Source organism: Ornithodoros turicata, chromosome 9 (genome assembly GCF_037126465.1).
Source record: "Ornithodoros turicata isolate Travis chromosome 9, ASM3712646v1, whole genome shotgun sequence".
In the NCBI taxonomy this organism is placed as follows: Eukaryota; Metazoa; Arthropoda; class Arachnida; order Ixodida; family Argasidae; genus Ornithodoros; species Ornithodoros turicata.
In genome coordinates, this window is record NC_088209.1 from 42136876 (window position 1) to 42281054 (window position 144179).

A 144179-nucleotide genomic window follows, 5' to 3' on the forward strand; every position below is an offset into this window, starting at 1 on the left:
GCACCAGTTTTGCTTTTGTTCGCCTATTTATAAAGTGCTAGTGAAAGTTTAATTTTGAACACCCTCTATACATATATACTGCCAGAGCCATGATACTTAGACATGATAACAGCGCACATAAGACACGGACGAAGTAAAGAGGACAGGACAGTTCGCTGCACGATGTCTCCTCAGTGTATGAACAGATTTCCCTTATACCGCACTGCATGTATACACATATATTTATAATGATTGCGAAACGATGCGCTTCGTTTATTCGAAAAGGGCCAGGTTGTGGTGACAGATTTCTCGGGTACAGCTGTCGTCTACAAAGCTCTACTTGTGTTGCAAGACGTAACATCAGCGGGTTAGTCGCATTGTTCCATGCCGTGTTTTCGTGGCTTTGGAAATGCGTGTACGTTTTCTTAGAATCCGGGCTTCGCGCAATTTCCCGGATAATTCGAAGAATCGTAATTCGTAAGAATTCCCGCGAAGATAGATGGTATCATCAGGGTGTGACTGCAGTTTTGCTCGTTCTCATTGTCAAAATGAGAAGAACTGCAATGCAAGGGCGATGACGCGATCCCCGATGATACGATCTCTCGGCTCAAACGACGGTTCTTCTTATTCATGCACCGTCAGAAGAGCCGTTTTTGTAGTACGTTTCCGCTTAATACGATACCCCGGTTTCCGCGTTCCCAAATAGATCCTGTCATCGTCGTGTTACTCTGGTTTTGTTCGTCCTAACTGTCAGAAAGTACATGTAGTTTCTGGGTTCTCCCGGATAATACGATCTCCCGCCTCGTGCTTCTTTTGTTCACGACTCGGCGAAGTATCGCGTTAGTACATCCCTGGTTAATGCGATCCCCTGGTTAATGCGGTCCCCCGGTTAATGCGATCCCCCGGTTAATGCGATCCCCCGGATACTACCATTCCTTCCGCGTTATAACAAAGATTGCGACATCGCCGTGCTACCTGGTTAGGCGCCACTTGATTGGCGCTATAGTTAGAGATGAGCGCGGATAAGAGCGACAGTATCCGCACGGCATCCGGCCATGTGAGATCCGCGACCGCGCTATAGTTGAAATAGGTGTATCCACATACGTGTGCGGATATTGTGTACATCCACACATACGCGCATGGGCGTTCCCATGATTTTTTCCAGGGGGGGGGGGGGCTTCCGGGGAGGGGGACTCTCAATTATGGCTCCCTTTACAGGACGTTGTTAGAGGCACTGATGCTTATTTGCGGATAAAATGCAGATATCCGCACGCACCGCAGAGATACGCGGTTCTATCCGCGTTGCAACCACGCGGATTTCAAAACGTTTTTGTCTTTTATTTCCTGTCAGGTAGGTGCGATACAGTTTTTATTTTTGGCAATCAACAAGAAGCTCTGTGTTACCAAAAAACATTCTGACTCTTCTTTAGAAATGCGAGTTTAATTTATCAAACATTGAAGTGCGAGACTCAAGCATGAGCAAAGTTTGGCAACATGGCCCTGGAGGAACATTCCACGAGTGTAATAGCAATACTTCTGTACAGATCTGCGTCTGAAAGTATCACAGGCAAGAGTAGAACACTCTAAAGGAGTACTTTGTTGCAAGCAGAAAGGCCTCTGGGAAGTAATGGTTCGGGAGTCACTGCACAACAGTGCAAACTGCAAAATAAAGCATTTCCAACGATAAAGTACCACATTTCCTCTGCTCCTTAAAAAAAAATAGTGCTGGTAGAGCAGACGTTAACGCTTTCGTCAATAGGGTGCTCAAGTGTCGTGTCTAGATTTTTAATAATAACAATAATAACTCGGGGGTTTACGTCGTGAGACAAAGTGGCCACAGTGGTCGGGTCTGCGGATTAATTTTGTCCACCCGAGGGTTCTTCAACCTACGCCGAAATCTGGACACACACGGCACACCACATTTAACGTCCCTCGCGGAAGACTGCGTGTCTGTGCAACTTGTACCCTTCCACCAAGTTGCCACCGTCCTCGGCCGGGTTTGAACCCGCGATCTTGGGATCAGCAGCCGGACGCGCTATACTGACTAAGCCACCGAGGGCAGCTGTAGATTTTTAAGCTTCCAGATTTGTTTAAAGGGACAGTCGGCATCCACAAACCCATCTATGAAACCCATGTTCGGCATCGGCCGACCATATACTTGGCAATTTTTTTTTTGTCCGAAAAGTGCTTAGATATTAAATAAACAAATTTTAAAGGCGACAACGAGATCACGTCTTTACGTCACACCCTAACACGAGGAGCGAGAGGGACTCTGTCAGAGGGGAAAGCCGCACGCACCGCCGCAGCATCCCCTTTCTCAAGGCCGTGGTCCGATTGGTGGTGTAGGGAATGACGTTTCCGCCTTTTTCCAGAGAGGGAATTCCTGCACACTCTCAACATCCGGCGTCTGCTCTTTTCGTGTATTCCACCGAATAGCAGTCAAACTATGTCACTATTTCCCGTAGGATTTTCGATACCGTGGTCAGCGGTCCACTAGGAAAGAAAAAATGACACCATAGTTCCGAAATCGGCTGGAATGGATGCGACCGCCCCTTTAACAAATTACGACACATTTAGAAGGTAACTCTAAAGGCATAATTACTAAAGGTAAAACTACAACAACGTATACTATGCCTTTCCATCCATTCTCTCCTCCTTACAAATGTAGTACTCCATGTTTTGGAAGCCCGGTGCATGCGGCAGGAAAACAGGAATGGAAATATATTGGTGGAAAGAGATACCTGAGGATACAGCGGGTCGGTAGCTCCGACACGTGTGCAAAGGCGAATGCCAATAGTGTATTTGCTCTCGGAATTGCATATATATTGCGAATTACATATCGACAGCTTGGAAATAATACTTCCCCATATAAGTTGCCTCAGAAAGGAAACAGAAAGTAAGTTACTACCTTAACGGCAAAAAAGTGGCTGGCTTCTTAACGCATGCTGTGCGTCTACGAGTCTCTTGCTCGTTTCATTCTCATGGAACTCCTTGCTCTTTCTACAGGTTTTCCCGGCGATTTTAATCCAAGTGCCAGCTAAATTAATCCACGTGCCATGCAAACTTTATGGGGCATGGATTAACTTAGCTGGCACTTGGATTAAAATCACCGGGAAAACCTGTAGAGTAAATTCATCGTGAAAGGAGTAAGATTTTCTCGGACCTGAAGACGAATGTTACTGTCTTCACAGTTACACCAGCAGTTTGGATTTTGGTGAGAGAGAAAGACAGTAATTGCTAACAAAGCGAAGAAAAGTTTGTTGTGGGTGTAAACAATTCAATGACATAAATGCGGCCTGTGTGGCTTTTTCAACATGTTGCTGCATGTACTCCTCTATAAAAACAATATTTCATTCGAAATGATTTTTTAGCAGTCTTGGAAAAGTTGAGGGTCATCTGAAAAAAAAAAAAAAAAAAGAAGCTGCTTTGCCTTTTCTTCTATGTGAGAAAGTGGAAAGTCCGGCAACCTGGCGGTGGTAAATTGAGACGTAAGCCTCATATTGGGCAAGCCGCTAATATTTTGAACAGACTGTTTTTTTTTTTTTTTTTCCCCTTTGAGCTTTTCAACTGGTGCAGTATGAAAGATAACCATGGACAGAATAGATGAGAGCAAACAAACAAACAAGCAATGAAACAAATCGAAAGGAAGGAAAAGAGGTCGTCTCGATGGGTTTCATGGCAGAACTAGGAGTGAGCAGCCCTCTCTAGTTGTTACAGAAGCTGTAGGGCTTCTGGCGACTGCACATTTGAACGGGCACTTCGTGCTGGGGTTCGTATTGCAGTGTAGGGAGAGATGACAGAAGTTCCGTTTCGTATCACTTGGGTGTCAGAATTCAACTTCGTCGCCAGCACAGGCTAGATACACAGTATAGCGGTACAGTTCGTTGGTTAATCTTTCGTGCTTCGTAACCATTGTCCTTTCTTCGTGCTTCTTCAAAAACAACGCGTGTAAAACGACGTGACCACGTCCAGCTATTAAAAAAAAACGGCATCCAAAAACGACTGTCCTCGCCCCGTCTTGTCTTGCGTGAAGGCCTTTCGTACGCCACTACTTGCCGCACCACACGGTGTGATCGCCAGGCTACGTGGGCTAACCAAGAAGTTTGGATCTTGTAATCCTTCTCCAGAAACAATTGTTTGATCTTCAAAATACACGTTGAAGAAGACGTCCTTACACTTCTCTTCGTACGGAAACCACCAGACAAAACAGTTGGCTCATTCACTATCATGCGCACTACCGCAGTTCCCATGGCACATGGCTTCCCTGCACAAGCTCCTGTAAAGAGCTAGTACCTCTACTGATACCCAAAGTCAATGTAGTAGTCTCTGGAGTGACGTCTCTCCTTGCGCTTGCTTTTGAGCTCATCCCAGGACACAAGCGTAATGGAGGACGTCATGAGGGTGTACAGGAAGGCGCCCCCAGCGCCCTTTCCAAAGCCGCGCACGCCCTCTGTCTTCTTGATCTTGCGTATGCAGTCCCAGAGGCTCTTGTAGTACAGGCCCTCACCACTAGGTTTGGAGGGCTGGGCGTACATGCGGCACCTGAGCACGTCCACGGCGGCGATCACGGGCGCGGAGAGCAGACCGGAGAAAAAGGCAGCCAGGACCGTGTTGATGAAGAAGTACCGTTCCTTCCACTCGCAGGCTGTGTTGAGCAGGGATTTCATGCCGGTGAAGGTGGCCAACTGCGGGAACGTTGAAACACGTTGAGAGTTATTCGCCGTCGTCCAACTGTGCACCTAGACCTCCGGCAGGTCCCCCAAGGTCGCCATTTTCCCACGTATTTGTTCCTATCTCGATGCGTGCAATGCCGGATGCTGCCCTTAGATACCCCATTGTTACCAGACATTGGCTTGCGTTGGATTGTAGCGCGCTAAAGATCCAGTTGAAGCACAATCCAAGCCAGGCCAAGTCACCGAAGGAGAAATGGACGACTGCGGCGCCTGGTACGACAGGTACGCTATGTGATGCACGCAGCCGTTAACTAGATCCTTCCGATCGCTCAACACGTTTAAAAACGGGACCAAAAAATAAAACACGACACAGAAAGTTGTTATACGCGTTTTATTCGGACATATAAAGACTAGATTCGTTTGCAGAAACAACAAAAACATTTTGCCGCTAAACTTAGCGCGCGGAAGTGATCCCGAACGGCAACAGTGGGGTATCTAGTGGCGGCCTTCTTCATTGCACGCTTTTCCGAGGTGAGTTTGGGGGACCTGACTTCCGGTATACAACAACAAGCATGAGGTACTCGTACTTGCACGTGTCGTGTATGTGTTCGTGAGTAGAAGGAAAATAAATGCAATATTTCGACGGTAAATGCAGGTATAAACTAGAAGTTTGCGACATACCATGCTAAACTATTTCCAGAGAACGTAATCTGATGATTCGTTATCGTTGACACGGCAACTCTTTCATCAACGGTCCGTGTTTTGCCACGAATGCTTAGTCATGGATCGTTGAAGAAAACACTAGGACTAGTATTTGGCGCACATCTCAGGCCAGTGCGCTCTGAAACGGATGTAGGTACCTTACGTAGTAGTGCCCAGGGGCGGATCCACGGTTTTTCTGAGAGGAGCGTCCAGCATGGTAGATGCACCCCTGGTGCATCCCTAGATGCACCCCTGATGCACCCCTAGATCCATCCCTGGTAGTGCCTTAGGTCCGTACATGCTTTGGCTCTTACATAGTGACGGCAAATAGATAGGTTGGCTCCATGCATGACTAGTGCTCTACAAGCCATTCAAGTACGACACAAATATAAATGATAACGCTGTTGTCAAGCACCTGGATGGCAGATGCTGTGGAGATCCGTAGCATGTTAGACGTGGTGGCACGCCACAGACCGTGCTTGATTCCCTGCCTACGATAGATCTCGAGGAATGCCGCCCTCGCAGACGTGTAGCCGTGTTGGTACCCAACTGCTATCTTTTCTGTTGCAGATTGCACCTGCACAGGTCATACGGTGTCACTTTTGCAAGGTCACTTTTGACGTACTAAACATTTTCAACTTTCTGGAAAGCCTGGTAGAAGACCCCAGGGAAAGCACCGCAGAGGGCAGTGTGGTCTGATCCGGCTGTCTCTCCGTTGCTAGCGTTATCTTGCTACCCGCCTAGCCTTAGCCACTGATTGTGAAGTAGTGATTGCAGCACCTGCAAGGTACTGTGTCACGTTAGAGTAGTGATAAGGTCTTGTCAGCACTTAAATTGTTAATTGAAATTAAAGCTACTCACTGAACATTGTAAGCTTCATATTTGTCAGGCCTGTTGCAACTTTAACCTTTTATTCTCGAAATATTGCCCTTTTATCGTAGGCAAGCCAGAAGTAGTTTGCAAGAATAGCTTAAAGCAACAGCACCGACCTAAAACCAAAATTTTAAAAATGCTGCGACACGCTTTCTTACGATGCACAGAGTCACAGCGTGACATATTTCAATTAAATTTGCAAGTAATGACTTATAATTGAATTTTATAGCATGTGCTCGCACTGCCGTGACATGACCGTGAGTAGCTATTCCGGTTTTTCCTCTGCCACGGTAAATCAAGCCACTGGTTCGAGACAATGAGGCTAAGTGAGGCAGCATCACCTGCATATGAGTCTTGAGCAAGAACAGTGGTGACCCAGCAAAGGCACCAATAGCGCCGGACACAGCTCCAGAATAGGCACTGAGCTTGATGCTGGGCTCTAGGTTTCCGTCAAGTGTGAAGCCAAAGTCTTCGATGATCTGGAAGATACCCAGACGAAGTCCGTTGGCGACCAGCTGGTAGCCTATTCCTGGAATGAGGCCACGGTAGATGGCGAGGAGGCCATCATGACGCGCGATAGTGTAGATGGCCTGAGAACAGAGGTGTTTCGACGTTGGATATTCTCAGGTTCACGTGGGACTATTCGCTGCACTTTTGTGCGCAGTATAGTGCCAAAGATATTAATGGTTCTGAAAATAATGCTCATCAAATGGAAACATAAACTTTAATATTAGATGCAATGTCACACCTAAAGCAGACAATGAGTCGGAAAAAGCACAATTTATCTAAGCTTTAGTTGGTGTAAGCGTTAGTGCACTGCACGGGTTCGGGCGTACCAGAAAGCCTGGGCCTTCTTTGCAGTGGTCTAGTAAGCGTGCTTACGATGATGCTGATAACAATGGAGATGCCGGCAAGTGTGCTCATGCAATACATGTATGCAGCAATGCAGTCATGGGTAAGCTACTAAAAAAAGTAACGCAGTTACAATTGCCCTGCAAAAGTAGTAACTGAGGTTACAGTTACTTTTTTACAGTTCCTACATGTCTTGGAAATGTAACTAGTTACAGCTACAGTCGCCACATTGAAGTAACCTAGTTATACTTCGCAGTTACATTTTAAAAAAGTTGAATAAGTGTAACTAAAAAAATTGTCGTAGCAATCCTACTGTCCAAGCATAATTATACCGTATTATAAACGGGGGTTTTCCTATGGGCCAGTGTAAGGCCATGGGAGTTAGTCTCAGGCCATCCTGACTGCGTATGAGATGACAAAATTCGTGGAATTCCTGGCTGGGAAAAACGGCCTGGAACAGACACGTGGAAAATATTGCGATACCTGAGTAACTGGGTTTCACTTAGATTTTACCGTTACTTTAACAAAAAGTGGTAACTACTTAGTTATAAGTTACCCTTATAAAAAAAGTAACAGTATGCGAGCATTCTTTACATTAGCACCCTGGATGCCTTTTGAAGATATCACTTCAAATCTAATTTTCTGCAACAATATGATCAACAGTTTTTCTTGAACCTGTGGGACGTTGCGGTAGATCCGCTTGGGAATCTTCCGCTGGAGCTCGCCCTGCAGCTGGATGCGAAGCTTGGCCACCTCAATGGGATGCGTAATGAGGCTGGGTGAACAGGACGCAACAGCGGCCACAAGGATCTCGGCCATGATGACGATAGCATTGGTGCTGTATCAGTCTTTCTGTAGAGTCACCTGTTATAGGCAAAAAGACAAAATGCGAGAAAAAGGAAAATGAAGGTGGTCCGGAAAGTTACGGCCAACTGCAAGACACATTAGATGTCTGATGTCATCTGCGCAAAAAGCTTGGAAGTCTGTCTGTCTGTCCGTCCAGTGATGCCGCAGAAGGGCTGTATACAATTTAAGGAACACTACTGCACTGAACAAGTACAGCAAAAGGACAAAAGATCCCAAGCAACACCACCCAGAGTAAACAAGGCCTGAGAGTGGGCCAAGGCTTGAGAGTGAGAGCGGTACGACACAGTATTCTTTCTGTACACCTACTATCTACATACTGATATCTTATAATATATCAGATACAGTTCATTTCAGGAATGATTGAACGAAAAATATTGTATTATTCCTCGGAAACAAAATAGGTCGTGAAGTATCTAAACGTTTTTATATTTATATTTTACCGTAATTTTTATCCCATATTTTCCAATACTCTTTAAAAGTCAAAGCATTTTCGAAAGTTCATATGCCGTGTTTACGGTAAAGTTCAAGTCATTATTAATCAAATGACGAAAACATACGCAAAACTCAGATGCATTGGACTTGTTACTTCAATCTATTTTTGTCTCTTCTTATCCTCCACAGTGGCAAGGCGCGTTATCATTTTTCTGTTGTACTCGATATTTATGAGTCACCCATGCGGCTGTGTAACGTCGTGTGCGCCCATACTTTCCATGCCCATGCCTTCGTGTGCGATCAGCAAATACTAGTGTGAAATATAGCAGTGGTCGAAAAGCCAGACAGCGACGCTAGTGCTAGTGCTAGTATGCCGCAGGAAAGCGCGTCTACATATCAAGGTGAGCCCAACAGCCTTGCACGCGAAACGCAGCAGTCGTATCGCGCGCGCGCGACGGCTGTGGCGTGATTCTAGTCCTCAAAACGCTCCACAGATGGCGGGACCGGCGCACGTATCATCTGTTAGCTCGTGCTTGCGTCGCAAACTTGATTTCCAAAAACAGCACCTCGTCAAGCGTGCACGCATTTCATGCACGTGTTCCGCATCCGCAACCCTCAACTGTGCAGCAACAGGGGAGTCTCAACGGTGACCCAAAACTGAGAAGGTCACATTGATACGCGGTACCGGATATCTGGTATCAAGGCCGCCGGTATCATATATTTAACTTGAAAGTAGGCATACCTTCGCAATCTTGCAGGAAATCATACTTTCTTCACAAAGCAGATCGACGGCGTAGTTAACGCTGCACATTGTAGCAGTGGAGATCGGTTGAGCTGCGTAGGTCGATATGCATGTCTTCTGGAATCGTCGCAAGAACATGCAGACGCTCACGGCTGATGCGTTATTGAAACCACGATTGAAACATGCTGAGATAGATACCTCGTCTGCGTTGCAGGTTGCATGCGGAGTCCCTGATAGGTCACAACACAATATCACATTTGGGGAATTTAAACCCCTTTTGTTACATGCGCATTGTTAGCGCTAAAGTTAGCAGCAGCGAGAAATCAAAATTGGAGGAATGCTGCTGTGGCGCCTTCTGTGTACGAATGTCGCAAGTACTCTGGGTGACGAACACTGCGTTGAAAGTTCGTAATCAAGAAAGTGCGCGAACGCAAGGCACAGAAATTCCTCGTAATTGTGATATTAAGAAGTTTGAAAAATTGCAGGAAACTGCTGTGCTACCACGTAAAGCCTCAGGCACACCTGACTGAATGCACTCGGTAGTCGGTACAGTAGACTTGTTGCTAAAACCATTAATGACATATTCAAGACATGACATTTCTGAAAAGAAAAGAAAAAAAAAACAATTTGGGCATGTTTATAGAGTCATGCAGGAGCAAACAAGAAACTGCACTCAGAAAAAAATGCGTAAACAAAGGCAAATTCGTGGTGTATGAAACCTGAGCAGAGCAAAACACATAAACAACACAACACAGGTAGCTCTGTGTTGTGTTGTCTATGCGTTTTTGCCCCAATCAGGTTTGCCGCTATGGACTGCACTCAGGAGTTTTTTTTAATAATTTTTTAGTTAATCACTTTGGCACACGAATAGGGATGTCCTAGGTGTTGGATGCAATTTGAGGGACGAAAACCAATAGAGAAAGACATATTTTAAAAAATGTGTTTTATTTCTCACTCTGCAGCATGAGTCAACAAAAAAAGAAAACACACTGAAACACAAATAAAATATCAACATGTAGTTTACACAAAGTTCAGGGCTGGTGATCTTCACTGGTAGTACAACTCCAGATTCATGCCATCATGGATTTCATCTAAGCTTTTGTTAAGGCCTCTGACCAGAAAGAAGCGAAGCCAAGAGAAGCATATAAATACTCAAACCACTTCTTGTGTGCATCTTAAGTCCTAACACGATTCGTGTCATGGTTTGATTGAAACATACTGGGCGAACACAAAGAAAAACAGACGATGTCTGTCTGTGTGTGTCTGTCAGCGTTTTTGCTTTGCATTTGCCCAGTGTGTTTCGGTATAACAAACATGCTCTTTTCGTTATAGCTTTAATAGTTTGATTGTATATCCTGTGCATCAGATAGTATGCTTGCCAAAGCTACACTGCAGTGTACATAATGCTGGTATGATGCATGGCATTGAATGTGTTTGTTTGTTTGTTTGTTTATTTGTGTGTGTGTGTGTGTGAGAGAGAGAGAGAGAGAAAGAGACCATGCAACGTCACTCTGAAACCTTGTCACTTGCCAGTCATTTTACATTACACTATCCTCATACGGACTGGACATTGAAATTTTGCGAGACGTGGATAATGGATTAGTCATTTGATTGACCAAGATTTGAGTATTACCGCCAGGCCTTCCTTGCTCCTTCCGCGCTGTTCTTAACCAGGGTTCTTACTTATGCACGAAACAACTTTGATCATGAGAAAAAGTGACATGCGGTGCGCTAAATCGTATCATATCGAACTCTGCATATATTCCGACGTCGCTAATAAAAGGATACAGTCTTCGAGCTTGATGTTGTCCTTGAAAACGGTATACCTGACAGAACCAAACAGAGCCGTTTTAAAGCGTCTGTGTTCGCACATCAAGCAGACGACACTTACCATTTTTTCAAGACAATTTTGTCCCATCTCGTTCCAGTTTGTGCGGCGATAAGCTTCTTTAAATCACCAATAGTGTCGTCTTCGCTGAATACGCGTAAGATAAGGATTTTAAACCGCAGCAGAATGACGCTTTGAACATGTGGAGCGCACGTAACACAAGAAAAGACAAACACCGGCAAAGAAAAGGATACTTGCACTTCACGCGGACTTTTTTGCCCAACCTGTCGTTGCAGGTGATCTCAATCATTTTGTAATATACAGAACTTGTTGGATATTACGATGAAGTGCGGTTTTCTAGAAACTTCAGCGGGCTGTAGCACGAAGAAGCCAAACGACAACAAGTGCACAATGTTGCTCGACCGGGCTAGCATTCAGGCTGTTCAGGCCAGTTTCGGTCGCTTTTGGTGGCGTAGTATCCGTTGTGCGGGACCGAAAGATTTAAGCGGAATGCTCTATATCTTTTAGAAACATTGGTTTAAGAAAACCTGGTGACGGGCATATTGTGGGTGCAACAACAAAGGTAAAAGAATTCGTTGAATGAAATAAATTTTCCGCAATTCAGGCGTTCAGTTTGAAAGTTAGGAGCCGCACCCTAATTATATACTAAATTACGTAAAATTACACTAAACTACTCAAAAAGTAGCTAAACTACTCACAAAGCAGTTTAGCTACTTTTTGGGTAGCTAAACACAACTTAGTTTCGGTTTCGCGATGTGACATTCGTACTATTGATGTAACCGAAATTGAGTGAGCTTGTAGCGAGGGTAAAAAAAGAAAACGAAAAGAAAAACAAAGAAAAAAAAACAGAGGGACGATAAGGAACGCGCTCACGAACAAGATTTCATTGATACCTTGGTCGTGTTCGCGGGGACATTGATAAACATTCGCAAATTCAAGTTAATCGGGACTTTTTACGGACGTTTAGTTTATAAATGAACGTAAATTATTTCGTAGTCATGAAATCAGAACAATACCGGTCTCACACTCTCAACATATGTCGAGCTACAGGAAAAACACCTGGTGGCCTTGGAAGAGCTGCAAAGTCCGTTTTGCATAGCTGACCTCGGCACAATGTATCATTAAACGCGGGGTAGATTGTAGTTCGGCTAAGAAAGAGGAGGAATACGATGATTATGTACGCCCACTCCTCGACCCCTTCTTTGTCAGTGGCGATAACCCCTGCTTTGCAGTCCTCCTTCTGTCGAAGTTATACGGGGGCCATTCGTGGAGAAATGTGCCGATAAGCAGCAGATAATATCAACATTCGTATCGATATCTTCGGGCGAGGGGGTTGTGTCCAGCATCCCCACGGATCTATAGTCGTCTATTGTTTTCCCAATTTAGCCGTTGGGAGAGGGCACAGCCTATACTTACAAACATCCTTTGCTTTCCTCCGTTCCCCTTTCCACAAGTTTTTCCTGCAACGTTTCTGCACTCTTAACAATGAACTTTACCGCATAGCACGCTCCTAGCCAACCATAACCTCGAATGATATCGTTATCTGCCCTGATTTGTTGAAAACGGGAGGCGTACGCCTTTTTGTGACAATTATGCTGTTCATAATTGTCACAAAAAAGGCGTACGCCTACCGTTTTCAACAAATCAGGGCAGATAACGATATCATTCGAGGTTATGGTTGGCTAGGTGGCAATTATGAACAGCATAATTGTCACAAAAAGGCGTACGCCTCCCGTTTTCAACAAATCAGGGCAGATAACGATATCATTCGAGATTATGGTTGGCTAGGAGCGTGCTATGCGGTGAAGTTCATTTTTAAGAGTGTGTAGAGAGCAGTTGAGCAGAGCCGTTGAGATGCAAGTGCCAGACACCAACGTGTAACTCTGCTCCAAATTTTGTTATCATTACACCAACTACTGGCTTTTTATGCATTGCCATCTGGTATGGTATACAAGCTGTTTAGGTGCGTCGACCTCTGCAAGTAACTGCAAGGGGTGCCGTGTACTGAGATTCCGGTACACGTTAGAGAACCCTCTTGTGGGTACTGGTGCGTCGCTGATCATTATAACTGCCTCGTACCACGATGAACTCCGAATTATTATCAAATCATTATTGTTTATCTTTTCTCGCGTAATGGCAGCATTGGTAAGAAGAGATGACGTAACAAGTGTATACTGCCGGCCTGTGAGTGCAACAGGTAGGGTTGCCACCTTCGTAGTGAAAAATACCGGCTGAGGGAGAGGAGGTGAAATAGAGGCAAAGGAGGAAATGTTCGCAGGAAACAAAGTGGGTGAGGGGTGGAGAGTATACAGAGAGAGAGAAAGAACGAGCGTACTCGCTCAAGACAACAATGATAATAATAATAATAATAATAATAATAATAATAATAATGAATAACTAAGAAAACGACTTGTGACTACGGAGTTGGGTATGTGCTCCAGATTTATTCAAGCTGTAGTGGAATGTTGAAAGGAAAACCCCGTAAAAGCCCCATGAAAGGTGTTGAGCCACAAATACCGGCAAAAGGTTGCCGGTATCACCTTCCTACCGACAACCGGCAGAGCGAGCAAATAACCGGCCGTGCCGGTATAATACCGGCCTGGTGGCAACCCTAGCAACAGGCCGTCATTACTTGTGATTCGAGCTAGTTCCTGGTACACCCGACACCGCGAGGGAAAGAGTTTGTTAGGGTCTACTGTATAATGAGTTGGGAAAACAGGAGAACTCATTACCTGACGCACGGAATTCATGTCTATAGGCGTCGTCTAATGGGAGGTCGTCGATCCCGGTTGCGAAAATTCCCGATTTCACGGTCTCGAAAAAACAAAGGAAATGCTCCATTGCTTCGTCAGGTGACACGCTGTGCTTAAGGGGGGGATCACTTTTGCGCAAGATAATAGAGAACGTTCGTTCGCACAGCGCTCAGTAACGGCGTAAAATATCGTCAAAACGGAAGTACTGGCGTGTTCTCCTTGCTTTGCCCTTGTCAATGGCACATTTCGTACTAGCAGAGGCTAGGGTTGCCACCTTTCGTAGTGAAAAATACCGGCTGAGGGAGAGGAGGTGAAATAGAGCGAAAGGAGGAAATGTTCGCGGGAAAGGGAAAGTGGGTGAGGGGTGGATAGTATACAGAGAGAGAGAAAGAAAGAACGAGCGTACTCGCTCAAGACAACAATGATAATAATAATGAATAACCAAGAAAACGACTGGTGACAACGGAGTTGGGTCTGTGCTCCAGATTTATTCAAGCTGTAGTGGAATGTTGAAAGGAAAACCCCGTAAAAGCCCATATGAAAGGTGTTGAGCCACAAATACCGGCAAAAGGCTGCCGGTATCATCTTCCTACCGGCAACCGGCAGAGCGAGCAAATAACCGGCCGTGACGGTATAATACCGGCCTGGTGGCAACCCTAGCAGAGGCGGAGAGTTTTCATTTTCCCGGAGGGGGCAAGGGCGCACCGCGAAGTAAGTACTCTGGCGGGGGGGGGGGGGGGGGATATGTTTATTTAAAAAAAAAGGAAAGGTAAGCCAGGTGGCTTGTTATTCCAAAAAAAAAGTGAAAGGGAGAAGTCAAAAAAGGCGAAGAAAATAAGAAAACAGAAAAAGGAAAGAAAAGGAAAAGAAAAATGAAGAACACAAAACTAAAGCTGAAGAATCACACACTCTGGCGGGATCCTAAGATGTATGCAGAACTGGTATAGAAATAAGAGGAAGGAAGAACAGAAAAAAACAACACAAAAGAAAAAAACAGAGAGAACGTAAACAGTGAAGATGTGCACAACTGAAGGCATTACGCCTTTGAAAACTGAGTGCAAAAGGAACAAAATGCATTGAATCCTCGGTGTTTGACCCGAAATGCGCGCAATATAATGAATATGGTCAATGAAATGGAGCAGCGGGAGTTGTCAGTCTCTTAGCGGGACTTCCCGGGGGAGGCGGCGCCCCCCCTAGTTCATGTTCCGGGGGGGGCAAGGGCCCCCGCGCCCCCCCGCAGTCGGCGTCTATGTTTCGTACACTCTTAAAAAAAGGGTGTGCCTTAACTCCTTTTTTTGCCACATATATAACACCCTTTTGGAGAGTACAATTACGCTCAAAAGGGTGTCTCCTCACTCCCTCAAGGGAGTAACATAACACCTTTCTCCCTACTGGACAGTAATATTACTCCCCGGCAGGGAGAAGGTGTTATGCTACTCCCTTGAGGGAGTGAGGAGACACTCTTTTAAGCGTAATGGTACTCTCCAAAAGGGTGTTATATATGTGGCAAGGAAAGGAGTTAAAGTACACCCTTTTTTTTTAAGAGTGTAGAGTCCCAGGGCTATCCGTTGATTCGTATTGAGCCCGAATTCGCAACTATTTTAGTGTGCGACACTCTATCTAGATGGCAGCACATGTTCGAGACGCACCAAACTCTCTTTAATTTATTAAAATATCAACGGCTCAACCCCGTCCTCTAAAAAATACGTCATTGACTGGAGAAGGGCTAAGAGAACACGCCAGTACCAATCCTATGATTATTATGATATAGTTTAGAGCGTTCACATCTCTTGTGCGAACGAAAATCACCCACAGATTTCTGAAGAAGTGATTTCCCCTTAAAAATCGGACGTCACTATTTAACCACTCAAATTCGCGGGTTTTCGGTGTATGTCCAAGCCGCTTTAGCGAACGAAAGCCACATTTTAGCAGTTATCAGGCTTAGCAGGCTGAGCACGATGGACTTTTGAACTGCATGTTGAACTCCATTATCATCTCTGTTCTTCTCTGGGCATCATCTCCTTGATTTTTCATAATCTGTTTGTACTTTCTGTGTGTAAGTGTACTGCATGGGCTAGCCGGTTTGACTTCGTCGAAACTCATATCCCCATTTTTTTATTTTTTTTATCACATCACATCAGGATGGAACGGCCTGTTGGTAGCTTATTGTTAGGTTAGGCCAAGTTCGATGTCTCCATATTTTTGTCCAGGTTAGTTCGCTGTTGGCATTGTCCCGCGCGCGACTGTACATTTTACAGTCAGATAACAGTTATTTCCAGTAGTTTAATTATTTTGCAACGAGGATTTCGATCACTTTATTTCGAGTTACACCCCGTCTAATTGCATGCACACATAGACTTTCAAACACATAGGTCCACACGAGACGAGATCTGCTCAGGAATCTTGCATATGGGGGCGCGATTTGAGCCGGGCTGATAAGCTGTATCTGCGACGTAACGCCAGTACTCGGATGCCTGTCTGTTCCTTTTACTCAGCTCTGGTGCCCTCTCCGTGACACGAAAGAAGAGTTGTGCGCAACAAATTCCCTGCCGTGCGCTGTATGAGCGGTATGACCTATATGAGGCTCCACTTTTGAAATGGGCATTGACAGCAGCGTACAATACAGAAGCATACTTAATGAAAGGGGCTGTTAATGATCTAATGCGCTCTTAAAATTTCCATGGGATGGAATGCACTCTAAAAACAGAACCAAGAGAGAAGGGGGCGTACGCCTTTTTGTGGCAATATCCAAATTGCCACAAAAAGGCGTACGCCCCCTTCTCTCTTCAAATCAGAAGCGATAACCCTATCATTCGCGGCAATGGTTGGCGCACAGCGTGCTATGCGGTGAAATTCTGTTTCTGTTCTTCTTTCTGTTCTTTTCTTCTGTTCTGCTGTTCTTTAGAGTGTTCTTTATTCTGTTCTTTAGAGTGTTCTATTCTTTCGAGTGTTGAAGCAGACAACATTTGTTTATTTATTTACATATACTACTGCCCTTTTGGCGGCTTGAGTTGGGATGTGAAAAAATAGAAAAAAAGAAAAAAAAAAAGAAAATGTCCACACAGAAAGGCATCACACGTGTTACACCACTGGTTTTATCAAAAGCTGCTCATATTTCTTGTTCTTCAACTCAGTGCTATCTATTTTAATGATAATGTGGGTATTAAAGACAACGGTAACCAAATTAATAAGCTCAGTTCTTGTCGTGCAAACTGGCATGTGTTCCTACAAGTGTTCCTGAGCTTGGCGTGGAACATGCCAACGGAACAAGAAAACAAGATGAACAGAAATCGAGCTGTCCGCGCCCATTGTGTTTTTGGTACTCGCACTTTCCCACAGATGGCAAGCGGTTTGCTCTCTAGTTCGGGTACGCGCTTTGCATGCATCTCGGTACATTTTCCTCCAACCCTTCACAGATGGCGCCAGGGCTCCAGCCATCCTCCATCCACCAGCCACATTTCTAAAGGTCTGAATGTTTTTCAACCGTTGTGTACGTCCGGCTGTGTGTGAATTCCACCCTCTCCCTTTTCATACACAACACGTTGTTTTCCCTCCTGGTTCTCTTCATCACATTTTCGTCCCTGCTGCTAAAGCTTCACGTAAGAAACCTGCGGACGAGGCTATCCGACACGAAGAGGAGAGGAGGAACCGAGGCGAGAGCGTTAAAGAGGGATGGAAAGGGAGAAACGCATTCTCGCAAAACGCATTCGATTAGACCCCCCCCCTCTTCCCCTTGCCATTCTCTAGTGCTCTTATTGATCCCGTTGCTACGAAGAACAGGATTTGGATAATTAACTGGATGATTGCTTCCTTCTCGCCCTCATTTGCCCTCCTCCCCTCCCCTCTCCGCTCCGCTTTTAAAAGTTTTTACTCCCTCTCCCCCACATCACGCATTTCGTTCTTCAATCGGTCTTTGATCGCCTCAGCGCAGTTCTTTTGTGAGAAACAGGTTTGCGTTTTGTGTACCTTTTTCTTGCTCGCCCGCCCGCATTGATATTGCGATACGTGTATGTGATTGGGGGGGGGGGGGGGGCTATTACGGTACCCTAGCGGTCGATTTGTTAGCTGTTATATATACAGTTGAGGTAATGACTGCTATCGCTGTTCCCCAGGTAGTGCAGATGGCGCTGGTGAACAAAGGGTTCTCAGCTGGCAACCCTGCACGCTACTTTGTACTACATACATAGGGTATAGTGTTTTACTTTAGTCTTGAGCCAAAACGGCAGTCAGTCGGACTCTTCCGAGAACGTCAGGCATATATCTTATTCGGAGCAATTGTGACGTAGTTTATAGTTTGCTAAGAGCGAAGAAACGCACAGCACTTTAGTGACGTCACACCAGTGAAGTACCTGGCAAAATAACAAATAAAGAAATAAATAAATAAAATAAAAAGAAGAGTGTGAAATAATTGTGAATTTTACTGAGGTTGCTCGCGTGGTGACGAACAGCATCGTGACAGTAGTTCACGGAACAACAGTTTTTGGCTTTCGTTGATATACACTCTTAGAAATGAACTTCACCTCATAGCACGCTCCTAACCAACCATAATCTCGAATGATATCGTTATCTGCCCTGATTTGTTGAAAACGGGAGGCGTACGCCTTTTTGTGACAATTATGAACAGCATAAGTGTCACAAAAGAGGCGTACGCCTCCCGTTTTTAACAAATCAGGGCAGATAACGATATCATTCGAGATGGTGGTTGGTTAGGAGCCTGCTATGCGGTGAAGTTCATTTTTAAGAGTGTAGGGTAGGAATACTGAACAATAGAAAACATCCTAAATTCAATCAATTATGAACAGCATAAGTGTCATAAAAAAGGCGTACGCCTCCCGTTTTCGACAAACCAGGGCAGATAACGATATCATTCGAGATGGTAGTTTGCTAGGAGCGTGCTATGCGGTGAAGTTCATTTTTAAGAGTGTAGATAGGCGCCTCCTCCCATTTTCAACCAATCAATGCACGGGATGATATCATTCGGAATGATGGTTGGCTAGGAGCGTGCTATGTGGTGAAGTTCTGTTTTAACAGTATAGTTTTAGATGGCTTCGTCAGTTCTGTCCGCAGCGTTATGGTAGCACGTGATCAAATATTTACCGCCAAATATGCAGCAAATTTTCTTTACAAGGTCGACTTTTTTTTTTTCAGTGAAAGTGAGGTTCCGTCAGTAAATGAGAGGGTGTGGCCTTTCCTTTCCTTATCGTTGGAATGAACCTGACATGACATTCGCAAAAGAGATCATCTCTCCGTTCTGGTATATTCGATGTCGTCTCCCAATATCTTTTTCCCGCAGCAGTTGTATAAACGGAATTGGCTCGCCGATATATTTTCCAAAATTGCAGCCACTTTCAGATATTGACCTTCGTCGGAGTTCGCAAAAAAGTCCGGGGTCCTATTTATTTTAACGGGACTCCCGTATGTGAAGGCTCAAATAAGACAGAGATAACGTATCGTTTGGTTGTGAGATCCACGATTCAAGCAACGATGCGTTTCGCGATCGTGTTCAAAATTTCGAGGACATTGATGCAGGCACCAAAATGTGCACCTTCGACTGCGGGCCGCTTGCTGGATAGAAAGAAAATAATAACCCCATAACCCGAATGTATCTCGTACCTCCCGATTTTTTGCCACACGAATCCGGGTCCGAAAGGCATTTAGCCCGAAAATGTCGACCCTATTTATATTTCATGAAACAACTGATGTTCTGAGGCTGGAACAACATACACTGTTAAAACAGAACTTCACCACATAGCACGCTCATAGCCAACCACCATTCCGGATGATACCATTCTGTGTCATGATTTGTTCAAAACAGGTGGGAGGCGCCTATCTGGGACAAGATAATCTGTCCCAGGTAGGCGCCTCCCCCCTGTTTTGAACAAATCATGACACAGAATGATATCATTCGGAATGATGGTTGGCTATGAGCGTGCTATGTGGTGAAGTTCTGTTTTAACAGTGTAGAAGGGACAAATACCTCAAATAGCCTCAGCCCAAATAGCCTCAGAACATCAGTTGTCTCATGTTCATCAGTTGCCGCCTGCGTCGATCCCGTCGTATGAATGTGTGTGTGAGTGAGCAAAAATGTAAGAGTGAAAGGAGGATGAGTGAGAGAGAGTGGCTGGTTTGTCCCTTCAGATGACGCACCCTTTTGGAAGTCGCTGAGAAGGCGTGTTAGCTTAGCTCAATTGGTAGAGCCCTGGACCGGCAATCCAGAAGATGTGGGTTCGAGTCCTACAGCTGGCTAACCTTTTCAGTGACTTTCATCTTTCATCACTATTTATATTTCATTCGGGTTTAAAGACTTCCCGTTAGATTGAAAAGCATATAAACTGATTCTCCGGTGCAGCTGGTTCACCGGTTCTTCTTCATCCTATGCCTCCGAAATACATAAGTAATCCGGAAGAATTTCGGGGGGAAAATTGCGCAAGTACAGAGACAATGCGACGACCCAGAACTCTTTCCCCCCCTACCAACTGGAGTCTCATTCTTCGCAACTCCTTAATAAGTAGATGTTGGAGAGCCGCTTTGTATAACAACGCAGATCGACGTTAATGTAACATCCTTTCGTTATAATTTATTTTCACCACGCGGCGCGCCGGGGCCTTGTACAGTAAGCGGCGTTACGCAGCGCGGCGTCCGTAGGAGCTAGAGCAAACAAGGTACTGCAGGGACTAATTAGAACGTCGCTGAGAATGACGCTTTGTTTGGGCCTCCTCCTCCCCCCCTCCTCCTCCTTCCCACGCTATTAATTGCGGGAATTCTAATTACCAGCGTTTTATTTCGGCCAAAACTCGGGCTGGAGAAATGCATTGTAGCACGCTATACCGCGCGGGAGAAAGATTAAGGGAAAATGGAAGGCCCAAGTCTTGCGCGTATAGTTCTTCGGGGAGTCATACCGTAACATTCAATTATATATTAGCCACGGTTGCTTCGCGGCGCTGACACGGAATAAAAAAATAAAAAATAAATACGTATATACCTTTCTTCCCTTTTTCTTCCCTTTTTTTCCTCATTATATACGTATATATATAAATATAATATAACTTTTCTTCTTTTTTTTGGCTTTTAGTGCTTTGGCTGTGAACAATATGCAGATGTGGTTGTCCCAATTTCTTTCTTTTTCTCTCTCTCTCTCTTTTTTTTTTTTTTTTTTGAGTGCGGCGTTATCTGCAGCGAACAAAATGAGCTCCTGCGGAAGAGCGACGAGTGCAGGTGACATTACACAGCGCGCGCGAGGCTTCCGTTCCGCACACCTTTAAATAATCCTCCACTCGTGGAGAGAGCGTATCGGAGAGCGAGGGAACGTCGTGACGTAGCGTGGTCCCCGGACACGTGACGTAGAGCGGCACAGCTCCGGCAGATAAAAGCAGCGCGTGAGCTGAGAAGAAAAAAACAAAAAAACAAAGCTCTATTTTTCCACCCACAAACGCGTTTTGGAGTAGCCAGTCGTGACTGGGTCGGGTCTAATACATCTCCATATTTTTCTTTCATTTCCAACCAACCAAAGCAACGAGAAAAAAAAAAAAAAGGCACGGGGACTTCCCTACCTCACGCGAGGATCGTGTCGGCCGTCCGTGGCCGCTTTCTCCGACTGTTTTTATAAATTCCGTTGCACGGTTATAAAACACCACAGGTTTTATATAAAACACCACAGGGCGAGAAATATTTTACATTGTTGCTCCTGATGGACATGATTGTTGCATCGTGATCCGAAACATCAATGATTGTTTTGGGATGACGAACGAAACAAAATCTCGAGCCACTTTAAATGTCACCTCGTTGCTCCTTTAATGTCTCTTCTCACTGTTCCCCCCCACTCCTTCTTTCTGTCCTCTCTCCATCTGTCCACATCTGTACGCCGCTCGTAGCAACAGTTACTTAGCGGCGCTAACGCGTATAATCAAAATAAAAATCACAATTTTCGTCGAGATGCCGTCTGCTTTGGGCAATGGACCTTTTTCGCGATGGGCTATGCGCATGCGTATGGCCTTGAGGGGCCGCAGAGGATTATCTCCGTCTTCACTAGATGGCGCACTGTGGGAACGACAGAAGTGGAGGACCACTGTGTTGCAGGATATTCCCCACACTCTTAAAAATGAACTTCACCGCATAGCACGCTCCTAGCCAACCATCATCTCAAATGATATCGTTACCTGCCCTGATTTGTTGAAAACGGGGGGCGTACACCTTTTTTGTGACAATTATGAACAGCATAAGTGTCACAGAAAAGGCGTACGCCCCCCGTTTTGAACAAATCAGGGCAGATAACGATATCATTTGAGATGATGGTTGGCTAGGAGCATGCTATGCGGTGAAGTTCATTTTTAAGAGTGCACGGTTAGCAGTGTACGTGAACACCTGGGCGTTGAGCGCTCGCGCTCGAAGGCTATGACGTTTTTCGCGTCTTCCGCTTCCGCGGGGAATGTCGCTCCTGTGAATACACGGTAAAGCTAAAATTCATCCCCTGCGCGTACGTCAATTGCCCCCCAGGCTTTTATCGCTGCACTCCTCTGAGCTGCCTTTTATGTCGTCTTTCCCTCCTCCCCCGCTCTGACAATAGCGGTACTATTAATAATCACGCGTTGGCACTATTACAAGTTTTCTAAAAATGGCGACCAAAACATTCCTTTTAGCGGAAAGTTTATCGGAGAGTGAGCCGTTGCGGGGGGAAACGCGAAAAAGTTTCGGCAACACTGATAACTCTCTCTTAGCAACGGCCTTCGTAAAGACGACAACATGGCGACGATGAATCCTTCCTCTCTTATTTATTTACTTTTTATTTTTTTATTTTTTTACGGGAACTATTTTGTGGATCTGTGCTGCCTCTATTGAGGTCTCCCGAGCGAGTGCGTGGGGGAGGAGGGAAAGGGAAGCTCATTCCAACGTTAATTAAATTTCGTTGAGCCGTTACTAACGAACGGGCACCTCGCCTTAGAATAAATTCCACCGCAAGCGAGAATTATGTCGTTCTAATTAGAAGAGGAGAGCGTCCATTGTCTCCCCCGAGCGAGTGTTTGAGAAAACATCGGACGGAACGTTGTTGTTGGCAACTTGTTGGTATGCGGAGGGAAGGGGGGGGGAGGAGGTCTACTTTGTTATCGCCAGTCCCGTTCTTGCATTGGATTCGATAAGGAAGACGATGAAAGATAAGCCGTCGAATAGACGAGACGGGACTGATGAGTTATCGGAATTAGAGGGAGACTTCGCAAGGATTCGAAAAAAAAAAAAAAAAACTTAGATGACCATCATACCGAACACGGACTGCTCCCTTGATACCGAATACAACATTCGCATTCATTTTGTGCGAGTAATTAATTCGTAAGTGATGACAATACCAAACCGAAACCAAAATGCGAAGCGCCCATGGGTTCGCCCGGAGACAGATACTGTGACGTCACCCAGCATTGTCGTCTGCTACGAAGCTTGCATTCTTCCACGCCGGACGACGTCAGCAGTGTTGCTTTCAGCGTCCTCTTGCTTCGCAGAGGCCGGAAGCGCTCACTTCGTAATAATTCGTTCGAATAAAATCTGCGCACTTTGGGAGCGCGATATTTTGTATGTACGTTCCCGACACCACAAGGGTTACTGCTATGTCACAATCTTTGCGGTGATTTTGTTGCGTAGTCCCACTTTTTGCATTGGATTTGATTAGCAACAACAACAACAACTTTATTTCGAGATGATGTAGTAGGGCCTGACTTTTTAGGGTTAAACCCGTATCTGCCCGATATTTACCGATATTTACCCCCCGAACAAAATCTGTAAAATTCGGGTTTAACCCGAATCTACCCGAAAACATCCGGGTCACGTGGCACACTCATAAGCGTGCATTAAAATAAAGTTTGATAACATTGCTAAACATTAGTTCCAGGTTAAGACAAATTTTTATTAAACAAAAAAAAAATCACCCGAATGTACCCGAATTCCTGACGACAGAATATGCCGTAACGGGATTTAACCCGAATACACCCGAATTTTCGAATGAAAAATATCACCCGATATTTACCCCCCGAATTTGGCCAAAAATAAAACCCGAAAAAGTCAGGCCCTATAGTATGGGGTGTTTCATCGCCAGGGGGCGACACTCTACCACATTGCTGGTGGTGATGCGGGAAATGAAATAATGACCCCCTTCACAATATGGAGCGAAGTCCTGTGGTGTCCAGAAAGGTGAAGAGAGCTTTGAGGTCAAGAGCGTTGGTGGGCTGGATGTGGCCAGGGACCAAGCAATTTTTTTTGAGAGAGGGGGGAGGGCAAGAGTCCAGCTCGTGAAGGGATCCGGAGAGTTCGGCTCGGGGGGAAGGGTGATAGTGCGGGCAATGGAGAAGAATGTGCTCTAGATCTTCTATAGCACCGCAGTGACTGCATTGGGGCGAGACCATTTGATGAGGTGATATATGTGAGAAAGGAAAGACTGGGTGAGACGATTTGAGAAACAAAGGAGTGATGAGGCATCGGATTCGATGGGATGGTGTAAATGACATAAGGTGAGGTAAGACCTCGGAGTTAACATTTGGGTTGGCTGATAGAAACATGAGGAGTGATTGCCCCTTCTTAATAACTGCTGGGTGGGGGGGGGGGGGGGGGGGTATATGTTTATTCACACAAAAATGAGATGTCAGCCACTGAAGTGCCGGCTTGCTACTCTTTAAAAAAAAAGAAAAAAAATCCCCTGCTGGATAGGATCATGTAAGAAACAAGAAAGGAGTTCGTCCTCTGACAGTGAGAATAATTGAGGATAGGCTGTGATATATTGCATAATGGGTTGTGATGTGATGGGCTGTGATGGTGATGTCGAACGATGTGTTTTGATGTGATGGGCAGTTGGGCATGGTCGGACATGATGTGATGTTGAAGTAATTTTTCGGAAAATGCCGTCCTATGCTTGATGCTTCCCAATTCACGAGAAGGTCGTGCCAATGTGGCGTAAAAGTAGCATCCTGACGGGTAACCACACTCTAAATCTTTTCACACCTTTAAAGGTGTAATAGCGTGCATGGCGCACGCCTTTTTAGGTGTAATTTTCGTAACACCAAAATAGAGCACGGTTTCGCACAAATTTTCTTTACTCGAGTGTTGTCTGTCCTCCAAAAATTCAGTCTTGCAACATCTCAACATTGTTCAACAGTATTGTAAACACTTGCGCGTGCTCGATTATCGATAGCGATGCATATATCATTAGCTCGTACCTACGATATCCAAGACATAATGAAAGCAAGATTTGCACTGACACTTGATCTTTAGTAATGCTTTCCAAATTTTGTAAAATATCATCCTGGAGATGCAATGTTACGCAACCAGGTTGAATGTTCATAGCGCAAAGGTGTGAAAAAGTTTACAGTGCAGGAGGTTCCAGGCTCAACCCCTGGCGCTGGCACTCCTTGGCTTTTTCGTGAATTCCTTGACGGCTATAGAATACAGGGCCATTCGTTGTAAACGAAGGGGGGAAAAAAGGGCGTTCCCCGATTTTTTTAATTTCATTAAATAGTTAGCGTGCTGCTCATATCGAATAATACACAGGAGGCGCGGTGTGCATCATTAGTACACGTTCTGCCGCAAACACACACACACACACATACATGTGGAAAGAGCAACAGAGCATCATTATCTGCTCTCCTGTCGTTCCTTTCTCTCGACGGAAAATCCCGCATGAAGGGGTTTATAATTTCTTTGGTCGATCGTTCCTTTTCGGCAGATAACGCGGCGAGCGCTAGCTAATACGCCGTCTAGCGGCGCATTATTATTAATTCGCAGCCGCGCCACTGTAATAATAAAGGCGGCTTCCCTCCCCAGGGTTGTTTGTGTATGCGGCAGAAAATTAATAACGCCATCTGTGCCGCCTGAAATCATTTGTCATCCAGTTTTACTTCATGAAAATGGCCCTCTGACAGAGAAGTAAAATTGGCACTTCCTCCTCACGATATTGTTACGACTGTTATCTCGTGAATGGTGTCTGAATGGTGTCTGGGCTTTAGCGAAAAACCGCAAAAACGTAACGGATTTGAACTACACGCTCTCGGCAACGGCTTTTGTTATGCTCGCGAATGATCGGCTGTGAACAATGGAGGTACGCCGAGACTGGGAGGTGACGCGGGTTCGAACCCCCGACACCGGTTTTGTGATGTGTGAGGTTTTGCGGCAGACTTTCCAGACGAATGTGGGGCGCAGTTCTCCCCGAAGTAGGCCCAGGACACGCATTAACGCCCCCTGTCCCCCGCTCCTTACGTCGCTCGTAGTTACGTTGCTTCGCGGCGGTACCACGGAATTAAAAAAGAACGATTGAGTCGTGATATCGTTCTGCGAGGCTGTTCATGTTTTGGAAAGTCATCGGAAGGTCACTAAACTTGGCGCATTTTCCATGGATTACAAGCAACCATACCACAGGTCTTGTTTCCCGTTTCGTCGATCGAAGTGTGCATGGCCCGCAAACAAATTTTCATACTCGGACCAGACATTAGCACGAGCTTTAGTGTTAACATTGGTTGCGGGTGCTAGCATTTGCACAAGCCAACTCGTATGCTTAGCGAAAAAAACGGCGAGCGAGATACACAGAGACAGGTGTTGTCTCTGTGTATCTCGGTCGCTGTTTTTCGCAATGTCTCACCAACTAGCCCAGCTCTCCACCTTGATCGTATTCTTACATTATAAATGTGTAGCTTAGGAACTTAACCGTCAGGCGAGCGATGCGCGACCGTAGGTTCTGGGTGAACTGTGACCAGTTTCATGTTTGTTTTCCTCTTTGTTCTTTCGTTTTTCTTTTTGTTTATTTGTTTTCCTTTTTCTTCGTTTTTCTTTTTGTTTGCCTTTATTTTCCCCTTTTTTTCCTGGGAATAGCAAGCCGCCATACAGGTGGCTAACCTTTCCCTCTTATTTTTTTATATATAATAAACATATTCCCCCCCCTTCAGGAACTTAAAAAAACAAAAAGAAAACTTTCTCGTAAAAAATATCTTGTACAAATTCTCGGTGAACGCCCTTTTTGCTTTTAAGTTGCGAAATATTCCCGTTAGATTTCACCCGTCATTTTCAGGCGCGTCTTTCGAAACACGTGTTTGCGTGTAAAGAAAAAAAACACTGTTCGGGCCTTATTTTGCGCCAATTTTATGCAGAATTTTACGCAGAGTTTGTCACAGCATACACGCACGACAGCTTCGAACGTACAGAACGTTGACGCTGACACCAACGTGTGCGCGTCATCCCTTTCTTTCTCAAGTAAAACGTCTTAACGCGCGCGCACACACAAAAATACGAGAAAGAACCGTACAGGCGTATCGTATACAAACGCCATTCCATTCCATTCCATTCCGAGACGCGGTCATAAACACGCGCAATTTACAACGACGCAACAGCAGCAGCAGCAGCTTTCGAATAATATGGATAGAGTCGTCGAGGCGATTTGAAAATTTCCTTTTTTTTTCTTCTTTTCTTCCTCCCTTCATTTCCAGGGCGTAAAACACGCGGGTGCGCGATTCTTTGATTATCAAGATTATTACGATATGCTTCCCTCGTCATAAATTCCGCTTTTTTGCGAACATTGAAACGATAACGCGCGAGACAACAACAAGATAGGAGGGTGAGTACCCTCGCTCGAACCCGGGCATAATACTCTTGCTCCTTTGGTTTCTTTTCCCCTTTTAAAGCCTCTTCTTTTTTTTTCTTTTTTTTACACCGCCTCGGTCGTTCCCTATTTCTTAACGGTGATCCCCCAAGAGCCGATACATTCAGATACTCGTGTATGTATGTAGCGCGGTAAATTGGATGCAAACTGGAGCCCAGATGTTGCAGCGCCGTAGGAACGATAAGGTGAAAAAAAAAAAACAAAAAAAAAGAAAAAACGACTAAGAAACGGAGGGGGGGTTCTAAATCAGATACTGATGACTCCGTATTTGAGGGGAGAAACACGTTTCCCTTTTTACCTTACTTTTTCCCTCTTTTTTTTTGTTCATTTTGTGTTACGTCGTTCCTTTTATTTCTTGCTTCTATAGTGTTGCTTTGGTTTCTTTTGCTAGCTACTTCGTCGGATGTCTTTTTTATTCGCTCGCTTCGTTGAGTGGTGTTTCGGTTTCCCTTTTTTTTTTCTTTCGTTAATTTGTCACTTTCCGGTTTCTTCGGCGTTTCGTATAATAAAAATGAAAGGTGTCGATAGCACATGGGAGGAATTTCTTCTCGCTTTTTGTGTGTTTGTTTGTTTTGAGCGAACCCTCTTGACCGCTATTTTACAACTACGCTAGAGACAAAGTTACCTAATGTTTCAGTGCCGGATTTTCTGGTGAACAACGCGTACATCCCTATAGGCATATTTCCCATATCGGACTCCTCTGCTGAGGACGAGAGTATGTTTTCTTTTTTTTTTGCCGTGAGGCAAGCGGCACGAACCTAATCTGTACTAACCTCACTACTAGTGAATCACTTTGTTATTCGTTATGACATTACGCTATAGCTACTGCCGCCATGCAGGACTTCCGGTTGTGCTCACAATCTCGTTCTCAGGAGGGGGGGCTCTCCATCTGTTCATGTCTGACGCCAGTCATATAGCCATAGTTGCATCGCGGCGCTAACTCGGAGTCGGGGGGGGGGGTTCAGATATGGGAATTGTGCGTGTCAACTGTAGTCCACGCCGTGCTCTTTTTCTCTTTTTCGTTCGGGGGGAGTTCGGGGAGGGGGTTTTCGGCGGGCTTTTCATTCGTGTGGCACGATCTGTCCTGAAGGCGGCCCAGGATACATCCTTATTCTCTGTCTTAAACTCCTTCCTGTTGTTCTCTCTCCATCCGTCCACTATATATCCCGCTGGTCGCACCGCGGAATGAATAAAAAGTGACGTTGTCAGCGAACCGCCTCAAGCGATTCGGCTATACTCTTAGGCTCCTGTACAAAGATTACTCGTAAATATACGATCTCACCTACCATCCCAAATGTCCGTGTGATTTCACTATTAAAGTAGCGCGGAAGTAATTTTTAACACCCTGTTTTCTTTCTCTAAAACTGTTAAGTAGGCCAGTAAAATTCGCCCCCACAGAGTCATAATTATCGCAGAAATTGAATTTAAAGTGCGCCGCAAACAGCGACAGTGCGCAACGGTGGTGGAGAGGGGTACCAGCATGTGACCTTGCGCTGACGCCACACCGGCCGCGCTCGCTGATTGGTTCAGAGTATCGTCTGCTAGTCAGCTGTTCAGGGGCTCCCAAGCAGCATTGCTCACAGGGAAACTCACGCGGGACAATGAAATCCTCCATGTCCACGGTCACCCTTTCAATTCCTAGTTCCCCCCCCCCCCCCCCCCGAGGGAGTAAGGTTACCGACTACAAAAGAACAAAGCCATCACACACAAAAAGAAAAGGACAGGCGCTGACCTCGATTGGCCGCGTAGACGTTATGACGTCATAGGTCGTCCCTCTCCTCCTTGTTACACCCCGGGGGGCGAGTCGAGAGTGAACGAGGGTGCCTCTGTTTGTGTACGTTTTTTTTTTCTGAAAAAACAAAACGAAAAAAAAAAACACAAAACTGCACGCATCAAAACCTTTTGTGCTATGCGGCAAATTGACGCATACATACTTTCATCGGATGTCTTAAACTGAAAATATTTTTGATGGCCCTCTGTACTCCTTTAAATTGAATCTTGTTTCCAAGCCTCTAACTTAGTTGTCCCTACGAAGTTGAGGTACATGTCTTTTACCGCCTTGCACCGAGGTTACGGTAATAGTTAATTCCTTCGAACAAAGAGGGGTTTGGCACTTAACAGCTTATGCAAACGGCCGCTCGCGACGTTTACGAAAGGCCTTGCCTCGTGTGAGCTGCATGGAGCTGTTCCTATTTCAACACCGTCCTCAGAAAAGCTGAGATTTCATCAACTTCTGCAGCGGGGCTTTACAGACCTTTCTTGGAAGATGTCGGGATAGGGCTGACGTCAGCATGGATGTCATGTAATTGAATTTGTTAACAATATTGAAATGTATTTACTGCGTTGCCCCCTTCATCATCATCATCTCTGTATGTACAGCGTGCCCCAACTAACATGCACCAAGATAATTAAAAAAAAGAAGACAGAACGTGATATTCGAATGAAGCCAACTGAAGGTTGTTAGCAATCCTGTATCACAGTCGCCAGTATTTTTCATTGTGTCTAATCAATTAAGTTAAGCAAAGCGACCCATCCGTTTGTAGAGCGACTTGAAGAGCGCCTTACAAGGTAGGCTTCTTGGCCTTCTTTCTTTCTTTTTTTTTTCGTTCTAAATGGAAAGCCCGCGAAATGAAAAAAATAAAATAAAAATCACACAACAACGAGTCCATTGCCGGCGTAAAACGTCCCATTCTAATTAACATTTCTCCCTGCAAGTGCTCGCAAACTAACTCCCCACCCCACCTTATCTAATCTACATTTCATGCATTTCTATTATCATATCCCACCGTTATATCTGACGTGCGCTGCTTCATCCTTAATCGCGGCATTTAAAAAAAAAAACTCTCAGATCGGACAATAACTCATTTTCCGTCGCTTTCCTAATCAAGAAAGCGACATACCACTCTCAAAATGCACGCCTCCCTCGCATCATCCGCATCGACATCGACAGGAGACCCATTACGTAAATTGATGACGTCATGCATAGCGTTACGGAGGATCGCCCTTTAATTGACGACGGTAATATGCTTTTGATGATGACGCAGTCACCGTATACGCCTCGCCGTCCAATCACGCAAGGAGAAAGGCGGGGTGCGAGCAGTGCGCATGCGCATCCGAGACGCGACGTGACGCGTGCCGTGTTTGGGCCGAAAATCGTTTTCCTAAATTAACTTTCTCTCGGATTTTGTTACTCTCTCGGGGGGGGGGGGGGGGGGGGAAGGGATGAAAGGGAAAGGGCGTGCAGTGTCGTTTAAGGGATATAGTCTCCATACTCGGACAAATCAAATTACGTTGGGCATGAATATTTGATTACAGCAATTATCTGTATTGCCAGGAACTTTGTGTAATATTTAAGGCCATCCAGCCTCGGAGTACTGTAATTAGTGAGAGTGACTTTGTCGGATACACGGAACTGTCTGTTGCGAGGCGAGGGGGTTCTTTATCATGCCACGCCGGTTTGGATAAGGTTACTATAAGGGGACTTTAAGTATAACGCGCATATGTGTAAAGTTCTGAGCAGGCGACTGGAACACTGCAGAAGTTTCTAGATGTGATACAGGATGCTGAAAAAAAAAATATGTGCACTGCTATCGCATTATTCGTGTCCACATGGACGACAGTAAAGCGCCAACAACCATCGCGGAGGCTGACCTGTCTGAGCAACTTCGTACTAGTTGCTGGCGTATCATCGGCTGGGTTCGAACCTGTCCCCCTTGTGACCTCTACTAGAGATGCAAAACTTCCGGAAATTTTGAATCGCTCGCAAAAAAAACGGTATTTTTTGGGGGGGTTTTTCCCGAAATATTGGAAAAAATGGAAACAAACGCGGTTATCTCGAAGCATTGCCGGCCAAGCCACAGCATACAATGAGCTAGAAACTTTAGTAGTGCTCACCCTCTAGGCATATATGAAGAGCAGAGCATCCCATGAGACTGGTGTCTACTCAGCGATAGGTAATTGGAACAACTCTTCCACTCCGACCACAACTCCGACGTTATGTGAACGCGATGGCGATCGCTTGGAGCAGCCAGACGGAGCTCTAAGTTGGTGGTTGTTGGCGGATTAGAGGCACCCAAGGCACTGTTGGCGGGTTGGAACGCATCGAAGGCGCGAAAATTTACATTTTTGAATTTTGTGGCCTGGAAATTTTGGGCTATTTTTCCGGAGAGGAGGAAAAAAACAAAAAAGTAACGTTTCCCCCCAAAGTTCCGGTTTTTTTTCGGGGCTTCGCATCTCTAACCTCTACCCGATCGGTGAGTGGGCGCCGAATATGCCCGGAAGAGTGCAGATTTGTCTCGTGCTGCCGTCTAGGGTCACTAAACAGGGCCATCTACATCAGGGCCATCTACAGGGCCATCTACAGAGCCACGTATTAAAAAGAGGTAGTCTCGCCATTAGGAGGAGCCTAAAAGAGAGGCTCGACCTGTCTCGAGAGGCCGACCTGTCTGCGCTCGAACTTGAGCGCGTTTCATTGGTTGCTGTTTTCTATGGCGGCCGCCATGACACCAGAATTTATCGAAAATGGCGGCGTAGCTTGGAATGACGAAGCGAGAATTTCGTGACAATTTTTTTTTTGCGGATTACTTTAATTTTGTTCTGCAAGTACTATATGTTCTCTTGCAACTATCTTGGAAATCATATTTAAATTGCGCATTGTCATTGTACATGTTTCATTGTCGTTGTTAGGCCTAGTAAAAACCACGATCACAAGAAAAACGCCACTAATGCGTCGAATTTCGCGTGATGGCGATAGCGATGTGTTAAAGAAAAAAATTGGGATCTGAGAATTTCGCCGTTGTATTACTGAATTTTGTTTATTTATACACGTCTTGGCCGGTTTTGGTTCCACCTACTTTTAGTTCGTAATTAAAAAGTCATGCCGGCAGCCGTCTCTATACCAAAAAAGCGTCTCTGCCAGCCAAACAGTTCTGCTAGCAAGCGGTCCTTCCGTTCAGCGTCTTCCCAGCATGCCTCTGTCCATCCTGATGGCTGTGATTATATTGTCCGCAAAATCCATTGTGTTGGTAGTATATCCATTTCAATCCTATCCAATCCACTTTACCGAAAATTGCGGCACCCAGTAAATAAGATTTAACTGGGTTATGGTGTGAATAAGGGCTGAATGTAACCTTGGATAGCCCGGGATAATACAGAGCTGCATTTTGGTTCGTGACTGGCCAAGGAGCTCAAAAAGGGGGTGGAACTTCAGGTGTAGGCTGGTCCTAATGACCAGACTCTCTTATTTATACATGGCTCTGCCTATCTAGTGGCTCTTGTGTCGCCTATAGGCAACGTCCTGGTACAGCTCGCATCAGAGCTAACTTGAACGCCATTCCGGCCTGCGGTCCCTGCTAGTGCTTAGAAGAGATAACGGCGGAACGTGTTTTGGTCATCTCATTCCAGTTAGTGGGGTGCCATCGCTATGAAGGAAAGGAGTTGCCAGGGTGGTTCTCCTTTCGCTTCGCAGGCTGGAGCGGCGTTCAAGTTAACTTTGACGCGAGATGTACATCCGAAGCTTCTCAGCTAAGCCAAGCGACTGCAAGCTTCGGGCTTGCTGCGTGTAATACTTCATCGCGCTGACGCTGACGGTCGTAATTTTACGCTACGTTCAGAGCATTGTATCACAACTGTGTTCAGTATCTCTCTTGGGTGTCAGCCATCGCGACTGCAAAATTTTCCGCGGCATTCCCGGGTACGTAAAGGATGTCTGCGAAAGGTTCCACAGTCTCGCACGTACACTGCGAAAGCGAAAATATATCTTCCTGTTCCCTAGATTGCAATTACTCCCCATTTTAGGTGCCTTGAAATTTACTCGGCGATTCTGCAAAGAGTCGCATACACATCTAGTCCTCAGACGAACCAAAATTAGTCGTTTTTTTTCCTTCTTCTTAAGAGTGTACTGCTTCTTGACGGTACTACCGTACCTTTAAAGGTACTGTAAAGCAGTAGACAAGCAGGATATGCTGGCGACGTGGCTTGAGACTTTGTTGCTTGTAAATCCCACACGCGGAACCGTACGATCGACAACGCTGTCTAAATATTTTTAATTTACCACGAAAAATCCGGCGTAGTGCAGCGGCGCGACGCCTGGTGTCAAACAACCCCCTGTGCAGCGAGCAACACTGTCAAATATGTATTATGTATACAGCACTATTTTGTCGCGTTTTGTTCTTTTGGTGGCTATATTATTTCGTGTCATATTTCTATAGGAGTGCAGAGGCACCTATTTAGTGTGTTTTCTGCGAAATAAAATCAAAAAGAAACGCACAGCTGTTCAGCTGTCAGGCCCAGTGTTATGCGCATGCAACGTGGTTGCCGCCGTACGCGGCTGAGAGTACGGATCGCTTCCGAATACTAATACAGTGTTGCCCGTAATCTTTAATTTCAATTTTCTAATTAACTGCACCGCTGATTGGAATGAAATTTGCGCCGTTTTTGTATCGATGGCTTGGACTGTCGAATAGCCACGCTAAATGAAATTCGGCCTCTGCTGCTTTAGAGTACCTTTAATGAATTACGAAATAAATTCATCAACGCGGACATGCACGAACGTAGGAAGGAAGAAATACACGAACAGCCTCTTGGACGAATAAGAGCCGCGCATAAAATATAGCGCTCCTGTTGACTCGTACCATAGCAATACCATAAAAGGGACGGGATAGAAATTGCTTTTGAGCGTCGGCCATCTTGGCGTTTGCATTTACGAAATTGCCCCCCGCGACAACATGGCCGCCGACGAACACGCGGTCCGAGCCAATCTGTTTGAGAGCGATTGAAACGCCGTTTACCGACGCTTATTTTTTCCTCCCTTCTTTGTTTCCGAAACGTAATCTGCCGGGTGAACACGTTGTTTTCTTTTTTTTTCTTTTTTTTCTCCTTTTCGGAGCGAGTCGGTTCCATTAGTTGAATGGTATAGCGTTTTGGCATTTTGCATCTGGTGGCGCCCTCTACGGCGTTCTCAGGTAATCTAGCCTGAGTGCTTGTTGAGAGCGGGGGAAATGCTCTGACACTGGTTGGCGGAGGCAGATATAAATGTAACGCAAATATAAATACGTTAGGCTGCGCTCTGTGACGCGAGTGGTTACTCCAAGAGGAGTAATTTGTTACTTTTGCGGCACTCGGTGTGTAAATTATTCGAGAAAACTCGCTAAGTTAGTTACAATTAACCCGCAAAAATAGTAACGGAGTTACAGCTACAGTTACGTTTTTGAAATGAAATGTAACTAGTTACAGCTACAGTTACAATGTTAAAGTAATTTAGTTACTCCAAGAGGAGTAATTTGTTACTCTTGCGGCACTCGTGGGTAAATTACTCAAGAAAGCTCACTAAGTTAGTTACAATTAACCCGCAAAAATAGTAACGGAGTTACAGCTGCAGTTACTCTTTCTGAAATGAAATGTAACTAGCTTTACAGCTACAGTTACAATGTTAAAGTAATTTAGTTACTTTACAGTTACCTTTGAAGAAAAAAAGAACGAATAAATGTCACTTTAAAAAACATTGTTTTAGCATTTCAACTATCCTAGCATAGTTATACCGTGTTATAAACAGGATGTCCGATGGGTCATAACAGCATATGGTGGGGGTTAGTCTAGATCATCCTGGCTGCGTATAAGACGACAAAATTCGTGGCATTCTTGGTTGGGAAAAATGGCAGAGCACTTGAAACCTCGACAAAACGACGTTATGGTACTGACACGTGGAAAATATTGCAATGTTTAAGTAACTTAGATACATTTAGATTTGGCAGTTACTTTAACCCAAAGCGGTAGCTAGTCACAGTTACAAGTTACTTTTGTCGAAAAGTAGCTAGTTACAGTTACAAGTTACTTTTGTAGAAAAGTAACTAGTTACAGTTACAAGTTATTTTTGTAGAAAATTAGCTAGTTACAGTTACAAGTTACTTTTGTAGAAAAGTAGCTAGTTACAGTTACAAGTTACTTTTGTCGAAAAGTAGCTAGTTACAGTTACAAGTTATTTTTGTAGAAAAGTAACTAGTTACAAGTTCGTTTTTTAAAAAGTAACTAGTTACAGTTACAAGTTACTTTTGTAGAGAAGTAACTAGTTAACAGTTACAAGTTGTTATTCTTGTAGAAGAGTAACTTAGTTACTGCCCAAGACTGCTTTGCGGAGTCAGTATAGTTTGAAAAGAAGAATTAGCCACTGCACGTACAAAAAGATTCCTCTCAGCGTTCCATCGCCACCTACTTTTTTTTTTGTGATCCTAAATTTTTTGAAAGCGCCGCGATGCAACTGTGGTTGTGCGCGGTGTACAGATGTGGAGTAAGGAGTATACTTGCATTCGATTGGAGTAATTTCTCCCCCGCTTTTCTTTGTAATATTTACATCCAATTACCGCCCCACCCAGGATGTATTCCGGACATTTTCTAACTACTTCTCTTCTTTATTCCGTAGTTAGCACTACGAAAGAACCGTGGCTAAGAGGGGCTTCGAGGCTTGAACAGGAGAAGACGGCGCAAGGTCTATTTCTTTTTCGTTCGAGTAAGTAATTTCGAGTTATCTCCTGTTTCCGTTTTGCCATCTGGTACGTCCAGTACAATCCTATGCAATGTATACTCTGGGCATTGTCTGATAACTTTTTCATATTCCGTGTTTGCACCGCGGAACAGCTGTTGCCACGAGAGGTGTACAGACATGGACACATGGAGAGAGGACAGCAGGAAGGCGTGGAAGATAATGGGTACGCGTCCTGCAATGACTTCAGATGGAACTATGCCGACAAAATGTGCCGCGAAAACCTGACGTAGCACGCATTCGGACCTGCTTCTTCCCAGTGTTTCTATGACCTTGGAGTGACCTAGAGTCACTAAATAAGCGACGCTTCAGAGTATCGACACTGAGTTCCAAGAGCGAGCCTGCGCCATCTTGTTTCCGCGCCACGCTGCCCATGCGCGCGTTAGCGCAGGATGCCATTTATCGTACGCGGGTGAAATGTTACTTTCGTTTACGAGCAGCAGTTGACGGCCTTGAGCTCACCTTGACATGTTCTGGACGCTCAGGTGGACAATACATGGATTATCGCACGACAATATCATACACGCTTCTCTATCCCACAGGGAGCATTATGTTAGCCGTCTTTTGATCCTCAAATGGGGATGATACCGGTGTGGTGCGGAAACAAGATGGCGCTCCTGCTCTCCCTTGGAGACACCAGTGTCGATGCTCTGAAGCGAAGCTTATTGAGTCAGAGCCATTTATAGGGAGAGTTTGTCCATTCTCTGATCTTTTGCCGCCTCGTGGGTGGAGCCTATTTTGACGTCAGAGTCGTCGTTGCACCGCCCCAAAAGACTGAATCCAAGCAGAATCCGCTTATCAGCCATCTGATGCGCGCCATATTGATGCTGCCCGTCAGCTTTGTTGTCGCAATGAATGGAATAACCGGCTTATGACCCATAGCCGCCGCTGATAAGGGGGGTTTTGTTGCCAAGCTGAAAGAGTTCAAGGACGAAGGGCTTTCGAAGGACAATGTACGCACGTGTCTTCCCTGCTTGCATCGTAAACAACGATCAGCATCAATATGGCGTCGGCGACCGGCTGACAACTGCACAACAATAGAACACGGCGAGGGAGGTGGCTTAGCCGTGACGTCGCATGACGCGCTTCAAGTTAGGCTCCTCCTAATGGCCAAACTCTCCCTATAAACGGCTCTGATTGAGTGACTCTAGAGTGACCCACAGCGACCGTATGCAGTATACGCTTGGCCACCGCTATAGTCTTGCTTCCTTGAGCTTGCTGGACGGGATTGGCTCGCTGAGCTCAAGATCGCGGGTTGAAATCCCGGCCGAGGAATGTAGCCATGTGGAGCAGGTAAACATTGTTTCCAGCGCAGTGTGTCGAGGATTTCCGACGCACGTCAAAAGAAACCAATGTGATCGAAATTATACGTATAGTCCTATCCTGCGACACACGCATGCAGTACGTCGCCACACAAATAGGCTGACACACATTACGTGTAAATCTACTCTTAATACTTATTCACTTCTCTGAGGTTGCCAGTTAAGGTTGCACCCAAATTCTAAGTTAAGGAAGGAAAACACTGTCTCGTGGATTTTATATCACGATTTTGATTTCAAATTTGTCCACGTTGTCAGTAGTGGTCAGCGCTACAGCCGTTTATGGGGAGAGTATGGTAATTCTTTGATCTTTTGCCGGCCGGGGGTGTGGACGTGCTTTGACGTCAGGCACGTCATCGCTCCGCCCACTTGGCCGGAATGAAAGGCGAGCCGAGGCTGTCTGGGTGTTTTTCCTCAGACGCTTTAAGACAAATGTCCGCACAGTTCCCTGTGAAGTCGGCCCAGGATGCACGGCCTTCCCGGCAATCACCATCGAGGCGCGGCACGGGGACATTTCAATGCTGTACCTCGGCTCCAAAATGGCGGCACCGGCCTTGGCGCCGCCCGTCGTGTGACGTCAAATGACACGCTTTGAAACAGGCTCCTCCCAATGGCCAAACTCTCCAAATAAACGGCTCTGCGTACTCTATACCCACGGAGTGACGTCATCACTCATTCCCTCACGGGCTTTCTGAACGAGTTGAGGGGTTGCTAGAGGGTGTGCAGATCAGTGGCCTCTCTCGCGCGCTAGAGACCAGATACCATAATTGTTCTTGGAATTGTGTTGCACTATACTCCGAACAAAAAGAAAAAAAAAAAAGGAACGCAGTTGAACTGAAGGTGCGATAGGAATAGTGGGTGCCTGAAATACGTGTAACCGGAATATTTCGTTTAGAAACAGTGGCAAATATTAGAAAATGAATTCAATCGGATTTTGCAGCCGGCTGCGCGTTCCCCGCTGAACTCATCAGGCAACAGTGTGCGGACCGACGTCGAGTTTGTTTCGAATTCGATGTTGCTGATGTTTTATGAAAAAAAAAAAAAAACACGACGAATTTTGCGAAACTTTTTGGTGTTTTATTCTTGGAAGACATCTCCACGTGGATATCGCATTAACTTTAGAATTGCGGATTCCTCGCGGCCACCACCTTTAACGAACACGTTGAAAAGAAGCTCCACAAACCTGCAAACACTTTCTTCGAAGAATCGAAAGAATGGGCTGACTGAATAGCTGTCCACCCATCATTCTTACCTGAGACACCAAATAGCTCCGTTTCTGAAGACGTCGCTTGTGAAGCACTTGTTCCGCGCAGTTTGTCTGGCTTGTCACAAAACGCATTGTTCACTCCCAAAGGACACGAGACAGATCGCTCAGGGACACAGCAGTTGAAACCTTTTTATTCGTCAAATAAAATGTATATATACCTTTTATATGCATATCGACAGCATAAGTGGGCGACATTAAACGTTTGGTCCGAAACATAGGAGTTCTGCTGGCAGGTAGAGCATCGAGATTCAAATTATAAAAAAAAGGAGAGATACAATAACCGTTACACAATAATAATAATAATAATCGCAGTAATAATAATAATAGCGTTCAAAACAATATCCACGATGAAAAATATAACATAAGGGTGACTGTGGTCGTTTAAACAATGATGAAAAAAGAAAGAAAAAGAGAGGAAAGAAAAGCCGGGTCACGGAACTGAATCACGTGATGAGAAGAAGCACAGTGGAAAGTGGAAATTCGCGAGAGGGTTCTGTGATCACGTGAGCACACGCATTTTGTGTACGCTTTCATTATTTATCATCTCGTGGGAGAGAGAAAGAGAAAGAGCGAAGGAGGGACGCGCCACCGCCTTTTTTTTCCCCCCATTGTCGTTCCTTTATGTAACATTTTCTGTCGTCCGTCGGAGCCACTCGAAACGACGCCGCAGTCACGTGACCGTTTCTGCACGCCGGGATTTCGCCGTTAAGGTCAGCAAAGACATGTCACCGTCTTCTGCGTCGTTTAACGTGTTTTAAGTACTTTAAGGTATCCGTCAGAAACGAAGGTGTGAGACATAACTCGAAGCTGCAATAAGAGTTGAATGTTTTGTTCCATCTCTCTGCGCTTCTAAGGCCGTAGATTTCGGAATAAATGGCGAACACGGAAACGAAGCAGCGCAGGGAAATCATAATACGTACGAATCCGAGACAATCCATACCCAAATCCAACACGAGACATAAGAAGTCGCCGAAATCCATACCCAAATCCAACAAGACGCAGTTTTCAATAACGTTCTGGATCTAGTCCGTCTGATACAGACGAATACAAATGACCGACAAAAGACGAAGCTCGTAGGATAAAACGCGTCGTTTTTAAATATATTGAAAATATTCTACTCCGGTTTTTCGTATAGCGTGTTCTCGGCTATTTAAACTTTTTTTTTTTTTTGCTTCCAGCTGGATTTCATGTTTCAGCTTCTTAATAGGAGTTACCTGCACGGTTATTGCGTTTACTGGAAAAGTTATCTTTACAACTTCTCTCACAACCGACACAATATGCTAACAGCAAACGAAACATCCAAAGCAAAAATGGCAAAGCAAGTCTTCTTTGGAATGTTCGACGTTCACACCTTCTTTTCCAAAACACTGCATAATAATAATGGTAATAAAAAAAAAAGAAAAAAAAAACAGGCGACGCATCCGAACTTCTCATCCCCGTCTTTATAACACGTCATTCAACCAGAGCCTTTCGAGTCGCTGAGCATCGCAACAGAAGAGAAACTTATCCTTTGCATAGCAGCTTCACACAACGGAGTCCTTTCGCATCATTCCTTGCATATGATCTCCACGGGGGGCGACAGAAAAAACTTGCGGCGGGACACAATGTTCGAGCTTGGCTCGTTATTGCCTCGAGGGACGATGATGTGACGTGAGAGTTCCTCGTCTGACGTATCAGACTTTAATGGCTGCCCGGACTTTCCCCTTTCGCACAGTGGCCGGCGAGCCCTTGAGCATTTTCAGACAGTCCTGCTCGCAGAGCACACTGCCGTTGACGAGGTTGTAACGGTCGCCCGGGACCAGCTGGCTGTGGCACTTGACACAGGCGAAGCACTTGACGTGGTAGACGTTCTGCGCTGCCCGCATCACGTAGTCGTTGGCAGGGATCATCTGGCCGCAGCCGCTGCAAGCTCCGGAGTTGCCGAACAACCTGGAACGAAGGTGCAATAAACGGTATGAGCCTGGATGCAATGTAAACAACGTAAACAACGAGATTTGCGATGAAAGATGACTTTCATCTTTCATCGTTGATTTCTTAGGCAATTTGAGGCTTTGTTTGTATCTGTCCCCTCTATGTTGTTCCAGCCTCAGAACATCCGTTTATCTCTTGTTCATCAGGTGCCGCTTGCGTCGATTTCCGTCGTATGAATGTGTGTATGAGTGAGCAAAAATGTAAGAGTGAAAGGAGGGTGAGTGAGAGTGAGTGGCTGGTTTGTCGTCCCTTCAGATGACGCACCCCGAAAGTCGCTGGAGAGGCGTGTTAGCTTAGCTCAATTGGTAGAGCCCTGGACCGGCAATCCAGAAGATGTGGGTTCGATCCCTACAGCTGGCTAACCTTTTCAGTGACTTTCATCTTTCATCGTTGATTTCTTAGGCAATTTGAGGCTTTGTTTGTATCTGTCCCCTCTATGTTGTTCCAGCCTCGGAACATCAGTTTATCTCTTGTTCATCAGGTGCCGCTTGCGTCGATTTCCGTCGTATGAATGTGTGTATGAGTGAGCAAAAATGTAAGAGTGAAAGGAGGGTGAGTGAGAGTGAGTGGCTGGTTTGTCGTCCCTTCAGATGACGCACCCCGAAAGTCGCTGGAGAGGCGTGTTAGCTTAGCTCAATTGGTAGAGCCCTGGACCGGCAATCCAGAAGATGTGGGTTCGATCCCTACAGCTGGCTAACCTTTTCAGTGACTTTCATCTTTCATCGTTGATTTCTTAGGCAATTTGAGGCTTTGTTTGTATCTGTCCCCTCTATGTTGTTCCAGCCTCGGAACATCAGTTTATCTCTTGTTCATCAGGTGCCGCTTGCGTCGATTTCCGTCGTATGAATGTGTGTATGAGTGAGCAAAAATGTAAGAGTGAAAGGAGGGTGAGTGAGAGTGAGTGGCTGGTTTGTCGTCCCTTCAGATGACGCACCCCGAAAGTCGCTGGAGAGGCGTGTTAGCTTAGCTCAATTGGTAGAGCCCTGGACCGGCAATCCAGAAGATGTGGGTTCGATCCCTACAGCTGGCTAACCTTTTCAGTGACTTTCATCTTTCATCGTTGATTTCTTAGGCAATTTGAGGCTTTGTTTGTATCTGTCCCCTCTATGTTGTTCCAGCCTCGGAACATCAGTTTATCTCTTGTTCATCAGGTGCCGCTTGCGTCGATTTCCGTCGTATGAATGTGTGTATGAGTGAGCAAAAATGTAAGAGTGAAAGGAGGGTGAGTGAGAGTGAGTGGCTGGTTTGTCGTCCCTTCAGATGACGCACCCCGAAAGTCGCTGGAGAGGCGTGTTAGCTTAGCTCAATTGGTAGAGCCCTGGACCGGCAATCCAGAAGATGTGGGTTCGATCCCTACAGCTGGCTAACCTTTTCAGTGACTTTCATCTTTCATCGTTGATTTCTTAGGCAATTTGAGGCTTTGTTTGTATCTGTCCCCTCTATGTTGTTCCAGCCTCAGAACATCAGTTTATCTCTTGTTCAACGAGATTTGGCCGAGGCAGACCAACAATTAGGGACGACACAGACAAGTAAGCCTCAAACGCCCAGAAACTAACGAAATGCAAACAACTCAGGGAAAAGAGGTGCTGACGCCAGGAGTCGAACCTGGGTCTTCTGATTTCCGGTCAGATTTCCGGTGTGGTGTAGCGGTTAGCATATCTGACCGGAAATCAGAAGACCCAGGTTCGATTCCTGGCGTCAGCACCTCTTTTCCCTGAGTTGTTTGCATTCTGGATGCAATCGTGGCCGTTTCGTGTCGTCATATTGAGGCGCAAGTAAGACGGTCGCTGTAGCCAAAACCAAGTGACTAACCAAACCATTAATGGCTTTGCCTGTGACGTCACGAAACCCTGTCCGGAGGCTTTATACACGGTTCAGCATAAGTCCGTAAACCACAACGGAGTTACTCTGCCGGAGCAATCGGAATCGTTTATTAGGAGAGTTTGACCCTTCTAAAAGCACTCCAGAACAAACCCACTTGAGATGCTCCAAAAAATATCGATGCTTTCCCAAATTTTGACCTCTAAGCCGTAGCCGTAGGCAAGGAAAGCACCTCCACGCCCAGGTCCCCCAAGGTCGCCATTTTCCCATGTATTTGTTCCTATCCCGATGCGTGCAATGCCGGAGGCCGCCCTTAGATACCCCATTGTTACCAGACGTTGGCTTGCGTGGATTGTAGCGCGCTAAAGATCCAGTTGAAGCACAGTCCAAGCCAGGCCAAGTCACCGAAGGAGAAATGGACGACTGCGGCGCCTGGTACGACAGGTACGCTATGTGATGCACGCAGCCGTGCACTAGATCCTTCCGATCGCTCAACACGTTTAAAAACGGGACCAAAAAGTGAAACACGACAGAGAAAGTTGTTATACGCGTTTTATTCGGACATATAAAGACCAGATTCATTCGCAGAAACAACAAAAACATTTTGCCGCTAAACTTAGCGCGCTGAAGTGATCCGGAACGGCAACAATGGGGTATCTAGTGGCGGCCTTCTTCGTTGCACGCTTTTCCGAGGTGAGTTTGGGGGGACCTGCCCCTCCACGTCTTCGACATGACCTTGGAGTCATCGAGTGGCCGATTCGGTCACGCTGTCGGTCCCCCACGAGACAACGAATCCGTTTTGTTGCTTTATCTTTTTTATTTATTTTTTATTTTTAAAGAAATGTATGCCACAGGCAACAGACGGTGGGGAAACCCAATATACGTGAGTCGCAATATACAAGGGCCAGATCCCGCAGCCGAAAAGGAACACTTCTATTCTAACCTCTGTTCTATCCGAAGCAATCGGCCGAACAAGCTCCGGTGCAACTACACCAATAGTCTCTCGCTCCTGCTTGTGACGCCCTGCCAATATTATATATATCTATATATATATATTTACCAGGCCTCGCCATGTTGCTCGCAGTCGGCTCGGCGATATGAGTTTCGGGCCGAGTTTTCTTTATTATGACGACGTCTCTCTCTCTTCCATCTCGCGCGCGAAGGTGGAAGAGGAGGAGGAAGAGCAATTTCGATCAGGGCCGCTTGGCTTATACTTGGCTTGGCTATATTATATGAACGGCATTCGTATATATGGTGGTGGGGGGGGGGACGAAAGCGAGGGGGGGGGGTGAAGCAAATAATACGTGTCTTACGATATGAGAACCCGGTAGTTGTACAAGTAATATAGATTGGTGTTGGGGGACGCAGGGGGGAGGGGGGGGAGGGGGTTGCCGGCAATCTCGGACTTTGTGCTTCGAATGGCTGATGGTTGTTGCTCCCTTTTTTTCCCCTTTTCTCTCTCTCTCTCTCTCTCTGTTGGAGCAAAAGACGAAACCCTTTTTCGTGCTGCTGATACTCCGTCTGTATGTGTGTATGAGGAGGAGAGGGATGGTATATATTAGATATGGATTTGCGATAATCGAGCCAATATTAGGTGGAAGGCTTACACGGAGGGGACGCCGAGGTTTCGTGTTAGGGGTGCATGTGCTTTGTAGAGGGAGGGGTTCGTCGCGTATGATGGGGGACAGGGGATGCAGTTACGGGGTAGGGGGGGAGGAGGTTTAGATCATCCGAAAGTGAATGTGGCAGCCGGCAATTTGAATAATGCGTGATATATCGGTTGAGCAGCGCTTATCGCCTGTATATGGGGCGAAGTTTTGTCATCTTTTTTCGTGGAAATGGGAGTGTTCTTTTTCTTCTATTTTTCTCCGTACTTGATGTAACATTTATTGAGCGTAATAAATGAAGTAATTTGCGAGCATTTGTCAAAGTGGGCCCGTGTGACTCACTTTTGAGCCACATGTCGCCAGGTTCGGACTCGCATGTAAGTTTCGGCATTCTTCGTATGTGCGCACATGCAATTGGGTCTGACTTTTTTCGGGTTAAATGCCTTTCCCGGATCCGGGAGATAAAAATCGGGTGCTATTAATGCGTTCAGGCCGTTATCGGGTCATTTTTTTCCCTTTCCTTTCCCATTTTCCCCCGCAACTAAAGTGCATATATTGATCAAACCTGCATACCTCGTGATGTACAATGACAAGCGCCGCATCTTCCAACATAAAGTGTGCTTCACATAGTTTATTGTCGCAGTTAGGTAATATTTACATCGGGCAAGCGTACTAAATAGTGCGCGTGATACGTGATGCAACGTGACCTGTGATTAGAATTCGGGGAGAAATCGGGTTTAACACGAAAAAGTCAAACCTCCAACAGGGACCTCCAAGCCTCCAATAGGGACGTCAGAATGTGAGGGCAAAGGGGGGCGGGGGGGGACGCCCCCATCTGGGTTCATGCCGCGAGGGGACACACCTGCATTTGAAGATCGTAAAGATCGGTCAGGGTGTCAGATATATTCAGTATTACGAGGCAGGTTTTTATGGGATTTGCATATTCACTTCTGAGAATCTTGCGCTTACTGCGGGTAACTTTTTTCAAGTAAGGGAAATCCGTTACTTCCTTGCTCCTCTCGAAGAAGTGACACTAAGTATTGGTGGGAACCCTGGCCTCATTCATCCAGCACTCTATCAGGAGCCACCGTGCTGAGTATTTGCGCTCAACGGTAAAATGTGAAATTTGTGAAATTTACCGTGAAATTTCATTTACAAAAAGCGCCGTTTGGAAAGTTTGGAGTTCCGATTTCGTAGCACCAGCGAAGCTTCACTTCCCACTGAAAATTTCGTCTGCTTCGAACACGCCGTCGTGCTTCTTGCGGCGTACAGTGCACGTCACGGGGTCAACATCACCAACGGGCTCCCTGACGGAGTTCAGGGCTTTCTAGAGGGTGTCCATGTTAGGGACCATAGCTGACCTCTAGAGCGTGTGCTACGTCTTTTGACCTGGACTAGTGACTCTAGTCCACGTCAAAGACCTGTGGCACACGCTCTAGAGGTCCGCTATGGCAACGCCTTCTAGATAACAGAGAAGGCCTCAACACGCTTTCAATAACGTCACGCACCTGGCCCGGCTGCCATACATTTTCAATGAGCAAGCTTTTCTCTTCTTCCTTCTTTCGGTGACGTCACACCTATCTATCGCCAAGAGCCACAGTACCCAAGCAGCACAATGTACTGAAAGTCGAGTGCAATAGGGGTGGACGGGTGACCAGACTCGTGAAACTAAGGAACATTGATAAGACACATACTGTCCACCCCTATGCACTCGACTTTCAGTACATTGTGCTGCTTGGGTAGGGCCCGGTGCGTGACGTTAATTGAAAGAGTGCAGAGGCGTCCTCTGTTATCTAGAAGGTGTTGGCTATGGTGACCGTTCCCAAGCAGCACAATGTACTGAAAGTCGAGTGCAATAGGGGTGGACGGTATGTGTCTTATCAATGTTCTTTAGTTTCACGAGTCTGTTCAAGGTCTTTCACTTACCCATCCACCCCTGTTGCACTCGACTTTCAGTACATTGTGCTGCTTGGGTTCTTACTGGAGAGCGCGTGACATTTGACGCTCAATCCCGCCGCAGCAAAAAAAAGAAATCAAATAAAACGATTCATGGAGGGGCTTCAATTGCATGATGGCAGTTGAAGAAAAGGTACCAACAATGGGATTCGAACCTACACCCTCTCATTGCTGGTCAGCGATGCTACCAATTACACCATGCTATATAGCTACCCGTCAGGCTTCCACTGCCTGCGACCTCTCCCAGGACCCGTCCCTTCGGAAGAGCCGCAACCGTGAAGAATTTAGGTGTCTATCTTGACACGGGAACACTTGTGCCGAGAAACAGACAAAACTGTTAACGTCAATGCTGGCTGGGGATACCAGTCGTAACAAATCAGGGTTCTCCGGGGCATTACCTGGTTTCTGGGCAACCACGGCACTCAGCAATGCGTCAAATCACGCGGGCTAAGTGCTGAGGACGTCGCGAACGACGACATTCCTCGTGAGATCTCTTCCTTCCTAATACGACACGGAGGCCAGTCTGTTGTTGTGGACAAGATCTTGTCCAAACACTACACGCACTAATTGGATCGAGAACGAAACAGACTGACAGATGCACTTTCCCGAAAATGGCTGTTCTATATCGCGGTAAAACGTTACTTTTAGAAAAACGCTACTTTTACTGCCGATGTCACACACGCTGTCTGTGCAGAAATCTGCGGATATATATATCCGTCTCCCAAAAAGGAGGACGTCTATAGTAAGTCTCTAGGGAGTCTATGGCTTTTGCACCGACGTCAAGGCTGCTCTATAAGAATCTCATATTTTATTTCGTTCTAGAGCACTTAAGCATCTGTCACTATCAGACGCGTACGGACGTGGACAGATGGAGGGAGGACAGCAGGTGGAAGTGGGGACGGGGGGTTAGTATGCGTCCAGGGCCGACTTCAGGGGGATCTGGTGCCGACATTAGCCTGGAAAGTCTTCGGAAAACCCAGGGAAAACCTCAGACAGTACAGCCGGTGGCGGCATTCGAACAAGTGTCACCTCCTAGTGTCGTCGTGGAAGGCGATCATCCTTCACACTATGCCACACGAGCTGACCATTTTCTTCTTTATTCAGCAGGGTTCGAACCCGCGACTTTTGTACGATGTGGGCGGACACGTTACCGTTTTACGAGGGGCGTTCAAGTCAAACCGGGACTTTCTGTCTCCTGAGTGTACAAATGGCTCCGGCTACTTCTTTTTCGTCATTTTCACACGCGACAGGCCTCCGCGTTCACCACGTAGTGGTCCAAAGTTTGTGCAAAACAGAAGACACGTGCTAGACAAGATGGCCGACAACGAGGTCAGCGCGCACATCGAACAGCGAATTTCATAAAATTTCTCGTGAATGAAGGCGTAAAGTCATCCGAAATTCACAGGAGACTTCAGGCTCAGTATGGCCACGATACACTTAGCCGCTGCAGGACGATCCCGGCCGGGGCGGCTCAGAGCCCAGTGTCAGAGTTCCTGTGAACATCCAACTTGTGGAGCGCCTGATCCTCAAGGACCGACGGATAACATGTCTCGAACTGGCTCGAAAGACGGACCTTTTTGTGGGAACGTTGAACACTATCATTCATAAACACATCCAGTTTCGGAAAGCCGGGCCTCATCACCAAAGGAGTCCTCCTCCTACAGGACAATGCACGCCCGCATACCGCGCATCTCACGACAAGCACCTTACAGGAACTTGGCTGGGAGTTGCTGCCACATCCCCCTTACAGTCCAGACCTCGCTCCCAGCGATTTCCATCTCTTCGGGCCACCGAAGGCGTTCCTTGGGGGCCGCCACTTCAGCTGCGACGACGAGGTCAAGAATGCGGTCCGATCATGGCTGCTACGCGTCTGTAAGGATTTCTACGCTGCTGGCATCCAAGCCCTGATGAAACGCTGGGACAAGTGCATTAGTGCCAGCTGGAGATTACGGTGAAAAATAAAACTAATTTCTCGCCTGTAAGTTCATTTAAACTTTTGCGAAAAATGAAAAGTCCCGGTTTCACTTGAACGCCCCTCGTATGTGTACATGCAGTAAGGCCTGCCACATTAAACGGGATTAGTCCCAATCGAGCCAATGGGGAAAAAAAAAAACGCGAGCAAGTATTATGCACATGCCATGCACGGCAATCTCTCTGTTCTCCCTAATTGGCTAAGTCAATTATGGGTTAGTGCGCGTCTGGCAGCACGTGCAGAAATGGACGGAGGCAATAAATATCCATCAGGGCCCCCTTTTTTCATAGGCCTGGATCTCTCTCTCTTTCTCTCTCTCCCGTGGCATCGATCTGAGCATGGCTGTTGCTGTTGCCATTAAGCGCACTCTGGGAAATGAGATTTCCACGTCCGTTGCAACACGCAGAAGCCGCGTCGAGCGATCGGTTATCTTTTTCTTGCGTTCTTTTTTCTTTTCTTTTTTGTTAAGTTATTTAGAGTAGCCCTAACTGTTACGCGGCTCGACGAATGATTGCGTCGCAGTTACAGTTGAGCAGTAGAAGAGAAATATATTTTTGAGTGGAATGTTCAGTCGCTAACTATTCCGTACTAGAAATGCTTCACCCGTGTCCAACGGCAAGACGAACGGCACGGACCAGCTCGCGTCGCTTAAGTGGTTAGGACGATCGCTCTCCACGCCGGGACTGAAAGATGAAGCGGGTTCGAATCCCGACACCTGCTGTCCGAGGTTTTCCCTAACACGGAATTAAAAAAAAAAAAAAAAAAGAAGGGCACGAAATGTTGTTCGTTACACCTAACAGGGTTACTCCGTCGGAGAAACTATGCTGCAGTGTCACAAGGTGTCCCCTATTCGCTCTGAGATCGAACGGTGTCGGCGCGCTGCGGAGGAACGATGAACTATACCGTAGTGTGGATAGCTTTCTCGCGTCGTCTGCTTTTACACCTTTATTCCGCGTTCAGTGGAATAGGTGGAGCATTGGGGAACCGAACAGATGTCGTACCGTCGTAGCACAAGTGATCTTCCGGTGAACATACGCGAGAGTTACGGGAAAGAACCATCAACTCCGAACATCGACCGGCGTGTTAGCCACACTAGAAAGGTGACCGGTGTCGCCTCCTATGGGTCGATCTCGCAGCGCACTCCAGCCAGAATTCCTGTAGTTTCGGGGTCGGCGCACTGGTTGTCGTGACGCAGCTAGCTAGTGCAGCCCATATAGGAATAAGTATAGGGCGGGACTGAAGCTGTTAGGTTGAACGTGACTTTTGCGAAAAAGGGTTAGCAGAGCCGTTTTATCCCCATGCGCGCAGCATGTGCTCTCCTTTTTTCCCCTCAAGGGCTCGCGTTATTAGGTCACGAGTGTATACGTCACGATGTGACGTAGGATGTGAACGCTGTGGAGAGCGAATATCGTACACGTTAGAAAGGGCCGGGAGCAAGGCTCAAAGCCCACTGGGTTGTCGCCTGAAGTATCTGTACTTCGGTTCAGTTTCCGGTTGAAGTTTCCGGTTTGGGTTCAAAGAGAAAAAGTGGGATATGTACGTCCTATAACACCTATATCGCTGCACCCATATCACCTATAACACCTATATCACAATGCACGCATGCATACCGCAGTCAGCTCCGAAGGTTGGGAATTGTCAATTTAAGAACAACAGATATTTGCCTCGACTTTTAGCGAAATCAGGCAGTCCCGCCGCTGTATGGGTTTTCACGACGGCTGTCTGATTTCACTATACTTTGATGGTTCGTACACCCTAAGAAAAAAAAGGAGTATTTTTACTCCTTTTGGGGACTAAATGCATTGCCACAAAAAATAGTCCCTTTCGGGAGTAAATGAATGTCACAGAGTGGAGACTGCATTTCAAGCGCTGTTGTAAGAGTCCCAAGTACATAATTGGTGTGCACGCATGAAAATACTTTAGAGCAAACTGTCAACCGTGGTATACCGAGTGATATAAAATCTTGCGCCATACATATGGCACAATTTGCGAAGAAAGATTCGCTAACTCTTTGCGTTCCCGCTGTATGGCTGGAAAATTGCTACGTTGTCTGAGTTATACAGCCTTATGCCGTTCAAATTGACTAAGGGCACATATTTACGTAGACTGTTGCATTCAGGAGACCATTCGCGAAGTTAGTGACAATTTGCAGTCCTGGGGAGTAAATGGCGGGACTAAACGTCGGGTTAGGGGACTAAAACGGGGAGCAATTGCAGACTAGGGGAGAAGAAGCTGCAATTACTCCTGATTTTACTCATTTTTTTCTTAGAGCGTAGGCGTTAAAAGCTTTGTGTTCGTGGTATTCTGTTTATGTGCTAGCCTCAGCTTGGTTAATACCATCATGTTAGGCTTTGAGTCGTTTAAAGGTTAAATATTGAATGAAACATGCTGCATTCGAACTAAATGTGCGTTCATGTTAGTCATACAAAGTGGTGCTTTTGTAGAGAACCACTTTGTGCATCCTCTAGACCCCGGTCTGTAGCTTTTAGGATTGAGAAACACCTGCAGTGATCAGACCAGCTTCCTTTAAAAGCCATGGAACGTAATACAAGTGTTGAAAGTGAAGGAAAAAAAAAAAGGTTATATATAGGCAGTTTTAGAAAAGGGTACCCATTGGGTACCCTAGGGTAATTTTGGGCAGCCATTCGCGACCCAGATCTACCGCCTTGACTTTTCTTCGCTTGTATTGCCTTTCTGCATCAAAGTCTTCACTGTGAAAGTGCATTTGAAAACGCAGATAACGATTATCAGATCGATGAGACATTGATAAGAGATCCTCTCCCTCGCAAGTTGCAAACGTTTCGCCAGTCTTCAATTCCCTTAAACCCACGAGAGCTTACAGGATAGACAAGAATAAAAATTCAGCTCTCCAGAATGCGTTGCAACCGAAAAAAATAAAATAAAATAAAAATAAATAAAGAGCAAAAAAGAAAAGAACAGCCTCACTGTAGAATATAACGCACGTTTTAAGTTCCCTTTTTCCTTATCATATCTATCGATGACCCTTCAACATTCCATCCGATACCGAGTTTGTGCGCGATCCATGATTACAAAAAAGAGAAAGAGTTTCTTTTCGCTTATCCTTCACCTTCCGTTTATCGCGCAAAATAAAAAAAAAAATACAGAGTGTAAGAGAGAGGAAAAAAGAAAGAAGCAAAGGATACTCTGCGGTTTTTTCGCTCAATAAAATTCGACGTGTGGGAATTTAACGCGTCGTGTGTGTTTTTCTGCTTAGCGGAGACTTAATGAAGCTCCCTCTAATTAAAGGATCTGGTCTCCTCCTGATAGGAATCCCGCCCTCTCTTTTTCCCGCCTTTTAAGTTGGCACAAGTGCTTCCCTGTTCTTCTGCGCTTCTCTTCTTTTTTCTTTTTTCCCTCGTCGTCGCTGCGGCCAGGCCGAAATGAGACGACCACTCGCCTTGTCTTGCGCGTGTGTTTTTATACGTTAACATTCAAGCATCCATGCGTGTCGAGCTGCACTATTACTATACCAGTCTCGGTTAGCAATTGAGGCACATGTATATACAGGGTGTTACCCTATAAAAGTCTACCCGCGTCGGCATGCCGTGCTCGCCAATTACTCAATGCAGGCGGTACAATGTGTTGTCTACGTATAAACCTCATAAGGACATTCCATCATGGTAAATATCGAAGTGATTGAGCACCGTTATGCAAAGTTATAGCGCAAAACGTGAGGTTCCCGTAGGCAAAACAGCCAAGATGGCGCCTCTCAGTAAGCAGACGACATCCCTTTGGGGTGTCGTCTGCTGAGTACGTCGGCATTTTTCGTACCTCACGTTGCTTACTTCTGAGCAAAATACGACAATTACACGAAAGCGAAATGAAAACTGCAGTTCCATCCGGCTGGCAGGATATGCGACACGTCGTCGTCTGGGGAGCAGCATGGCAAGTGCTCTTCTCAACGCCGCCATCTTGATTGTTTTGACTACGGGAATTTCACGTTTTGAGTTATAACTTCGTGTTGCGGCGCTTAATCACTTCGAAATTCACCAAGATTAACTGTCCTTATGAGCTTTATATGAAGATCGCACAATGTGCCACCTGCATTGAGTAATTGGCGAGTACGGCATGGCGGCACGGGTAGACTTTTATAGGGTAACACCCTGTAGTTCGTTACTGCGAATAGTTCGTATACAGTAGTAACCGTAAAGTGTAAATCAGAATGAGCTCCATAATAATAAAGACACAAAAAACAGACGACAGAAACCGCGCGTTTACGTCGTGTGTGCTTTCTTTTCTTTCTTTCTTTTCTTTTTTTTTTGTGTGTGTGTCTTCGCCCATAGACGATCTAAGCCCCTACGTCACTGATTACGTTTCGCCGCCGCGCAAAGCATGCTGGTAGGCATTATCAGCCTATCAGCCGACCCATTTTTCCCGCTTCTTGCGCACCACAGCAAAATATAACCTCGAACCAGTCGCCTCGTGACGTCACATGTTTGTAAACAGAGGGCAGTCTATAGCTCAGGCTTTCTACATTAGGTGAGGTTCGCCCACGAGATCGCCTGCACCTCTGCTATATTATCAAATTAAAATGAAGAAACAGAATTCAGGCTAAAATAAAGCAAAAACAAAAGCAACTTCATAACAGTAGAATTCCTAGTGTTGCTAGACTTAGAGGGTCAAGGAAAACACACACAGACAAAGTCTCAATGCAGTTCTTTCATCGTAATTGTAGCTCGCAGTTGCCACGTATTTTCACAAACTAGCTGCAACTGTAACCTACCCATGATTTATCGGTATTAGCAATGAAGCCATGTTCTTGTCGTTCTGTAGCAACTAAAAACAAATGAATTCGCGTTGTACTTGTTTTCAGTGCGCAATCGAAGTGCCGTCGAGGACTGACACTTCCAGAGAGTGTTAAGCGAATATCCTCGATGCCTGAACATGGCTCGGTAGCATGAACCCTGGATGGCGTGAAGGTAGCACATTTCCTAAAGGCAGTCTGTAGGTGTGGGTTCGTGTCCCACTTCTGGTGCGTTTTCATCAGCTGCCATGTGAAAAGATCCTTGGCTCATACCTCACGATAACATACTCTGCAACAGCTCAGAGTATTCATAGGAGTACATCCCCATAGAGTCTAGTCGAAGAAAAGGTAAAATACTGCTCACGGGGCGGAAGTTTCCTCGTGCCTTATGTTGAATATCAGCATACTGCGCACATAGCAGACGACATCATCGGTCCTGTCATCTGCTACGAAATGACTGCTTATTCTTTCATAAGAAATCAACGTGACGCGAGACCCGAAACATCCTCGTTGTTTGTCTAGGACAAGTTTGAGTTACTTGTCGCCACTCGGGAGCCGTGGGTAACGCACATAACAGACGACACCATCGACCTTGTCGTCTGCTACGAAATGACTTGTTGGTTAGCTGCAATCGTGCTTTTTTTATGCTTATTCTTTCCTAAGGAATGCACAAGACGCGAGACCCGAAAAAAATCCTCGTTGCTTGTCGCTTGTCGAGGACAAGTTTGAGCCACTTGTGAGCCACAGACAATCCCCGCTCGAGTAGATTAACATCGTCGCCACCGACCCAGCCGGCAGTTTTAGGCAGTTTAGACTTCTATCAGCGAGTCTTGAACGCGACCCAAGCACACATGGTCTCACTATTCTGCGCTAAAATGCCTCCCACAGAGCCGGGTGCTATATATTTGAGGGTGCTTACGCATCGGGCGTTATCGAGTTAAAACCGGAAGAAGCTTTCTTGGTCTCCTTCCGACCAAACGACACCCAGAAAAGGCGTATACTAAAAAATGTGCGTGTTCCTTTCTATTTTGTAAAGTTAAGGTACAGTGTTTCCACTTATAATATTGTGCAGTGACATTCCTGCATGTAAAGCTTTGAAAAGGGGCAGAGGTGCAACAATGCAGTAGGACATGTTTGGTTGGTTGGTTTCTCGTTCTGAGAATTCTCCTACGAATTATTCCAGTAAATAATGACAGTTTGATGAGAGGGCACCAGCAGTGGGATAAGAAGCCGTACCACCGGGCGGGAGCCCGGTACAGCACCTGGAGGGCCCCGGAGGCCCGTTCTTTGGCGCCGTCCAATCAGTCGCTCCTTGCGCGACTGACGCCGTCGGACGGCTGATAACCAACCAATCGCGGCGAAGGAGAGCAAGGCGTCTGTTTCCGGTTCCTGAAACGGAGAGCTGAGCAGCTGGAGACGGAAGTGGCGCAAGTCTCGCTCTCGTCGAGGTACCTCGAGATTTCGACGACCGTCGGGTGGCTTGAGTGTGGACACCACAGGGGTGACACAAACCCGCCATTGTTGTAACTACCCTCAAGCGGGTGCTTTTGGCAAAACTGCCATCTTGTCCTGGTCGCACGTCATAGAAAACGTCATTTTAAGGTCATGTGACTTTGTTTACATGTCGTTTTGCCGCTTACCGACATATTGTCACCGTCTTAACACGAAGGGATGGCCGTATTTAGCCAGCGTAAAGTATGCGGTGCTTCTTCCGCAACATGGTAGCCCATTTCACCTTAGTTTAAGTACATCGCATAGGCTCGGTAAGTCTTAACGCGCGGTCGTCATCACATCTTTGGCAACAATACGAGGCTTTATGTGTAAAACTGCGCGTTTTACTGCGAGATTATCGGATAGAAATAATTACCGTGATCGAAAAACATCCCAAAACGTCGTCCAGAAACAACAACCGCATTGTTTACAAACGGTTTGGCCGACAATCACGGGCGCCGCCATCTTTTAGGTCACGTGCGCCTTGACGTTTCCTGTGACGTACGACCAGGACCTGTCCAGGATGCATTGCGTTCGCGCAGCACGCTTTCGTCTACGGAGCAATACATTGGATGCCACCCCTGTGGTGGACACCCTTGCCGTTCTCCGGTCGCCGTTTCAAGGAACGGGAGCGGGCGCCAGGCGGTGGGAACTTAGCTTTAGGCAGAGCGACATCCTCCTCAACGCGTCAAGTCGCGCCAAGTCACTCTAGCTCCTCAAGACACCCTCTCTTCCATTGTTGCCAGTCACATTCACGTAGACGAGCACACTCGTGGCAACCATCTCTCTCCAGTACCGTAACAATACAAATATATGAAATGCGACGAATCAGGAAATTTGCTACTTTCAAGTAACATAACTGAATAGAATCAGGTACCTCGTTAGTGTTTCTCCGTTTTGTACCCAACCTTCATTTCCAATGGAAGTGAAATAAAGGCATACATACATACAAGTAACGTAACAGCAGCTTTGGACAATAGACCTCTACCCGAGAAACGTCATCATGACGTTGGTAGACAGACCGAAACCGAAACAAATCGGAAGGGGGGAAGGCTGGGTTTCACGAATGGGCACTTGTTCGCTTCCTCCTACTGAAAGAAAAGTAGGACAGAAGGTCGCGCTCCTTTCAGGGACCATCGTAATCCCCTCAAGACCGTGGCTTTCGGGCGCCACCTTATTCGCCCCCTAGCTTCGAGCGTAGTTCAACGCTCCCAAATTGGTGGCGTTGTCCAACACTATGACGTCATTTGTTTACAAACAGGGAGAGGCCTATTACACAGAAGGACAATCATAACTCTTGAGCCTCAAATGCCCAGTCACGTTATCCGATTATATGTTGCCAAGACTGCCACTAAAAATATATATATATATATATACGTCAGAGCTCTGGCATTTTTTTTTTCCTTTTATACTTCACTAGCTTTGCACTGGGCTTGCAGTGAGTGAGTTATCTCACCCTGACGGGAGGAATCACGTGTTACGTGACCTTCTGACGCCATCCACTCAAACGTTGCGTGCCTGCGTACTGTTGATGAGGCCCAACAAGGCCGAAACAGCTGTCCAGTACTGGCATGGTGACGTTTGAGTTACAAACATATGCTATACGTGCAGCCAAAGAGCTCTGGCATTTTTTTCCCTTTTATATATATATATATATATACACATTGTAGGAGGAGCAGGTTACCTTATGTAGTCGTTCCTGCAGAGTATCATGCCGTGCTTGGTGAAGCAGGAACTGCCAATGTCCGCCAGGGTTGCCTGGCAGCAGGAGCACTTGAGGCAGCCGTTGTGCCAGTATCGGTCGAGGGCGTGCAAGAGGAAACGGTCCAGGATCTTGGCGCCGCAACCCGCGCAGCACCTGGCCGCTGGCCCGTCCTCAAAGCCACCGCAACCGCCGGGACCCTAGGCACATTACAGAGGCGAGTTTGAAGAAAACAAACAAAGGGCAAAGGACGCGACGGAGTGGACACGGAGACTCACAGTTAAAAAAAAAAAAAACTTTTCGTTACGTGCATTGGCTTCCACTCCATTTATGCACAATGTACTGTAGCGGCCGTATGGCCAGTGTCATCAGCAGCGTCGGTAGCGCACTTGGCGCCAGCATTAAAACCTCGCGGCCGCAGTTTTGGTTCTGGCCGCCGACCGGATTGCCTGTCTCTCTCTCTCTGACTCCTATTGCTTTGTCGCGACAGTCCCATAACTGCATGGCACACTGGACGTGTACCGTAACCATAATAATTCGCCCATTCATGTCGGGAGGCAAGTAGGATCATGAGTGACGCCGTCGGTCCGTGGATTTCCTTTCGCAAGAAAATAGTTCTTTAACGCGTTCTAAGAAATCTCAAAACACGGTGTCCCGTATTTGACGTCAGGACCTACACTGTCTAGGAACCACCCAAGCAGCACAACATCTTGGTCCAATATTGGGCCAATATTGGTAATACTGGACCAATGTTGGGCCGGATTTGACAATAATGGTCCAATATTGGGCCAATATTGGTAACACTGGACCAATACTGGGCCGGCTTTGACAATATTGGTCCAATATTGGGCCAAGATGTTGTGCTGCTTGGGCATCGTACCCAAGTTCGCGTGCTTGGCCGGGTCCGAGTCCAGGTCATGAGGTATGAATGATGCGGTGGAACATGCGCGGACGGAACGGTTCTTGTAGTCAGTTCAGAAGACACAACAGAAGGCCACATTTGGGACGATGTCTTTCATGACATTGACAGCCATAGGTGCAGAGCTTCCAGAGTGTGACGTACCTGATAGAGGGCTTCTGGAACGCATCCAGTGGGGCCGCCAGGTGGCCCTCCGGGGGGAGGTTGAAGTCCTCCTTGTGGGGCTTTGAGGGCGTCTACGACGCCGACCGTGGATGCGGCGCCCCCGGCACCGTCCCAGCAGCGGGGCGGGCCGCCCGCGCTAGGCTGGCCAGCCCACATGCCACCACCGAGTGGAGCCGCTGGCTGCTCGGCCCATGCCACGGCCGGGTCCCGCCTGGAACACGATCACGACACCCAAAATTAGCTTTTATGTCGACAACACAAATTTATTTTGACGTTGTTACAAATTTTACAGCAAAGTGGGGTAATGGACGCGCCTAAAACCGGCATCCCGAATACCATCTCCATTTTTTTCTTTTAAAATCAATCAATCAATCAGTCAAAACCGGCATCGCGAATACCGAAACACCCTGTCAAGAGTCACTATCTCTCACGCGTCTCCAGTGATGCCAGCGAAGTCGACGAGAACCAACGGGAAAGGCCGAGCTTCTTGCTCCTCTGACGTCAGAGATGGAGTAGTAGTAAATTTTTTTTCCTCAGCACTCTGGCGTGCATGGTAGGTACAATGAGCCACATCAATCAATCGAAGTATCACAACCAGTTTAAGCTATTAGACACGAAGCTTCGTAAACTCTCTATTTAGGAACATAAGTCGAGAATATTTTGCCATTTCGAACGCCTCTCCTTCACTCCATACACCGAAGCAGCACAGCATCTTGGCCCAATATTGGCTAGATGTTGACAGTACTGGACTGATATTGGCTCGATATTGCCGATATCCAGCCAATATACTATGCTGCTTGCCCAAGCAGCACAAAATCTTGGCCCCATATTGGTCCAATATTGGCAATACCGGCCCAATATTGGTTCAACTGTGGACCGTTATTGCCTATTGCCAATATTGGACCAATCTTGGACTGGTATTGCCAATATTGGCCCAATCTTGGACCGGTATTGCCAATATTGCACCGGTATCGCCAATATTGGACCAATATCGGGCCCAGGTGTTGTGTTGCTCGGGCATGGGCAATTACTCTAGCTCAACGTTGCTCTCCCAGACAGTAGTAGCCTAATTACGACATCATACGACCAACGCGACAACGCTTGAGCTGACAGACGACAATTTCAAAACAGTTCTACTCCCACGATTGATTGACTATACAAAAACGTACACGTTTGTCAGTGCTGAGCAAACGTGTCTACCGAAATCCTTTAGCCTGTATAGCTAGTCAAAATTAGGCACCTATTCAAACGAATATTGATTTACGACGACAGCGAATTTGTCCAGCATGGACGCAAACAAGTTAACGTGACTATATAGTCTCGCACAACTGCGCAATGAAGTTTCTTTTTCTCCGTCGCTGACGAAATAGACGTATTTTCCCGTCGTATGTCTCTCGCTATTTTGATGACGTGTCACTCTGAACGGCGTAACAGATGTTATGCGTCTGTTTCAGTCGGCTGTCCTGCTTGCATGTTTTTTTTCTTCCGCTTTTTATTTTAGATAGTTTTAGCGAAGTACAAAAAGGCGTTGTCGCATGTGGCAGTTTATTCCTAAAGGCCTGTACAGACTCGGGCAGAGCAATATAAATGTGTAGACGTTGCTGATTTTTTATTTTATTTTTTCTGGGGGCGGGGGTGTTGTTACGTGGAGAGGACCACGTGGTCTGGTGACGTCAGCCTCGACCGAACAGCTGTGGCGTGTATTTATTCACACACTTGTACTCGACATTTCCATCTGGTAACCAATGATACACTGTGTTTTTTCTTTAGAGAGAGACTCATGGCTCGAAACCCTTAAATAGCGTGGAATTTGAAAATGACATTTTCAAGGTCTGGAAAACCCTGGAAGTTTCCATGGTCCTTAAAAACTCTAAATTTTGCATTTTTTTTTTCTCATGGAGCTGCTAGTGCAAATTTCACTTATCCGGAGTCAGAACTATATAGTTGAACTATGGTTCGATGTTATAGTTTGAAGGCACAGTAGCTGGCACTCTTTGCAATAGGAATCAGAAGCAAAAAATGAACGGTGCCCTCCGTTGTATTAAACGTTTTTTTTTTCTGTCCTATGACCGTTAACATTCAGGAGCCGTCAGTCACGTTTATGAACGGATCACTAAATATTGCGCAGTCCCAGTGTATTCCCTCGTATGATACCTGTAGGCTGACACACGCGCCCCCTGTAGGTTATAAATCTTTTCCTGAAATGTTGAAGCGCATTTCGTAAAATGTGTTTTACATACCCAAAATGACTGCCGAACCTTAACAGTGCCTCGAAAGACCTTCGAATTTTTGTTACAGAATTCGGCGTGGACCATGAGGCTACATTCCAACCCTCCTCTCTATCGGCTCCGTTAGACGTGGAGGATTTGAACACGACAACTGTTCCATGGAAGTTCCAAGAATAGTTTTACGCGCGGCTAGGTAGTTCCACACAAGTAAGTTGCACACAGGTACGTAGTTCCAAATAAGTAAGCTGAACACCTCTATAGTTCCAAATAAGGTTTTTGAACACGACCAAGTTCCATCAATCAATGCCTGTCATGAGAGGTACATGCCAACCTCGCGTTGAGACAGTCGAAACGAATTTCGATTTCCTCAAAACATTTCCTCACAGAGAGTCCCACAAAAATGACTATTAGGATTTCATCTTTTCCTTCGTCCGTATAAACCCAATCTCTTTATTGTTTTATTGCCCTTATTTATTGGATCGCTTTCCTTTTTTTTTTTTCGAACGCGAGGAGGGCGAATTGCAGCCGATCAAAACGAAAGAGGTCACGAATCGATATTCTCGAGGTGGGGGAAAAATATCTTCCCGGAGACCCCCCTTAATCGAAGTCCTTCTACTACGATATCCTTCATTCCGCATTTTATTCGAAGGGCATCAAATTGATCGGCGCAGTACACGTGTAATACCGACGCTCTTTTCTTGCGTATAGCTATATACAAGCGCGATAAACAGACTCCTGAATGTCAATATATGAGTTTTCTTTTTCTTTTTCGAAGCTGTTACGAAACCAGGAAAATAAAAAGAAAACGGAGCGAGTGTACTTTGAGGTTGGGCTTCACTGCAAAACACGGTAAGTCTTCACGCGCCACATTTATTTGTTCGAGAATACTGCTGGCGGTACGCAGAGATTATCCCCTTGGAGTGTAAATTAGTATAAAATACTACATATACTGTTAAGTATGAAATGTATGAAATAATGAGAGTATAGGAGAGAGACGTCACAAGCATGGATCGGAAAAGTTATTTTTTTTTCGGTTCGATTCGGGTTCAGGTTCAGGCATATTGGTTCGGTTCAGGAAAGTGAATTTTGAAGCAGATTGCCATGGGTTAAAAGCAACCACGTCCTTACGATTCTCGAACAACACAAATGTACTTTTGTATGTATCTTTCATCGGTACTTTTGTTGTTGTTGTTGTTGCCGACACAGTATAGTGGTTCACAGCAACACTGCGTGTTACAGATCTGCATTTCGGGTGCAACGTTATACGGTAGCATACTGTACTCTCTACGTTCACTCATGGTATTCACCCTGCCAAGGGACTGGCCGTTATATTCACAGGCCAAAATGAAAACTTGGGGTTGCTGGACGACAAAAATCGCGTACAACGAAGCCTATAACTGCAAAAAGGACTACCTCGAAACTAACACAACTGAGTGAACGCAATAGCTGCGAGGAGGAAGTACGTCGCTCACTTGGGTTGCAGTTTTGTTCAGTTTCGTTTTCTGTTTCGAATTTGTTTGGCAACGCGGCTCAATCCGCTGTGCAACTCGTAGTTTCGATCTCTCACAACGCACATTACGTCAGAAGCGTTTCGGGAACCGGAAACCACCTAAATTTATTTCAGTTCAGTTCCAGTTCAGTTCAACGCGAAAAAAAAAAAAAAAAAAAACTGGTTCGGTTCTGTACGGGATCAGCGAAAAATACGAGATTTTAGCTGGTTTCGGTTTGGGTTTAGTTTCAGTTTCAGTTTCGATCCCTGGTCACAAGACGTACTTTCTGGCCGAAAAAGAGGCCCCCAAAGGCTCGAATGCTCGCGAATGATCACATAATGATGATGAGGGCGCTGACAATGTTTCGGTCACGCAATATTGAGATCGGAAAATCATGGAGGGGATGTTTAAAGATGACGAGTTGAAGGTGAAAGCGTAAGTGCCGCGCTGACACGGCAACCCTTGTGTGCATGTCTTTGGGAGAGGCTTTACCGCAGAACGGTTACTTTTGGAAAGCAGACGACAAAAATGCGTGAACGGTAAAATAAAAGTTACTTTTCTGTATGGTTTAAGACATGGCGCAAGATCCCACGTTTCGCGGTTACACGGTGTATGATACACAACGGTGGCATGATCTTCTCTTTGACACACAGCGCATTACTTTCCAAGAAGAAAAGTAGAATAGCATAGGTTCCTGTGGCGTTATGTTTCACCTGACGATATGTTCCTTTTTTGCTGACCAGGCAAAAAAAACAACGCCCATTTAACATCGCTCTCGACTGAACCCTAGACCCCCAAACCCAAGAGCTAGCCACGTCAAATAAACAGTTGCGGTATGCGAACTCTCTCCTAAATCTCACTTTGTTGCCTTTTATTTTTAATCTCCGAGCGAAAAACGAATTCTCATCCTCTTTCTTTTCCGGAGCAACCGCTCCCCCCCCCCTCTCCCACTTCGCCCCTCCCTCAGTCATTTAGTTCCAAAACCCCCGTTACCGTCGCGAAGGTTTTAAAAATACGCGCGGTCTCTACACGTGCACTCCAGATGGCAGCACGCGTACGACACAAAAACCGGCGCCGCGTCGTTGCTTCAAGTAAACACATATAGGACACAAAAAAAGAACCACGAGGAGAGGAAGGAAGCAGAGACCCCTTGCGCCGGAACAAGAGTACAGGGCCTCCTAATAGAGCACGGACCAGGAAAAGAAAAGCAGACGACAGTCTCTCCGAGCTATGTGGCCGCCGCCACAGGGCGCTCGTTGACATCTTGCCGATCTCGCGGTAATGAACTTCAAGCAGTGGCTGGCTGCGGTCATTAGGCGACTCTGATTGATCGACTGATTGATGGAAGGGTGACGGCGGTTTTTAACGCCGTAACAACTTCCCTTCTGCTGTCGTCGGAGCCGAGTTGCGTACCTGGTGTTTCGACATTGGAAGTTGTGTACGCGGCCCCACAGACACAGTTGCGTCGCAAACGCATAATTCGAATGAAAATGTGGTCTCTTCGTCTGAAAAAGGACTACATAAATATCGTGTGAAGGGTTCTTTCTCATAATTTCTCGCGAAATAACGACGTAACCTTACTTTAAAGCAGAATAGCTCTCAAACTAATCACAACTCTACTACTCCGCTTTAACTACTACTGTGTAAGTAATTAATGCTACATTTTTTTAAAGACTACCTCGTCTTTCGAGTCCCTGCGTTCGTTGTTTTTTTTTTTGTTTTTTTATCTGCCTTTCTTGATATGAATCATGCAATCGTATCAGACAATGGCCGAATAATTCAGCATTTGAACAACAGGTAATAGCCTGAGAGAACTACAGCTGGCTAACCTTTTTAGTGACTTTCATCTCTCATAGGTAATAGCCTGTTTTCCAGGCGCTACGTGGACAGATGTAGAGAGGACTGGAGGAAAGAGTACGTAGGAGGATTAGTGCGCGTCCTGGCCCCACGTTAGAGGGAACTCGAACTCTGCCGGGAAACCCAGCAAAACCCTTTGACAGCAGAACAATTCGTGTGCGGAACAATTCGAACGGTCGTGTTTCTGAACCAAAGAACGGTATCTCGAGTGGTGAATGACAACGTTACAATGTATTCTTATTACATTTAATTAGGAAAATAAGTGTTATCGAGGCTTAGCATGACCCGAGGAAATCATGTACAGTCAAACTCCTTTACAACGAAACTCAGGGGACAGCAAAAAAAATTCGCAGTAAAGGTATTTTCGTTAAAAAGGATGCCCATTATTGGACCTATAGGGCTCCAGCGGGACCGCAAAAAAATTTGCTGTAGTGGTATTTTCGTTAAAAAGGTGTTCGCTATAAAGGAGTTTGACTGTATACGTTTCGAGCATTATGTTGTGAGAGGGAGAAAGGTGGTGGTGGTGGTGGTGATGGTGAAAATGGCTCGCCGTTGTCGGTCTCACAGATGCGGGCAACGCCACGACTGACGCCCTCGGGGAATGTGCGTCCTGGGCAGACTTCTAAGGGAACTGTGCCGACGTATGTCTGAAAGCGTCTGAGAAAAAACCCCAGACAGCACAGCCGACACCCAGATTCGAACCCGGGTACCTCCCAGTCTGGACGCGTAACATGACCAGCACGCACACACATGCATGGGAGAAAGTGGGGTCCCCGCGTAATGTCATTCTTAGATTAAACACTACTATCTAATAGCAGCATTGGAATTGACCACCTCCCATGACTTCCCAGCATGACTAATGGAGCTTGCACCAACGAGCGAATGAATGTACGTATCCCATACTCAGTAGTGAAACGAAACATTCAGTCCTAACAAGCAGAGATAGCCCAACCGTGAGACAGCAGGATTTGAAGGGAAGAAGCATTCCTAACTGGGAAGCCACGGTTAACAACGGTGGCAGTATTGATCCAGCGTGAGCGCCTTGTTTTCCCCGGGAGAATAAAGCGCCGTGTCGTGCGTTAAAATAATAACGATTATTTTTATGCATTATGTATTGCATGATCCGCCGCTCCAGCCACCTGGCGGGCAGACTTCATCGGTAATCCATTAAAGCTATAATCGCCACAGTTGCCACGCGCAGCTTTTCTATCGGTGTATCTGTCCCGCTGCCTTGTCTGGAACCCCCCCCCCCCCCACCTCCCGAATGCGTTGCAGTAATATACAGCCCACCCCCAGACACACTCAGAAGCGGGTATTCGGAAGACTAGTACGCAGGGCCTCACGTTTTCCAGTTAAATAAATATTCTAATTATCATAATTCATCGCGAGAGAACTATGACGTCACAGTCCAAGGGTTCATTTCGTTCGCTTGGGGGCGCCGTGTTCAACGTCTCCAGCGGAGTGTGTAAGATGTTTGTAGCCATCAGTCGAATTGCTGGTGTCCTCAAATAAACAACAAAAATATAAAACACTAAGCTTCAGTGTTTTATATTTTTGTTGTTACTTTTGTCTAGTGGATCTAGACCCAACCCTCCTATATACTTCAACTATAGTAAATATACGTCTAAGAAATTCGCGTGGTGGAAATCGGATGTTCTTTGGCAATCCATCATTCAGGATGAAAGCGCGCACGAAAGCTTTCTCAAACACACGCGAACAAGACTTAGACGCGGGACAAAATTCATCAACCAGCAAATCTTGCTGTTTGCGGGTTTTGTCCTGTATACTTCGTGTTTTGTCGTCGTGCCTTTCCTCAAACTCAATGAAATGTTACCTTGATGATGATGATAATTAAAAGGAAAAAAAAGGGGGATTGTAGCCCTCATCACGAGGGCCGGCTACCCCAGATCACCTTATTCCAAGCTACACTCTATAGCTTGCTTGCTTGCATTCTACTTTTATGTTATACACTCAAAAAAATTCCTTAGACTTTTCGTGACGTCATTAGCAGCAGCCTCGTGCATCAAGCTGTTCGAAAGCATCCCAGCAGAACGAGTACCAGAAGTAAAAAGCAGCTTAAAGCGTTGTAGCATCTTTGACGTGGCATATAGTTCCGATAAAGGGAGAACAAACCCTGTTCCTCGACTGTCCTGTTTATCCTGAGTATCCTGCACTCTTAAAAATGAACTTCACCGCATAGCACGCTCCTAACCAACCATAATCTCGAATGATATCGTTATCTGCCCTGATTTGTTGAAAACGGTAGGCGTACGCCTTTTTTGTGACAATTATGAACAGCATAAGTGTCACAAAAAGGCGTACGCCTCCCGTTTTCAACAAATCAGGGCAGATAACGATATCATTCGAGATTATGGTTGGCTGGGAGCGTGCTATGCGGTGAAGTTCATTTTTAAGAGTGTGAGTGTCCACACTAGCTACCCGTGGAAAGACGTCTCCAAGAAAGTTAATGAAGACTCTCTAAACTCTCTAGTACTTGTTGCGCATCAGGAAACGTGTAAGCTATATACGGAGATGAGACTGCACACACATTCATAGAGCGCAAGTTGTATCATCACCTGTGCCTAGCGCACTTGATTACATCGAGCAACAGCTGCTCGTGTGTACCGTATGTGGCCGGGAACAGAACAAAGCCCAGCATGAGACGACTATGTATAGGAACATCTCTCTCGCTGGGTGGATAAGGACGCAAATTTAATCATATTGCCGTCCTTTCCGTGGCGTGCCTGGAATTAGGCACTGCCCATATACATGTTATACGGCGGTGTTATAAAAATACTGTTACGGTCCCTCAAAGTGCCAGAGTTGATTTGATGACGATGATCGTTACTTCCAGCACCGTGTGTTGGAGATTTCTGGCGCACGCCAAAAGAACCCCTGGTGGCCGAAATTATCCCCAGTCCTACCCTGTGGGATGTCGCCACACAAATAGGTAGATTTACATACGTGTAAATCTACTTCAATTAGTACCTACGGTGGTCATTTGTCGTTTGACGGCGAAAAGCAACTAAGCCGACAAAGTGAAATAATAAATACAGTCAAACTCCTTTACAACGAAACTCAGGGGACAGCAAAAAAAATTCGCAGTAAATGTATTTTCGTTAAAAATGATGCCCATTATTGGACCTATAGGGCTCCAGCGGGACCGCAAAAAAATTTGCTGTAGTGGTATTTTCGTTAAAAAGGTGTTCGCTATAAAGGAGTTTGACTGTAGAACATGAGCAAGTTCATTTGCGCTTGGGGAATAGGGAATCCAGGGATGGACCGATATCTTATCGCAGACTTAAAAACAATGAAAAAGAAAAAAAAATGAATAAAACATTCAACATATCGCAAGGAAGTCACGGCAAAAGTGGTGTTTGCCTTCGTCCGGGGACACTGCAGTGCGCATCCGCTATCTGCGGATTCCCAGAGGTCGCAATCCGTCACTGACACGTATACGAAAGGGCGAAGAAGGTGATGAGAGAAAGACGCAAAAAATCAGCAACGAATATCTCGCAAATTAGGGACTTTAAAAAAAATAAAATATCAAACTAGGACGAATAAAAGTGGTAAAATTCGACGGGGGCCTCAGGTGGAGTCTTCAGCCGCAGAAGCTGGAGACTGAATCATCACCGGCTGCTTATTGATTGCAGCCATTCAAAACTCTAACGAACCCTCTTTGTCACCTTCGTTATACCTCGCCCCTCCTTTCTTCCTCTTCTCCCCCTTTCCACGCCCCTCACCAACCGCGCGGGACGAAAGAATGCAAGATGGCGGCAGCGTCACCGCGGCGGCTCCTGCTGCAATTAATATCGCATTGTCGGTACAGGGTTGCCAGTCGACGAGACTTCGTTGCCGCCAGAGCCCCCCCCCCCTCCCCCCACCCTCTATTGTCGTCCACTCCTCCGTATTTTATTTATTCGCCCCCTTTTTAGCGTTTGTTAAACTTTCGTCGGGGCTTTTCAATGCGTCGTGTTTTGTTAATGTGTGCCGATGACGTCAAGGACTATACTTGGTCGGTTCCCAGGCCCGTGATTATTTCGTCGCTTTTTATTGGCGTGAGAAATGTTTTACGAGCCAATAAAACTTGTTGGATTGGATTCGATAAACGAGGTCTCGTTACTTTCTCGACTGACTGTATATACAGTCAAACTCCTTTACAACGAAGCTCAGGGGACAGCAAAAAAAAAAAAAAAATTCGCTGTAAAGGTATTTTCGTTAAAAAGGATGTCCATTATTGGACCTATAGGCTCCAGCGGGACCGCAAAAAAAATTTGCTGTAGTGGTATTTTCGTTAAAAAGGTGTTCGCTATAAAGGAGTTTGACTGTATACAGTGAACCCTCGTTAATATGACCCCCGATAATCTGACATACACGCTTTACGACCGTACTCCTGGGGAACAATGCAGTGAAACCTCTGCAAATCGCCCCCGTTAATATGACAATTCCGCATTATGACCAGAATTTTCGGGAACGACCATGGTCATAGTAACGAGGGTTCACTGTATGCCTGTTGTTTTTATCCGTTTAGCGCACGGTGACTCACAGCTTGGAACGTTCTCTTCAGGTCTCTGATTTCTTGTTAGCACTATACAAGTTGCTTTGACACGCCGTCTTCCGCAATGGGGCGTTAGATACGGTGTGCCGCGTACCGTAGGTGGGCAAAAATTAATCCGCAGACCCACGACTGTGACGTCCCTCATGACGTCACAGTTGTCTCGCGACGTAAAGACACAAATTATTAATGGTTAGCGCCACGGAGCAACTGCAGCTATGAGGGCCGCGGATAGACGGGGGGAGAAGGTAGCGGGAGAGAGAGTGAGAGACGGGACATTAGAGGAGGGAGTTTTTAGGGGAGGGGGACACGTCCTGGGGCCCACATCGGTAGGAACAGTGCTGACGTCCGAAGGGGGAAGGTCCGAAGGAAAACTCAAGGAAAACCTCGGAAAACACAGGAATTCGAATCCGCAGTGTGAGGAACACCCACATATTCCCATGTGAGGAAAAATATAGAAATGATTTGCGGAGAAGGCTTGAAACAAACAGCCCAAATACAGACATCTAGACAGAATGCATCCTGAAGAAAAAATATCACTGGCTTGACTTCATCTCAAGGCACTGGCCGCATGTATGAAGTGTCTTCGTGATGAAAAATTAAAAAAAAAAGAATAGTTGTCTGCTTTTGCTCAGTGGCGTAGTTGTCGCTATCGGTCCAAAATTTTTTTTCAAACTACCTTTAATACGACGAGAGCCTAAAACCACGACGACACCTTGCATATCGAAGTTTTTGTATATTTGAGAATACATCATAATAAGTACGAGCAAGGCTATAGGAGACTTTCAAAACGAAAAAGACAAAGAAGAACTCTTTCTTTTTCACGAAACGAAAAAGTCTGCTGTGCGCGTTGTGGCGGAAAATTTGAAAATTATCCAAACACATCTTGGGGTGAAAATTGCACAAGTGCGATAATTTCTATTAGTTAAATGCAGAAGCGTCAGACCAGTATATGGTAGAGAGTTGAGAAGTTATTTTCGTAACTTTTCGGTTGCGAAAAAGTCTTCCTCATGTATCGGTATCTGTGCACGCGACAGTCGGAAGCTTTGCCATGAGGACACCCTCCAACCGCATGCGTAAGGCGGCGCATCATAGCCGGCACTTCGTCATCTACAGTCGAGGGATGGCGCAGCGAGCGAAATGGTTCGCGCAGTCACCGCTTCACAACATTTTGGCGCTTGCTTGGAAATGCAGTAACGATGTTCTGCCGAACGCGATCCACACGACCCATTCGGCGAGTCCCCATCTACAGGGCCTTCCAAGAACTGGAGCGACCAGGTGCTAACCTGAGGCTATTCTCTGAATGGCCACTTCTGTGCGCCACTTCCGTCACTAGCTGTCCGAATCTACAGGGTCTTACCCTATAAAAGTCTACCCGCGCCGGCATGCCGTGCTCGGTAATTACTCAATGCAGGTGGCACATTGTGTTGCGTACGTATAAAACTCATGAGGACATTCAATCATGGTAAATATCGAAGTGATTGAGCATCGCAACACAAAGTTATAGCGCAAAATGTGCGACTCCTATAGTCAAAACAGCCTATAAGATGGCGGAGTTGCGAAGCGCAGTTGTGACGCAGCTCCCCAGACGGCGACGTGTCGCTTTGGCATGCAGAGGCGTTGCCGCGTAATGTTATTTCACTGCCTTTCTGTATAAGCAGACGACATCCCTTTTTGGTTGTCGTCTGCTAACTACGTTGGCAATTTCGTTCCTCACGTTGCTCGCTTCAGAAGCAGAATATGTACGACAGTTACGCGAAAGCGAATTGAAAACCGCAGTTCCACCCGAATCGCAGGATATGCGACACGTCTCCATCTGGGGAGCAGCATGTCAACTCCTCTTCGCAACACCGCCATCTTGATTGTTTTGACGACAGGAATTGCACGTTTTGCGTTATAACTTCGCGCTGCGTTGCTCAATCACTGCGAAATTTACCATGATTGAATTTCCTTAGGAGCTTTACATGTAGACCACACAATGTGTCCCCTGCACTGAGTAATTACCGAGCACGGCATGCCGGCGCGTGTAGACTTTTATAGGGTAAGAACCTGTACTCTTCTCGGACTTCGCGGTGAGCGTCGCGTCCCTATTGTTCGACGACGCTGTGACTTACTGCTCGACGAACACCGCGGCGCGCCGCTCACAAAACGCCTCATGCGGTTGGGAGTTGACAGCGCTGTCACAAGAGTTGGTACACTGGAATACAACGCTCGATATTGGCTATAGTAGCTTTTCACAAAGCCTTTCTTATGATACATTCTGAGCTTGCCCCCTCCCCCTCTTGGAAGAAATCCTGGGAACGCCCATGATGGTGTGAGTCATATTGCCTTCACCAACATTTGATGTCGCAGTCCTGGTTGGATCCTGGTGGTGTGATTCGAAAACACTGGTGAGATGTGGTGCCTGCAGCTGCACACATGCCAAGCAATGTTGCCAACGATCCAGTCGCTCTATCCGTCGTAATGTGGCAATATCGCAGGTGTTGACTTTGAATGTATGCGATCCAGTCCCTTCGTTCCACAAGCAGACAGTAAGGCCATTGCGGCTCGGGGCTGAAACGGAGTGCAAGGAAGTAGCACCCCATGGTACGCCGTCGGAAGACCAAACTGAAGATTTGGGCTCACGGCCAGAATTAAGCTTGGACGCCATCTGTTGGTCCAGCTTCAGTGCATCGGAATCGTGCATCTACACAGAGGGGGCCCTGACTGCGTCATTGTCCTTGAAAGTTAATTCTCAAGTGATCCTCGAGGGATGACAGTTGCTTTGAAAGGAACTTTGCTTGAAGGATATGCAAAGCCTTCGTCTTTTTAAAGACCAAGCATATATCTTGGGCCCAGCGTGGTGACGACTAGGGATAAAGCCTCCATCATCGCCAGGAAGGAAACCCGAAGCCGATATTCAACCCTTTACCATCTTCACCAGTCACCAATACCAACAAAACACGACGAGTTCCGTGGAAAAATCCACGTGCACTTGTACTCCGTGTAAGAGCCGTCTCCAGTAGCAAAGGGCACTACCTCGATCTCTCAGACCTCCGTGATCCAAGTGAAGCGGTAGCGACGCGCTGCGGTCTGGCACAGGACTACCTATAGGTCATCGGGGCGGAGTCGCCTGACTAGTCCAGGTCGTACACTGAGTACGTATATAAGCTCGCAATGTTGTAGATTGATGTATCATGTAGGTGTTCAGAAAGTATATACTCTCATTAGAGGGTAAGCGTGACAACATTTTTTTTTTTTTTTTTGCAGTGGTGTGTCTAGCGAGACATGCTGAGTTACGGCAGAATTTTTTTTAATAAAAAAATCCGCGTTAGCGCCGCGAAGCAACTGTGGCTATGAGCGACGTACAGACGTGGACAGATGGAGAGAGGACAGCAGGAAGGAGGGCGAGACAAGAGGGGCTACTATATGCCTCCTGGGCCGACTTCAGGGGGAACCGTGCCAGGAAAGTCTGCCGGAAACCGCAGGGAAGACCTCAGACGGCACAGCCGCCGATGCCGGGGTTCGACCCCGCTACGCTACGCGAGCTGGTAAAAATAAAGGATAAAGAAACTTTGTTATAATTGATGCTGGGCTTACGTTGGAAAGTGTGCAAGGCGTGCACGTAAACTGGTAACAATAGCTAGCATTTAGTGAATAGTTTTCACTCAAATGGTTCGCAAACGGTTTCACGGAGGGCCGCTAAGGAGGGAGTTTTAGTGAATCGTTTTCGCTGAAACGGTTCGCGGACGGTTTTGTCGCTGGCCAATCAAGGGTATTCTATTACGAGTCAATACCCGTTTCCATTGGCCCTCGGCGAAAATATTTTGCAAACCGCCTGAGCAAATACAATTCACTAAAACTAGTTAAGAAGAGGAAGTGACTCAGAACTGAATGCGGCAAAACCGTTTGCGAACCGTTTGGTTAAAAACGACTCACTAAAACTCCCTATTTGAGAGTTAGTAGACCGTCGATAACGTGGCTTCCGAAGTACCGTGTCTACCGCACCCAATCAATAGATAAGATTCTGAATCATGCACGCTGCCATTCGGTCCGAGAGATATGATATCTTCACGGTGACGGTGTCAAGGATCTATACTAAGGCTCTCTATTGTCTGTACGCGTATCTATGGTTGTTATCGAAGATTAATACACATTATATAATACACACAGAAGTCTTATTGTGTATTATAATATTATAATGTGTATTAATGTGTATTATAGTATTATAATGTGTATTATAATACACACAGAAGGGCGTGGCAGATAAGTAGGGAAAGAAAATGATAATTGGTAGCTTTACGTCGCTAGACAATACGATCAGTTCTAATGAATGACCGACGATATCCTGCGTGGCACGGTACTTGGCGGAGGATGTCGAGAAAAAAAATATAAAAAAATCGGAAATTACTACAAAAGTGCAAAAGTAAAACCCTAATAAATAGGTCCGCCCATTATTGCCTGGCGAAAAGCAAACATGCTTGTTGACTTTTCCCCGTCTTGGAGCAGTTCTTTCCCTTCTGCTGTTCGTTCTTTTTGTTTTGTTTTGTTTTTCACGACGACTCAAGAAATTACCGGTAGAAAATTCGGCGTTACTCGGAGGGAGTGGACCCCTCGAGAAACTTATAGCGTTATTGGACAGAGAAAGCCAAATAGCGGGGCACTTTGCAGTGCTTCCATATAAAGTATTTTTTACACTCCACGAACGACTGAAGCAGTATATATATATATATATATATATATAGAAGGACAAATACTGGGGCCGGAACTCCACTATATGAGTCAGTGATGGGATGGGAGAGGGAAAACAAAATGAAGCTGCCCGGTGGGTATGAGAAGAAAGATGCGACTGTGACGTACTCGTACGTGGACATACTGTGAGCAAAATTTTCGTGTCGACGTGGCTCCATAATTAGGGCCTGACTTTTTAGGGTTAAACCCGTATCCGCCCGATATTTACCCCCCGAACGAAATCTGTAAAATTCGGGTTTAACCCGAATCTACCCGAAAACATCCGGGTCACGTGGCACACTCATAAGCGTGCATTAAAATAAAGTGTGATAGCATTGCTAAACATTAGTTCCATGTTAAGACAAATTTTTATTAAACAAGAAAAAAATCACCCGAATACACCCGAATTCCTGACGACAGAATATGCCGTCACGGGATTTAGCCCGAACACACCCGAATTTTCAAATGAAAAATATCACCCGATATTTACCCCCCCGAATTTGGCCAAAAATAAAACCCGAAAAAGTCAGGCCCTACCCATAATTTCGGATATAAACGGGAAATGCGAGCAAGACACGCACATCCGGTTTGGGAGTGACGTAAGCATTGCCGGGCACAATGTTGCGGACGTCAAAGGGAGTGAAAAAAAAAAAAAAGATAATAATAAAGGAAGTATTCGGAAGGAATGAGATGGGGCGTCCTCTAGCACCGGAAAGTGAGGCCGAATTTACAGTCAATTGACGTCACCCCAAGTTTTCCGGTTTTACAATTGTAAAATCATGTTTACAGTTTGAGAGCTACTTTCGGAATTCCCGGACAGGTGTTCTCGAAGCGCACCCAATTGGCCTCCAAAGCTGCTTTCTGGGGTAACGTTAATTATTATAACTGCGCTGCACTGTGTTAATAATTACCGTTACTTGTCTTCGAATGACGCTTACTTCAGTGGCTTAAACGAGTCCCGTAAATTTCTGTCAGCACAATATCGTCTCTTTCGAGAGGCTGAGGATCTCCTACTACGTTCACGATTTCTTTTTTCTTTCTTTTTTTCTCTTACTGCTACTGGTCTTGTACAGGTTTCAAAACAAAGTATAACAATTAAACAGTTAAACAAGTTTTTACTGTCCGTGCGGACACTCATCACACCTAGTCAAGGATGTAGATTTCTAACTGCTCTTTCTCTAATTTATGGTTGTATATTGCGTACCACCATAATAGTAATCTAGTGGACCGTGACGTTACCGTTTTGCGTATACTACGGTAAGACGCTAGGTTTATCCTGCCCAGGCAGCAGTTGGTCACAATATATCCCGGCTCCGTTCTAAGAAGCCCAAGAATCAATTCTGCGTCCGTATAATTAACCGTTGCTGGCTATGCTTGCTTTATTATTGCTCGTGTACTTCCCTAAAGGGGGTCTGTCGGCTCACTCTATTTGTTATCCTTAGCGGTGAGTGCTCGCCGGCGTGTGTGTATTTTGGTCCGTCACACGGGTGGTTCGTTATGTAGCTCCTGCGTGCGTCGCGTGCGAAATGGGAACGGCTCGTTAGTGGCCAATCGTCGCCCTCGCCTTTGCGGAGCAGACGACGACTTGTAGCAGACGACAGCCCGCAGCAGACGATCGCTCTAAGCAGACGACAAAAGGCGGGAAAGAAAGACAGCATTCGTTTCAAAGGGTTGCACCAACAACTTCCCTGTCAGTTCGTGATTGTGGCTAAAATAACAGCGATTCCAATCAGTGGCACATGGCAAAGAGAAAGTTCCATGCTGGTCTGTTATGAGAAATGACTCTTCCGGCAAATTAATAGGGCAACGGAAGCGGGCGCTGTATAAGACAGGTGCATAGCGACGTCCTGATTGATTAGTTGATAATTTGTCACTTAACATACGTGCCACTATGCTTGATTTGTGAATTCAATTTTGTCGATCTGGGAAATCTGAAACATGCGATATATGTGCGGCAACACTGTCGTTTCCTCGGTGAAAATGCACGTATCTCTGTAACTTGTACCGAACCACTCGGGTCCCCTGGCCCTTTGTAGATTAGCCACAAGTGATGCGAGACCTGATATCAGAACGCTTGTCAAGCATCAAAGACTACCGCAACTATGAAATACAGCGTATACTGGCTGCACGACCATCTAACGGGAAACAAGGTACCCGTGCAACTTGTACCATGCCACCCGAGTACCCCAAGCTTCTCAGCGTCAACGACGAGTGATTTGCATCTTTTCGACGGAGATCTCGAAGTGAGAACACGTATTAATAGCCGCAACAACCACTGGGTGTTACGTACCGAATAGACTGTGTCTATCACTTCCCCGCGGACGACATTACTTGTGCAACTTGTACCTGTACATGTCAGCCGTGTGCCACAAGTGATCGGAACCGCTGTACTATGGAGATCTGACGTCACTTATCAGTGATCCACAACCTCTATTTCTCAATACTCGCGCAATTAAGAACAGCACGTTTGTCTTATTATCTTTTTTTTTAAATTCTTGTTTATTTTTGCATTTTATGCGACACAATCGTGGTAGCTTTTGGAAGGAATCCTCGACAGAAGAATTTCAATGGACGCAAAGACCCCTTTTTCCTCGCGCAAGACTATCACCTTTCACTTTGTAGCCTACGGTGACATGGCACAAATAAGCCTATATGTACCAGACCTTCCGAGACACCTACTTAACGCGCAACCGGAAGCCGTGGATAGAAGCGGAAGGAGGGATCTGGAAATCGACAATCGCTGCTCGACAGTTGGCGCTACACGAAAATGCCATTTGGGAGTTTTAGAGAAGTTACCCACCGAAATGGAAGCTTCATTCCAAAACGCCACGAAGAATACGTATATATATATATATATATACGTATAGTCATACGTAGGCTGCTCAGTGCATCGGAAAAGATGGATGGCGCGAGCAGCCGCTACCTCCATTACAACCTCCTAATTCTACGCCGACAATAGCAAAAATGGAGCCATTATCCAAACTCCCCCGATCTCGGGGAAAAAGGGTTAGGCTGGCGGAGGGGAAGGCGTCACTCGCGGTAAAGTGCAAGAAGGGAATGCACAAAGAGGGTACACTTAGCGCTGGGTACGAAGACTAAAAGGTACTTCGCTATTTGAACGGACGGAAAGCACAAAGCGTATACGATGGAGTAGGGCTAGCGCTCAAATGGATACTAAACGCAACACTAAAGTCTTCATCGCGTCCTGCCAGCGTGGTATAATGGAGCAGTTGTCCGCAGTAATCAAATACTGTTGTGTCGAGTACTATCGCTGTCTCGAATACCTTATCCATTGTAAAATGTGTGCTCGATACGAGATAGAGGAAAGGCAGAATTGTACTTTTAGCTTTATGTTGCCTTTAACTTTTTGCAAATGTAACTTTTGTGCATAGTGCATGACTTTTAATCGTCGCGAGGATGACTAATTCCACAAAAAGGTAAAAAAAAAAAAAAACGCTGCACATGGGCATCAAGTAAACTAGACGACACAAAAGTCGTTCAGCTTTCTACTGTTAATTTACTATTACTCAGTTACTGCCAAAAGGACCCTACCCATCTACCACGCCATCTGCTATCTGAAATAGCAGCACCCTTGCGTAATACGGACACTGATAAGTAGCTTAGGGATGATATTCGATAGAAATTACGTATTGAATTGGAGAGTGGATCCAGTCCTCCTTTCGCCCTTTGTGACGTGACATGTCATTGAAAAAAAAGTTATAAATGGCGCTTGTATAATGAATTAATTAATATTATATAATAAATGTGCTTCTCTCGTTCGTTCCTGGGTACGACAAGGTTTTAACGTTAAGTCGAGACAGTCAAATAGTAAGTAAAAAAACACAACGTTGCAATTAAGTTACCTTTTTGCTACAGTGTATATAATGATTCTAACCAGGGTTGCAGAATGGGATCACCCATTCCATTCCAATTCCATTCCTTTCAATTCCTCGGAATGAAAAGATATGGCCAATTCCCACTCCTGGAATGGCTTGGCAACTCCATTCCATTCCTTTAATTCCATCAATAAAAGAAACGGGACCGGTAACCGTGCTGGGTAGCCCATATACCCATCAAGGAAAAAGCAAAAAGACAAGGTTATTTCGGCCCTAGCCGCGTGGCACCCAGACCGGTCCATTCCAATTCCATTCCGCCAGCGAAAAAAAAAAAAGCCTAATTCCATTCCATTCCTAGGACAGTTTCCGCCATTCCATTCCAATTCCATTCCGGGCTCTGGAATGATTCCGGAATCATTCCAACCCCGGAGTGGCAACTCCGCAACCCTTTACAACATTCTGACGCGTTCTTTGCGAGGCAAAACAACTATAAACCGCTATTCAATAAAGTGGACACTAATCCAGAATAAATCAGACTAAGCTAAATAAGCCTGCTTACAGATAAAGCAAACGAACCGAGGCGAGCTCCATCTATAGGGACAAACCAACACTTTTTATCCTCCAAGCACTGCCACTCATTAGAGAGTTTTAATACATTGTACGTTATCGCCTTTGCGTACGTAAGGGATAGCGTGGTGGTTCTGCGCAATGCGCGAACCTCTCTTTATGTTTTGCGCGTGCGCAAAAGCACCCACGCTATCCCTTACGTACGCAAAGGCGTTAGCGTACGATATACTAAAATTCACTAAAAATTTGTCCTTTCGTGAATTAGTGCTTGCTGCTTGCCACTCGAACGTGACGTAACCCGTAGCAGTCGAACCAATCACAACCGTGCCTTCAGGGGCAGTAACCATGGCAACGAGCCGCCTTCAGCCGTATGAGCAGCCACTCGTACATACTTTATGTGCTTCACGACCTACTACGACTATGCTAGAGACCTGCACATCCCCAAAGCTGCCAGCACCGGGGTAGTAGTTCCGGCAATCGCCGCTTCGCTATGGGATTTGGCGTTAGCTAACACTATTTGCAACCACGTGATTTGCCGAAACCGCGGCAATGTATGGTGGGCTGTGTTGACAACGACGAAGAGGTACGGAAGAGAGTAGCGCGTGCTTAGCAACGGCCTGTGTAGCAGACGAACAACAGTGGCAATGATGATAATAGTGTACAGTGAACCCTCGTTAATATGACCCCCGATAATGTGACATACGCGCTGTACGACCATACTCTTGGGGAACAATGCTGTGAATCCCCTGCAAATCTCCCCCGTTAATATGACAATTCCGCATGATGACCAAAAATTTCGGGAACGACCATGGTCATAATAACGGGGGTTCACTGTACATGCCATTTCCTCTCCCCAATATTGCTATGTGGCGCTTGCAGCGGCCACTAGCGTAACTAATACCACAGTCACACGGGCAGTCTTCAACGACCATTGAGATCGATGACCATTGAAAATGCAGGTAGCACTCCCTAGCGTGTAATGTGCATGTCAACCTATCACGAAACACTGGATCCAATGCTCGTTGAGAAGTTGACGCGTTACCCGCTTGATGGCGCTAGGCGCATTTTCAATGGTCGTTGGTTTCAATGGTCACTGGAGATTGCCCGTGTGAAAGGGTTATAACGCTTGACCGGGCTCTCCCATAGGCGATTGCCATTTGTCCAGGTCTGCATGTAGTATAGAGTAGGTCGTGCCTCAAATCTTCTGCGCAGACTGACTGGAGCAGATGACAGCATCAACTGTACACGTGTCCACGTATAGCGAAGCTTTCGTGTAGTGCTGCTAGATTCTCATTATTACAGATAATACCCCTGTCACACGGGCAGTCGTCAATGATAATTGAAACGAATCGTCATTGAAAATGCGTGTAGCGCCACCTTGCGCGTAACGTCTCAACCTGTCGGGGGACATTGAATCCAATACTCTTTGGGAAGTTGACACGTCACACGCTTGGTGTCACTACACGCATTTTCAATGGTCATTGGTTTCAATGATCATTGAAGACTGCCCGTGTGACAGGGGTATAATACAGCATAAGTGCAGGCAAGGTGGTGCACAAATTCCGTAGAGTTCCCCGAGTGTGTGCTTCCTAAGCTCAGGCTTCTTCCAACTATGGAATTCTCATTATTCTTTCCGCTTGTTGTCAGTTGTATGCGACACACTGTATCAACATATAATCATGCACCGCACTATCAATTCCATTAGTGCCGTCGGGACGTTATATACAGATATATATATATATATATATAAAAGGATCACCCCGCAGTTTTTAGCGCAATCAAGACTCGATTCAAGCAACCCTGTCATTGTCAAAGCCCGAGAGAAAGAGGACGAGGAGGAGAGAAGAAAACGGGTTTCCGGCGACCCAAAAGCGCAATCGATGACACGGGACGAAATAAACGCGTAGGAGGGAAAAAAAAATAATGTATAAATAAAGTTTAAAGGGATGACGACGACTACGAAGAAGAAGAATGATGTTTCATGCTCTTTTTTTTTATGTGAGTGGATTTCCGTTTTGGGACTTTGCAAGATCCTGCGTTGCACTCGAGAAAGAATGAAGAAAGGAGAGTTTATTCCCTCTCTCTCTCGCTTTCTTTTCTTTTTTTTTCTTATTCGGACTTTGTGTCCGGTCGTGGCGTCGTTTTTGATGTTCCTCGCGGGAGATGTTCGGGGCGTTGATGATTTTGTAAGGATAAAGGACGATATATCTTTTACTTCCATGTTTCATACACAGTCTATTGCCCGCGTTGGCGGGTCGGAGGGTTTTCACGTCGACGTCCAACAAATTGGATGTTTTGTGCGTTTTCGAAGATCGCGTAGACGTCGTCCTGTGTCTGTCTGCATGTCTGTGTTTTGGGAGTTTGACAATAGCTGAGATTCGTTTGTGTTTAATCCACCTGAGTGCAAAAACGCAGATCATGGAGGTTCTCGGTGTAACGCTGACGAACAAAATAGGTTAAAAAAATAAAAAATAACAACAATATTTCGCGGTCTTACGTTGCAAGGCAACTGATTATGAACGATGCCACAATGGTTCGAACCCACAACCTCGGGATCGGTATGCAAAACAAGTTTGCTGCTTGTTCCAAGAGATGACGGCAGCCAGCAAAAAACGCAAAAGGACAAAGGACTCGGAACCACGACATAATTTGCTAGAAAGACATTACCCCCTCTGAACGATCCCATATGTACTGTTGTGTAACCACCGGCCATAGTATTCAGGAAAAAAAGAAAAAGTAACCGACCTCGGTGCATCTGTACGTAATGTGTCATATTACTTACACGAAGGTTACGGGTTCGAACCCAGCCGAGGACCGCCGGTAAGCTGGCTGCGCCTTGCTAGTTGCTTTGTCAGGTCGACAGCTCATCTTCAACAAGGGACCCAAACCGGTGCTTTAGAAAATGATATCACATCGTTTCCCCTTTAATTTAGGTTGGGTGGTTAGGATGATCGCCTCAAACGATTTCAACAAATCAGAGGACTGAACAATGTCGTTCTGGATGATGGTTGGCCGTAGGAGCGTGCTACGCGGTGAAGTTCATTTTTAAGGTTACTGGGAGGTACCCGGGTTCGAATCCCGGTGCCGGCTGTGCTGTCTGCGGTTTTTCCTGGGTTTTCCTCAGACGCTTTCAGACGTATGTCGTCACAGTTCCCTTAGAAGTCGGCCCAGGACGCACATTCCCCCAGGGCGTCAGTCGTGACGTTGCCCACCTGGGTGAGGCCGACAACAACGAGCTCTTACACCATCACCACCACCACCTCAGTTTTAAGATTGTGGTGGAATTCACCATTAGTTTTCCTCACAGCATATCTTTATACTGTTTCCGTCTACTCGTCTACAGTTTCCCCTTCACGTTTATACAGTGTACCCTTTTACTCCTCAATTACTCCCAAAAAGGAGTCTCCCCACTTGCTTTAGGGAGTGGGGTTACGCTCTAACTCCCTGCTGGAGAGTACTATATTACTCTCCTGTAGGGAGTATGGGAGTAATGTTATTCCCTTATGGAAGTGAGGAGACGCCTTTTTTGAGAGTAATTGTACTCCCACAAGAGAGTAAAATTACCCCTTTACTCCCTACCCATTAGCGTAGGGAGTTAAAGCGTAACCCCACTCCCTAAAGCAAGTGAGGAGACTCCTTTTTGGGAGTAATTGAGGCGTAAAAGGGAGTGATATATGTGGCAAGAAAAAGGAGCTGAAGTACACCCCCTTTTTTTTTAAGAGTGTAGCACTGCTGCCGTCGTCCTAAATTTACGCGTAAACTGTCGCTCACTACGCTGACTCCTTCGACGCGTAGCCGCTAATTTTAGTGCAACCTATACTGCGAGAGGGTTATTGTGCAATTTGAAGTTGAGCCACCGCATATCTCTTCCTGGCAAGGCCGGAAAAAGGGTCTGTTGCAAACACGCATGCAGCGACAGAATGTGGACCGGAATTAAACGGGACAAGGCCACCGCGCGGCGATTAGATTACAGACTACGATTGAACAATAGCTGACATCAATAAAGCAAAAATAAAGATAATTGGGCCACCGACAACGGTATACGTGTGCTTGACGTCTCGAAAATATACCCGTTCCCTGTACTTAACATAAGTAGTTGACCTGTTCCTCTTTTCAGTTTTTTTTTCCTTCTTCTTCTTTCTGCTTTTTTTTTTTTTTTTTTTTTTCATGCCCTTGACGTTTCCCCGCTCCAGAATGGTCAGCTTTTGATATACCCATATAAGGCATTTTCATGCATCTGTTGTCGTTGGACTTTTGCGCCTGTGATAGTTAAATGTACTACAGTCAAACTCCTTTACAACGAAGCTCAGGGGACAGCAAAAAAAATTCGCAATAAAGGTATTTTCGTTAAAAAGGATGTCCATTATTGGACCTATAGGCTCCAGCGGGACCGCAAAAAAAAAAATTTGCTGTAGTGGTATTTTCGTTAAAAAGGTGTTCGCTATAAAGGAGTTTGACTGTACTTAGTACAGTATGTGGCATTGCAGTATGGTATAGTGTACGAAAGCGTAGTTCACTGAGTATGCATCACAGCAGCAGTGCAGTACAGAGAGTCTAAATTTATGCACCACTTTCCAACTGTAAAGTATAGCTACTGCAGCATCATACAATAACGGTACCTTATCAGTAGGGTAAGCAGCACCTTATAATATAACAGTGTCGATTCGATACAGTGTTGTCGTCGGTACTCATTGAATTAGCGATAGTGATAGGTATATAATGATAATCCACGATAGCCACGCGAGAATCACTATGTGGCTGCTCTTTTCAACCGCAATCCCTTTTCTGTTTTTTTTTTTTTTTTACATCGTGACGAGCTATATTTAGAAAGAGAAATCTACAATCATGAGTCTGATAATAGGAATACTTCGAAATAAACCGCCCCGATCATTATCGCTGCCATCCATCAATTTTCGCCGCGCCAACTTTCCGGCCAATCGGAAGGTAGAATTCAAACCTTAAAAATAAAAAAGAAAAAAAAAATATATTTCGCGTTCATTCGCGGAATGTTCTTCTTCTTTTTTTTTTTTTTTTTTTCGTAGCAGTAAAAGAGCAATAAAGAACAAAACAACGAGGACAAGAGATAGTGAAGCTCGATTGTAGCGTGCCACTATTAGGGCCGGTATCTGTTTCAACGAGGAAATATCTCCTATCCACACACATCCCCCACGGAGAAAACCATTTGGCAAATTGTGCGCAGCGCCGCCTCTAATATTAATTTAATTGGGTCCATCCTGCTAATGAACTATATGCGGATAGATCCGTCTTTGGGGGAGAACGGCTCAATAACCCAACATGCTGGCAACCTTTCGACCTTTGCTTGTTTGAATACTTGTGTCGAGCAGGAGCTGTCGTTTTCCTTTTTTTTTTTCTATACCAGCAATATTTTTATGGGGACCGTGGTATTTAATAGATTAGGCAAATTGAGGTGCACGCATACGCAATGATGGCCAACTGTTCCAGTAAGTGGCACGATATTACGCGGTGTCGTATTATGCGAACAGGGTTGCTTCATATACACTCTTAAAAATGAACTTCACCGCATAGCACGCTCCTAGCCAACCATCATCTCGAATGATATCGTTATCTGCCCTGATTTGTTGAAAACGAGAGGCGTACGCCTTTTCTGTAACACTTATGCTGTTCATAATTGTCACAGAAAAGGCGTACGCCCCCCGTTTTAATCAAATCAGGGCAGATAACGATATCATTCGAGATGATGGTTGGCTAGGAGCGTGCTATGCGGTGAAGTTCATTTTTAAGAGTGTAGGAATATGGTGTATGTGGGGGAATGACTGAAGCCGTCTTGAAGAAATTTAACGTTTCCCATGCGGCGAAGGAGAGAAATGACCCAGAAACCACTTGTTTTTTTTGCCATAGTTTCTCACACCATGTATGAAATAAAATTCAATTCAATTCAACAATAATTGCTTTCTTTTGAGGAATCACATCCGTACACTCTAAAAACAGAACTTCACCGCATAGCACACTGTACACCAACCGTTGCCACGAATGATAGGATTATCGCTTCTGATTCGAAGAGAGAGGGAGGCGTACGCCTTTTTGTGGCAATTTGGATATATGAAAATTGCCACAAAAAGGCGTACTCCTCCCTCTGTCTTCCAATCAAAAGCGATAACCCTATCATTCGTGGCAATGGTTGGCGCACAGTGCGCTATGCGGTGAAGTTCTGTTTTTAGAGTGTAGTTCATTGTGCGCTACTGCACTCTTGAAAATGAACTTCACCACATCGTTCTTTGGCCCGGTTTGCTGAAAACGGGGGGCGTACGCCATTTTTGAGGCATTATGTAGTTCATAATTAGCCACAAAAATGGCCTATATATACGCTCCCCGTTTTCATCAAATCAAGGGAGAGGACGTCGTCATTCCAGACGATGATTGGCTAGAAGCGTGCTATGCGGTGAAGCTCTGTTTTTAGCGTGTTATAGACAGGTAGTTTACTTTCACAACAAGCAGCGCAGGGGGGCGTCCATCAAAAACGCCGTCAGGAATTCTATTTTGACGACCTACTCCTGCATAGTTTCATTTTATAGTGAAATTGCAACTTTAATTACGCGGATATGTCAGGTAGAACTGGGGTAAATATTTAAAAAAAATCGCAGATATAGAGAAAATAATTATATGACATTCGCAAACCGCTCGAAACTATAGTCGTTGGCTGCGGACTGTCCCTTTAAGATGTAGAAGTCGGATCTGAAACTACCGTTGGGGTTACCACAACCTCGTATACCGTGCCACCTCCGTCTAATACCTTCGACAAACTGCTTAACATAAAAAAAAAAAAATAGAGGTCGAGTGCGCTAATTAGGGAAAAGCACTTCCCGCTCATATTTTAACCTCCTGCGTATATAAATATATATATATATATAGAGAGGATGACTCACCCAAAATCTCCCTCTCCCCTCGCTACTGCCATTAGGAAAATTAACTCCAATTAGCGGGAAACTCTTATAATGGCCGCTCCCCATACATTACGCCAGTATTTTATCGCCGGCCTTCGTTTCTATAGGACGACCTGGCTGTAAGCTTGACGGAGTATTTTTTTATCGTTTCCTTTTTGTAGCGAATATTACGTAACCGCGACGGCTTAGCACGCGAGTGACATACACAGAGAGTTACGAGTCGGCGAAAATTATACTTCGGTGTAGTAATATGCCACTGTATAATACTCCTTTTACTGCAACATATACACCAGTACAGTGTCCTTTGTCTGTCCTTTGTCCTTTTCGTTGTCCCCTCGCACTGAGGTTTTTTTATCGCTTTTAATATAAACATCATTGCCTAATATTTCATATAATTAGGTCCCAGATATCATGCGTCCCTAAGATTCAGTTGAACTCAATTTCACTTTATTCGAATGCAAAAATATTCCACAAGCCGGGATTAGGCATAGCGAGAAAAAAATCGGTACAATTACGCCGGCTTGACGTAACAAAATAACAATTTACTTCAACAAACGTTTCGTCCCCTATGCAGGAGGCATAATCAGTGTGGGCACACACAAGGGATTGACACAATCACTGTGATTGTGTCATTCTCTTGTGTGTGCCCACACTGATGATGTCTCGTGCATAGGGGACGAAACGTCTGTTGAAGTAAATTGTTATTTTGTTACGTTAAGCCCGTGTAATTGTATCGCTTTTTTTTTCTCGCTTCACTATATTCGTATTACCGAAAGAATAACAAAAAATGAGATGTATCCTTATATCCTATTCGCACATGCACATACTCTAAACATTAAAAGCCGAATAGTAGTAGTGGACGACAATGGCAGTGCAAGAGCTATTTTCTATAATAATTTACGTAAACAGGTATTGAATGGGTTGTGACACTTTTATCGATATGGTTCGTTACATGACGCACACACTGTATTGCACGCTAGAGTACTGAAAAAAAAAATTCTTTTTTTTTTCTACGTGTCGTACTTGGCCAGATATAAGCCTTTTGTGCATACGCGTACATTCGTCAAGCTCTGCCATCAGAGCCCCGGCCATTCCCGTTGGTAGTCGTGAGCACGTGATCTCGCGCGCGCTTCCTAATTGGCTGAGACGCATGGCGTTACGGCTTCTCGCGGTGCCGGTTTTGTACGCCATTTCTATTACCCACCCCTTAGTTGCGTCTGTGCACGGCTCCCGGAAAGAAGCGTCGCTCCAATACGCTATGCAAGTAGGTCAGCTGTCTGCGCAGCTCTGCCGTTTCCCTCTCTTTCTCTCATATTGCAGTGGCGCGACCCTCTCCGAAGGAAAGGGGGTACCATTTCAGGGTTGAAGCGCACGTGGACACGTTCCCGTCTACGAATTGCTGACTTGTGAGTGGACAGACACTTCGTCACGTGACTTTATACCCTCTCCCCTGCACTTCTCGTCGTCGTTGGCGCTCTTCACGCAAGCGTAGAAGCCTACCGTGAGGGGGAACGATGACATCATGGGTGACTCCGTATAACACCCCTATCGCTGCTCACTCTGGCGAATTACCTTAGTTAGTTCGTTTAAGTTACTTTACATAGATGCTGTCATATAAAAGCAGGAAAAAATCGCTTTGCAGTCGTCTCTTTATCGCACCCAATGCTGTTAGGCAGATGCCTCATATTTCTCACAATTAAGAAATTAATTGATGTAACTTTTCGGCCACATAAATGAATGATCCTTTCCGAAAGTACTATACAGGATGTTCTTTTTTTTGTCCGTTACATAATTTTTATTTAGAAAGCCATGAGAGCAGCATAGATGTCGTTCTTGCAGTTGAGTTCCGCGGCTAGGCTGACATCCCCTCCAAAAAAGTATGCAACTACAAGATGACTAATTACCTAAAATTCATTCATTACCTCTTTAATTAGGGGATTTCGAGCAAAAGCGGGGTACCAGAATGAGAGACTATCCTAGCTGAAATCAATTCCACGTTTAAAAAATCCTGAAACACGCACGTGCGTTAAGATATCCATCCCCGAATTCTGATATGCAAATGAGCCGTAACCGCGGCGACCTGGAACGCAGGGTGTACAGCCCTCATTTCACGTCAGAGGGCCACGTGATTTGGAGCGATGATGATGATGATAGGAGTAGGTGCCTATCTGCAGGGCAGATAAGAAGCTTTCCGGCCCAGATAAGCCTCCGCTGGCGAAGGTGATGCGCTTCTCAGGCGCGCTTTTTTATGCGCTTTTTTTTTGCGCGCTTTTTCAGTTTCGGCTTATTTGCGTATCGAAATTTGGGGATGGATATCTTAACGCGCGTGCGTGTTTCAGGATTTTTTTAACGTTAAATGGCTTTCAACTAGGACAGTCTCTCATTCTGCTATCCCGCTTTTGCCCGAAATCTCCGAATTAATGAGTTCATTAATGAATTTTAGGTAATTAGTCATCTCGTAGTTGCATAGTTTCTTCGAGGAGGTCAACCTGGCCGTAGAACTCAACTTCAAAAACGGCATTTATGCTGCTCTCATGGCTTTTTTAAGTAAAAATTATGTAACGATTTAAAAAAAAACTGTATAAATTATATGTGACGTGAATGGAAGATCTCAATGGCATAAATTAGGTTGTCTGTTGAACCCGTGGGTGGAGGATCTCTCACCTCTGATCCCAGAGAGGGTTCCCTTGCACTCTCACCACTGCACAGGCCAGCTTACCCTGAGGAAAGAGAGAAATAATCATGTCATAGATAACATAAACACATACAGTCTCGTGCATGTTATTGCTATATTACTAGAGAACTTTTGAATAGGTACCCACAATCCAAACATTGTCTTACGCAATGCGCAGTGTCGACTTATTTATCCGTTTGGAGACCGAAAGCACCTGGGTACCCTTTTCTAAAAACACACGGGGAATTGCCCCATAAAATACAGAAGCGTAAACTGAAGGGTCTCCCACTTTAGGGTTTCGGTGCCTCTTTCAGTTTCGGCTATTTTGTATCGCATTGTGTTATATCCTGTACAAATGTACAAGGCTGTCTCAAGTGGATGACAGTTCTGTATCACCTCTTCGGGAAAAGGGGGAGGGAGCGTGACCATACGTCCTGGGCAGACTTCATAGGGAACTGTGCTGACATTTGCCTTAAAGGTACCATAAAGCAGTCGAGGTGCAACCTCATGTTTTGTGTGCCCTGAATTGTGTACGTCCTCAGGAGTATAATGCCGCAAAATTTTCTCACATAGATGTTATAGCTTCCGAAAAATGCAAATTTAAATCTACTGGCAACACTGTGGCGAAGCAGACCGACGAAACGCCAACCCCGCCAAGTACGGAGGCGAAAATGTCTCATGCGCACGACTCTGGGCCAAACAGAGCGACGTACGATACCAGCGCCACGGTGCTGAAACAAGGACCAGGTATAGACGTTTAGCTACTAAGTGAAAAATTCTGCTTTTGTTTATTTTCTTTCACACGAATTACATTTTCTCAAAAGATAGTATTTGCAAATCCCAACAGGAAAGCCATCTATTTATCGGTCTCCTTGTTTACAGGGTTGCCTGACAAATTGAGGACTTCTTCCCACCAGGCGTTGCCCCGACATTCTTGACTGCGTTTTTATTTACCAATTAAAAATACTTAAAGTAAACTCCTGCGCATATTACTTGTTGTGCTGAACCTTTGAATCTAGCACTCTCACGTCATGCTGATTGCATAGATAAGACCTCGACTGCTTTATAGTACCTTTAACGCGCTGAAGAATACCTAGAGAAAGCACCACAGACAATACAGCCTGCCCCGAGGTTTAAACCTGACCTCTTGCACGGTGAGGTCTGCCCAATGACTTACTTAATGTTATTTGTCTCTATGTTTCGGAACAAATCTCCACAAATACAGCCCATAGAAAACCGCGCGAAAGCGCAGTTGGTATTAGAACGCTATCGCCAATGCATTACTATAATACGCTCCTTCCACGGGACGCGCATTATACCTACCCACCGTGGCGCTTTCTGTACGATCGAAGACCGCCGAAGGCAGGAGTCATAAAATTGCGTGTGTTTACTATCTGCATATTCTCCGTGTCGTTCAAAGCGTCTCTTTGCATTACGAAATGTGTGTATTTGTTGGCTTCGGAACGAGCGGTGTGTTCGCTCGCTGCTCGTCAACGAAGTTGATAAAAAACGAAAAACGGAAGAAATCGAAATATTGATAGTCGTTGTAGTGGCTATAGAGTGTGGCGTAGAGGCTATAAGAGGCAGCCCAAACAATCACGTTCCAAGAAAAACCGCAGAATGTTATTCCGTAAATATACCGTGTGTTGTATGGGGAACACCATCTTCAAATGTAGTGCTAGAAGCCGAGTCCAGTTAATGCGCATTTAGAGAGCACATCATACAAGCCTCAAGACGTACAGCAACCTACAGTTGCATATTTCAATCAAAACGCGATAGTTCATGAAATTCATGAAACGGCAACAGCAGCGGGATAACAAACACGGAGCACATAACGGATGATCATCTCAGAAAGAGATTCCAAGGCACCTCCGAGGTAGCGAGATGGACACAGGCAAACGTATATTGTTTACTGAACTATTCGTAGAACAGTGTTATACCGATAAAGTTGACGGCCGCGCAAACATTCAGTTGTCAACCATGATCGCGCCAGACCGCCCCCACTTCCGCACCGCAGGGGAGGCCGTCAGCAGTGCGTCGTCGCGTCTATCCGCCTGCTCGCTCGTACCGCTCGCAAACGAGTCTCTCCCGCGCGCGCGTGTTTGCGCGCATCTTTTTTGCTTCCTTATTATTTTCCTCCGTGAACAACACACGGAGGTGAAAGGGGGGGAGGGAGGCAAGAGGGGGAGGAGAAGCAAAGGGGGCGAAAGAGGGGGAGGAAGTAAAGAATAGATGCAAACGCCGACAAGCGAACGAGGGGGGGATAGAGAGAGAAGGGAGAGAGAGGAGAAAGAAATGCCCGTCGGATGGAGGGGAAACGCGCACAAATTTTTCGACGATGATTTTTCGGGGCAGCGGCCATTTTAGTTTCCCCTTCCCTTCCGTCCTCCTTTTTCCGAAGACGTGTTTTCGCACAGGAGGAGGAGGAGGAGGGGGAGAGGGCGTTAATTAGTTTCCAACTCTGCGCTTGTGTGTGTTTGTACGTCTATATGGTGAGGAAAGGGGTGAGAGTGAAGGAATGGCGCAACTTTGCTTGGCACTACAGCGAAAGGTGGAAGGAAGGATTCCTTTTAATCCTGGCTAATTAAAACGGGGCCAGGAAAATTATTATAACGCAATTCTGGACAGGAGAGTTAGGCGGGGGGTTTTTAGTAAGTATGTATTCTGCCTCGGATTTAAGCTTCGGGGACAGCTCTTATCGTCTGGGCATCGTTCGAGCGGAAGTGAACCCGGGCAGGCGCGGGCTCCAGTTGACGCAAGGGTTAACGACTTTATTCATTTCCATACTGGTGGCATGTCCATGCGGGAAATGTAATTATGAAAGAGTGACATTATCTTAGCTTCTGCTTCGAAACTCGTACGGAGGTTGCATTTAGGGCACGCATATCGCAGTAGTTAGCCTCGTGTACAAATTGTATACATAGGGCACTGTGTTTTTTTTTTTTTTCGGGGTTTGATGTTTTTTTAAAATCGTGGGTAAAAATCGGGTTTTATTTCACGAGCTGTAAAACATGGTAAAATCGGACGATATCGGGTGGAAAAGCAGATTTTTCTGGTCGAAAATATATATAAAAAAAAGAGCGCTTCTGGCACTGTAGGTTGGTTAGCACAGGATACGAAACAGCCATGCTGAATGTGCAGTGGCAATGGATGCTTAGCATTCGGCATTACCCGTATTGCCGAGTTAGTTTTCGGGTTGTTTCGAGTTTTACCCCAAGTGACGATGGTGCAAGTTGGGGTGTAAAAACGGTTTTTACCCTAAAACACAGGGCACTGTGTATACACGATCGCATTTTTTCGCGTTTAAATGGCTGTCACAAATACCACGTGATGAGGTGGGATGTACTATACTGTATGGTAAAATGCGCGAATGCTTTGTTCAGAGATTCAGTTGTACAACTTATAGCGTTATTGTAGAGGGATAGTAAGATTTGTGTCAAATGCACATACATTGTAGATGGCGCTGTCGGCTATCAGGTTCCTAGGTGTCACTAGTGCACCGGCGTTTTGAGGTAAAAAATAAATCTGGAGATAATGCTTCCGGACTTTGTTCTCGAAATTTATTTGTTAGTGAATCCACGAATATATTCGGGGATATGCGTGAATAATGTCACATATCAAGTTGGTCTAAACGTCTGATCACAGGTAGCGTCCCGTTTACGTACGTCACAAAGTTACAAAAAATTGGCTGGAATTATTTATTACATATGCTATATTCAAAATATATATATATATATATTACTATATTTATTATTGGGAACACTCAAAGTTGGCAAAGTTAATTCACAGACGGACCGCCGTGGCGCGCCGCTCATGGTCATTGTTGTCTCGCGGCGTAAAGCCACGAAACCATGAATGTCCGTCCGTCCGTAACAGTTGTGGAGAAAGAAGCGAAGAAGGAAGTAGTTTGTTGTTGTTGTTTACCGCATCCAGCCGTCGCCCGCGAACCATATCGGCATACGAGACAGGGACCAATAATGTTCCCTCGAGTTTTCCAACCCCGAACACTCGATCCACGTTTAGCCAATCACGTTCCATACCATTTAGTGACGTCATAAATCTCTCCTTCACCCGAATAGTTGGTATGAATCAAAATTCCATAGCACACACACACACGTGTTACATGCTCGCCCCCGCTCGAGGACGGGCGGGGCAAAATTGAAAACACGTTTAGCGAGACGATCGGTCATCGTTAAGCGTCATTCCTTTTCGCCAGATGGCGACAGCGACGAGTAAAAATAAAGAGCAAATAATTACCCCTAGGGTTGGCGCAAAAACGAGAAGGAATCCACCTAACCATGGCGACTTCCGTCCAGGGAATGAGCTTTCTACTTTTTCTTTAGTGCATTTTGCCAGTTTTTTTTTTTTTCATTCTCTCTTTCTTTTCTTTTTTTTTTTCCTGGTGGAATAGTACTGCATAAGATATTCCCCTTGAAATTCTTCGTCGCCGACGGCTCCTTCGCTCATTAAGAGAATGCTCGTGAAATGACGGATTATACCTCGATGATAATTTTATGTGGACTGTTTGTTTTGTTACTGCCTACCATGTATGTACACGCAGAAATTGAAGCGCAAACGGCCCTGGAATAGCGAAGGATATGTAATGGCAATCTGTGGCACCGCGAGAGTATTTTGATCATGAGCGACGCAGCAGTGATCACACTTCGTTGATTAATGTTACCCACCCGAGAGTTGTTTAATGTGCACGGAAATCCACCGGTACTCATTCAAGTTTCTTTTTTTTTTCTTTTTTTTCGGGGGAACTGTTTTTCAGCAGGCATCACACTGCCTGCACTGTCCGCTGATGTAAGCGGATAATCGCAGAGTGTTTTACGGATTCGGATGAAGTCCTGTCAGACTAATCGTTTAGGTAGAGGCGCAGGATGCGGATCAGTTGCGGATATCAACATGGCAGATACTGAGCCTATCGGATGCGGATAAAACGTGGGAAGTACCGATTTTGTTCGCATGATCACTCGGCAGTGTTCGGTCCAGGCAAACCTTCGTTCTGCAATCCTTCATTCTTTGTTCGCAGCCAAAATGAGTACTGATATCGTAAGCGACCGACGGGTACATGTTCCGGCATTTAGAATGTTTGTGATGTCCTCTTTTCTACGCACAGGTACGAAACAAAGTTCAAATTCAGCAGTTTTAGCAATTTAAAATTCAACACAGGCAATTCTAGCAATTAAAAATCGGTTGACATAGAAAAGAAGATGGAGTTTATGCAATGTGCACAATTGCATGCTAGCAAAACCCCGTGCATACTGACATTTGCTTTCGGAGACGAAGCGGGTCGTGCGTATAAAGTGTAAATAAATGAAATAAAAATGAATGAAATAAATGTAAATAAATAAAAAAAACTTGCCCGTACAGCCATTTATCCGCTTCGTCCCGTGTTACTTTCTCTTTTGCCCTATACGCTTCCGAATCATATATAATAAAATAAAATAAGAAAGCCGCCAAAGCTTTTATCCATCCAGACTTCTCGTACAGTGATGCGCGCTGGGAAAACACGACACATCAAACGCTGGCTGTATATGACGAACGAGCTGGTTGGTGGTTATACAGGAAACAAGAACCCTGAGACCGGGGAGAAATGCGCACACGGCAGATGTCGTCTGCGTTTCTCCCTAATCTCAGGGTTCTACTAATGAACAACACTAGTTCCAATTTCAGCGTATCCCGCTCCAACTGCAGCGTCGAACCTATTACGAAGTAACTACTCAGAGAAAGAGGCTTTGCGCGTGACAAGATCCTAAGTGATTACTGACCTGTAACGAAGCAGACGCGGATTCTTCTCTCTCTCTCTCTCTCATATATGCGTCATTTATATGTATGGAACAGGATAGAAGAGGACGAGGGAAAAAAAAAAAGTTAATTGCCCTCCGGGTTGCCAGACGAGGTGGAAGAAGGCTAAATAAAGACTCTAATTAACGCTAATTATCATAACTAATTAAGCCGCTCAAACGTTTCTTTCGTCTTTTTCTAGCTGATTTTCCGTGCGCTTCATTTGAGCCCCGTTTAATTGGGATATCGGCGGACGGAGCTCGTTATCGCAAACAATATGACGTCACGGCAACTAATTAGCTACGGATTGGCGGACCGGGGCGAGTCTCCTCGTTGATTGGATGACCCCAAAAGTGCGTGTTTGTTATTGGCCCGACTGGGAAGGGTTAGAGAGGTCACTTAAAAAAAAGGGGAGAGGGACGAATAATGTGGGAGGGGGGTAGGTACACTCTTAAAAATGAACTTCACCGCATAGCACGCTCCTAGCCAACCATCATCTCGAATAATATCGTCCTCTGCCCTCATTTGTTGGAAACGATATCATTCGAGATGGTGGTTGGCTAGGAGCGTGCTATGCGGTGAAGTTCATAAAAAAAAAGTATTTGAAAAGAAGTATAAAAACCAAACAGCTCAAGCCTGCATCGTACTAATGTGGTAGTAACAAAAACAGGTTGTCGTAACTTTAAGTTACAGATTTACGCGGTCCACACGGTGATGACGTTGAGGTTGTATCCCCATTATCACGTACAGCCTGCAGAGGCTGTATGGACACGCCCACCTCCGCGCGAGTGACGTCATCTACAGCTCGCCCTCGACCGCCCTTTTTTTTTATCGGCTGTTTTTTTAGAAATCTTTGCCCAATTTCACGCTCTCCCAGCTTCTTCCTTTCTTTTTTCTCTGTCGCGTGTCTCTTGTCTACTGCTGTACACTCTTAAAAATTAACTTCACCACATAGCACGCAGCTAACCAACCATCATCTCAAATGATATCGTTGTCTCCCTTGATTTGTTTACAACGGGAGGCGTATGCCTTTTCTGTGACACTTATGCTGTTCATAACTGTCACAAAAAAAGGCGTACGCCCCCCCGTGTTCAACAAATCGGGGCAGATAACGATATCATTTGAGATGATGGTTGGTTAGCAGCGTGCTATGCGGTGAAGTTCATTTTTAAGAGTGTACACTCTCAAAACGGAACTGCACAGCACACAGCATGCTGTGCGCCAACCATTGCCCACGAGTGATAGGGTTATCGTTTCTGAATCGAACAGAGAGGGGGGGGGGGGCGTACGCCTTTTTGTGTCAATTTGGGTATATGATAATTGACACAAAAAGGCGTACCCCCTTCTCTCTCTTCGAATCAGAAGCGATAACCCTATCATTTGTGGCAATGGTTGGCGAACAGCGTTCTATGCGGTGAAGTTCTGTTTTTTTTTATAGCTTCAGCAGACTTGGATCGATATCAATATGGGATGGTTATCGGGTAGAATCGAGATTTATTAAAAAGTGGTGTTAGGGGAAGGTAAATAGAACGTCCGAGGTTAAGGCGGAGGTTCGGCCTTTTTCGGGATAGAGCGATTATGTAACAGATTTTTTTTTTTTTTTTTTTTAATGAGTGCTTTCAATAGTTGTCTCAATGACGCCATAAACCGGAGGGCACGCCACCTGGTGTTTGGCAACAGATCAAGGTTGATGAGGTCAAGTACCGGACAAGAGTTTGACCAGTTGAGCATGAACTTCCATCTTTTAACCGAACGATGTCCCCCATATCCAGAGGAACGACATCGTCCCAGAATTGCCTCCAGCGGAAGGTGCGAAAAACGTCATACCTTTGCGCTGCTACACTCTTAAAAATGAACTTCACCGCATAGCACGCTCTTAGCCAACCATCATGTCGAATGATATCCTTATCAGCCCTGATTTGTTGAAAACGGGAGGCGTACGGCTTTTTTGTGACAATTATGAACAGCATAAGTGTCACAAAAAGGGCGTACGCCCCCCGTTTTCAACAAATGGTTGGCTAATATCAATAGATGGTTGGCTAAGAGCGTGCTCTGCGGTGAAGTTCATTTTTAAGAGTGTACGTGAACGCAAGCGGTCAACGTCATGTCTTTTGTACTGGCTCAGTGAGAACATATTTCGTAGCAGACGACAGTGCCGATGTCGTCTGCTATACGTGCGCAGCTCGCTACTCGCGATGTTCCGCCCAGTGCGCTGTCCTTTGCTTTTATTCCGCCAGAATATTCCGTGGGAGGTAGCTCGTGTGAATACACCGTAACATACATACATTTCTAACTGGAACGCTATAGGGGGCAGCCAGCATTGTGTGGGGCAGATATAATAAATGCGGTCAGGAGCCGCAGGTGGGGCAACACTTCTTTCCGCGTGCGAGGGGGGGCGTTCTTCACAGTTTTATTCTTCCGGTAATCTAGGACGCCCTCCCACGATTTTATCCTCCTTCGCCGACGAGAACACACACCAAGAATGGGAAGAGGCACTTTTTTTTTTCTTTTCTTTTTTCTCTGGTAAGGAATGGCCCCCTTTAAAGAACGGGCAGGAAAAAAAGAAGCCAGCTAGTATTTGAGATCAGGACGTACCCCGGAAGTGTTGGCACGTTATGTGAGGTACGGAGGATACTACACCGATTTTAGCGACAACTCTCACCAAACCTCCTGGGGCAACTTCAGGGGGGAAAGAGCCAACATCCGCGTGCGAGATAAGGGGAGCGTGTTTAGCTAAGCATCACATGTGTGCACACTAGCACGAACGTTTGGGCCAATCACATCGGCGTCCGATGATGCCGTCATCGGTGCTGCGTTGGTGGGAAACACGGGCCCCCGTGACAATTACGTAATGTGACCCTGATGGGGGCGCACGACCCAGGTTCGACCCACACTCTTAAAAATGAACTTCACCGCACAGCACCCTCCTGGCCAAACCATCGTCTCGAATGATATCGTTATTTGCCCTGATTTGTTGATAACGGGAGGCGTACGCCTTTTTTGTGACAATTATGAACAGCATAAGTGTCACAGAAAAGGCGTACGCCTCCCGTTGTCAACAAATCAGGGCAGATAACGATATCATTTGGGATGATGGTTGGCTAGGAGCGTGCTATGCGGTGAAGTTCATTTTTAAGAGTGCAGGTCCGGGAGATCTGTCAGAACGTTGTGAATGTGAAGGCAGTGGATTGCAATCCTTCCGTCGGCTGTGCTCTCCCTGATTTTTCCTGGGTTCCCGGTTGTTTCATTTGTCTCACTCGTTTTCATCGTTTCATGCCTTACGTACCAAAGCTCGATTGCTGGTTTGAGTCTCGTCTCGTCAGTTTGTCTCTGCCTTTGCGCATGTCTCCTCAGACTCAGGGAAACGTTGCCAACAACTTCTCCATGAAGTCGGCCCAAGGCATGTACTACACCCCTGTCCCCCACTCCTTCATGCTGTCCTCTCTCATCTGTTTTCCCCTGTGTAGCGCTCGTGGCCACAGTTACACCGCGGTGCCAACAGAAGCACACAAAAGAGAGAGAGAGAGAGAGAGAGAGAAAACTTCAATGAAGCATATTCGGGAATATTCCAGTGTGTACGCACCATAAAGGGAACATAGAAGAACCTGTTGGGCGACCTATAGTTCAACTCTTATGACGTCATCCGATCATTAAACGATCGCCTTCCTAATGACTCCGAGTACAACTCCATTCGTGCTCTCATTGAAAACACCCACAAAAGAAAAACTCCCTGGTGGAGGAGGACGAGGAGGTGGATGAACGAAGAATCCCATGAGCACGTCGTCGATTACATAATAAAATCCGGTTCGTCTGCGGACTTTAAACTCGCAATGCCGCCACGCCCTCGCACGGCGGGAGAGGGAAGCTAACCCCACGTGACCCCGCCAGTAGAGATGATCATGCCGATTGGTGGAAAGCATTTCACGCTCTTTCTCGACATGACCTTGAAAGTGACCCCGGCAGGTCTGTCTTCCTTTTTTTTTTTTTTTTTTCTCGCAGAAGCTTTTTGTGCTGGGCTTATTGCTTTATGTTGGAAAGAACCTCCGTCGTCTGCTAGGTTAGTGCGCGAGGGTTGCTATAGTTTCCGGCGTCCCGCTGTTTCTTTCATTGGCCGATAGATGGATGGCGGTGGCGGTATTTAGACGCAGGTTGCTAGACTGCCTCGTGTTGGTGGCGATTTTTTTTTTTTTTTCGCAGGAGGTGCTCACGTGCGGTGTGGGATGGTGACGTTACGAAACCCTCTTGTGCCCAAGTCGTGTATTTGATTGCATTAATCCTTACAGGTATACTTCATTTTAAGATGATTTTGGCGACTCATGGAACAGTACTCCCCACCAGAATGATTAAAAAAAAAAACGATAAGGAAAGGGTATCGTTTGGCAACATGTCCGCTCTCTGATTTGAAGGTCGCAGGTTCGGTCCCAGCAACACTGTGCAAGTTGGTAATATATATATTGTCCCCCGAAAGGAACGTTAAACGCGGCATCCTGTATGTTGAGACTGGAGCGCCCTCAGTTAGGCAACATTAATCACGATCAATATAATGTCGCGATGATGTAAACCCAGGACTACTATTATAATAAGAACTGGTTACTAACCGATGTACTACGAGGTAATTTACGCGATGAAATACTGAGGTCTACAGTGGCACAAATTACCTGTGTGTTCGTCTGTTCCGTTTCAGCCTCAGAACCGCTACTTCCCATCGTGTATGCGTGTATGAGAAGAAATGTGAAGAGGGTGAGGGCGTCAGTTTAACGAGGCCCCTTGGCAAGTCCTTGTCGCAAAGTAGATCTCAGCGTAGCGTAGTTGGTTAGCGCACTACACTGTAAACTTTTTCACACCTTTAAAGGTGTGCGCTATAAACATTCAACCTGGTTGCGTAACATTGCATCTCCAGGATGATATTTTACAAAATTTGGAAAGCATTACTAAAGATCAAGTGTCAGTGCAAATCTTGCTTTCATTATGTCTTGGATATCGTATGTACGAGCTAATGCATATATGCATCGCTATCGATAATCGAGCACGCGCAAGTGTCTACAATACTGTTGAACAATGTTGAGATGTTGCAAGACTGAATTCTTGGAGGACAGACAACACTCGAGTAAAGCAAATTTATGCGAAACCGTGCTCCATTATGATGTTACCAAAATTACACCTAAAAAGGCGTGCGCCATGCACGTTGTTACACCTTTAAAGGTGTGAAAAGATTTAGAGTGTAGACGGGCAATCTAGAGGTGCATGGTTCAAATCTCGCCGCTCTCTGGCTTTTTCGACGACTGTCATATTTGCCAATTGGTATATATATTGCCGTACTTTTCAAGATTACTATTTACGTATATAACTTTTGACATGCCCCATTTTCGTCCGTTTCACATTTTCTTTCGACCCACCTGAGAGCTCCGCAATAACACGCCACGAAACAGTTTCGCTCCGTGTGGCGGCTGCGCACACATATCCGACGAAATTCTTGGCCGGAGAAAAATGTCCGTGCCAAATGGCGCAGCCGCCTAATGCGTCGGCTCGAGAGAACATTGTCCTTCAACGACAAAAGGAAGAATCGATTCGAGATAAAAGGACATTTTTGGAAATTGGAAAACACCGTCTCGAAGATGCTTACTCTATACACATTCCGCTGCTGAGAAACAACGCCGTTGTTGAACGAATTGCCTTCGATTTCCATAGCTCTTTGGGTGAAATGGGTCGGATTATGGGCTCCGTGCGCACTTTATATGGAACGAGTAAAATATCCCTCTCTTGAGGGGCCGCTATGCGGCGTGTACTAGGCCTTCTACGCTACCTATGTTGCTGGACAAGGAACGTTTTTCTGTGTTTCGAGGGGATTCGTTTTATGTGACGTCATCATCCCAACAGCTGTCACCATCGTCATCCTTGATAGAATTTTTCTTCACAATAATTCTTCTTTGATGCACGTATATCTATATTTTTTATACGTACACTCTTAAAAATGAACTTCACCGCATAGCAGGCTCCTAGCCAACCATCATCTCGAATGATATCGTTATCTGCCCTTATTTGTTGAAAACGGGAGGCGTACGCCTTTTCTGTGACAATTATGAACAGCATAAGTGTCACAGAAAAGGCGTACGCCTCCCGTTTTCAACAAATCAGGGCAAATAACGATATCATTCGAGATGATGGTTGGCTAGGAGCGTGCTATGCGGTGAAGTTCATTTTTAAGAGTGTATAAGAGCATAAAGCATGAGATGCAGACGACACCAGCGGAAAACACTATTCATTACATAGATTATAATACTTTTGTACGTGTGGCTTATTTGCATTATACACGCATTGTACTGCGCGCAAGCGCGTTGAGGGAAAAAGCGAGATACAGATCCTGGAACGCGAGCACGCGCCAAGCTCTGAGGTCAGAGGAGCGCTGAGAGCCCATTGGTTCTCGTAAGCACGTGACCACTCCCGCGCAGCCACGCCGCCACGCTGGCGGAAACGGCTGCAGTGACGTCACTTTTCTGCCTGTCTATATTACCCCCTTTGCTGTAAAACTTCGAATGCAGGTTCACATAGGTGTCTGCACATATAACACGCACGCACGTGTAGTTGATGACGGTCGGGCGGAAATGAGACGTGGACAGTACTGGTAGAGAATGTTACAGAAAGCTACTTATTAAAGGATAATGAAATTAGGCAACTGCTAAGGGTAAGTTAAAATCTAACGTTTCGGTGTTGCTCTCTGTCCTCAAGAAGGCGGAGCCTCCGCCGATGTTCTCGTTGACCTGCCCTCGTCTAAATAGTGTAGCCCTTAATATATTGCTTTTGCTTGTCCGCATTTTGTTCATTCTACGCATTTATGTACACACATAAATAATCGGCGTGTTTATGTCGCGAGACAAATGTGGCCATCGCAGTTTTGCCGCTGTTCCCCTGGTGACGCCGACTTAACACTTAAACCGAAGTTAGACTTCCCTTCCTTCAATTTCTTCATTTTTTTTATATTCAAACTGAAACTGAAACTCAAACCTTTCCATAAATGTGGTGTTAATCGTCAACCCTGTGTTACCAACGACTCTGTGTGACCCTGTGTGAAGGGAAATATTGCAGGGCCCCCTTTGGTAAAACAGGGTGGACGATTACTACCAAGTTTAGGTTAGTTTAATCTCGGTTTAAGGTTTAAACTCGCGTTTCTGAAACCGGGCCTATGTCAGGAAATCGATAGTATCAAAATCCATCAAAACAAAGACTGTGCTGTTTTCGATATAATGAAATATTTTCGCGGAAAATGACAATGAAATGCAAAACGACCAAGATATCCTTCATTATTTTTGCAATATATACTCGTAAACTCTTTACAGCTGTAAATAAATATGCCGCACCGTTGCGGGTCCGCGGGTGATTACATTACGTTATTACATTTATTCACTTTATCGTTAATGTTTCATCCGAATTTTGGGGTCATGCAATGATGTACACTCTTAAAAATGAACTTCACCGCATAGCATGCTCCTAACCAACCATTATATCAAATGATATCGTTATCTGCACTGATTTGTTGAAAACGGGAGGCGTACGCCTTTTCTGTGACAATTATGAACAGCATAAGTGTCACAAAAAAGGCGTACGCCTCCCGTTTTCAACAAACCAGGGCAGATAACGATATCTTTCGAGATTATGGTTGGCTAGGAGCGTGCTATGTGGCGAAGTTCATTTCTAAGAGTGTACGCAAATACAATCGCACAAACATCATTTTCGAAGTGTGTAAACACAAAACTTAACCGAGCATTCTGGCTATAAGAAGTGGTGAAACTTAGTAACGTGATGCCCCGTCGAAGGCCGTCGTCGCACATGCGAACGACTCGAGATCTACTGGCCGGTTGAGTTCATGCAATGTCGGGTGGCCATTGAAAGTGTAATTGGAAGAATCGGCGAGCACTTGGGAAAACCTAATTAGCTTCCGTGTCGGCCCTTAATTAAGGAGCGGACCCCATCTTACCCGAGGGCACGCACGACGACATCTGCTGGCCCGGTTTCCCCCTCACGAATGCAAGTCCACCCTCGCCGTGCACATGTAAGAGAGGCTCGAAGATGTCTGCCGCACACCCGCTAAGTTGGGATGTAATTTGTAAACCCAAACTGCACTCTTAAAAATGAACTTCACCGCATAGCACGCTCGTAGCCAACCATCATCTCAAATTATATCGTTATCTGCCCTGATTTGCTGAAAACGGGGGGCGTACGCCATTTTTTGTGACAATTATGAACAGCATAAGTGTCACAAAAAAGGCGTACGCCTACTGGTTTGAGCAAATCAGGGCACATAGCGATATCATTCGAGTTGACGATTGGCTAGGAGCGTGCTATGCGGTGAAGTTCATTTTTAAGAGTGTGGTCCTCCGAAACCACGTGTTATCACTCTTAGAAATGAACTTCACCGCATCGCACGCTCCTAGCCAACCATCATCTCGAATGATATCGTTATCTGAGGCGGAGCCTATTCTGTGCCGTGCATAATGGCTCTGCCTCCCGTTTTCAAATCTTTCGAATCCACCAACCAGTTTTGTTTGTTTCTTTTTAAAATTGGCGCCTCCGGAGTCCCCCTAAAGCCTGATTGGCCGACGGGCCCCGGGCCTTTAATTTAAAACTTTCAGCTGTGTTTTTTCTTGTTTGTTTGTTTACATTGCTCTGGATCGACTGAAAGAGTTCAGGCAGGAACTCTCACATTACAAGTTTAAAAGCCACGTTATATGGTTTTGCTTTTGATTGTTTCTTAGTTTTATGTCAAGAATTCAGACTCGAGAGTTTATGTTATTCCTGTAGTCGATGAACAACATGTTAAATAAATTACATTGAAGAAGAAGTACATGGGTATGCTTTCTCTTAAGAGTGGACTATTATTTAATTTCTTTTTCATTCAAATATGTCAAATTCTGCTTCAAAACACTTTTCAGTGGAAGTATTTTCTTTTCCTCTGACTTTTTCAACTCTTTTTTTAAAGAAAGGATTCGAAAAATTCGTAGATTCGCCGGAACCTTCCTTGGATTCGCATTCGGGCGGAAAGTTCTAGGTACGTCCGTGTACTATAATTAGGTACTACGGGGTACTATAAGTAGGTTTAGAAGCGAAACGTCCATCTAGTGATTGAATAGGAATCTCCTAATCTCGAGATCAAGCTCGGAAACTGGAGAAAAACAAAAAGAAATCTGAAGAAACGAGGAACGTAGGAAGTCCTGAACATGATGGAAAGAATCCTGCACTCTTAAAAATGAGCTTCACCGCATAGCACGCTCCTAGCCAACCATCATCTCGAATGATATCGTTATCTGCCCTGATTAGTTGAAAACGGGTGGCGTACGCCTTTTTTGTGACAATTATGAACAGCATAAGTGTCACAAAAGGGCGTACGCCTCCCGTTTTCAACAAATCAGGGCAGATAACGATGTCATTCGAGACGATGGTTGGCTAAGAGCGTGCTATGCGGTGAAGCTCATTTTTAAGAGTGTGAAGGTCTGAAGTCCTTTCCTGATGTTCTGAAGCCCTGAAGTTCCGTCGAAATTTTATCTTACAACGCAGATTTTCTCGCGCGAAAGAAAAGAAAAACCGAAACGCCCATATCTTGACGTTGTGTATTACAAGCTGAATCTGACCTGCACTGCTCCACCCGTAACAACACAGCACATGCTCAAGGGCAGCTGTAGAACCACCACCACCACCACCAACAACAACAACCTACACATTTCACCTAACAGCAACCAGAAGAAAAAAAAGTGATTCCCCAACAACGACACCACCACCTTCGTCATCACCTTCTACGTTACTCCTACGCTGCAAACGTCCACACCTCCCATCGAACACGAAGTGACAACTAAAGAGCACAAATTCACACGCGCGCGCGCGGACAAAGAAAAAAAAAAAACAATTGGCGAAAAACCGGAGATACGACCGACGTCGGCTACTCCTCCAACAACGCCACTTTCTTCGAGAGAGACGAAAAAAAGAAATGGCAAGAGATAAACTCGTCTGGCAACACGACCCATGCCGTCGAAACACCCACAAGAAGAGAGGGAACAAGGGAGAAGGGAAACCCTCGAGACCACAATGAATAGTGTGTATGTGTGTGTGTCTTCCGATTAGGGACAGCCCGCGATAAAAACACGATAAAAAAAACAACACCACCAAAAAATGCACGCCGTATTTAAGCAGGAAATAAAAGCGATCTTGAAGCGCTCTCCCCCCCTTCCCCCACAATAGAATCTTTCCCTCTTGCCCTCTTACGCTCTCTGTGGGAATCGATAGTTAATCACGTTGAAGCGCTCCGCTAAAACGCTCGCGATTGCCTCCCCCTTCTCCCTCTTTTCAGGAAACCACGTGACGTGTTGCGAGCCAATGAGCTGTCCCCATTTCTCTTTACTGCCGATTTATTCCTTTTTCTTCCTTCTCTCCTCCGTAGTGTTTCCCTACCAATTATTGTTATGGGGAGAGAATCTATACGGGAGTAATGGCGGGGAGGGTAAGAAGGTTGCGATGACGATGGGGATGGCTGCAACAGAAACATGGAAAGGACGAAAGGCAAATGGAAAATAATGAACGTTTGCGGAGAATGGAGGGTATAGTCGGGTTTTCAAACCGCGTGCGGATCAAAGTAGATGCGTTTAGCAGTGACACTGGCGGTGAATTTCTGAACTTGATGTCGTACGGGGACCGAGTTATATAGCTGTGTGGTTGTTTAAACGGATTGGCTCCTCGCTTGACACGTGATCACATTTTAGCTTCAGGTACGCGTATCCTCGCGGAAACGCGGATGGTACTTACTGTAAAAGAACCAAACAGTATGTGATTCGTTATACGTCGTTACGTCATTCAACAAAACGCAACTACGTCACTTCTGCCTCATAATCTGCGATCGTTTATTTCACCAGCTCTGCCTCTCGATTTCTGATCCTTTAGTTTTTCCTGAGTGCCCGCCACCACTACCAAGCACCGTTCCGCTCTGCGTTTTGGCCCTCGTCGAATTCATAATAATAGCGGATAAGGACCTATACTTACACCTACCCCTCTCTGCTGCGCTCTCTCCACATCTGCACGGACAATAGCCATAAAATAAAATTTCACAACTCTCTCTCTCTCTTCACAACTGTTACGGACGGACCTACAGCTGCCGATACGTTTGTGGGCCATATAAAGATATCGCTTTAAGATATATAAGTGTAGCGCGACGATGATAATACGTTATCAAGCCCTGTTCTGGTTTCGACTCGTCACTGCTGTGACATCACAGGCGCGTCTTTTTTTCTTTTATGGCACCTCGAAGCAACTGTGGCTATGAGCGATGTACAGAGATGGAGGGGGGGGGGGACAGCAGGAAGGCGTTATAGTAAACGTGTTGGGTCGAATTCAGGGGCAGATATCTGTCTGGAAAGCTTCATGCCGAAAAATCCGGGGGAACTTGAGACAGCACGGTCCACCTGGTAGGATTCCATCCTGCCAAGTGTTTTTGCATGATTTTGGGGAGCACAATCACTCTCTGAGAGAAAGAAAGAAAAAAAAGAAGATTTCTAGTCCTAGTCTAGGTTGCAATTACTTCCCATTTTATTCCGTAGCCCTTAAATCTACTCCCTGGCACTGCCAGCGGTATTTGAACTTTGCACAAACATACAGGGTGTCTACCCTAACTATAGAAGTAATTTTTCAAAATAGAAATCACTTTTTCCCAGTTTTAACCAGTGGCGATGTACTCTACACCTGTAGTATGTTTGATGTAATACACAGAGGCAAGCTACTGTGACGATGCATTAATTAACTTTCGTTAATTAACTTTTTAATTATCAACGATAGAAGACTGACCCTGTCACGCGTATATTACTCGTTGTGTAGGGTTTACAATTTTTTTTAAAAACTATACGCCGCAAACGTAACTTGTCTGTCTGATGTACGGCACCTTCAATATGTGGGGCGACTGCGTCGGGAGGAAATCCCAATCGCGTTGACTTCCCAAACATGCCAAGTCTTAGAACCTCAATTTTTTTTTTTTCGCGAGATTCCTAACTGGGCAGATACGAGCCGAGCAGACCAAACGACGCGTCTTCACTTCCGCGTCCCGCACCTGCGTGAGCAAACACCGTCTCGTATATACCGCTTCATGTAAACGCACCCCCTCTGTCTCTATGTATATATATATATATATACACGTATCCGAAGGAGGACCTCTTGTACTTCTCCTACAGCAAAAATTAGCGCCACTCTTCCAAAGAGAGGCGATGAAGAAAAATAAAAAGAAGACGAACGGTCCTAGACACAGCGAGACAAAACAGACGACACGACCACCGGAAATGAGGTATGGTCTCAGGCGCAAGAAAACCCGGATCCTTCTCCCAAGAGGAGAGAGAGGGAGAGAGAGAGAAAAAAGAAGTAAAATGAGAAACGTGGTAGCTCACGAGATTTTCATTAGCGGTATTATTCTTTTATTTAATTTTTATTGCGAGGCCACGTCGGTGACGTAATCTCACAGCAATTTACTCGTCTTGGAAAGTAAGCATCTAGCAAGAAGGAAAAGAAGAAGAAAAAAATCCCCCCGATCGCCGTCCTGGAGTTCCATTATGAAAAAGAAATATTCCCACTAAAATCCAGACACACACACACACACACCTCTTTTTTTCTTTTTTCACTCCTACTTTCTTTTTCTCTTCTCACCTTTTATTTTTATACGCCTTCTTTATTTTTTTCACTCTAGAGAGCGAATTTGTTTCTACCCCCTAATTTCTCTCTTTCAGTTTCTTCTTCTCTTCTTTGTACTTTCTCTCGAGGTGTGTGTGCATATAATCTCGGAGAATCGCGGTTTCTCCTTTCTTGTTTAATTTGTATAAACGTGATTTTGCTTCGTCCGGTGGCGCCCCCTTTCTTTTCCCTCCTTCCTTTTTTTTTTATTCTTCTTCCAGCGAGCACTTTAATTTCTCAGCTCCAATCCCGCGCGAATGCATATCTCCGTATTTGCGTTTTTTTTTTCTCTCTCTCTCTCTCACGCTCTCTCTCTTTACCGTGTCGTCTGCGCGCCAATATTTTTGTAGTAGATGTGCGGCGCGAGCGACCTCTAAGAAGCGGTGCTTTAATAAGCGTGTGAATGGCGCGTCTTTTCCGAGTGGTGACACCGTTTCGGGACCTTTAATGATTACGACGAGAGAGGCACAGATATGGGAGAGAAGGAGAGTTTCGTTCGCTTTTTTTTCGGCGGCGACGGCGGTCGCTGTCTCCGAGTGTTTTTTTTTTTTTTTTAATACCTTATTCGCTTTTCTTCTTCAGCTGCGACTGTACTGGATGATGATCTAATTATGATTGATTGACGCGTAGATTGTTTTCAAGAAAAAAAAAGAAGGGTGAGGGAGGAGAGAGAGAGAAAAGAGGTTGTGGCCCGCGAAAAGTTGGCTTTGTTCGATACGGCGCGTTCTCGAAAGATCGCATGTGTTCCGGATGTGGTATGAATGTTTTGTTTTGTGAAGAAAAACTATGTGCAAGTTTCCGGCGATGCACACTCTTAAAAATGAACTTCACCGCATAGCACGCTCCTAGCCAACAGTCATCTCAAATGATATCGTTATCTGCCCTGATTTGTCGAAAACGGGAGGCGTACGCCTTTTTTGTGACACTTATGCTGTTCATAATTGTCACAAAAAGGCGTACGCCTCCCGTTTTCAACAAATCAGGACAGATAACGATATCATTCGAGATGATGGTTGGCTAGGAGCGTGCTATGCGGTGAAGTTCATTTTTAAGAGTGCAGAATCAAAAAATAACAAAGACGGTTAAGAGCATCAACTATTTACTATAAAAACGAGACTTTCGTGCAGCGTATACTGCACGAAAGTCTTGTTTTTAATGTGCATATATAGTAAATAGTCGATGCTCTTAACCGTCTTTGTTATTTTTGTTTTTATAACGTCAGACTTTTCGGTGCATCGCAAAGTAGCGTCTATATAGTTTACCCTTTATAATAAGTTCTTAAAACGTGGCGTTGCGTAAGATCATGGTGCCTAACACTGTGTGTGACTGACACGCACTGGTAGGCATTAAGATATGTATTAAGCGTCTCGTACTATTAAAAGCACTAAAATCTACGAACACAGACGAAACGCAACAACGAGTGCCTGCTATGAACACTTCCACGGACGACCACACACACACACAAGATGTTTTTCACAGTTTCAGCAGTAACGTTTTTAGCGCGTCTAATAGTACGAGATCCATGTAACAACATGCCCAAAATGGAGGTTTTAGTGTACACTGTAAACTGAAAAACACCCTTATGGGTGTAAATCGCTTGTCCTATAATTGACTCCTCTTTTTACACCGTATGGTCTGGAACACCCTTTTTAGAGGGTGTATCCCGTGTAAAACGCCCTTTGAAAGGGTGCTTTTCCTTGAAAGTGCCGTCTTTTGCACCCTTTATACACCTTTTTAGAAGGGTATTTAACGATCTTACACCCTCCTAAAAGGGTGTTTAAAGGGTGCAAAAGAGGGCATTTTCAAAGAAAAGCGCCCTTTCCAGGGGTGATTTACACGGAATACACCCTCTAAAAAGGGTGTTCCAGACCATATACGGTGTAAAAAGAGGTGTCAGTTATAGGACAAGCCATTTACACCCATAAGTGTGTTTTCCAGTTTACAGTGTATGAACCGCACCCACTACGCATCCTAAATCATCCACACAGACGGCTTTCGTCTGCTTTTATTTTTAAGAAAGCGTTACGTTGAAGGGACGGTTCGGAACCGACGGCTGCTTTTTTTAGATAAGATTTGAATTCGACTGTGCGTTAACTGTATAGAAGCCACGCGCCAAATTTCGTCCAGCCGAGCGTCGCAGCTTTTGAGGCGAAGAACGAAGATGATTGGTCGTCTTCCCGTATCCGGTTTCGGTTTGACGGTGACGTAAGCACGAGCGTCACGAGGGTGTGCGGCCCAGATTAATATCCCTGTCGCGTGGGCAGTCTTTAATGACCATTGAACATGCGGGTGGCGCCACGAAGCGTGTATCGCGTTAACTTGTCAAAGAACATTAGATCCAATGTTTCCTGACAGGTTGACATGTTACACACTGGGTGGCGCTACGTGTATTTTCAATGGCCATTGGTTTCAATGGTCACTGAAGGCTGCCCGTGTGACAGCCTGGGTATGATTGAGGCCTGTTTTGAGATATGATAAAATGCAATCAGCAACTTTTGCTGCGAACCGGTGACTTGATTTCACAAAAAAAAAAAGAAAAGAAAAGCAAGATATTGACAGTGATGTTAAGGGACCACAGCGCTGGCCATAAAATTCACTTATGATTATAAGCAACCGGCTGCGAAATTACTTCAAATATTTCCGAGCATCACAAGAAAACGTGTGATACCAGTTTTGAAGTTTTGTTTGAGTTCGTATTGGGATATTTTCCTGCTGGCAAGATGCTGTTTGAGCTGGACTGAGGCCCAGTTTCACCAACGCCGATTAACATTTGAACCGAGATCAACGGTCCCTTAGCCTGAATGTAACGCTTAACTCTGCTTCACTAAACAGAGTTCTTGTCGTTGAAACATTCATCGTGTCACCAACTAACATTTGTAAAAATAATTTAGTGTTAACTTGAAGGTTTAGCAACCCACGATCTCGGTTCAAAGCTAACTAGCGTTGGTGAAACTGGGCCTATATATGTGATATCTGATTGGATTTATGCATGTTTCAGATTCAGTCTTCCTGGCTCATTCAGTGTCACAGTGCGTACACGGCCACTGCTGCAATCACTGTGATCAACGAAAATTGACGTTCAATACGGGGGTAAGTGAGTAGATTTTATAATACAATAAACAAAATAAAGAAAATCGTGCTCCGCAGTAACGATAAATAACGAGCACAAATTGACGTACACGCAATGAGTATAGGACACATCAGTCGAAAAGTTTGAATCACGTTTTCAACGTCATCTCCTTCCGCTGTATGTCAAAAGCGACCGAATTTACCGAAGCAAACCGGGAAGTGATGCAACACGAATCTGTCACGTGTTGATCTCCCTTCCGGCACTAAACGTTACCCCTCACACGAAGCAGGGGAACAAAATTGGCAGCAAATACCCCCATGATCCCTCTATTTTTTTCTTTTTTTTCTATGCGCTGAAGAAAGAAAGCGCTGTCCGGTATGCCACGTATATATGAAACGGGTTACAGCACACGTCCCTGCGGCGGACGTGCTCGGGTTTGCGATATGAAAGATATGTATGCAGCTTTCTATCGATTGTTCATTTTATCATTCACCGGCCAGGCAGCGGATCGAGTCTGTTGTGTTTGTCCGCCGATCAGCGAAGCGGTTACATAATAAAAATCACGAATGGAAATGGTGTGCGACACGGGAAATAGGCACTCCGACGAGCCGGGGATCGATGGATGTTTGCTTAGGTGATATACGTATGTAGTTTTCCTGTTCGTACACGTAAACGTCGATAAGATATGGACGAGGATTGATTGTTATTTTACGATTGGGGATGTATCGGTATGTACCGATTAATGTCTAGCATGCGTGGCACTCGTTTGTCCGCGTATCTTATATTATACGTAGGGCCTGACTTTTTCGGGTTTTATTTTTGGCCAAATTCGGGGGGTAAATATCGGGTGATATTTTTCATTCGAAAATTCGGGTGTATTCGGGTTATATCCCGTTACGGCATATTCTGTCGTCAGGAATTCGGGTGTATTCGGGTGATTTTTTTTTTAATAAAAATTTGTCTTAACATGGAACTAATGTTTAGCAATGTTATCAAACTTTATTTTAACGCACGCTTATGAGTGTGCCACGCGACCCGGATGTTTTCGGGTAGATTCGGGTTAAACACGAATTTTACAGATTTCGTTCGGGGGGTAAATATCGGGCGGATACGGGTTTAACCCTAAAAAGTCTGGCCCTAATTATACGTTGTTGCCGTTCCTCGCGGTGCGGCTTTTTTTTTATTTACTTTTTTTATGGGTAGTTAGCATTTGGGGGGATGCCACGACATTCCACCGTTAAGGATCCACCGTTTAAAATCCCAGACGTTCAAAATCCCAGATTTCTAAATTAAAGCCTTAATGTGAAGAATGACGGAATGATAGTGTTGAATACTGACAAGCCACGCAGTATTGCGTGATTCTGACGCCAGTTGAAGTCATTGTCGTGAATAAAAACCAGATTTTTGGCGACCATTAGGCTTAGCAAGGCGGTCACATCAGAGCAGCAAAAATTATTAGAATTTGGTCAGGTTTGTTTAGGTGTTTTCGACAGTTCACCACGCCGTTGGGGGGCTTAAATTCCCACAGTTGGGCACGCACGCAAACGCTACGCTAGCGCCATTTGGGATATTGAACATATGGGATTCTAAACGGTGGATTCTTAACGGCGGCATTTCGAGATACCCCCAGCATATAGGGTACCCAAGCGTTTTCAGAGTCCTCAATAAAACGGTGAGTCGTCACTCGTCACGTTGTATAGTGGATGAGGCAATTAAACGAGGAAGGACAAAGAAGGGCCAGTTGCATACTTCAATTAAATGATGGTAATTCAAGAAAAGGCACCATCAGCTCCCAGCCGTGGGACTCACTCCGCACGCAAAATACCCAATCCGTATTTTTGCTTTCGGGGACGCACGCTATCCGCTATGAAATCCGCTATCCGCGAATCCGCATGTTTCCTACTGGTCCTTGAAACCCTCGAATATAGCCTGGAATTCAAAAATGTTGTTTTCAAGTCTGGAAAACCGTGGAATTTTCCACAGTCCTTGAAAATAATCGACATTGCGTCTTTTTTTCCTGTTCTCGTCAAGCCGCTATATAGCGCTATTTCCGCTTTTCCGGAGCCAGAACTACACTCTTAAAAATGAACTTCACCGCATACCACGCTCCTAGCCAACCGTAACACCGAATGATATCGTTATCTGCCCTGATTTGTTGAAAACGGGAGGCGTACGCCTTCTTTGTGACGATTATGAACATCATAAGTGTCACAAAAAAGGCGTACGCCTCCCGTTTTCAACAAATCAGGGCAGATAACGATATCATTTGAGATGATGGTTGGCTATATAGGAGCGTCCTTCAGTCCGATACCTTAGCCATAACCCGAAAAGGTCAATGTTCAGCAGCTCGTGGTACTGAAACGACACGTCGGTGGTCTGCTTGTCTGTGTTGTTCTCCTGCGCGGGAGAGGAGGAGTAGCCCGTCAAGAGGGAGGGGAACACAAAGCGCCCTCTCGTTTTTACTTTTCGGGCCATTTTCTAGCTTTGTTCCTTTTGCGGAGATGAAAGAAAAGAGGGAGAGAGGGGAAAGAAAAGGACAAGGTTAAAAGCAGTAAAAGTGGAGTCTCCTTTTTCCGCGGAACAGCCCAGTTCCAGGCAAAATTTCGGGAGCAGCTGAAGACTGTATATACGCTCTCACACGGAATGTACGAAATTGGCGTTGGCAAAAAGGAGGTTGTTAAGCGTCTAATAATTACAGTGTTGTAAACTCTGGTAAGGATTGGTCTCCCTTTGCAACGAGTGCTAAAGTGAGAGAGAGACAGAAAGAAGTGGTTATTTTAGTAGAATTCAGTCGAGTGTTACTGCTTCTGAGTAAAAAGACAATTAGAGTGAAGCTTGAAATTACGAGTTCCAGAGTTCAGGGAATTGGGGAAGTGTTTTTCGCGAAAAGTACGTACGTACGAGCTTTCGCGTATGTAAGGATGAGTTTCGGGAAGACGCGTTAGCGCTCATCCAATATTCTGTCCACACTCTTAAAAATGAACTTCACCACATAGCACGCTCCTAGCCAATCATAATCTCGAATGATATCGTTATCTGCCCTGATTTGTTGAAAACGGGAGGCGTACGGCTTTTTTGTGACAATTATGAACAGCATAAGTGTCACAAAAAAGGCGTACGCCTCCCGTTTTCAGCAAATCAGGGCAGATAGCCATATCATTCGAGGTTATGGTTGGCTAGGAGCGTGCTATGCGGTGAAGTTCATTTTTAAGAGTGCAAGCTGCACAATGTACTTACAGTTCAAGTGCCGTGTGAGCGCACTCTTACAGCAGAACTTCACCACATAGCACGCTGAAGGCCAACCATTGCACAGAATGATACCGTTATCTTTGTGGATAGCGCTGGGCGTAAAGCCTTTTTTTTTGTCTGTCAATTAACGCAACATCGTGTCACAAAAAAGGCGTACGCCTCCCATTTTTAACCAATCAGGAGACAGAACGATATCATTCGGTATGGTGGTTGACTAAGAGCGTGCTATGCGGTTGAGTTCTGTTGTGAGAGCGTATCTGACAGCCACGCACTCTAAAAACCGAGCTTCTCCGCATAGCACGCTGTGCGCCAACCACTGCGAAGAATGATAGGATTATCGCTTCTGATTCGAAGGGAGAGGGGGGCGTACACCTTTTTGTGGCAATTTTGATATATCCAAATTGCACCAAAAAGGCGTACGCCCACCTCTCTCTTCGAATCAAAAGCGATAACTTTATCATTCTTCGCAGTGGTTGGGGCACAGCGTGCTATGCGGTGAAGTTCTGTTTTTAGAGTGTACCCATATGTACTCACACTTTCAGCACATTCACTGTGCTGCTTAAGTTTCCACGTTGTACGGACGCTGTCGGTATACACTTTAATCCTAACAACACTCTTAAAAATGAACTTCACCGCACAGCACGCTCTTAACCAACCATCATCTCGATTGATACCGTTATCCGTCCTGATTTGTGGAAAACGGGAGGCGTACGCCTTTTCTGTGACAATTATGAACAGCATAAGTGTCACAAAAAGGCGTACGCCTCTCGTTTTCAACAAATCAATGCAGATAACGATATCATTCGAGATGATGGTTGGCTAGGAGTGTGCTATGCGGTGAAGTTCATTTTTAAGAGTGTAGGGCTGCCACCTTTCGGAGTGCAAAATACCGGCTGAGGGAGAGGAGGTGTAATATAGGGAAAGAGGAAATGTTCGCGAGAAAGGGAATGTGGGTGAGGGGTGGAGAGTATACAGAGAGAGAGAGAGAAAGAAAGAAAGAACGAGCGTACTCGCTCAAGACAACAACGATAATAATAATAATAATGAATAACTAAGAGAACGGCTGGTGACTATGGAGTTGGGTCTGTGCACGAGATTTATTCAAGCTGTAGTGGAATGTTGAAAGGAAAACCCCGTAAAAGCCCCCATGAAAGGTGTTGAGCCACAAATACCGGCTAATGGCTTCCTGTATCACCTTCCTATACCGGCAGAGCGAGCAAATAACCGGCCCTGCCGGTATAATACCGGCCTGGTGGCAACCCTAATCCTAACCCATACAATATGTACCACGCAATTAGAGTTGTATATACCTGCTATCGAGGGAACATGTGTAACGTCGGCACACATGGGAGGAGGGGGCAGAGAAGTTATGACGACCCTGGCAGCTGCGCAAACAGTTCAAAGGATGGGAGGGAAGTATACCTGGCAGGTGAGGGAAAAGGAATGTCAAACACAACTGCGTAATAGACGAATTTAGCAGAGTGAGTGGGGTTTTTTTTTCCCCGCTACGCTCAGTGTGCGGGTACACAGCGGCGTATGTGGACACCCACAATAATTGTGTTTGATGTAAAGAGAGAAAAAAAGGGGGGGGAATCGTATTTGTACGCCCCCCTTGTAATGGTGTTTTATGCGAAATCGGGACGATAAATTACGCTGTTTTTTTTTATTTTCTTTTTGACGATGGTTCAAGGTTGCCTACACTCTTAAAAATGAACTTCACCACATGGCACGCTCCTAGCCAACCATAATCTCAAATGATATCGTTATCTGCCCTGATTTGTTGAAAACGAGGGGCGTACGCCTTTTCTGTGACACTTATGCTGTTCATAATTGTCACAAAAAAGGCGTACGCCCCCCGTTTTCAACAAATCAAGGCAGATAACGATATCATTTGAGATTATGGTTGGCTAGGAGCGTGCTATGTGGTGAAGTTCATTTTTAACAGTGTAGTATAGACGCTTGGCTTGGTATGAATAGTGCTCAGTTGAAACTGGGTCATTAAATGGACGGCGAGGTCGATAGGTAATATTAGCTACAAATGGTGAAAGGTGTTAAACGCGAAAAAGTGAAACGCTACGTGTATACGACAAGGTGAGCTCCGATACAACCCATTCGGAGTCGTAACCGTCCAACAGATAAATACTGACCGTTCAATGTTCGAATACATTTTACGAAATTGTTGAAGATAAAAACAAAAAGTCAGACGCAAGACAACACACATAACCAAAACGTTAGACGGTCGCTCCACCGCTCAAAACTTTCCCACAGTCGCCCTCTAAAAATAGTAATAATCTCGAACCGCTGAGAACAACAACAACACTCGACAGCAGCGTCACCTACGAACAGTGTCGTTTCTTATTATATGTCCATTTGAGACGTAAAGAAAAAAGGAATCTCCCACTGCGTTTTGATTGGCGGACTGAAACAAGCGTCCCCAATTAGTGAGTAGAAAAAAAAAAAAGAGCCTTTGTGTTGCGAGAGCTGCTGCTGCTCAAAACCAGTTTCGTCTCAGAAAAAACAGCAGCCAAAGGAAGGTCGAAGGAAGCGACGGAAAACGTACGGTCGTTGCCGAGTATGTATATACGTATACATGCTGAGAACTGTCGGTTCACCGTTCGGCGGAGAGTGTCAGTTCAGCATTACGTTCTAAGTATACTAACTTCCATTGGAAAATGGTGGAATACACGGCTAAAAGAATCTGAGGAGACAGACCTCTTAGTTCCAGAGTTGACGAGATTACATACCAGTTCTCCTTCTGTTTGGCGTGCATTTCAAGAAACAAAGCGACGATATAATCTTCTATACACTCTTAAAAATGAACTTCACCGCATAGCACTCTGTTAGCCAACCATTATCTCGAATGATATCGCTATGTGCCCTGATTTGTTCAAAGTGGTAGGCGTACGCCTTTTCTGTGACACTTATGCGGTTCATAATTGTCACAAAAATGGCGTACGCCCTAGGAGCGTGCTATGCGGTGAAGTTCATTTTTAAGAGTGTACGTGGCATCGGGATCTCAGAGTCGTTGGTTTCTTGGCCTACACTCTTAAAAATGAACTTTACCGCATAGCACGCTCCTAGCCAACCATAATCTCGAATGATATCGTTATCTGTCCTGATTTGTTGAAAACGTGAGGAGTACGCCTTTTTTGTGACAATTATGAACAGCATAATTGTCACAAAAATGCGTACGCCTCCCGTTTTCAACAAATCAGGGCAGATAACGATATCATTCGAGATGATGGTTGGCTAGGAGCGTGCTATGCGGTGAAGTTCATTTTTAAGAGTGTATGACGTCATAACAAGGACAACTCCAAACCGAAACTGGACATCAAGCACGATGTTTCTTCTTTTTCCTTTTTTTTTTTAAGTACAACGCTATACTGTGCACTTGTTGCGTTCCTTGTTAATGAATGATTCGTTTGCATGTTATAGGTTCCCAACAGGGAGTCAATTCTGTGCGAGCACCTAGAAGCGACTGTTTCCTTTCTTCGGATTGCCGGAAGAGAGAAAGACTGCGCTTTTTCTATTCTTTCTCTGACATATCTGACAGAGGTCAAATAAGGTGTGCCGTGAGACTTTATAGCGCACGCTGAGGGAAGGTTGGAATTTTTTATCAATGGAAAGATGGCTTGTTGCACGCCGCCAACGATCGTAGTTGTCTTGCGACGTAAAGCCCCTAATCATTATTATTGAAGTAATAGCTCCCAATAATTATTATTATCAGCTGTAGTAAAGACCAATCGTATACTATCTTAGCGCTACAACGGGGTTGCGTAATATTGAAAGCTTCTGTCATTATATAGTACCGACAGCGACTGGAACTATTATTTGGTTCTGCAGTTCGAGAGCTCGTAAGTGGTGCTGTTGTAAAGGCAATGCAGCACATATGCAGCAAATACTATACAATTTGAAAAATAATTTTGAAATTTTGAACGAATAATTCGTAAGAAAACTGCGCACAAATATGCCTTCATTGCTTTATGATGGTGCGTGCCTGTCAGCTAAATCGAAGGGTACAATAAGTTGCTAGTGTGCAGGAAACGCAAAAAATAGACGTATACTACGTTTCGTTACTCGAGTCAGGAGGCATCGTTCTAGCAGATGATGGCAGTAAGCGGGATCGATGAATCAAGATGACTTGGTGGTATGCTGGAGGTAAGCAGAATGAATCAGCGCACGGACCCTGCTCAGCATCAACAGCTCGTGCTCATCGTGCTATCAGGTGATTGCAGTTATGGACAAGAGCGATTAATGATCATCTCTATACATATTCAATTCATTTCACACATTCATCTCTATACATATGACTAGCGTTCAACTGATCGGACATTAAAAGCATCCACAAGCTAACGCAAAAAGTGCTCTAATACCGCAAGTTTGGTTTCTTTCTAAGCGCCGTTGGCCCAATGTTTGAAAATACTGCTGCATGAGCTCTCTTATCCATAGTGTGTTCAACATTAGGAATCTGTTTTTTCTGTTGTCTGGTAATGCTCGAGCACAAGGAATGCTATTCTGTCTCGTTAATGAATTATCATCAACTTAATCATTCTCGCTGACCAGTCCCGTATAATGCTCGCGAACTATCTGTTCGACTACAATAGAGTGGCGCTTCATCAGCGTAACATAGATATCGTTCCGTTCTGTGATTGCCGCGCTGGAGTCATCATCTGACCGCGTAAAAAGGAAGATGATTTCTGAGGCCTCAGTGACGGCGTTGAACAGTCGGGCGAGAGAAAAAAAAAGTTGTTTATAGGAGAGATTCGATTGAATCAATCAATTCACGAGAGCAGATATCAATCGAACAAATTTTACTTTTACAAACAAACAAGGTGGTATCGATAATTTCGATAGGACGGCGAAAATCGGTGGATACCTTCAGCGGGAAGGACATTTATGAACCTATAGCTTTGCTGAGCACTGTTCAACTTCACCTTCTGTTACGGCGTGACAGATCCATCAGCTGACTGGCTACGATCGGAGGCAGCCTGATACAATAAAAGAAGAGCGGTCAAATCCTACCTGAGTAACGTGACGTCAGCCACCAGGAAGCAGCAGCCGTATTTGCTTACACTTCCCCATCTATTAAAAAGTCGCTGTTACAATCGTTACGGGCAGGCGGAATGTAACAGCCATAAAGCACGGACAGTCGCCGGACAAAAACTCTTCGTGAACGTGATAGTTCCCCATCCTTAACCAACACAGCCACAACAGGAAATGTGAACGATATCTCCGATGCGGAGATTAGATTAGCAGGTGGAGGATCTACTCAAACCGGTCCTCGCCGTTGTTTGACAGAAGGGAACCCTGCGGGCGCGCTAATTGCGATTGTTGTGTTCGAACGATCAACTTGAGTCCGACATTGGTATGCATACTTTACTGAATACTTTTCTATGTAAAGTAACTTAAGGTGCTGCATCAGGTGCGCGATAACACGTTTTTGACGCACGCCAGCGTGAAATACAACCCGGTACGGCAATTTTCTCGACCAAAATCCTCGATCTCAGCGCCTGAATGGGACACGATTCTGTCAGGTACTTCGTCCACTGAATGGTCCCGTTGACTCGTTGTGCGTTGAAATGTTGCACCGCTTCGGGACATCGACCGTCGAAAAGGAAGAATGATGTGTGTCAAATATTGTTCCATCTAAATAATAATAATAGACAACGTCCCGGGCAACATCACACGGCCAATCAATAAGCACAACAAACACACCTCTCCTAACGATCAAATCAATGGCCGTGGGCCCGCACACAATCAATACGTGTGTGTGTTAGAAAAAAAGCGGACAAAAGCATAGAGGAAGACGCAAAAGAGTACTCACTGTTGTGCGTTCCTCGTCGTCGTCCAATGATCGTAATCCTATGTGGCTTTCACGACCAAGATTGGAGAAGCTTCGTCGAGTTGGACAACAATGGTGGCACACGCTACCATGAGCGCTACGGAACACGATTTGGTCGAGGCTTGGAAGCAGCCGACGCGTCGCCCCTGCCTGCTTACGCCGGAAGTTTGAGAGAGACGGGAGAGGAGAAAAGCCTGCGACGTCACGGGAAGAGAGCGGAGGTCCTCTGGTGGCAGGAGTTGGAAGTAAAGAGGAGGGCGGGAGAGATGGCGGAAGAGCGGTTTCGGTTTCGTTTTTGCGCGGTCCGCACTAGTGTACTTTCTTTCAGGCTTCTGAAAAAAAAAAAAAAAAAAACAAGAAAAACAAGAAAAGCTAAAAAATTGGGGTCTGACTTTTTCGGGTTAAATTCATTTCCCGGATTCGGAAGGGAACAATCGGGTGCTATTTAAAACTATAATTCGGGGTGAAATCGCGGGCTGTTGATGTATTCAAGCGTTACCAGATTTTTTTTTTTTTTCTGTCCGGCAAACGACCCACAGCTGAAGTGCATGTGTTGGTTAAACATGCATACATGATTTACAATGACATGCACCACATCTTCTAGCATAAAGTGTGCATCACATACAGCTAGGTCGCGTTCAGGTAATATTTACATCAGGCATACGTGGTGGTATGTTACACAACATCATATGAATTCTGGGATAAATCAGTTTTAACCCGAATTGGCACTAAATTGCCCAGTTCACGACCTATAGGAGCTAACACTATCAAGTGCAGCGGGTGTATCTGCACGGCCGTAAAATTGGAGGTCGCGAAAGAATCGACACCAAACACAATCGAAAATTATCCGAGAGTATCTCGAAGGTCATTTCCTACGAAGCGGTGAATACAACCTTCAGAATATCTCGGAAACCATTTCAAACGGGTTGCATTGTACTGTCCGTATAGCATAGACATAGTGTTGAATGCAGCAATAAACAACACAATAGCTCCATTGGTAGAGCCCTGGACCGGCAATCCAGAAGATGTGGGTTCGAGTCCTACAGCTGGCTAACCTTTTCAGTGACTTTCATCCTTCAACACAAGGAAGACACGAAGTTGTCGCCACGGCTGCTTACTCACAACTGACAGAATATTTATTTTGTGTCTTCCTTGTGTTGTTTATTGCTGCATTCAACAATATGTCGAGATACCAACTAACCCAACTTCGTACACTTGTGCGTGTAGCATAGATTCAGGTGATCTGGTGAGTGAACTCCATGACGAAGAAAGCTTACGGGTGAAGACGAAAAAAAAAAAAAAAAAAGACACGACGCCAACCGCTCGAAACGGTTTATGTCGTGTGTCTGTTTGTCGTGTCTTCGTCTATGTCTCTTTCTTCAACGGGGCATTACGTTGTATTCCACGCTAGAGAACCGAGGAAAAATGAGTTATTTTTCTAAGACGTCGTAGCTGACGGGGTACAAACCTTTGAACAAACTTCAGCGTCCAGCCCGGTCGTCATTGGTGCGAGAGCCTAGGCCGTTATAATTGGTTCTCGAAAGCACGTGACTTCTCCCACGGCACGTGACCACTATGGTGGAGGTGCGCCTACTTAGTGAATGTCCAAGGAGATGAAGTACTTACCATGCTTTAGGCATGTCATCTAATTTTATCACATTTTAAACACTGCGTCACTCGATGACATGGCCACCATTATGGGATAGCGAGCGCCCTCGCGGGAAGCAAGTAAACTAAGTTCGATAAATTAAAGCTTTCAATGAGAGGATCGAGAAGCTTTCAGACTTCCACACTCTTAAAAATGAACTTCACCGCATAGCACGGTCTTAGCCAACCATCATCTCGAATGATACCGTTATCTGCCCTTCCGTTGAAAACGGGAGGCGTACGCCTTTTTGTGACACTTATGCTGTTCATAATTGTCACAAAAAAGGCGTACGCCTCCCGTTTTTAACAAATCAGCTCAGATAACGATATCATTTGAGATTATGGTTGGCTAAGACCGTGCTATGCGGTGAAGTTCATTTTTAAGAGTGCAGGAATACATGTAGGTCTGTCTTTTCTTGATGTCCATCTCCACCAGAACAACGTGGAACACGCACATAACAGCGGAACACACGCCGCATAAACAAGAACGCTCCCATAAGTACACGTGTGCGCACGCACGAAAATTTTGACGACCACTTAAACGTATTAAATTCCGTATAACTCCAATGTTGCGAACCATCCTGTACTTGCCGACGTCAAACAGAAAAAAAAAGGGGGGGGGGGTACGATCCTCCGTTTTTTTCACGGAGTAATTCATTTTCGTGTTCTCTCGGATCATAAATATTTCACACATTCATAGGGAACAAACTGTATCTCTGGGATCACACACGGAAGCGGCGGATTCTGACGCCAGTATCTCTTCGTGCCATTAGGCATGACAAATGAACGCGCACTCCAAACTCGGGCGGCGAACAACGATAGCAAACCCTGGCTCGTTCCATAGATAAGGCCCTCATATAAAGCAGGCAAAGCAATCTCTCTTAGCGGCCTGCGCATAGGAGCCTTCCACTGGCTCATAATTTACAATGTTTTATGCCCAGTAATAATCTCTTAGAAGCGTTGTTTACCAAAGAGCTTTAGAGCCAGAGAGGGAGAGAGAGACTCACGCTGCAACAGCAAATTATATATATATAGATCGCGGGCCTGTTTCCCTCCGATTCAAAAACTCTTTGGCTGATTAAGATCTTGTCCTAGCGGCGAGCGAGCGCGAAACAATCGATAAGAGGAGGAGGGAGGGGGAAAGAAGAGGTAAGTAGCGCCGTCTGGATGTGAGCGGAGGAAGTTGGTGGTAACCGCCTGGTGGAGGGGTTGGGATGCAGTGTTCTGGTAGGCTATGTGTAGATGGCAGGACGAAGGTTCCGAGATGAGAGCCACGTATGAAAGAGAGTGCGGCCAACAAGAGTTGTTGTGGGGTGTGACACCTGATAAGGTTGGCACCGCATGGCTGCGGTTTCGGAGGAGTTGTGGGCGGGGGTACCATCATATTATCGGTGTTCATATGGTCACACATTGTGTTGGAACAGTCGAAGAACATGATGAGTTGAAGCCCTGTCGTCTGTTGACCTCATACACATACCTCCACGCCATGCTCAAAACGGGATATTCAAACAGACACAGTCACCTGACATCACAGGACCAATCGCGTGGGCCAAGTGCAATTGATTGCGCAACGTAGTAGTAGATGAGGCTGGTTCTTCCACTGGCTGGCTGGTTCTTATTCAGTTGCGCAACAATGACGGTAATCGCCTGTTCTCTGTGAAGTCGGCCCCGGACGCACGATCCCTCCTGCCATAGTCGTAACGTTGCCCGCCTGAACGTGACCGACTATGGCAAGTAGTTCCGCCGTTTCACCCCCACCGTTTCCCACCCCCGTATTCGACCCACGGACTATCCTGATAAACGTACACTCTTAAAAATGAACTTCACCGCATAGCACGCTCCTAGCCAACCATTATCTCGAATGATATCGTTATCTACCCTGATTTGTTGAAAACACGGGGCGTACGCCTTTTCTGTGACAATTATGAACAGCATAGGTGTCACAAAAATGGCGTACGCCCCCCGTTTTCAACAAATTAGGGCAGATAAAGATATCATTCGAGATAATGGTTGGCTAGGAGCGTGCTATGAGGTGAAGTTCATTTTTAAGAGTGTAGCTTTCGCTGATTGGATGCTCAAATGCCTAGCGCTGCCAAGTCGACTTTAGACATGTCAGCAAAGGGACTCGAAATCTCAGTGTCAGTTTTCGGTTAAATAAAACGTCTGTAATCTATGGTTGGGGCAACAGTAAAGCCGTGTAAGATAAGCCCAACAATGAACCTAGCCTTAGAACGAGAAATATTACATAATATAACCTTTTTTGGCACCACGTTTTTCTTTCTTTCTTGTGTCTACACTCTTAAAAATGAACTTCACCTCATAGCACGCTCTTAGCCAACCATCATCTTGAATGATATTGTTATCTGTCCTGATTTGTTGAAAACGGGAGGCGTACGCCTTTTTTGTGACACTTATGCTGTTCATAATTGTCACAAAAAAGGCGTACGCCTCCCGTTTTCAACAAATCACGGCAGATAACGGTATCATTAGAGATTATGGTTGGCTAGGAGCGTGCTTTGCGGTGAAGTTCATTTTTAAGAGTGTACACTCTTCTATGCGACACGCAATACCGTATCGGTACCCAGACTCTTGAGTCTTCCCCGCCTAACACACCACAGTACACACAGCCAACCGCTATCCCGAATGACATCGTTCTGACCCCCTGATTGGCTAAAAACGGGAGGCGTACGCCTTTTTATGACACTTATGCAGTTATGATAATTGACACAAAAAGGCGTACGCCGGGCGCTTTCGACTAATCAGAAGTGATAACGGTGTTATTTTGTGCGATGGTTGGTCCTCACGTGCACGTCTCCTTAACGAAATGTTTTCCTCGTTGCCCGCCAGTCGGGCGTTTCTTGGAGCCAGGGGGCTTAATCGCTTCATCGTCGTTACGATTGTTACAAGCTAACGAGTGGCGGGAAATTCGAAAAGGTGGGCACGTGACACATTGCGCGTGACGTGTACCACGGCCTTCACGTATCGCGCCAAGAGCGCCGTGTACGTGTTTTATCACGTGCCCACCTTTTTAAATTTCCCGCCCGCCTTTTTGAATTTCCCCCCACTCGTTAGCTTGTAACGACCGTAACGACGATGAAGCGATTAAGCCCCGTGATAAAACACGTGGTAAAAACACGTGATAAAACACGTGCACGGCGCTCTTGGCGCGATACGTGAAGGCCGTGGTACACGTCACGCGCAATGTGTCACGTGCAAACCTTTTTGAATTTCCCGCCACTCGTTAGCTTGTAACAATCGTAACGACGATGAAGCGATTAAGCCCCCTGGGTCCGGTAAACGCCCGACTGGCGGGCAACGAGGAAAACATTTCGTTAAGGAGACGTGCACGTGAGGACCAACCATTGCACAAAATAACACCGTTATCACTTCTGATTAGTCGAAAGCGCCGGGCGTACGCCTTTTCGTGTCAATTATCATAACTGCATAAGTGTCATAAAAAGGCGTACGCCTCCCGTTTTTAGCCAATCAGGGGGTCAGAATGGGGGTAATCAGAGATGGCTACATATGGCGAGGACAGAGCATATTTGTACACCGTGTGCTATATTCGAAGCAGTATCGCGTACGATATTAGGACCACACGTTTCTAGCTGTTCCTTTTTTTACAGGTACTGTAAAAGAGCTATAGGGCACAGGCGCGCTGGTACATATATTCCACACGGTAAAACCGGTGACAAGGAAGGAAGGACGTGTCTTCTTTGTCCTTACTAACTTGTCCTTGTCCTTCTGCTGGCACCGGCTGTACCGCGGCGCAAGTGAGGCGCAGCGTACTGATGCCTGGGTTGCTGGAGAGAATGGGGTAAGGAGGAGTGAGAGACAGTCGCGTTAGTGTGTGTCCTGGGCCTGCTTCAGGGGGAACTCCGTCGAGTAGATGATGCGTCCTCCACGCCGCAGTTCTTCGCATTCTCCTTTTTCTATTTCGTGTTAGCGCCGCGAAGCAGCTGTGGATATGACTGGCATATACAGACGTGGATGGATGGTAGATGGTGGATGAGGGGGTTAGTATACGTCCTAGGCAGACTTCATGGGGAACTGGGCCGAGATTCGTCTGGAAAGTCTGCCTGAAAAAAAAAAGTCTCCTTTTGTGTATCTGACATCTGACTAACTACCGTGAAACAACATCTACACTCTTAAAAATGAACTTCACCACATAGCAGGCTCCTAACCAACTATCACCTCGAATGATATCGTTATCAGCCCTGATTTGTTGAAAACGGGAGGCGTACGCCTTTTTTGTGACACTTATGCTGTTCATAATTGTCACAAAAAAGGCGTACGCCTCCCGTTTTCAACAAATCACGGCAGATAACGCTATCATTCGAGACGATGGCTGGATAGCAGCGTGCTATGCAATGAAGTTCATTTTTAAGAGTGTACCAGTAGACAAACCGATCCTATAACGGCGCATGCCATCGTTGTTCTGCCGTTTTCTTCCTTTGGTATTGACTCGCTGACGCGTATTTTTTGCGTCACGTGTCCTCTTTTTACGTGTTCCCTGAACAATACCATTGACCTGTTCCTGATAGGGCCAGGAGGCGCGAGCAAGCAGCAACGTCAGCGCCCCAACATATGCAACGCGCGGTAGTTTAGCAGACGGCGCGGCATTTTCAAACACATGGCAAAATGCACCGCATCCTTGGCGCCATACCGCTTGCACCACAATGCAACGTTACGCAGAACTCGCTGATGAAACTACCTACTGTTGCACCCGTTGGCCGCTTGGGCCCGAAATGGCGCTGTGCAAACTTCGCTGAAACAGCCCTGTTTAGTATATACGCATGATGTCACTCGCAGGAGAGTGCCACGGTTGCCAACACATTTGACGCCATGATGTACCCGTGGGCCCTAAGCCCTTATTCGCTTGACCTGATCCTGACCCGCCTGACCCTGACGAAAACTGACCGTTCATTTGGTGTTTCCATCTACTGTGCGTACAACGTGCCCTGTAATTTTCGTGTTCGAATGAAACCGAAACCAAGCTTCGCTACCTACATCATGTTGAAGGTCTATCCTCTTGAAAACTAGAGCCCAATTTTTTTTTACTGATTAACATTAACGATGTGATAGCCTAATAGCCGATGTGATAGCCTGAGTGAAGAAGACAGAAACGGAGCAAAAGGCACGCAGACATCCGACAGTACGATGTGGTTACGACAGATGGCGCTGCATCTGCTGTTGTCGCCGTTTGGAACGCAGGAACAAGAGTCGAACTTTTCCGCAACACCCGGTAGATAGCGCGATTGAGTGCTCGGCTCGGCGGCTGGTCGTGGGTGTCATTTTTCCACGAAAGGTGGCAGTAATTATGTAATTGGCACGGGGAATGCACCAAATGGGGGCAGGGGGGGGGGGGAGTCATGAAGGATATGAGCTTCTCCTCATTTGAGGGACGAGAGGCGAAAGGTAAGATGTGATACGAAAAGCGTCTGAGGAAAAAAATGTGGGTCCGAAAGTTTTTGGACAAAAATGTAGGGTCTGACTTTTTCGGGTTAAATATCTTTACCAAATTCAAGAGAGAAACATCGGGTGCTATTATTGTCTCTCTGATCCCGGGCGAAATCCGGGGCGAAAAGTTCGGCCCTACACATATATACCTAAATAATGCTGATACGAATTGGTGGAAAAGGACTAGATCGATGTCTGATAAATATTTAGCTTGGAAAGTATACAGTTGTTCCTCACATGTATCAGATGTCCTCCACTCGTGAAAAGAGCGCATCCGAGAATGAAGGAACGTCGTGACGTAACGGGGTCCCCTGGCATGAGACTCGTGACGTAGACCGGCGCGGCTCGAGCGGGTCTCATAGACCATAGACGTCCCAGTGACGTCCATAGGATACTGGAAAATGGATATTTGGATGTCCCTGTGATTTTCTCAGTGAGCCTTGGGATGACCATGGGGCGTCCAGGGGACTATGCTTTTGCGCCAAAACGGATCTCCCAGGAACATCCATGGAACGTGAATGGTAGGATTTAGGACATTGCTAAGCCACGCATAATTTTCTTACGTGAATAAAAAGCACGGCAAATATTAAGCCTGAGACATTGTTTGTATGTTGCACTACGCTATCCAGTGGGATGCCACGCATTCTGATAAGATATATCAAGATGCTTTTGTAACTCTGATTAGGTTTGTGACAGTACAAGATTCAGCACAGTACAGCAACCGTGTAACCCGCCAGCATAAGCGCCGACCCCCACCCTCACTTGGGCCACTTGGGAAAATCCACTGTAACCTCTATTAGCCAGAGCTATTTGGCAGCCGAGAAAGAAAAAAAGAAAAGGAGGAAGGCACGGGGACCCTTCGACGTCACACGAGGATCGTGTCGGCCGTCCGCGTCTGCTTTCTCCGGCTGTTTTTGTAAATTTTATTGCCTAATGGCAATACATCGCACAACGAATTTTTTTTTTTTTTGCATGGTGACTTTGGACGGACAACTTTACAAATGAGATACTGCTTCGAACCCCGTTAATTGTCACCTCATTGCTCAAGTGTGAGGGTATCCAGCCTTCACCTGCACAAGGCAATGTGCTTATGTGGGGAACACTGGGTCTTCGAAATGACAGAGACGAAGTATATAGAACTAATGAAAACCACCGAGGACCAACTCAATGATTGCTGGGAAAGGGAGTATTTCATTATGCCTCGTAGACCACACTCTTAGTTTAGGCTAGGTGGCGCAAGCTACCGCCCGTTCCAAAGGGAAGAGTCCATCGATACACGATTGCAGAACCGTATAGACGTCGTGTCAATATTTTCTTACTTGGCCTGCTTGTGGCATTCCTGTTCATCTTTGTTGCTTTTTTTTTTTTGTAGAAATTAGCATATTTTGTCCTAGCCGCGTGCACATTCGGAAGACCTCCGACAGATGTCGGGTTGTGAGTCTTTCCATTAAGGTGCCTCAATAGTAGCACCCTCTGTAAACACAGAGGGAGCTAGTATTCAGGCACCCTACTTTCCATATACATAGTTTGCTATACAGTCAAACTCCTTTATAGCGAACACCTTTTTAACGAACATACCACTACAGCAAATTTTTTTTGCGGTCCCGCTGGAGCCTGTAGGTCCAATAATAGACATCCTTTTTAACGAAAATACCTTTACTGCGATTTTTTTTTTTTGCTGTCCCCTGAGTTTCGTTGTAAAGGAGTTTGACTGTACTCTGCCGTTTGAAGGAGGCTTTGAACGGCGCAGGAAGCTACGGAAAGGTGTTCTCACTTTGCAGGACAATGCACCGTCTCACAAAGCAGGCAAGACAACGCAGGTTCTGATGGACTTGCGATTTGAATGCATCGAACATCCGCCGTACTCTCCGGATCTTGCCCCATCTGACTATTTTTCGTTTCCAAACCTGAACAGAAGTTTGAAAGGAAAGAGATTCTCGGATGAATCATCCGAGAATCTCTCTATTTCGGGGAGCAGAGGTCGGATTTCTCTTTTTCAAGTATTAAAGTCAGGAACGATGTGCCAATGGCGTTGAACTTCGAGGTGAGTATGCCGAATTGTAATAAAGGTTTACGATTCTACACTCTTAAAAATGAACTTCACCGCATAGCACGCTCCTAGCCAACCATCATCTCAAATGATATCGTTATCTGCCCTGATTTGTTGAAAACGGGGGGCGTACGCCTTTTTTGTGACAATTATGAACAGCATAAGTGTCACAGAAAAGGCGTACGCCCCCCGTTTTCAACAAATCAGGGCAGATAACGATATCATTTGAGATGATGGTTGGCTAGGAGCGTGCTATGTGGTGAAGTTCATTTTTAAGAGTGTAGACCCCGCTCTTCCTTGTCGGGCCGATAACTTTGCAGCAGCCCCTCGTATAAGAAAAAAAAAAAAAAAGATAATGTCTCGCACTTGAGCAAAGATGACATTCCTGACTCCAAACAGTTGAAAAAAAAGAAGTTACATTCGTGAGGTGAGACTAGAAAACAGGAAGCGGAGCAAATATGCGGGAAATGCAAACAGGCGCGACGGAAGTGTGTACTCACCAACACGGAGCTGCGACAACGTGGGGGCAACATAAAACGGGCAACGCAGGGTGGGAGATATGCTAATTTAATTAGAAGCACCGCTGCAAAGTGCGTATCGGCCGCCGCACAATTTACGGGCCTTATACAGGACTCGAGGTGGGGATGTGACGCTGGGGGAGGTTGGGCGCTTGGGGACCAAGGGGATGAAGGGAGGTGAAAAAAGGTGGAAAGGCGCAAATTACTTTCCAACCCCCTCCTCCGTGTCGGACCCTCGGGGGTCTGAAGACCTTGTGTCGTTGTGCGCGATTATAGGACAGCGATTGTTGATGACTCGTGGTCGGAGGGAATTTCGTGCACGATCGGAGCATGTCGTATATGATAAGGTTGGGCAATGAGGACTATTGGGACTATGACATGGTTCCCACTGGTCCTTGAATCCCTTCAATACACTGGAATTTGAAAATGCTGTTTTCAAGGCCTGAAAAACCCGGGAATTTTTGAAAGTCCTTGAAAGCCCTCGTTTTTTTTTTTTTTTTTTGTCGTTTTTTTCTTTTTCTTATTCTCGTGGAGCTGCCATGTAGTGCAAATTCCGCGAGTCAGAAACTATAGTTTCAAAACCACCTAGGTGTTATAGCTATAGGCAGCGGAAACCAAAGTGCGTTAAATATGGCGCCCAGCATTGTATTCATCAATCTTCCTTTCTCTTCTATGAGTCGTCAGTCACGTTTGTCAACAGATCATTATTGTGCAGTCCCCATGTATTCTCGCGTGTAATACCAATATAAATACAAAATACTTTGTTGGAAGAGGTATTTAAATACCGTAACTACTTCCATAAATACTGTGAGGATGACGTCATCTGGAACTACAGAAATAACGATCATCATATCAGCGAATCAACAAGGAACAATACTATTTATTTGTGAGACCATCTTGGCGATCGTCTTTTAAATACTACAAGTTTCTCGAAGATATCATCTTCGAGGCAACAAACAACAACAACTTTATTTCAGGATGATGGGTGGGGAGTTTCATCTGGTCATCTTCGAGGCGTCATTCTGTCGTCTGGCGTCATCTGGTCATCTTCGAGGCGTCATCCTGTCGTCTGGCGTCATCTGGTCATCTTCGAGGCGTCTTCTCTTCTACTGTAGAATCTGGCGCACAAAGAACAAACGACAACAACTTTATCTAATGATGGTGAATATGGAGCTTCATTGCCAGGGGCGCGATACTCTGCCACATTGCCGGTAGTTATGTGGGGAATGAAATTGGCCCACAGGTTCCAATAAACAAAATATTGCATTAAATCTGACGAAGATGTTTCGTTCAAAAGGGTAGTCGCGTATAGTACGGCCCACCTACCTCTTTAGGGGTGTTCGAAAAACTTGACCACCTCTACAGGTGAGCTCCGTTGTCATTTATACTTGGCTTTGGAAGCGTGTCTTCGAAGTTGGATAACGTCCTTGGCCGCCGTGAGTTTCTCCATACTTTCGTGTCTACCCATTAATGGAGGCATCCTGCTTTGTCGTTTTCTTCTGTTCTGCAGCCAGCTCTTTGGACACCCACCTGTAAGCAAAAGAAAAAATATATATATATTTAAAAAAAAGGTGCGATACCCATGTAGGAGCGGCCGCATCGTCTTCGGCATTCAGATACATGTGAAATCTGTCTTGAAGATCGACACTAAAAAAGTGACTGGGCTTCAGAAGTGCCGCACATATGGCTTGTCGCCCCCAGAATTCTTATCGCGACATAACGCAGGGACATAATGATGAAATGTCTGACCACACAGCCTGCAGACGTACTCATCCTGGGCAAAATTCACAAAGTGAGGTCCTGTCCAGAAAGTCGGAGGCGGGAATCCATGGAACACACCAGTATCTGGTGTATTTAGGAGTATTTGTAATGAGTATTTACACAAATAAATGTCCGAAAATTGGTATTTAAATATAATTACAAATACATTTTGCAACACTGTCTTTAAATACTGCCCATCCCTGGTGCGTATTGATATACTTTTTTCGCTTTCCTTCCTTTTCTTTTTCGATTCCCCCCTTTCTTTTCCTTCCTTTCCTTTTTCGATTCCCATTTTTTTCCTTCCTTTTCTTTTTCGTTTTCCCATTTTTTTTTCTGACTAGCAATCCGGCTCTTTGCCTGGCTAACCTTTCCTTTCTTTTTTTTCTGAATAAACATATACCCCCCCCCCCCCCATTTCCAGCTGTTGAGCGAGAAGAATGAAGACGACGTTACACAGACACGGAGGCATGGAAAGGAACGCGGATAAGAAGATGCCCCTATGAAGCTACCGCGCATTTGAACGCGTTTGTCAAAATGCCCAAAGATGCAACCAATTTGTGTCCTGGGCCGACTTCAGAGGAAATTGTGCCAACGTTGTAGAAAGTCTGCTGGGACAAATCGACAGAAAAGCTTAGATTTTGCAGCCGGTGGTGTAAGATCAGAACTGACCACGTTGCAACGCGAAATAAAATTAAATTGCAATCAGCTCCAACGCATCGCGCATGTTGGTGATACATACACTCTTAGAACTATAGGGATGGACCAATCCGCGAATCCCAGTTTCGGGAATACGACACCCATTGCCCAAAACGGCGAATCGAATCTTTCGAACCCACCAATCACGTTTGCTTGTTTCTTTTTAAAATTGGCGCCTCCGGAGCCCTGATCAAAGTTCCTGATCGCAACCCCCATCGACAGTATGTCAGAGAGGCTCTTCAGCACATCGGCTGTCATAGCTGATAAAAAACACAGTATACACGCTTAAAAATGAACTTCACCGCATTGCAGGCTCCTAGCCAACCATCATCTCGAATGATATCGTTATCTGCCCTGATTTGTTGAAAACGGGAGGCGTACGCCTTTTTTGTGACACTTATGCTGTTCATAATTGTCACAGAAAAGGCGTACGCCTCCCGTTTTCAACAAATCAGGGCAGATAACGATATCATTCGATATGATGGTTGGCTAGGAGCGTGCTGTGCGGTGAAACTCATTTTTAAGAGTGTACACTCTAAAAACAGAACTTGACCGCATAGCACGCTGTACGCCAACCATTGCCACGAGTGATAGGGTTATCGCTTCTGATTCGAAGATAGAGGGGGGCGTACGCCTTTTTGTGGCAATTTGGATATATGAAAATTACCACAAAAAGGCGTACGCCCCACTCTGCCTTCCAATCACCAGCGATAACCCCGTCATTTCATGACAATGGTTGGCACGCAGGGTGCTATGCGGTGAAGTTCTGTTTTTAGAGTGTAGGCTAGACTCTGAGCGGGTAGAGGATGTTGGTGTTTTTAAACAAAACATCTGCGTTCATTTAAGACGTTCAGCTGTGTTTTCGTGTTCGTTTGTTTACATTGCTCTGGACTGAAAGAGTTCAGGTATAGGAACTCTTACATTACAAGTTTAAAAGTAACAAGTTTTTGCAGTTTTGGGGAAAGAATTCAGACTCGAGAGTTTATGCATTTCCAGCGGTCCATGAAGAACGCGTTAAATAAGCTACATTTGAGAAGAAGTATATGGGTATGTTTTCTCCTGAAAGTGAACTATTACGTAATTTGTTTTTCATTAAACAAAGATACCAAATACTGCTTCGAGACACTTTTCCGTAGAAGTCTTTTTTTCCCCCTGGCTTTTAACCTCTTGTTTAAGATAAGGATTCGAAAGATGCGAGATTCCTGGATTCGCAGAACCTACTTTGCATTCGGATTCGGAAAATTCTGGGTTCGTCCCATCTCTACTTCAAAGAGAATGGTACCGCTATCACCTTTCACTCTTAAAAATGAACTTCACCGCATAGCACGCTCATAGCCAACCACCATCCGAATGATATCGTTATCTGCCCCGATTTGTTGAAAACGGGAGACGTACGCCTTTTTTGTGACACTTATGCTGTTCATAATTGTCACAAAAAGGCGTCGGCCCCCGTTTTCAACAAATCAGGGCAGATAACGATATCATTCGAGATCATGGTTGGTTAGAAGCGTGCTATGTGGTGAAGTTCATTTTTAAGAGTGTTGACTCGTGGAAAGCGCGGGGCATACGCCTTTTTGTGACAAGTACACTCTAAAAACAGAGCTTCACCGCATAGCACGCTGTGCGCCAACCATTGCCACGAATGATAGGGCCATCGCTTCCGATAGGAGGAGGAGAGAAGGGGGCGTACGCCTTTTTGTGACAAATTGTGTACATGGTAATTGCCACAAAAAGGTGTACGCCTCCCTCTCTCCTCGAATCAAAAGCGGTAACCCTATCGTTCACGGCAGTGATTGGCGCACTACGTGCTATGCGGTGAAGCTCTGTTTTTAGAGTGTATCATAACTGCATTAGTGTCACAAAATGGCGTATACACCTCCCGTTTTTAACCAATCACGGGTGGGGGGCAGAACGATGCCATTCGGGACGGTGGTTGGCTAGGAGCGTGCTATACGGCGAAGTTCTGTTTGAAGAATGTATAAAAGGCCGTCTTTGAAATGCCTTCGGAAAGGCCTTGCAAGCAATGAAGGGGAAAGATAGAAAGAGATAGAGAGAAAGGGGGAAACATCGCGAGGTAACTGTCACAGGCTATATCCTCATCCCAGGACGCATTGAAGAAGTCGAGAGAATAACTCCGAATAACTGGTCGTTCTTTTTTTTTGTTCTTCTTCCGTTTAGTACCGGTAAATCCTTTTTCTTCTTCCTCTTCTGTCTCTCCAGAGACACAACCTGCTTTCATGTCTCACAGAAGATCCCCTTTGTGTCTTCGTTGAGCCGACATTTTTTGTTTTTTCTCTCTCTCTCTCTCTCTTTGAATTCCGCGCTGCCTCTTGTGTGGGTGGATATTCTCCCTTCGCCTTTTTTTATACCTATTTTATATCGGTTTTCTTTTTTTAGTTGCTTCGCTCGCCATCCCAGAGTGCAAAGCGGCCGACCGACTATGAGGCCCGTCCTTAATTAAAACGGCATCTGCGCATGCGCGTCGGTTCAATGAGAGGGAAGGGGGGGAGGAGCGTTGTCGTTCTTCTTCCAAGAGCTCCGGGGATGATGCGAAAAAGCGTTGGCGGGATCCGAGTCTTGAGAGTTGTCTTCTGTGAGCTCAGCTCACTCCCCATCTGGACGAAGAGAGAGAAGTTTCTTTTTTTTTTTACTGTTACTGTAAACATCTCAATACGATTTTTTAAAGTTTTAAAGGTACTGTAAAGCAATAGGGCCAAGTTTTTCGCCACATGTTGTCGTCAAAAAATTTTCATATCTCACACTATTTATCTATTCCATAGCCTGAGCCTTCGGTACCCTTACGTCACAATTTTCGTCCCAATTGCGCCCATAGTTTTTTTCTTTTTTAAGAAAATCAATATTGAAAATTACGGGCAACACAGTGTCGAAGTCGCCACCAACTGCGCATTGCTTATCAAGTCAGCGGCAAAACTACACTGCATGCGCGTAACACTGGATCCAAAACAAAAGAAGCCGACTATGTGTCGGCTACGTAGTCATCATGAGCAGCAAGCCAGTCGGGAACATAGATCACTGTTGCTTGACAAATTAGAGATTATGTCCCACCAGATGTCGCCCCGAGCCGTTTTACCCCAATTTTACTGGCAAATTAAAAATATTTAGCGTTCCTTGTGTTGTCACGCACTCTAAAAACAGAACTTCACCGCACAGCGCGCTCTGCGCCAACCATTGCTACGAATGATAGGGTCAAGAGAGAGGGGGCGTACGCCTTTTTTGTGTCAATTTGGATATATATGGTAATTGACCACAAAAAGGTGTACGTCTCCCTCTCTCTTCGTGTGGTGTGCGGTGAAGTTCAGTTTTCGGAGTGCATGTACAACTAAATCGTTGTGCAGGGTTTACAAGAAACAAACTGTTAAAGTACGCCGCCAACATAACCTGTGTTTCTCCTGCTTTACGGTACCTTTAAAGGTGCTGTAAAGCAGCAAACAAGCTGTTAATATTGGCAGCGGCTTTTGAAGGCGTTCCCAAAGAAGCACACGCTGCAAATTGTACGTGCAACAGAAAACTCTAAATATTTTTTAATCACGACTGAAATTGCGGTGAAAAGACATGGGGTGACACCTGGTGGAAAACAATCGCCCATTCGTCGAGCAACAGTGTTATATGTCCCCAGCCCTCTACAGGCTAAGTCATGGACTAAGTAGCCGGCTTCTTGAACTTTCTTTGTAAAGTTTGTTCGAACGAGAGTGTTCATGACATATATTCTATATATATATACATCGTGGAAATGAGTAGCAGAACTGTCAGCACAATCGCCATGAGAGTCACCTTCGCGAAAATGCACCACGTCCGGCGAGCCGGCGTGGTGATGGTAGCGGTCCACAGATGTCGCTGTACGCTCCCATTGTTATGGGCATGTTTATGTTCGCACCCCTACATGGCGAGAACTTCGAAGCTAGTGTCGGGTCTTAGACACCGGGTTTGCCCGTAATGTTAAATCTGAATTTTCTATAAAAAAATGTTGATTTGAACGACCAGGGCTGTCAATTGAGCCAGCAGTATTAAATTGTAGGCCTGCTGCTTTACATTTTACAGTACCTTTAATTTCGATGGAACAATTTTATCAGTTTAAGTTGCTGTAAGCGCGATATTTACCTGGGTATTTAAAGTTACACAAAAAGTTAGTTAAAATCGGGTGCACTTCAGTTAAATACCGTAGAATGTTGAAGCCAGCAGCATAGCAGAATTGATACTGCATTCGCCCGTTGTTGATGGCTTGATGGTCATGCTGAAGAGTAACTGGTTGTCAATTCGCATCTTACCACGAACTGGTTGTGCTATCCGAAGTTTTCCCACGAGTTTTACGCTGCAGACTTTTCAGACTGGTGTCACCACAGCTCCCTCTGAAGTCCGCACAAGAATCACATCTTGGCCCAATATTCGCAATGTCGGCCCAATATTGGGCCAAGATGTTGTGCTGCTCGTGTAGCTGGGAGTTCCCGTACATCAGGAAAAGCGAAAAGGTGAGAGGAAGTGATACAAACATCACAACCGAGTAGAGCTTCAGTGACTTTTGAAAATATAGGTACAACAAAAAGTGCCCCGCGCACAAAAATAAAGACTTCTATATCCATGCATCATATAGTACAGCTAGACAATATTCAATCGAACCCTTGCGTGAAAGCCACTCTGGTTTCTGTTCCGAGAAAAAGACTCGCCGATGTATCTCCGTCCGATGGTCTGCGTGCACTTTAATCCGGGTACTTTAATCCTCACTGTTTACGTACTCGCATTGGGCGGGAGTTCGCGAACAAACGTCACGTGACTGCACGCACGTGCGCCTCTTGTTCCCACGCTAATCGCACGTGAAGCACGAGGGCTGGAAACCTGCGGTATATCGATCAGTTGACGTCATTATCGTGATTATATATCTCTCTGTCCGTCTGTTTAGTGCGATCTGTTTGCGAGAGCGCCATCTATGTTTTTGGAGAAGTGTCGTCTGCTTGTGTGAAAATGGGAACTCGCGAACGGGATGAGCGTGTGAATATTACTGTTTCTTTTGGATCGCGGTTCCAATAGAGTGATCGCTTTCCGTATAGCAGACGTGGATCTCTCTCTCTCTCTCTCTCTCTTTATGGTGATGCGGATATCGATTGTAATGTGTAGTGTAAAGAGGATGTCCTTCGCGGATCGTCTGCTGCAAAGTATATTAGGCAGCTGCTAGCTGATGATATCTGACGTGAACATACGATTCGCAGTCTTTACCTTCTCTGCTTTATCTGCTGCTTGAACTCATCATTTGCGATAATACAGTCACCGTACTTCAATTTCATTTCAGTATTTTTCTCCATATTTTTATATCTCAATCGATCAACCAATCATTTCAGTCGCATGTGTTCCCTTAATTGCATAAATAAACTCCAAAACCCAAAAGACTAGTGAAGTGAACTTGAATTTTCTAGTGGCGCCGATTTTTTTTCTGATAAATGTTGCGAGAAAGCTATAGGGTCATGAGCGACACCATATCCAGTGACCGAACTGCGGTTTAATTTCTCCCATCTTTAATGTGTACGCTAACGTACCTTACACCGTGACACGAAATTTCCGGCGTCCTCGGCTGGGTTCGAACCCGCAACCGTGAGCTCACAAAGCGAACTCGATTCACCAACGACTACCAACTGACCACCGAAGTCTATCTAATTGCGTAACGTACCTGTATAGTCGTGTTCTCCAATGTGGTTTTATTGCTACAAAAGTAATCGTAGTCATGAAATATTTGAAAAGTAAATATCAGCGATGTCCAAGGCGTGCAAAAAAACAGGCCACATAAAGAAAAAGGAACACAAGATAAAGAAACAGAACATTTCAAAGCGCAAGCATTAGGACGGTTTCGTGACTTGCTCCCATCCCCAATCTGCACAAGGGATGCGACCCCACGCATGTCATTTAAACTTTTACAAATCAAGATTCCGCCCCTCTCACTTTTGATCAGCCCCAAAAAAAAAAAAAAGGACAGGTTGCCCTTCATGAACGCCAGAGGGCGAACTCAGCGTCTGCCATTAAATAATCACCAGTCGTAATGTCGAAGTGAGGTACATTGGCGACGTCCAAATGGAGGTTCAACTTTTGACAACGCCCTCTAGTAGTGTAACTGCCGTCTGCATACGTATACGCGTAGAAAAAATAAGAATTGTAAATGATGATAACTGAAATAAAAATGAGATTCATATTCGGCGGGGCAGATGGAAAAAGTAGCTAGTACATGAGCGGGTGTTTAAAAAATATATTCACGTATGCGCGCAAAAAGAAATCGCACGTAGTGACGCCTTGCGGAGGTGAAGCGAGATTAGCGTGGTCGAAAGTTGGGTCGTAAAATAGGGACGACTGTTCCCTTTTTTAAATAGGGATGGAAAGGGTGAAAAGGTAATGTGCGTGATAATTATAGTGGGTAGATGTATTGGGCGGAGAGAGGTTTTATATTGCGTACGGTCGCCAGTGAGTTCTGCCATGTGCGAATGAGGCTTGTTATAAGGATTTGGAATGCTAACACTAAACTTGATCTGGATTAGTGTAATCCTTGTTCGTGCGGAGTCCTTATGCGATATCTGAAAGTGAGAAGACGTGCAGCAATATTTTTCTTTGGGGCGTCCATTGAAAGATTCATTAATATCCATTTGAGCCGTTTCTCATATGCCTCGCTCTAAATGGTTTCTCGTATTCATGGTGTTCGTATTAATGGCATCATTGACGGCGATAGCCTACACGCTTAAAAATGAACTTCACCGCATAGCACGCTCTTAGTCAACCAACATCGCGGATGATATCGTTATCTGCCCTGATTTGTGGAAAACAGTGGGCGTACGCCTTTTTGTGACAATTATGAACAGCATAAGTGTCCCAAAAAGGGCGTACGCCCCCCGTTTTCAACAAATCAAGGCAGATAACGATATCATCCGCGATGTTGGTTGGCTATGAGCGTGCTATGCGGTGAAGTTAATTTTTAAGAGTGTAGCTCAATTGCGGGAAAAGTTCTCGCAAAATTCGAAGTGCAAGATCTTCCTGTTGTCCCATTTCCATTCCATCTTTTCACGTATGTATGTACAGCGCTCATAGCTCCAGTCGTATCGCGGTGGTAACATGATATTAATAGTATAACTCGCGACCGAAACGGCACCGTCTGCGGTTAAGTCGCACGTCTTCTGACCTCAATCCTTATTGCTGTCCACTCTTGACCTGTCTGGACTTAGCATACGGCTTTATTTTCTTCGTGGCCCTGAAAGGAGAATTATTTCCGCAGAACTGAAGGACTACAAATGCGAGAATTTAGAGATACTCAAAAGCAGCAGACAGGCTGTTTATGCTGACGGCGTAGCTTCGGAACTTGTTGCTTGTAAACCCGGCGCAACTATTACAAACGTGACGCAGAACGCATAATTTTTAATTTTCTAGAAAAATTGCGGTAAAATGGTTCGGAGCGGTCTGGTGGCAAATCATCCCCGATTCGTCAAGCAACAGTGATCAATGTTCCCGACTGGCTTGCCGCTGATGATGACTACGTAGCCGACTTCTTCTGTGTCTTTTAGACACAGTGTTATGTGTATGCAATGTGGTTTTGCCGCTGTACTTGATGGGCAATGCGCTGTTGGTGGCGACTTCGACACAGTGCACTCTTAAAAATGAACTTCACCGCATAGCACGCTCCTAGCCAACCATCATTGCGAATGATATCGTTATCTGCCCTGATTTGTTGAAAACGGGGGGCGTACGCCTTTTTTGTGACAATTATGAACAGCATAAGTGTCACAAAAAGGCGTACGCCCCCCGTTTTCAACAAATCAGGGCAGATAACGATATCATTCGAGATAATGGTTGGCTAGGAGCGTGCTATGTGGTGAAGTTCATTTTTAAGAGTGTGTTACCCGTAATTTTCATTTTAAAAAATTATGAGCGCGATTGTGACGAAAATTGTGACGTAAGAGAGGAACAGTGGACTATGTTCCCGACTGACCTGCTGGGTCTTGATGGCTACGTAACATACACATAGCAAACTTCTTTCGTTTTAAACTCAGTGTTGTCCTCCTGTAATGTAGTTTCGCCGCCGTACTTGACGGATTAATTAACTTGGCGAACGAATAATTTAATACGCAAACGACACACTTTCGCTTATACTTAACCGCATATTTGCCACCCGAGCCTTCGTTCACTAACAGGAAATAATCCGACCCACAAACATTAATGTGAAACATGCAATGCCCCCGGCGAGTTACTTTGAAAAAAAAAAACGATAACATCTCTCCCCCATTGTTTCGGTTAATAAAAAGGGCAAACACGATGTTACTCGCGCTCGACGAAGCACGTTGAAGAATATGGCTGCCAGTGCTTTTCCCACACACAAGAGGTAAGCAAGCAGACGACGAACTCGGCTTTAATCTCGGTCCCAGAGGCGCCTTGGGGGAAAAAAGGTACGGACGGAGAGAAGCCAACATAGTTTTAACCTGATTACGTTTCGTTCTGCCTGGATAGATTAAAGTTACGCGAAGCGGCAAAGCCTCTCGACTTGATCCGTGTAGAGGGCGCGCGCGCGCGCGTGTTTGCTGTTCCCGACATCCCGTCTCTCGTCCCCGTGGACTGGCGTGACGCTGGGTCACGTGACCGGATTAGGCGGCGGCGGAGGTAAACGACAATCGGAAGTAAGGAAAGATGGCGTATGTAGAGGATGGCGGAAGAGGAATGTATGAAAATGATGGCAGTGTGGGGCGTATTTTTCCTTGATGCGATCAACACCGTGCCCTACACTCTAAAAACAGAGCTTCACCGCATAGCACGCTTTGCGCCAACCATTGCCACGAATGATAGGGTTATCGCTTCTGATTCGAAGACAGAGGGGGGCGTACGCCTTTTTGTGGCAACTTTCATACATCCAAATTGCCACAAAAAGGCGTACGCCCCCTCCTCTCTTCGAATCAGAAGCGATAACCCTATCATTCGTGGCAATGGTTGGCGCACAGCATGCTATGCGGTGAAGTTCTGGTTTTAGAGTGTACACTCCTAAAAATGAACTTCACAGCCTCCTAGCCAACCATAATCTCGAGTGATATCGTTATCTGCCCTGATTTGTTGAAAACGGGAGGCGTACGCCTTTTTTTTTGTGACACTTATGCTGTTCATAATTGTCACACAAAAGGCGTACGCCTCCCGTTTTCAACAAATCAGGCCAGATAACCATATCATTCGAAATGATGGTTGGCTAAGAGCGTGCTATGCGGTGAAGTTCATTTTTAAGAGTGTAGGACCTCGGTCTTCACTTTGAGGCGACTCATTATTCCATTCCCCACATCACAATCAGCAATGGGGTATAGGGCATCGCCCGTGACTATGAAACTCCTCAATAATAATAATAATAATCATCATCATCATTAATCAATGTTGTTGATGTTTTTTCACAAGATGTGAAATGCACTTTATATACCACACGAAATTCCAGTTGCGCTGGGCATCGCGCTGCCGGTGAAACACTCGATAAACTTGTCTGCTTACTGATACAAAGGCGGAAAGTTCGGTTCTGGAGGTCGAGTCATACACTCTTAAAAATGAACTTCACCACATAGCACGCTCCTACACTCTTAAAAATGAACTTCACCGCACAGCACGCTCTTAGCCAACCATTATCTCGAATGATATCGCTATGTTACCTGATTTGTTCAAAACGGTAGGCGTACGCCTTTTCTGTGACACTTATGCGGTTCATAATTGTCACAAAAATGGCGTACGCCTCCCGTTTTCAGCAAATCAGGGCAGATAACGATATCATTCGAGATTATGGTTGGCTAGAAGCGTGCTATGCGGTGAAGTTCATCTCTAAGAGTGTATAGTTGACTCCAACGAGTCATATAGTTTTCGCCCGACGTGAAACCCTCGATTATCATCACGCGGTCTCCCGAATTCCACGGACTCGCGGAATAAAGCGACAAGTCTCTCTTAACATTCAACCGAGAACACGCCGAAGCGTGCTCTTTTCAACGTATCCTTTCTCCTATATATCCCCGTTTGGCATTTATGTACCACGTCAAAATGTGCCCGGGAGAAGTGTACCGGAGGCAACGTCGCGTGACCGAGTCACGCGTATCGCTGTCATGCAAGAAGCCATGCGTGACGGCCTCGTGGCACGAGACCCTCCTCAATGTTGCCAGAGGGCTATGCATGTGCGCCGCGCTTGGAGAGCCACTCCGGGAAACCACGCGTCCGTGAGAAAACCATCTGCTTTGGTGCGGCCTTTTGTTGGCTCTCTGTGTGGATTGCCATTTGGGTGGTTCACGATGTTCGCTCGTTAGCCGAGGCGATAGGATAAAAGGACAGGTGTACGAAGAACAATACGGAGATGCTGGCTGGTTTCAAGCGCATCACTTATGCGTGGAAGTAAATATTTTCTTTATTTTGTCAGTGGGTACGTTTAATACATAGTTTTTATTTTATTTTGTTATTTAAATGTTTTAAATTTTTTCTTGAAATATTTTATTTTTATTTAATTATAGTTTTTATTACTTAGTATCTGTGCGTGGAAGAATAAAGGGAAAGAAAAACTATTTTTATGTAGCCTGTCTTCTTTTTTTTATTTTGTATAAAATAGTACACATATTCACCAAATGTATAGGAAAAAAGTCGTTAGCAATATTGAAACGTATATTAATATATACCACGGTATATATATATTAATACCGTGGTATACCAGCGGCATGGGCGAGCGGGTAAAACCCATCCGTTCGATGGTGGTAACCAGGGTCGTGCTGAAGACTGGGAAATGTGGGTTCGAAATCCACCTGTGCTCTCTGAGGTTTTCCCTGGGTTTTCCGGCACAGTTTCCAGAACAATGTCGGCACAGTTTGCACTGAAGCCTGCCCAGGACGCATACTAACCCCCCCCCCCCCCTGTCCACCACTCCTTCCTGCTGTTCTCTCTCCATCCGTAGACATCTGTACGCCGCTCATAGCTGTAGTTGCTTCGCGGCGCTAACGCGAAAAAATAAAAAAATCCATTCCCGAATACCTCAGACAGACACTTGAAATCACCGTAAATTGTATTCACCCTAGAAGAAGAAGTTCAAAGACACAGGAAAAGCGATCCGAGTGATAAATTCTTTTTTATGGCACGCGGACCCTCTGTTTACTCGAGTACAGATTACCCAGATTGACAAAATTAACGCGTTCACTCCCTAAGGAATACTCCCATTGTTTAGTGTTGGAGTACCGTTAAAGAAACTCCCTATACCTTGCTTCGTATAGAAGGACCTTGTTTATTGGACGAAAGAGGAAAAGGCAAATTGATGGTTGTCCTTCCCCCCACAAGAGCATAGTAGAAGATTTCCCTCTTTACTTCGATTCAATTTTGCCTTTTTACTAAGCTTCAATTTATTTCTCCACGTGGGCCTATATCGAGTACCGTAACATGGAACTTTGTGAGACGCGGTCTTTCGAAATGGGCACAACTCGCTTTATGCTGAAAAGGGTGGCAGTAAATGTTCGGCATTGCTTTACGGCTGACTGTGGCGTTTCTTCTTCTTTTTTTTCTTTTTTTTTCGTCTTTGACACGAGACTATATGCGGAAACGGAAATACTTTTGCTCGTCCCACATCTTCGTGTTAAGTGATGATTAGAAACTTAAAATAGTAAGCTCGTAACAGAGTAAGCATTCAGATCGCACATACTGTGTATTCACACGACCGACATCTTCACGGAATATTCTAGTGGAAGAAAAAGCGAAAACACTGCCTCACAGAGCCGAAGTTCAGTCCCGTGTTATGTTGAGCATTCACACGGTGCGGAATATCGGGATTGGCGTACTGCGCATTTAGCAGACGACACTTAGCAGACGACACCGTCAGCGTGTTTTCCTGTCGTCTGCTACGGAATGTCTTGTGGCTGTGTGGCAGGATATTCCCCACGATTAGCAGTGTAGGTGAAGACGCGACGTTGAGCGCTCCCGCTCACGTGACCGCAGAAAGCTATGACGTATTTCGCGTCTTCCACTTCTGGGGGAGCGTCGCTCGTGTGAATACACGGATAAGAGGGTATTCTTATTCCTCTTCTCCCCCCTGCCCCACACTGCTTCCCGTTGTCGTCTCTTTATGTGTCCACATCTATACGCCGCTCATAGCCACAGTTGCTTCGCGGCGCTAGCACGGGACAAAAAAAAGTATTCCTCTTCACAATATGCAGGAAATCCAACAGTGAAACCTTCTTTAAGCTTGTACACAAGCTTTCATGTAGTATAGACTCCGTTTCTTTAGGTGCAAAACGTTTGTACAAGTTACACAAATACATTCATTCATTCATATGTTCATTTATATATTCGTTTAACTTGTAGAGACGTTTTGCTCTTGAAGAAATGTAGGTAACTGCGTGAAAGTTTGTGTACACTAAAAAGGAAGGCTTCACTGTTGGATTCCCTGCATATCGTTACTGTTCTGGACGCGTGTGCTCTATTCTCCATTTCCCTCTCCTGTTCACAATCTAAAATTACTCGATACTCCCAACAAATTTCCATTGCAACGCAAACATCAACCATGCCAGTCATCCCTATCATCCCTACTCAGCATTGACATCCCGTTCTATTGTTTACTCCTTTCCCTTCTCCTTTCCTCCTCTTCCACCATCTCCTCTTCCTCCTCCTACTCCTCCTCTAAGCGGGGTTTGCCGAAATCAATTAGGAAGATGAAAACAGTGTGGTCTGTCGGCCTCTCTCTGGCATGGTGCTCCATTTTCAGTCTTCATCTCTTTCCCTATTTTTGTTCGCAGAGAACAGAAGAGAGGAAAAGTTTTTCCGTAAGTTTGAGCCACACAATCGCCATTAAGCGCAATCTTAAAAACCCGTAGGTGGATCAGGTAAAAGTGGTAAGTTTTGTAAGCGGAGGAGGCGGTAAAACGTTCAGGGTAAAAAGTTAGAGGAGAAAAAAAGCTTTTTAGGGATAAATATGTTTTATATCTGTTGCGAATACTGTGATGTATTGTAATAAGCAGAATGGCGCGAACGAGCGGCATGGCCGAACGCGTTAAAGGTGGTGTCCGCACAGAAAAACGATCGGAATAGTGGATGTCTGAAATATAGGTAACCGAAATATGTAGCTTTGAAACAGTCGGAAACCTTAGAAAATGAATATAATTGGATTTTGCAGCGGGCTGCGCGCTCCCGGCAGAATTCAGGCAACAGTGTGCGGACCGACGTTACCGACGGACCGAAACATTATCCGTGCATGCTTTCGTTAATATCGGATTGCAACCACACTCTTAAAAATGAACTCCACCGCATAGCACGCTCCTAGCCAACCATAATCCCGAATGATATCGTTATCTGCCCTGATTTGTTGAAAACGGGAGGCGTACGCCTTTGTTGTAACACTTATGCTGTTCATAAGTGTCACAAAAAAGGCGTACGCCTCCCGTTTTCAGCAAATCAGGACAGATAACGATATCAATCGGGATGATGGTTGGCTAGGAGCGTGCTATGCGATGAAGTTCATTTCTAAGAGTGTATGCACACTTATTGGCTGCACCGCGAGTGGAGGTTTTACTGTATTACACAAAGCAGTTTTTGATCAATCGGTAGCGTACGCAGGACGATAGCGTACATAGTCGCACGTCCGCACTTCCTCTTCAGAAAATGACCCCAAGGTCCCGTGAGGACAAGACACTCCGTGCGAAAATACCGTTTTTACTACGACATCCAACACCCACGGTGGGCAATTTCTGCTCGGCTTTTGGACACAGACAAGAAACCGCCCTTTCCGTGTTCTCTGCGGCCAAGTGCACAGAAGGAGGGAGAGAGTTTGATGAAGGGTGATCTCTACTGGGGTAGCTGTCTGTGAAGCCATGTCTGCTAATGGATTAAACTTTTGTGCAAATGCGGCTTTCAACTTAGGTTAGGCTAGGATAGGTTATACGGCACTGTGGCCTTATAATGTTAAGTGTTTTAGTTTTTTTTCTGTGTGTGTGTTTTGCTCAATCCAAGTGGAACACTTCCTCTTACGTTAATAGTATTAGAGTGTCTTTCTTAATCATAAAGCTGTAGGTTAGATGCAAATTATATATTTATTTTACATAGCCCAATGCACATACAGAAGAACATGGACTGGTCGCGGGATGTTAATGATAACGACAACGGAAGAACAACAACATCAAAAGTTTGTTCCTGTCAAAATGCCTCCGTGTATTGGTATGCCCTGGGTTCTGTGTTTACTGATTTCTCAAGGTTACAGTTTCCGAAACCGACCGAGGACGTAAGCATGCTTACGACATGGTACAATTTGCTTGTTTCTTTCGCTTGCTTGTTTGTTTGTTTGTTTGTTTGTGAGTTGGGGGAGCTGTGAGCCGGCACGGTGTGCTAAGACTTGGGCTCGCATTAACACTGGCATTCGGCAAAGTTAATCCACGGACGACCATTGTGGCGTCGTTCATGACTGTCTCGCGAGTATAATACCCTACGCTCTTAAAAATGAACTTCACCGCATAGTACGCTCCTAGCCAACCGTCATCTGGAATGATATTGTCATCTGCCCGGATTTGTTGAAAACGGGAGGCGTACGCCTTTTTTGTGACACTTATGCTGTTCATAATTGTCACAAAAAGGCGTACGCCTTCCGTTTTCAATAAATCAGGGCAGATAACGATATCATTCGAGATAATGGTTGGCTAGGAGCGTGCTATGCGGTGAAGTTCATTTTTAAGAGTGTAGTCAGACGGCAAACCTAAGGCCGTTAGCGGAATGATCTTTACTTCACCCGTAGTCCAACCATCATATTGAATGACATCGTTATCTGCCCCGATTTGTTGAAAATGGGAGGCGTACACCTTTTTTTTGTGACATTTATGCGATTCATAATTGCCACAAAAAGGGCGTACGCCTCCTGTTTTGAACAAATCAGGGGAGAGAACGATGTCATTCGAAATGATGGTTGGACTACGGGTGAAGTAACGGCCGTTCCGCTAAAGGCCTTACGTTTGCCGTCTGACTAGGGTAGAACTTATAAGCCACGAATTATACCGGTTTTATACGCTATATTTCGTTAATTCGCTGCGCAGTCATTTTAATTGGATTTTATTACTTTGACGTGGGCGCGTAAGATTTACCGTTATTTCAAATTACGGATTAGTAACTTGGATTAATCTTTTTGTTTAAAGCAAGCTGACCGTTATCCAGTATTATGAATGAATGAATTATTATATTAATGAATTATAACAAGATTTTTTTCCCGTTTATTCCACATACAGGAAAAACCTGCTTCCGTTTCTTCTGTGCTAAAGCCACACACGAAATATCATTTTGTCCCGTTCAAACTAGGAGATTCGATAGGAAGGCAGTGACGCGCGACTTTCCCTTCCGAGGATCTGCATGAATAACAATCGAGGGCGTGTTGCACCTGGTCTTCTAGATGAGATACAGAGATAAGAGTTTGGCTTGCACAACGCGAGCATTGAAAATTCACGACTCCCCCTGTTTCGGATGCGTCAATAACCTCCTCCCTTTTTTTTTTCTTCTTATTTCTTGTTGTCGTTTTATCAAATTTACATTTTTGTGTTTCTGCAGCTCTCGTCCTGAAATCACGAGATGGTCTCTCATTCTGATCTCCCGCTTTTGCTAGAAATCCCCTAATTAAAGAGTTAATTAGTGAATTTTAGGTAATTAGTCATCTTGTAGTTGCAAACTTTCTTCGAGAGGATGTCAGCCTTGCCGTAGAACTCAACTGCAAAAACGTCATCTATTTTCCTCTGCTAGTTT

General features: G+C 45.4%; 2 protein-coding genes and 1 long non-coding RNA gene across 3 annotated transcripts; 1 reads left to right on the forward strand and 2 right to left on the reverse strand.

The window, feature by feature from the left end:
- Positions 1-1278: 1278 nt before the first annotated feature.
- LOC135369005 (solute carrier family 25 member 35-like) lies at positions 1279-9466 on the reverse strand. The gene is made up of 5 exons (XM_064602597.1): positions 9121-9466; positions 7755-7943; positions 6569-6817; positions 5770-5931; positions 1279-4664 (listed from the first exon to the last, which is right to left on the reverse strand). The coding sequence occupies exons 2-5, from the start codon at positions 7896-7898 to the stop codon at positions 4275-4277; spliced, it is 945 nt and encodes a 314-aa protein (XP_064458667.1). The 5' UTR covers positions 7899-7943; positions 9121-9466; the 3' UTR covers positions 1279-4274.
- LOC135369007 (uncharacterized) lies at positions 8737-59305 on the forward strand. The gene is made up of 4 exons (XR_010414921.1): positions 8737-8779; positions 35760-35846; positions 35975-36045; positions 59133-59305. It is a non-coding gene; the product is annotated as an uncharacterized LOC135369007 (long non-coding RNA).
- Positions 38577-116523, reverse strand: LOC135369006 (LIM domain transcription factor LMO4-like). The gene is made up of 5 exons (XM_064602598.1): positions 116298-116523; positions 85665-85720; positions 56814-57045; positions 55733-55950; positions 38577-40394 (listed from the first exon to the last, which is right to left on the reverse strand). The coding sequence occupies exons 3-5, from the start codon at positions 56988-56990 to the stop codon at positions 40139-40141; spliced, it is 651 nt and encodes a 216-aa protein (XP_064458668.1). The 5' UTR covers positions 56991-57045; positions 85665-85720; positions 116298-116523; the 3' UTR covers positions 38577-40138.
- Positions 116524-144179: the final 27656 nt, after the last annotated feature.

Excerpts from the sequence above, each read along its gene's own strand:
- LOC135369005 (XM_064602597.1), bottom strand. The coding sequence starts at position 7,898 with ATGGCCGAGATCCTTGTGGCCGCTGTTGCGTCCTGTTCACCCAGCCTC. Across the intron at positions 6,818-7,754 it reads TCTACCGCAACGTCCCACAG|GCCATCTACACTATCGCGCG; the intron begins GTTCAAGAAAAA and ends CTCTGTTCTCAG. Across the intron at positions 5,932-6,568 it reads TGCTCAAGACTCATATGCAG|GTGCAATCTGCAACAGAAAA; the intron begins GTGATGCTGCCT and ends TGACCTGTGCAG.
- LOC135369006 (XM_064602598.1), bottom strand. The coding sequence starts at position 56,990 with ATGTGGGCTGGCCAGCCTAGCGCGGGCGGCCCGCCCCGCTGCTGGGAC. Across the intron at positions 55,951-56,813 it reads TTCCAGAAGCCCTCTATCAG|GGTCCCGGCGGTTGCGGTGG; the intron begins GTACGTCACACT and ends TAATGTGCCTAG. Across the intron at positions 40,395-55,732 it reads TGCAGGAACGACTACATAAG|GTTGTTCGGCAACTCCGGAG; the intron begins GTAACCTGCTCC and ends CCTTCGTTCCAG.